The following is a 129,073-nucleotide window of genomic DNA, read 5'->3' as shown; positions in this document are numbered from 1 at the left end:
ACAAGATACAGCTGGCCAATAATTTCTTACCAATAATTTCTAATAAGATTTCCTAATCTAAGACAAGAGAAATTACTATTTCCAGATATAAGGACCCTGGAAAGTTGGAGAAAAAGGAGAAACAAAGGAAGAAACCCCAGACAAGTAAACAGAGGAAGGTATCAGAAAACAGGATGATGTCTAATCATGAATTGCAAACGAGAGACTTCAGATCCAAGTCTTGTAACTATTATTTTAAAATCAACCACCCTATCCCTCCAACTATTATTATATATTACCCATGTAATATTAAAGCCACACATACCTTTTCTTCTTGGTCTTTCTTTCTACGTTAGCTTCTCCAATGCTGATAAGCAACAGGGAAAGGGGGAGGAGCTCTTGTTAATACAGTGATTATAAACAGTTCAGACAAACCCTTCTGATATCCCCAAAACTGTTTTACACTGGAGAAACACTTTGTCTTTTGTAACATATACTGAGAGTCCAGTGTTTCTTATTATAACCAGGAGAAAAGTTTCCTATTGCAGGTGTATATGGTACCTGCATGAGCTACTCGGGTGACTCAGTGGTAAAGAATCTGCATGCCAATGCAGGAGACACAGAGATGTGGGTTCAATCCCTGGGTTGGGAAGATCCCCTAGAGGAAGAAATAGCAACCCACTCTAGTATTCTTGCTTGAAAAATCCCATGAACAGAGGAGCCTGGTGGGCTACTGGCCATAGAAGAATCGGACACAACTGAGCACATATGTGGTACATGCAGTTAAATTAACTAGCTCTAAAGACAGATGCCATCAACTGTATTTTAGAAGTCAGGTGAGTTAATAGTTAAGATGAGCAAACACAGTAATTTGCTGCTTTTTTAATTGTGAACTTAGGTTGACAGCTAAATCCACTACTTAGTGAACAACAGAACAAAGCAAATAATAGCAGAACAATTGTAATTTATAATTTGGTTTTCTAGAATGGTATTATAAGTGGTCATTTTATATAAAAAGAAAAGCAACTGTTAATTAAAAAATTTTTTCTTAAATGATTCATTTTGGTGTACACTTAAAACTAACACAACACTATAAATCAACAATTGTTGTTCTTTGCCACTAAGTCCTGTCTGACTCTTTTGCGACCCCATGGACTGTAGCCCACCAGGCTCCTCTGTCCATGGGACTTCCCAGGCAAGAATACTGGAGTGGATTGCCATTTCCTGCTGCAGAGGATCTTCCCAACCCAGGGATCGAACTCAAGTCTCCTACATTGGCAGGCAGATTCTTTACCATTGTGAGCTACCAGGGAAGCCCAAATGAACTATACTCCAATAAAAATTAAAAAGCCTAATTTCTTGAGACTTCTCTGGCGGTCTAGTAGTTAAGACTCTGTGCTTCCACTGCAGGGGTTCTATTTTTTGCAAGATCCCACACGCCACTAGGCACAGGCAAAAAAATTTTTAAAACGAACAAAAAAACCTCCCAAACCATTTATTTTTCTGCATGTCCTCCAAATGTTCAGTTTTAAAACCAGAGACTTAATACTTTAAGATTATGCTCCCTCATTATTTATAAAGAAAAAAGTCTGGTGATTTTAAATATACAAATAGCTTGCTGCTATATAGCTGCCAAACAACATGCCTACTAAATCAGGCTTTCAAATTACAGAATTACTTCTATTACTCTATACTGTCCTATAAATTTAACATTTTTATATTCTGAACTTCTCTGCATATCCTAGATAATGCTTCTACCCTTATTTCCTAGATCTTCAAATACAAATATGTATTTACATAAAGTTGTTTTATTACTGAAGAATTGTCATTTTTGCAATTAAAATAAATGGTAGAAGTACATTTGTTGAGTCACACCACAAGAATTCAAGATCATTAAAATTCACACACTTCCATAATTTTATCACTGAACCAAAATAATTAGCAGTCTACGTAACACAGCCAAAACTAAAATTCATGTAGTTGTATGTATTTTTTAAGATCAAGATACTTGCATAATACAACTAGAAAAACAAAAGTCAAAAGTAGATGTTGAAATGAAATTATTCATAACTCTTATCATTTTTTGCTTACATTCCTAATTAATGAATTTTAAAAAATTATGTTTTTCTCCTCATCTTTCTTCTATCCTAAGTTTCAATATTTGCAGAGGGTATAAACTCTAGCATATTATATATAAAATATTGACATTTTAAAAAGAAAATTGTTATATCATTTTGATAATTGTAAATATCACAAAATTTGATACCTATCATAATTAATTTTAAAAAATATGAACAAGTTTATCTTTAATAATCGGTACTTTTACATTATCCCTTTTCCTCTTTGAACCCATGCTTTTATTTTCCTTTCCCCACAGAATGTATCCTAATATATTTTTATGCCTGAAAATTTCAGTGACCACTTATATTTCTCTGCAATAAAAACAGAGACATAACATAACTTGAAATTGTTATCTTTTAATTATACGTGATCATAAAGTTTTAAAAGTGCTTAAAAACTCTGAGTTGAATTACCATAATCATTACTACTATGCAAATTGATTAAAACAATGTAAAATATATTATAAATTTTAGTAACTATTATGGAATGGCTACCCACTCCAGTATTCTTGCTTGGAGAATTACATGGACAGAGGAGCCTGGCAGGCTACAGTTGACGGGATCACAAAGAGTTGGACATGACTGAGCAACTAACACACACACATACATAAAATATTTTACTGCAACTATATCTTTTAAAGACATCAATTTTTTTTTCTAGTTTTTGTATCCATAAATCTTACTGCTTGACTATGACAGAATTTAGTATCAAGTTAATTCCTATATTTAATTTTTACAGATTTAACCTGGAGAAAGTTTGTTAACCTGAACAGGTAGACGGTATAGCAATGTCACTTAGTTCTTTGAATTCTTCCCATGCCAAATAAATTCCACAAGTCATATAATGATGTATTATTAAAATATACCTTTTGAAATAAGTTTTTAAAAATAATTTTATTTATTTTGGTTGTGCTGGGTCTTGTAAAGAGCTTAGCATGGTGCCTTGCACCAGTAATACTCATTAAACTTTAGCTAGTATTTTTAATCTAAATCTGGATAACCATTATAAGATATTTAGTCCCTTAATACATTTGATAAATAAAAATAAATATTCCTTTGGACACCACATGTAACCTTACCTTTGTTGTAATAATAATCTGTTTTCTTTTTCTTTTAAAGCTTTCTTTAGTTCTGCTGTTCTTGAAGGCCTATGTAGGTACTTTCTTTTTCCTGTGCATTCATAAGTCCAATGTCCAAATTCCAAGCATTTCTGACATCTTACATGTTGCTTATTTGCTTCACTACAGGATAAAAAATAAGAATACAGGCCTTAAATTTTTGACTTGACATTTTCTGCTGTGAGAAACATAAACAATATAAGCATTTGTTAGATTTAATCACTAAGCAATATAGTAAGTGGTTAAGGGCTGGAAGAAGCACAAGCTGGAAACAAGATTGCCGGGAGAAATATCAATAACCTCAGATATGCAGATGACACCACCCTTACGGCAGAAAGTGAAGAGGAACTAAAGAGCCTCTTGATGAAAGTGACCACCCTTACTGAAGAAAGTGAAGAGGAACTAAAGAGCCTCTTGATGAAAGTGAAAGAGGAGAGTGAAAAAGTTGGCTTAAAGCTCAACATTCTGAAAACTAAGATCATGGCATCTGGTCCCATCACTTCATGGGAAATAGATGAGCAAACAGTGGAAACTGTCAGACTTTATTTTTTGGGGTTCCAAAATCACTGCAGATGGTGACTGCAGCCATGAAATTAAAAGACGCTTACTCCTTGGAAGGAAAGTTATGACCAACCTAGATAGCATATTCAAAAGCAGAGACATTACTTTGCCAATAAAGGTCCGTCTAGTCAAGGCTATGGTTTTTCCTGTGGTCATGTATGGATGTGAGAGTTGGACTGTGAAGAAGGCTGAGTGCCGAAGAATTGATGCTTTTGAACTGTGGTGTTGGAGAAGACTCTTGAGAGTCCCTTGGACTGCAAGGAGATCCAACCAGTCCATCCTAAAGGAGATCGGTCCTGGGTGTCCTTTGGAAGGAATGATGCTAAAGCTGAAACTCCAGTACTTTGATCACCTCATGCGAAGAGTTGAGTCATTGGAAAAGACTCTGATGCTGGGAGGGATTGGGGGCAGGAGGAGAAGGGGACGACAGAGGATGAGATGGCTGGATGGCATCACTGACTCGATGGACGTGAGTCTGAGTGAACTCTGGGAGTTGGTGATGGACAGGGAGGCCTGGTGTGCTGCAGTCATGGGGTTGCAAAGAGTCGGACACGACTGAGCGACTGACCTGAACTGAAGAGCTTGGACCTTAGAGTTAGACTGAGTTCAAATCTTGTTTAGAACTCAGTTCTTGATTAGAACTGAGTTCAAATCTTGTTTCCTCAATTCCATTCCAGTAAGGGCAGACTAGGTAATTCAGATCAACTCTTCAGCTTAGAATTAGAAAAGATAGCCAAAACATTTTAAACAACCTGCTCAAGGATCAGAGAACTAACAAAGAGATTAAAGAATCACCAAGCCAAGACATGGAAGAGGAGGCAAAACCAGAGTGGTCAGCTCTACATTTAACTCAACTCTTGTCCTGGGGCCTTTTCCCATCTCAGGAGAGTAAACAAGCATCATTTATAACAAGCAAAGGAGACAAATTATGCACTCAGAGTTAGGACTCTGAAGAGCTTTACCCTAGGAATAAAGCAATGGTGTATGAAGTGCTGCCCAGCTTCTAGTTACCTAGGAGACTAAGAAATATCTCAGTCCCTGAGATTGAATTAAGATTGACAAGTGGAGAAAAACAGATAAAAGAATTGGAAAGGAAGAAATAAAACTGTCATCCCTTACTGATGATGTATCATGTGCATTGCAAATCCAAAATACTCTATAGATAAATTTTTATTTTACTCTTTGGCCACGCTGTGTGGCATGTGGGATCTTAGTTCCCCAACCTAGGATTCAAACCTCTGCCCCTTGCATTGGAAGTGTGGAGTCCTAACCACTGACTGCCATGAAGTCCACAAATATTTTTTTAATAATTAGAATTCATAAGTGAGTTTCAGTTCAGTTCAGTCACTCAGCCATGTCTGACTCTTTGCAACCCCATGGACTGCTGCACGCCAGGCTTCCCTGTCCATCACTAACTCCCGGAGCCTATTCAAACTCATGTCCATTGAGTTGGTGATGCCATTCAACCATCTCATCCTCTGTCCTCCCCTTCTCCTCCTGCCTTCAATCTTTCCCACTATCAGGGTCTTTTCCAATGAGTCAGCTTTTCCAATCAGGTGGCTAAAGTATTGGAGTTTCAGCTTCAACATCAGTCCTTCCAATGAGTATTCAGGGTTGATTTCCTTTAGGACTGACTGGTTGGATCTCCTTGCAGTCCAAGGGACTCTCAAGAGTCTTCTCCAACACCACAGTTCAAAAGCATCAATTCTTCGGCACTCAGCTTTCTTTATAGTCCAACTCTCACATCCATACATGACTACTGGGAAAACCATAGCTTTGACTAGATGGACCTTTGTTGGTAAAGTAATGTCTCTGCTTTTTAATATGCTGTCTAGGTTGGTCACAGCTTTTCTTCCAAGAAGCAAGTGTCTTTTAATTTCATGGCTGCAGTCACCATCTGCAGTCATTTTGGAGCCCCCCAAAATAAAGTCTCTTACTGTTTCCATTGTTTCCCCATCTATTTGCCATGAAGTGATGGGACTGGATGCCATAATCTTAGTTTTCTGAATGTTGAGTTTTAAGCCAACTTTTTCATAAGTGAGTTTAGAAAGGTTTTATATTAGGATCAGTAAACTTCTCTTTGAAGAAATGACTGTTTAGGTCTTCCTCCCACTTTTTGATTGGGTTGTTTGTTTTTCTGGTATTGAGCTACATGAACTGTATATTTTGGAGATTAATCTTTTGTCAGTTGTTTCATTTGCAATCACCTGCCTTCTAAGGGTTGTCTTTTCATCTCGTTTATAGCTTTCTTTCCTGTGCAAAAGCTTTTAAGTTTAATTAGGTCCCACTTGTTTATTTCTGTTTTTATTTCCATTACTCTAGGAGGTGGGTCAAAGAGGATATTGCTGTGATTTACATCAGAGTGTTTTGCCTATGCTTTTCTCTAAGAGTGTTATAGTTTCTGGCCTTTAATCCATTTTGAGTTTATTTTTATGTTTGGTGTTAGGAAATGTTCTAATTTCATTCTTTTACATGTAGCTGTCCAGTTTTCCCAGCACCACTTATTGAAGAGATTGTTTTTTCTCCATTGTATATTCTTGCCTCCATTGTCAAACAGAAGGTGTCCATAGGTGCATGGGTTTATCTCTGGGCTTTCTATCTTGTTCCACTGAAATATAGTTCAGTTTTTGTGCCAGTACTGTCTTTATTACTGTAGCTTGGGATGTTCTTTTTATAACTATTTATTAAGGACTATTTATATTGTCTGAACTTTTTTGTAGATCGTGTTATAGGTCATAATAAAATTTTTAAAAAATCTTGGCTCTTTCACTACATAGTTTTAGGCTCTTTAGAAAGCTGATTTTTGAACCTCAGTTTCTTATTCTAAAAAATGGGACAATATCTACTTCACTAGATTATTGTGAGAATTAGATAAGACCATAGCCATGTTTTATACTTACTGTATGTCAGGAATTTAGCTAAATACTACTTATGCATAAACACATCTAATCCCCATGACACCTCAATGAGTTTGAGAACAATATCCTCATTCTACAAACTGGGATGTTTGTATAGCAAGCAACAAGGAATCTGGCATACAGTAATACACAAATGGGAGCTGTGACTATCAGCCTACACATTAGGCTAATCAACTATGTGGACTGATGATACTTTGCAATTCCTCAAACATGGGTGCATGATGAGATGCTGGACTTTTAATTTCAACATAGAGCAGTCACCTTTTTATCCCTGGAGAACACATAATTGGTATTCAGTAAATATTTGTAAAATGAATGACTGTTAAAGTAGGCAAGGGTTTAAGAGAACATATATTGTTTATAGTATGCTTTTCATTAATTAGTTGCCACATTGTGGGCCAGCTTCTGTAATTTTGGCAATAATTTATTCTGGACTTCCCTGGTGGTCCAGTGGTTAAGAATCTGCCTACCAATGCAGGGGACACACAGTTTGATCCCTGGTCAGGGAAGATCCACATGTGTTGGGACAACTAAGCCCTGGAGCTGCAACTACTGAGCCCACACACCACAACTACTGAAGCCCAAGTGCCGTAGAGCCCGTGCTCTGCAACAAGAGAAGCCACCACAATAAGAAGCCCACGTACAACTAGAGAGCAGTCCCTGCTCAATGCAACCAGAGAAAGTCCACGTGCAGCAAAGGAGACCCAGTGAAGCCAAAAATAAATAGATAAATAAATACATTAAAAAAACTTATTTTTAGCACTTGTCCAAAAACAAGCCAATCCTAATGTGAAAAATTAATGTTTCAAGTAAGGAACTAAGACCCAGCAGTAGTATTAAAAGATAATAAAGAAGAGTCAGCTTTTTGCCTAGTAATAGTTCATAAATTTCCGTAAACAACTGTCAATACCATGACTATAACTTCAGAGTTTATCTCAATATGTAATAGTACAGCAAACTGTTAAGGCTTTCTATAATAAAAGACTTTATGGACTTAATATTAAGTTGCCCACTTTTCAGGTAAAAAGAATCACTAACATTAAATATATACAGGTGGTGCCAGTGGTAAAGTATCCACCTGCCAACGCAGGAGACATAAGACACACAGGTTTGATCCTTGGGTTGGAAAGATCCCCTGGAGTAGGGCATGGAAACCCACTCCAGTATTCTTGCCTGGAGAATCCCATAGACAGAGGAGCCTGACAGCCTTTGGTCCTTATGGTGGCAAAGAGTTGGATATGACTGAAGTGACTTAGCACACACATTGTAATGCAGGGCTTCCCAGGTGGCTCAGTGGTAAGGAATCCACCTGCCGAGCAAGAGACACGGGTTCAACTCCTGTGTCGGGAAGACCCCCTGGAGAAGGAAATGGTAACCCACTCCAGTATTTGTTGCCTGGGAAATCCCATGGACAGAGGAGCCCTGTAGGCTACAGTCTATGGGGGTCACAAAGGAGCTGGACATAACTTAGCGACTAAACAACAACTATTGTAATATGCATCTCAGAAATGATAAAATCAAAAACAGTAAAGGATAATTAGTAAAAAATGTAAAATCATGACTCTAATACAAATATATAATGAACACATGTCAAAGATTTTATTTAATCATTAATTAATAAGGGAACCAGTAAGATGTTGGAACTGGTTTAGAACAGTATTCAAACAACACACATATATGGGCAATCAGAAATGCAGGAAACAAATTTACTAATAGTTAAAAACTGGTCAACAGCTACAGGGCAAGAATCAGTTGTACTGCTTTGCATGGGTAAGAATCTTCTCTTTGATTTTTCTACAATTTACAGAGTTTTAAAATAGGTCAAAGACAATGAGGCACAGGTCCTGATAGGGTCACATGGCCAGGAGAGGGGATTAGACAACTCAGCAGTAATCTTATTTTTTTTAATCCATTTCAAAGTCTTTCACAATATTTCCTAATAATGAAATTATGGAGGAGGATGGAAGCCTTTCAGAATCAAGAAATAAAGTCTTCTTCTCCAACTTACAGTTTGTTTTCCCAATATTGTAAGTAATTTATAGCCTGGGATGTCAGCTATTAAAAATATTATTGGCCAGCACTGTGGAGTTTGTTTTTTGTTGTTATAAACAGAACTTTCACTAGTATCTGAAGCCCACCTATGATGTTCTAAACGTTAACTAGAGACTTCTCTGATGGTTCAGTGGTTAAAACTCCAGCTTCCGCGACAGAGGGCACAGACTCGATCTCTGGCCACGGAGTTAATATCCCAATGCCATGAGGCACAGCTAAAAATAAGTAAATAGATAAACATTTACTAACTAATCATTCTTAAAAATACTTATATCTTCTATATAGAATGCTGATACAGACCTATAATTTCAAAATAAACAAGACCAGCAAGCATTGCTTTTCGAATGAATACCCTATTTAATAACGTTCCTTTTCTATAGCCTAAGCTAAGGTTTAAGGAAGTGTTTTTAACAGTATAGCATTTTTATGTGAAACAACCTCCTTTGATACCTGAAATATTAAGATATGTCTGCCAGATTGGCAAAACTTTAAGTCTATGGTTGGCAAAGGTGGAGAATTGGCACTCTGAATATAGTAAAATATACATTTTTTAATGCTGGTATGTAAGTTGCAGAAACTTTCTGAAGGGCTATGTGGTTAACATGCAACAAAAATCTTAAAAATGTACATATCAAATAAACAAAAAATATAATACCAATAATGGTTATGTATCTAGAGGATCCCTAAGAGTTCCATTTATTATTAAACTAATAAATGAGTTTAATAAATTCATAGGATATAAGGTCAGTATACAGAAGTCAATATACTAGCAATGAACAATTGGAAATTGAAGTAAAACAATACTACTACAATACTTAATTTTATCCTTGTTAAATTTCTTCTCATTAGACTCAACATAGAGTTCATCTGTCAAGACCTTTCTGGATTGGGATCTCATTATCCATTGTATTAGTCACTCTTCTTAGCTTTGTGTTTGATAAACATGCACATGTGTCCTCATCCAAGTCATTTATAAAAATTGTTGACAAGATCAAACCTGAGTACCACACTGAGGCCACCATGTATATTTACTTAAACCCATTAAACAATACTCTCAGTTCATGATGTTCAACTGATGTACCTAATAGTTCTGCTTTGTTCACAAGGATACTGTGAGAGACTCTCTAAGACGCCTTATTGAAATCCAAATACCTAAAAAAGGCAATAAGGGTATCAATCTGTAATGATTTGATACCTGATGAACTTGGCTTTTACTTCTGAACAGATTTAATATATCCAGCCAGAATTTTGCCTGGAGTGGACCTCAAGTTCACAAGTCTAATTTGTGGAATCTACGCTTCTCACTTTGAAAATCAAAACAACATTTGCCAACTTCTAGTCCTTTAGTGTCACTCCTGTTGGCCAGAGGTCCTCAGATTACCAGCAGCACTACAGCCATTTCACTTGGAAATTTTCTGTTATGTTGGGGACCAAATTACCTGGGTCAAGCGCCTTAAACACATTCAGAGTGGCTTAGGGCTCTAATACCCACTCCTCAAGTATCCTGGGCATCAGTTCTACTCTTGTCATTCTGCATACAATTATGTTTGAGTTAAATCTGATTCAGAGTTAAGTCCCTGAAAGATCTGCTGAATGGGAAGTTCAAATTTTCCCCCTTTCCTCCTTTGGTCCAAAAACTTTTAAAAAACGTCAATATTACTTTCTCACTTGTCATAACTTGTAGCTTAAAAATTGTTCTTATGGAAGTGCTATCTGCTCTTTACAAACAAATCTTTTTGATGAATATAAAATAAAAAGCAAAAGCTCCTCTTTTACTTTCTCTCCCAAAATATTCCCCAAATTTTCCTGCACTCTTCTTGCCTCTAATGGCCCTCGGTCTCCAACTCCCTGGGAGTTGTCCTGACAGCCTTTAAACCATGACAGGTTTTGTTACACACCATGTTTTCTTCCTGGTAAGACCAGAAGCTCCTAAAGCTTTGTTTTTTACTTCTATGTAGCTCATGTACCCAATACAAGCATACTGAAGAAATGGAACATTTGTTTAACTCTGTGATACTCTAAAACTTATGCTAAAAGCATTAAAAGTTTTACTTTCAAAAGTGGACACTGTTTGATTTAGTCAATCTAGCCATCATCACCTCCTCTGACCTATCCACCCATTGTTTATAAAGACCCATTCAATTATGCTGGGAAGAGAAAGTGAAAGTGAAAGTTTCTCAGTCGTGTCCCACTCCTTGGGACCCCATGGACTGTACAGTCCATGGAATTCTCCAGGCCAGAATACTGGAGTGGGTAGCCTTTCCCTTCTCCAGGGGATCTTCCGAACCCAGGAATAGAACTGGGGTCTCCTGCGTTGCAGGCGGATTCTTTACCAGCTGAGCCACAAGGGAAGAGAATGAGATCCAAATTAATCAGAACTTCATATTCCCATAGACATGGTTTAGGGTAGGGCATGTAATCCAATCTAGACAATGAGATGCTATCAACTTGAAACTGAGAGGATATAAAGGACTCTAGATACTGCAGCCATTTTAGGACCAAAGGAGTGATCTATCCAAGTATGGAACCAACATCCAAAAGAGCAAACCTAAGAGACACTAGACCCTGGTAACACCATTTAAGTGGACATCTATTTAAGTAGAACTGTACTCCATTCTAGATCTCAGAACCATCTTGGAAAAGCCTTCTTCCTCCACCAAGCATACTACTACTTCACTCTGATTCCCTAAGTCTTTATCTTTATGATCAAGGAACTCTTTTCATCCAGCATGAGAGGCAGAGTCTGATCAAAGAGAGAAGAAAAGGATCAGGACTTTTAGAATAAAAAACTATAAATACAAAAAGGAATATAAATATACACACTGGAGCAGACTGAATGATGTATTATAAACAGGCAAACAGTGATGGCATGAAAAGCTGAGAGTGAATAAGTGGTGAATGTTGTCTGGGTGTGCAGATGGTAGAAGAAAAAAAAAAAGGCTGTACAAGAAAGGGGCATATGACACGAACTCCTGCATTATCTGTTCACAGCAAACCTCTTGTGCCCTTCTCTAGCTCATTAGCCGCCACAGTGGACATCTTTCAGTTCTTAGAAACTAAGTTCTCTCCTGTCTCAAATTAATTATGCTGTTCTGAATGCTCTTTCCCCCAATCCTCTCACGACTGACTCCTTTCTCACACTTTTCATCTCTGTTCAAACCCCACCTCTTTAGAGATGCCTTTCCAGTCCAACCAACCTAACCTGGACCGTTCTCTTTTCCCACCATCTCATTTCCTTCAAAGCTCTTACTATCCAACTGCATTTACTTAAAATGTTTAGTTTATCGACTCTTTCCACCAACAGAATGTAAGCTTCCTAAAAGCAGATATTCTGTCTTGAACACTTTCTTACACCCAAATAGAGCGATAGGTAATGCATACATTAGTATCTGTTAGAAAATGAATGGCAGAATGTAAGAAGATAACTTGGGAGAAAAGTCAGGCTGGTCCTAGGTAAGGCGATTACAATGGGGCAGGAAAAGCCAGCTGGCCTGGAGGTTGAACAGGAAGCTGAAGGTTTACGTGGGCGAGAGTAAGGGGTGTTGGATGCGGGCTACAAGCTTTGCCTGGTCACTTGTGGGGTGCGCCCACCGCTGCCCACCGGCTGGGTTGGGCAAACCGGCATAAATCACTTAGTAACCAATTCCTGGACGTCCCCTTCGCGGGAACCAAACGCGAGACTCTCTTCAGTCACCCCTAGGTCCCGCCCAGTGGCCTTACGCAGCCGTCTTCCACGAAATCGCTAGTGCACAGATATCAAACTTCTCGCCCCGGCCCGAGCCCCTTGTGGGCAGGCGACGTGTAAGAAAAACGGCCAGCCTCCGCCAGGCCAAGCTGAGGATCCGACACCGACCCCGCTTCCCGGCACCGCTCAATAGCCCGCTGACGCGCTTCTCTCCGCCCCCAGCCCGCCCCGCCGCCCAACTCCGGTCCTAACTTACGCTTGTCTCCGGGCTATGAGACGATGCATGGGAGTCGCCATCTTAGCGCGGCTGCCGACCGCCGCGCTGGGTTTTGGGAAACTCCTCGAAGTGGGCGGGGACTTCGAACCCTGAAGGGCGTAGGCGTGGGCGGAGCCAGTAGTCCTGGCTAGGCTCTGGAGCTGCTATTGGGGCAATAGTGGGTTAGGGCCTGGTGTGTTGTGTTTCCTGCATATTCTATAGTTTGAGGGAGAGGAACCCATAATCTGAACAATTGAAGGACGAGTCCACGTATATTGCTTGGAGAAGCAGGGAAGAACATTGTAGAATGAGGGATCTATCTATCCATCTTTATATACAAATCCATTTTTATATACATGAACGAATAAAGTTAATTGCTTAGTCGCATCTGACTCTTTTGGGACCTTATGAATTGTAGCCCACCACGCTCTTCTGTTCATGAAATTCTCCAGGCAAGAATACTGGACTGGGTAACCATTCCCTTCTCCAGGGGATCTTCCCAATCCAGGGATCAAACCCAGGTCTCCCTTATTACAGGCAAATTCTTTACAGTCTGAGTCACCAGGGAAGCCCCACTGCAGTTTTCAGAAACTAGAAGTAGTCTGGATAGCAAAGTTTAAAAGAATAAGTTGAACAAGATTGACTATCAATTGAAAAAGACTGGGGCTTCCCTGGTGGCTCAGTGGTAAAGAATCCACATGCCAATGCAGGAGACACGGGTTTGATCCCTGATGGGAGAAGATTCCACAGACGGCAGAGCAACTAAACCCATGTGCTGCAACTATTGAGCCTGTGCTCTAGAGCCTAGGAGGTGCAACTATAGAGCCTGTTTGCCCCAACTACTGAAGCCCGAGTGCTGTAGAGCCTGTGCTCTGCGACAAGAGAAGCCCCTGCTTGCTGCAACTAGAGAAAGCTCATGCACAGCAATGAAGATCCAGCACAGACAAAACGAAATAATAAAATGATTAAAAAAAGAGTGACTTTAGCAAACTATAAAGTGTACATATGTTAATTACTTATGCACATAATCATATTTTTATTAATTTCATAGTGATGTTAGAAGATTATACAGGTAAAACTGCTTTGTCAACTAGAAAAAAATTATACAAATATTAATTTTTAAGGATATTTTAGCATTTAGTATCAGATCATGGAAATTTATTCCCTTAAATCCATGGTGTATGAAACATACATACCTTTTCAATTAATTAATTAGACTGCCTTGGGTGATAGTTGCATCATGTAGGATCTTTCATGGCAGTATATGGACTCTCTAGTTGCAGAACTAGGGCTCAGTAGTTGCAAAGTTCTGACTTAGTTGCTTCCAGGCACGTAGGATCTTAGGTCCTCAGTTCAGTTCAGTTCAGTTCAGTCGCTCAATCATGTCCGACTCTTTGCAACCCCATGGACTGCAGCACATCAGGCCTCCCTGTCCATCACCAACACCTGGAGTTTACTCAAGCTCATGTCCATTGAGTCAGTGATGCCATCCAATCATCTCATCCTCTGTTGTCGCCTTGTCCTCCTGGCTTCAATCTTTCCCAGCATCAGGGTCTTTTCAAATGAGTCAGTTCTTTGTATCAAGTGGCCAAAGTATTGTAGTTTCAGCTTCAGCATCAGTCCTTCCAATGAATATTCAGGTCTGATTTCCTTTAGGATGGACTGGTCGGATCGCCAACTAAGGATCCCAACTTAGTTCTCCAACTAAGGATCAAATCTGAGTCCCCTACATTGAAATCCGGATTGTTAACCACTGGACCAACATGGAAGTCCTCATATATAACTTTTCGAAATATATATATATATGTGTGTGTTTCTAAGTTTTTATTCTTTTTTTCAATTAATATTTCTCAAACACCTAAAATGTTTGAAGAACTGAAGGCAGAGCATTGAAAAAAATCTTTGTACACATGGAGCTTTCTATAGACAATAAACAAACACAATATCCAAAGAGCATAAATACTCTGAAGAAAAATAATTCAGGGTAAGGCAGTAATGAGTGATTTAGCATTGGGAATTACTAAAAATGACATCATGCAACCTTTGTGCACATCTGGTTCTTTAGAAAGTGGAATCTTACTCTCTGTTCTGTTCTTCAGCCTCGTTCTTTTTCTTTGTTCATTCCTCACTGTATTTATGGACATCTTTTCCCATATCAGCACCTGCAGATCCAGGTCATTCTTTTAATGTATTATGTTCTATGGATTACATGGATATTCCACAATTTATCCAGCCAGTACCCTATTGTTGAATAATTACATTATTTACTACAAAAATGGAATCAATAGATTTTTCTAGCATTAACCCATGTTTCTGTAAGATGACTAGATTTATACCTATTGCTCCTTAAATAGGTAGTACCCAAACCTGCTTCCTCACCAGAGCTAATGGTCAAATTTTAAACTTCTGTCTACTTAATAAGGTAATATGATGTGAAGGTAAGTGTCTTTCATGTGATCATTGAAGACTGTACTTCTTTCATAAATTGTTCAACTTTTATTTTTCTATTGGATTTTTATCTTTTAAACACTTATATGTAGAAACTTTGACTATTTAATATAAAACTTTTGTTTTATAGTTTACTAATTTTTTCCTATTTTGTCTGTTGTCTTTTCTTTTTTTCTGGCCACATCATGCTATTTGCAGAATTTTAGTTTCTCGACCAGAGGTTGAACCCAGGCCACCACAGTGAAAACACCAAGTCCTAACCACTGGATCCCCAGTGAATTCCTGTTACATAGGCATTTTTAAAAGTCTTTTTCTTTATGGTTCCTATATTTGGCTCATGCTTAGAATCCCCAAATTATTTAAAATGTATTTTGTATTTTATTGTATTTCTTCCATTACAATTATGGTTATATTTTTAATACTAATTTTTAACTTTTGAAACACCATTTACTACATAATTTATCACTTCTTTATTGAGTTGACTTGCCACTCCCTTATAACTAAATAGGTACAAGTTTAATTTATTTGGATATTCTATTTTCTTCCAAAGATCTATTTGTCCCAGTATTTGTATTTCTTTAATTTCAATAATTTTATAGAGTATCTTGATATCTGGTAGGGCCAGTCTCTCCCAAATAACTTCTTTTCCTCAATTTTCTTTATTGTTCCTAGGCATTTATTTTTCTAGATGAATTTTATTCTCAAACTTTCAAGTTTCCCACAAAGAAATATTAAGATGTATTTGTCAGCTAAATATTTATTTATTTACTCATGGCTGTGCCATGCAGCTTGCAGGACCTTAGTTTCCTGACCAGGGGTCAAACCCAGACCCTTGAACTCCCTGAACTTCTCTGGTGGTCCAGTGGCTAAGACTCCCAGTGCAGGGAGCCCAAGTTTCATTTCTGGTCAGGGAACTAGATCCTACATGCCACAACTAAGAGTTTGCATCACACAACTAAAAAATATCTCACATGCTGAAACTAAGACCTGACATAGCCAAATAAATAAATAAATCTTAAGGAAAAAAAGAAAAACCAGGCTCTTGGCAGTGAAAGCATGGAGTCCCCAGAGTGCCAGGGAATTTCCATTTGTTGGTTAATTTTATTTATTTATTTTTTTTTGTTGGTTAATTTTAAAAGAAATTGCACTCTAGTAAATGTGAAATGTCATGAGACAGGGTAAGATATAACAAACAGAAAGGAGGAAGCACATGACATTTTTTTGTGATTTGGTTTGCATACCTGGAAAACCTACAAGAGCTAATTAAAAGCATCTAGACACAGGGGACAGATACACATACATTCAATACAATAATATCTCGCTTTTTCAATGGTAAGACAGGACAGTGTAGCTTTTTCCCATTGAGGCCCATGGGCTTGTGAGCCTCTCAATTTTGTCCATAGGGCCCAGGCTAAAATTCAGACACTAAGTATTATAAACCTTGATGGGTAGGAGCTGAAAAAAAGAACTCTTGTGAAAGCTGCAAGTAATTTCTACTGGCAGGAATGAATAGGAGGAAAGGAGGGAAGAATGGGCAAGATGGAGGTAGGGCATTAAGAGACACAAACTATTATGTGTAAGATAAGTTACAAGAATATATTATACAACATGGGGAATATAGTAAATACTTGTAAATACAAAAGGAATATAACGTTTAAAATTTGTGAATCACTATACTGTACACCTGTAACATGTAATATTGTGTATCAACTATACTTCAATTTAAAAAATTTAAAAATTAATACCAAGACTTAAGCAGACTATTCTTTTACTCTAGGAAAGCTTCTGTCAAGTGTCTTCCAGTTATGTAACACATGGGAAAAGATGGATGTAAAAGTCATGTGCTGGAGAGAGATTTGCATCTCTCTGAACTGACTTGGTTTTGGTCAGGATGGTTGTTTCCTGCCCTGATGGTAAGCATCTGTGATTAGAGAGCTGAGTGCAGAAAACGAACAGGCAAACTATACAGTCCACAGGGCCCTGTCCTTAGAAAAATGTCACACTTGGGTTAATGCTCTGCTATTGCAGTCTTGAAACTTTGAAAAAAATTATATATTTATTTTTTGGCCGCACTGGGTCTTCAATGCTGTAAGTGGGCTTTCTCCAGTTGTGGTACACGGGCTTAGTTGCACCATGGTATGTGGAATCTCCTGGACCGGGGATGGAACCTGTGTCCCTTGCATTGGCAGGCAGATTCTTAACTATTGGACCACCAGGGAAGTCCTTAAATTCTTAATAACTTTTGAACAGTGCACATTTTAATTTTGCCCTGGGTCCTATACAATATAGAGCTGATCTGGCACCAGAAGTTGATGAAAGTGTTTTCATACAAGACTGTGAGACTAACCACAATGGAAACTAGCTCCACCAGGATGAGAAAAGGGGAGAGAATGGATACACTTTTAAGTTTTTTGCCCTTTCATTATACTTTACAACTAGTTATTTTAACTATTCAGGAAATTTTAGTGTTGTAAGATCAGACCCTGGTGCAAAATCAAATGTGGGTTCTTCCTAACATGCTTTTGCATACAACAAAAAGACCTCTTCTCCTTCCAGTTGGACAAGAGAATTTGACTAACTTGGCTAAATAAGGGGGAGGTTCAGAAAAGGAGACGATTTGTTTTGTAAAGGGGAATGATCATGCAAGGGGATTGGTGGAAGGGCGTCTGGGCCTCTGTGGATATGAAGCTCTGGTTCTCCAAATGAAAAAGCTCTTTTCTTCAAAAAAAAAAATAGAATTCCATTCACCTCTGGGTTTGGGGGTGAGAGTGGTACCTAAGGCCCCCCGGAAAGGGGTAAAAGCTACATTCCTTGATTATTTCCACTTTCCAAGAAGGCTTGAAAACTAAATCCTTGGGCCTTGATGCAGTGCCTTACGGTGATATAAAGCTGTGTGCTTGTGAGGCCAGGATTTGCTGATTTGTTGTTGTTGTTCAGCTGCTAATCATATCTGATTCTTTGTGACCTCATGGACTGTAGCACGCCAGGCTCCTCTGTCCTCTACCATCTCCCAGAGTTTGCTCAAATTCAAGTCCCTTGAGTCAGTGATGCTACCTAACCATCTTATCCTCTGCCTCCTCTTTTTCCTTTTGCCTTCACTCTTTCCCATCATCAGGGTTTTTTCCAATGAGTCAGCTCTTCTCATCAGGTAGTCAAAGTATTAGAGCTTCAGCTTCAGCAACAGTCCTTCTGATGAATACTCAGGGTTGATTTCCTTTAGGATCGACTGGCTTGATCCTGCAGTCCAAGACTCTAAAGAGTCTTTTCCAGCACCACAATTCAAAATGAAGAATTCTTTGGCACTCAGCCTTCTTTATGGCCCAACTCTCCACATCTGTACATGAGTACTGGAAAAACCATAGCTTTGACTATATGGACCTTTCTCAGCAAAGTAATGTCTCTGCTTTTTAGCACACTGTCTAGGTTTGTTGTAGCTTTCCTTCCAAGGAGCAAGCATCTTTTAATTTCATGGCTACAGTCACAATCTGCAGTGATTTTGAAGCCCAAGAAAATAAAATCTGTCACTGCTTCCGCTTTTCCCTCTTCTACTTGCCATTAGGTGATGGGACCAGATACCATGGTTTTAGTTTTTCAAATGTTGAGTTTTTAGTGTGCTTTTCACTCTCCTCTTTCACCTTTATCAAGAGGCTCTTTAGTTCCTCTTCATTTTCTGCCATTAGGGTAGTATGGTCTGCATATCTGAGGTTATTGCTATTTCTCTTGGCCATTTTGACTTCAGCTTATGATTCATCCAGTCTGGCATTTCACATGATCTACCCTGCATAGCAGTTAAATAAGCAGGGTGACAATATACAGTCTAGATGTACTCCTTTCCCAGTTTTGAACCAGCTCATTGTTCCATGTCCATTTCTAACAGGTAAGATGCTCTGGTATTCTCACCTCTTTTAAGAATTTTCCACAGTTTGTTGTGATCCACATAGTACAAGGCTTTAGCGTAGTCACTGAAGCAGAAGTAGATGTTTTTCTGGAAGTCCTTTGCTTTATCCGTGATCCAACAAATGTTGACAATTTGATCTCTTGTTCCTCTGCCTCTTTGAAACCCAGCTTGTACATCTTGAAGTTCTCAGTTCACATCCTGCTGAAGCCTAGCTTGAAGGATTTTGAGCATGTCCTTGATAGAATGTCAACTGAGTGAATTGTATTGTAAACATTCCTTGACATTGCCCTTCTTTGGAATTGGAATGAAAACTGACTTTTTGCTGGTTTAGGAGAGACTAAAGTTGATATGCTAAGAGAAATAGAGAAGAGAGACAGAAAAAGACCTACCTAGACTTGTCTTTTCCTTTGATTCTTTTGGTTATCACAGCCTTCCTTTAGTAAACCTCTTTTGTGATTCAGATCGTTTAAGTGGAGATTCTGTGTCTTGCCTCCAAAGGATCCCCATTTTACAGATTAGGGGACTGAAACTCAGACATTTTTATTAAATGATTTATCTAAGGCTCAGTGCCCTGAGCTTTTTCCATTACACAACCTTTCTTCCCTTCTCACCAGTTTTGTTTATAGTCAGCCCTCTTTATCTGCAGTTCGGGCATCTATAGAGTCACCATAGAACACAAATATTTGGGGGAAAAAAAATCCCAGAAAGTTCCCAAAAGCAAAACTTGAATTCGCACTGGCAACTCTTCACATAGCATTTACATCGTGTTAGCTATTATAAGTAATCTAGAGATGATTTAAAGTATACAGAAGGCTGTGTATAGGTTTTATGCAAATGCTATATAAGTTTGTATAAGCTACCTAAGCATCTACAGATTTTTTTTGGGGGGGATTGGGGGAAGCAGGGAAGTGTCCTCAGAGAACCAATTCCCTGAGGATACAGAGGGGTGACTGTATTTTGAGATAACATAGAAGGAATTCCCTTAATCTTTCAGGATTCCATTGCAAGAAACACAAAATAAAACTTTGGCTAAGTAAACCAAGAATTTATTAATAGCTTATGGCTAGCTCATAATTTAGAAGTAGGAAATGCACACCCAGCCTTGTGAAACCTTGAACCAGAAAGTCCAGATCTTAGTCATAGAAACACGTGTGCCACCTCTTTAGGCAGATGATCAGGTCCAACCCCCTGTGTGCTTAATATCAACAGTGAAGTTCCCTGGTAGGAGTCTGCTTGGCTTCTTACTGAGATGTGCCCATCCCTCTGGTCAGGGGAAGGATCCCACAGTTAGCAGTCTCCAGAATGAGGAAGATCAGAGGAGTACTTTAAGGAATGAATGCTGAGCAGAAAAAACAAAAGCTGTATATCCCGTAACAGGACCTCTTGATAAGATCTTTCCATGTAAATTTTTCACATGTAGATAGTGGTGGGAGAAGTAACAGTGTTTTACAAAGGCCTACAAGTGGCCAAACATTTAGAAATGTCATATAGCAAAAACAACAACAAAAAATCATCTCAGATCTCCCTTTTCTGGTAAGGATGATAAACTTCTGTGCTCTAAATCCACATATTTCAATTGTGAGGTCAGATTATGATAGTTAATTTATTAAAATTCATATGAAATTTGGAATGATGATCTAATATTTCTTCCAGACGTATTCCCATTCATCAAATGTCCCTGGCTGCCTATCCCCTCTACATGCAGCTTTTGTGCCATGTGCCTCCTGAGGGAAAAATGAGTTTATCCTAGTTTGAGCTCAAGTCTTGAAACCACACCTCTCCTGCCGTTATTAAAACACAAAAGATGTATTTTCACTGTGGAAAAACTTAAAAATAGAGATAAAGAGGAAACAATATATATTACTTTTCATTATGTACAGACAGAGATGTTTGAGGTTTTCTTTTGAGAAAGGCAGACATTTCTTATATGCACAACTGAATCTTAGGTAATTATAACACATTGTAAAATATCACAGACAATAGATTTCTGGAGAATTTTAAATTGACCCAAACAGCATTATTGGGCTTCCTGGGTGACTCAGCAGTAAAGAATTTGTGAGAGCATGGCAACCCACTCCAGTATTCTCACCTGAAAAGTCCCATGGGGACTCTTTGGGACCCCCATGGGGTCGCAAAGAGTTGAATATGACTGAAGTGACTGAGCATGGGATAACATGTGCTTAGTAGATCTTTGCTTCTTTTATTTATTTATTTTTAAGCAACTACATGTATTGAGTGTCAGACAATGTGCTAGGCCTCTGTATGTAGTAGTTTTAAAAGACGAGATATAATTTACCAACAAAAAATGCAAGGGTTTAAACCATATGAATTTGATGAATTTTAACACATGTATACACTCACGAAACCACAGAAGACGCAACCACCACCTCAATCAAGATACAGTATATTCTCTCCATGTTTGATTTATCCAATGGCAACCCACTCCAGTGTTCTTGCCTGGAGAATCCCAGGGACGTGGGCTTCACTTTCACTTTTCACTTTCATGCACTGGAGAAGGAAATGGCAACCCACTCCAATGTTCTTGCCTGGAGAATCCCAGGGACAGGGGAGCCTGGTGGGCTGCGGTCTATGGGGTCGCACAGAATCGGACACGACTGAAGCGACTTAGTAGCAGCAGCAGCAGCAGTCATGTACAAGAGGTATAAATAGTAAGAGTTCCACCATCACCGTCTGTCCATCTGGAATAGAACAAAGGTGTCTGTTTTCCTATTGCACGGTATCCACATAACTCTTTTCCCCATTTCTTGGCTGTTAGTGGGAGGATGGGCTCCTAAGTGTAGAATTCTGATAATTCCTTTTAGCTATTTCCGTTTCCCTGTAAAATATATTTATTTTTTGAAAATTTGAGTTTCACATAGACCCGTTTTCTCTATTCAGCCTAGATACAATTATTTCCTAAGTTTTTGACTTTTAAAGAAAAGTTTTACTTCTGGTAAATGTAAAAAATATGGAAAAACAGAATTTACTTTTAGGTCCTTAAGTGTATATAAATTAAACATTTGTTAAAATTTAGTGTTGTCTATGAATGTGTATCTTCAGGTTTAAAAAGCATAAAGCAAAAAAAATAAAAATAAAAAAATAAAAAGCATAAAGCAGGTAATATTTTATCATACCAAACACTCCTTTCTATGATAGATAAAACAATTGAAAAAAGCTTTGCTTATGTTTTTCCAGGTTACCAGTGCTATTAGTGAAAAAACTCAAGCTGGCCAAACTACTTACAATAAATACCTCTAAATCATTTTTCATTAGAATGCTAATCAGAAAAATACTAAATCAAGATTCAGTTTATGTGGTGTGTAATGCAAAAAAGAAAACAATAATTACACTTTGTTTTATGAATAATAGCGGCAAGTAGCCTCTCTGCAAAAAAAGTAGATACATCCTAAGAGCAGTTACATTTTTTGTGAGAAGCATTTTATATAGCACCACTTCAAGACAGGCTCTGGAGTTGTCAACAGATCCTTTTCTTGTGCTTGCCATAAGTAACTTTGCTATAAAGATTTTCTTTTTGCATCATCTGGTTTTTATCAATCTTTTGAGAATTTGGAAAATTTGAATTGACTTCAGACATTGTTCCCAGGTGGCGCTAGTGGTATAGAGAACACACCTGTGATGCAGGAGATGCAAAAGGTGCAAGTTTGATCCCTGGGGCAGGAAGATACCCTGGAGAAGGAAATGGCAACCCATTCTAGTATTCTTGCCTGGAGAATCCCATGGACAGAGGAGCCTGGTAGGCTACAGGTTACAAACAGTCAGACACGACCTAAGCGACTCAGCATGCATGTACCAGATATTGTAAAATTTGCTTTACATTTCCAAGTATGACCAGTATTTGTAAATCTTGTCCATTTCAGGTATTATGCCTTTGCAATCATTACATGTTGGAGCAGTATTTTTTTTTGTGACACAACATTTATGTTCTGTCTCTGCATTTTAAAAATACTAACTACAGGGAGTTCCCTGGTGGTCCAGTGGGTTAGGATTTGGCACTTTTAACTGCTATCACCCAAGTTAATTTCCTGGTCTGGGAACCGAGATCCTGCAAGCCACAGGGCGTGGCCAAAAAATTATATATATATATATATGTATATATGTATGTATGTATATACTATTCTGTTTCTCTTCCATTCTCTACAGTGAAATTTCATGAAGCCATTTAAAAATAGATGTCATGAAGGGTTTTATTTTTGGAGGTATATTATATTGACACATTATATTCTTTTAGGTGTACAACATAATGATTTGTTATTTTTACATATTGCAAAATGATCACCCTAGTAAGTCTGGTTAGCATCCATATGAAGGGGTTTTTATCATTGGTAAGTCATCAGAGTGAATCTTTTTTTTCTTTTTGGCTGTGCCGAGCAGCTTGTAGGATATCAGTTTCCTGACCAGGGATTAAACCTGGGCCACAGCAGTGCAAACCTGAAATCCTAACCACTAGGCCACCAGGGAACTCCCTTTAAAGTGAATTTTAATCCCAGGAATATTTACATGAAGATATTTACTGCATTTAGAAGGTCGGTTTTATTTATTTATTTTTTTGCTTGTTCAATAAGTTTATTATTGTCTTATCTGAAAAATCTTGATGGAAAATTGTGGTTTGGTTTAACTCTCAGCAGCTCATTCCTGAGCTCTAAGGAAGCTTGCCTTCTTCTGAGCTACCCGATCTTTCTTCTGGGCAAGTAACATTTTGGGATGGTTCCACCTCTTCTTTTTAACTTCTTTCTTAGGCTTCTTCTCATACACTGGATTCTCTCCTATTGCAGCATGAGCTTTCTTATACATCTCCTCCATCATGTCTGGAGTTACATTGTTCTGTATGTACTGAAAAAATTGTTTCTTGTAAGCATCTTCATCTTCTTCAATCAGGTAACACATGTAATCTGCAACGTTTTGCCCCATGATGTGCTTTCGGTGTACCTCAGCACTGAACTCTTTGCTTTCTGAATCATAACCAGGGAACCGTTTGGTACTGTGAGGGATAGACAAGCCTCCATCGACACCTCCCTTAGGGCCCCAAAAACTTTATTCCCGGTAGTAGTTCTGGCAAGTCCTGCATCCAAGTAACAGGTGAAGGCACCAAGTTGACCATCAATGCTTTCCACACTGTATTCATCTCCAGTCACCTCGACTTGGCCTTCATAAATTTTGTCCATAACAAACCTATTAAGAAGCCTGTGGGCCAGCAGCAGGCCAGTACAATATGCTGCAGCATAATTTGTCAGGCCAACCTTCACACCATATTTTGGGAGTTCGTGAGCATAAGCTCAACAAACTATCATTTCTCCTTCTATACGGGCATAAGCAATCTGACAAATGATATCTCTGTTCATTACACGAACAATCATTCTGTATTTAGGTGTGTTGTACTTATTTTTATCTTGGATTACCAATCGTTTCCGAGCATAGTAGTCAGTTTTTCCCTCTTGCCTCTTCTGAATTTCATTTGGTATCTCTTGAAGTAGACCTTGTTCTTGACAACTTTAACAAACCGCATCCTGTGGAACAGAACCCCAACTCCGCAGCTTGCCACAGAGCTGCAGAACCAGCATGGCTCCAGGGGGGAAAAAGCAGAAAGTCAGTTTTAAATGTGGTAGATTTATTAGTCAGAGATACTCAAGTTGCAAGTGACAGAAACCAATATCAAAATAACCTTTGCAAAGAAGGAGATGAAGGGATAAATACTGGGGGCAGCGAGAGCAGGGCAGCTCTAGGCATACAGGCTTAGAACCCGGAATGTGATGCCTTTTGCCCAGACAACCTAGTTTCTACTTTTTTCTGAGTAGTAGCCTCCTTCCTTCAGACATCTTTCCACGGGTGTGAATATGGCTAATGGAACCTTGAGAACACATTCTTACAATTCCAGAGCCTGTCAAAGACCAAAACCAAACAAATAAGCAAACTGGTTTTATTTAGTTCACTGCATCAGGGCAAGCACTTTTGCCTGGAGACTTTTATAGGGTGACAGCTTATAGGTGGGGTGATTGTAGTTGGAATTGTTGTTGTGATCAAGGGGTCTTAGTCAGTCTGAACGGCAAATATTTGTGTGTAGCTAAGTTTCAGATTATCACTTAGGAGGACATGAATGGGAATTTGGAAAGGTTGTGTCTGGACTTACTGTGGGTAACAAGGAGGTCACTGTGAATCTTATTTAAGTTACATGTTCTTTGCAGTAAGCTGGAACATGAGAGGGTGCGGGGGATTTCTGAACCATCTTAAGTTTTCCAGGAAAATAGGGCTTAGGTAAACGTTCCACATTTTCAAGAGAGAGAAGAAACTTTGCCACTGACTACATGAGATACAACATGAGATACATCTCTGGGAAGAGTGCCTTGTGCATGGTCATGTGGTCATCTGGCTAGCTCTGGTTCAGTCTTTGTGGCCCAGTGGGAGGAAGTGCTGTGAGTGATTCGGCTTGAGTTATGTCCACTCCTACGGTCAGAGTGATGAAGAGAAGGGATGGCAGGCAGATAGAGAAAATCGTTCCACAGTTGGCAAACTGTCACAATTCAATGCCAATTGAACTAAATTCTCACTTTTCCTTAACACAGAAGACGACACAAACTTTTGTTTAAAATTAAATAGAGGCACTATAATGATGATACTGGTAAATTACCATGAATTCTTTTCTAGGCTTTTTAACAGGCCGAGGAGTCTCACAGGCTATCCTGCATTTCCTTCCTCAGAAAAACTGCCCCTCGCTGTTTCCAATCTTAATGCTGTAGAACTGAAACAGCAAAAGCCTTTAGTAATATTTCAAATTATTCATTCTGTTTTTGACAGCTTTTCTCATAGTACTTGCCACTTCTCCCATTCTACCTCAAAGTCAGATTTGCCTTAATGTGGGCTTGAGGTCACAGAAATTCTTGTTCCCACCACGGAACAGCTTCAAAGCTTCAAGGTATATGAATCAGTATGGTAAGGAAACAGCCCATTATAATAAGGTTCCAGGGAGATTTGACTTCAAAGAAGCAAATACAGACTAGAAGCCTTAGAATCTAAGGAACATCTAAGAGTTTTGAAACTCTTTATTGCTCCATTTCACCAGACCAACTGCAGATAAAGCACAAAAGCCCCAGACTGAGAAGGATCAGAACTCTAATTTGTAGTTTGTTGTTGTTCTTTAGTCACTAAGTCGTGTGTGACTCTTGTAACCCCATGGACTGTAGCCCACCAGGCTCCTGCGTCCATTGGATTTCCCACGCAGGAATACTGGAGTGGGTTGCCATGTCCTTCTCCAGGGAATCTTCCTGATCCAGGGATTGAACCTGTGTTTCCTGCATTGGCAGGTGGATTCTTTACCACTGAGCCACCAGGTAAGCCCACTTAAAAGACTACCCTACTCTTTTAGCGGTTTAATTGCTCTTAGATTCCTGCCTTAGGTCATACCTAGATATGATGTTGCATTCCCTTTTTAGGTGCCCACTGGAAATCCCATCACACCAAGTAGCTCATGATTCTACCAAAGATATATGGGTTGCTGTAAAGGGTGGTCACATTATAGATGACATGACCTCTCTTACTCTCCTTCTGGCAATCAATGACCTCTCTTAACTCCTCGCAGATCCAGTTCCCTCTGCCCTTCTCAACCCCACAGTCCCTGCACGTTACCTTGTGAAGCTCTCTGGAAAGTGAAGTGCATGCCCTCCCCTGTGTATGTTTATTTCAAAGCCCTCCCAAGCCTATCTGGATTCCTCAGTGCTCTAGAATTCTGCAACACAACATTTTCTTTCACTACATCAGCCCTGTAAGACATCTTGGGGGGTGCCTTTCTAGCTCATGATGACAGTTCTCTGAGACTGGAATTAGTGACCCTGTATTCCCAGGTGTGCGGTTTCCGTGGTGGCTCAGTGGTAAAGAATCTGCCTGCCAGTGCAGGAGACTCAGATTTGGTCCCTGGGTCAGGAAGATTCCCTGAAGATGGATATGGCAACCCACTCCAGTATTCTCGTCTGGGAAATCCCATGGACATAGGAGCCTGGTGGGCTACAGTCCATGTGGTTGCAAAAGAGTCAGACATAACTTGGCAGCTAAAACAACAAATTCCCAGGTATATTTGACTGAACCAGCTTTGACCAAGCTGGACCAATTAGGTTCTCTTACCTGGCAATTTTATAGTAGAACTGAAGGTCTTCAGTTTTCATCCTTGCATGGGGCTGGGCTTGAAACATGTGCATTCAGAGCTCCCAGCAGCCAGTTCATGAAGAGAGAGAAATTGGGTCTACAGAGAAAGAAGTGTATTAGATACTTTTAGCTGCAAGTAATCAAAATCTTAAATCAAAAGGTTTTATACTTGCCTGAGTGTGTCTGTAAGGCTCTCTGTCAATCGTCCCAGTTTCTTTAGTCTATGCTGATGGGCCTGTGTGTTACTAACCTCTGTGTGGCACATGCTTAGTAGAGATGTCCTCAGAGGACCCTCCAGTCCCTGATTGTGGGGGTTGGGAGGGGTGGTCCCAGCTCAAGCTCGACCTTCCTTCTCCACTGCTGCCTCTTGTTACATGGCTATTTCCCAGCCAACAGCCTTTATGTGTGAGGTCTGGTGAAACGGTCCAAGTTCAACCGCCTATTTCAAAGTGCAGTAAATCCAGGGGAAATACCTGCTTCCTTGTCACACCATACCACTTCCTGCTTGCTCTCTTTTCTTTTCTTTTGTTCATATTTGCCCTCCTTTGTTCAAAGGGGAAAATTGGCTAGCATGCTGCTTCAGCAAATAGCCAACTAAGGCATGGAGTGGAGGTCTTTCCTCCTCACGGACCACCCTCCAGTCTTTACATGGGTCTCCCTTCTCACTTATTTTCCCTGGAGAGACAGCACCTTCTGTCCCTCTTCTACTGGGAGGAGGAAGTCTCTCCTCATCATGAAGTAATTCTGCATTGCCCAGAAAGTCAGTTACTGTGTGCTCTTTGCTCCTCCTCACTTTACAGAGAGGCCTGGAGAGCTGGAGAGAGGAGGAGGCTGCAAATGTCTAGGCTGTTTTCTGTCTACTCTCTTGGGGAGGTGCCTGGCTCCAGTTACTGGCAATTTTCTTAAGGGCGTAGGTTAGTTCGTACTCTTTTGTTCTCACCTGTAGGCCCTAATCACCAACTCTGGGACAACTGGGAAAAATCTCAGGCACAGCGACAACTATCTCTAATTTCCTTGAGCAATTGCTATGTGTCAGGCAATGTACATTTTATAGTAACCATCTTATTTATGTGTCACATCAGTCCTACAAGGTAGACAATGCATCAAAGCAACTCAATGAGAAAAGGAGTCCTTACAACAAATGGTGCTGGAACAACTGGATTGTGATCTTCCTTGGCCCGTGATGGGGTTATGTCTCAATAAACCTATCGTAAGTTGAAAATATCATAAGTCAAAATGCATTTAATACAACTAACCTACCAAACACCACCACTTAGCATACCCTGAAAGTGTGAAAGTGTTAGTCATTCAGTTGTGTCTGACTTTTTATGACCCCATGGACTGTAGCCCTCAAGGCTCCTCTGTCCATGGACTTCTCCAGGCAAGAATACTCCAGTATTTGATTTATCAGGAATATATTCTTGCATAAGGTTTGAAGTAGTGATCTAAAATTTTCTTCCCAAAAGGTTAGCTAATATCCCAACACCATCCCTCCCGCACTATCATGAAATGCCATGTATCCTATACTGAATTCTCATACTAGGATTTGTTTCTGGAATTCTACTTCTGTTTGTCCATGTCTTTTCTGCTACAGGATCACAGTTGTAATTATTACTGCTTCATTATACTGTGTTCCCTCTTGTAGTTCTGACATGACGGCTCTCCTACCGGCAACCACTCCTTTAGTCAAGAGAGAGAGGCAGGCAGGGCAAGTGCCCAGCCTTGATTCACAAGTACCAGCAACTCTCAAATATTACAGTGCTTTAGGAAATTCCATTGAAGATTTTAGAGAAAGGCACTCACATAAGGAATCTGAAAATAAAGCCTGAGTGGTGTGTGCTTGTGATTGAGGAAGGTGGGGTGGTGGGGTGCTCATTCATGAACTTCCACTCCATCATGTAATTTTACTTTCTGTTCATTTACATGGAGATGCCAATTGCCACTGTATCCTCTCTGGTGTGGAAGAGGATTTTACTTTTAGAGAAGTAAATGTCACTCCACTGACATTCTAAATGATTGGAAGAGAACTTTTAGCATGGTAGGGCCTTCTTGGGGCCCTGGGTCTCATCTCATTTAGGGGTAAGATGACATGCCAAAGACAAGTATGCTACTACTTCCTGACTTCTTCCAAGTGCTAATATTATTGGAATAAAAACAAGATATCCCAAGCTCTGCTCACTGTCACAGACCATTGAACCAAGTAAGGATATTAGGTTGAGATCTTTAAGGTCATTGCTTTTTTTTTCAAAAGTAAACTTTGCCTTCAGTGGAAATGGCACACAATATAACCATATTTAATAGACTAAATAGTATTCCTAAAGGGCCTGTCATCCAGTTCTGAAGAATGACTTATTAAGCACATTTTTACTCTTTGCAGGTACCCAATTCTTTCAAAGCATTTCAAGAATACATAAAGTACATATCATGGTTTCGTTTCATAGTACCTCCATAGTGGAAACTTCTGGTTACCCTTTTTTTCAGACTTGTCTTTGTCTTGCCTGAAAGAGAAACTCTGATGCTTTCAGTGAACTCAAGTCATCCCTTCTCTTGTTTCAGCCTGCTGTTGCTATTGCTGCTGCCTTTGGCCTTGGGGATGGATTCCTGTGCCAGTGCCAGGAAAACTTGTTAGTCATTCTCCTCTGAGTTAGGGTTTGCACTGCTGGTGTTCGAGTGTCAAACTGTAATCGTCTGTGATATATTTAGAATTTGAACTCACATTGCATTTGAACATTTGCTGCATGTCCACAAGAAAATAAATGGTTGTCCTTTAGTTGTGAAGCCATGCCTGGGCAGAATGCCACATAAAATTGTTCATAATAACACTGTTTATAGTAACACTGATTCTTTATCAAATTATAAATATTCACATTTCAGATTCCTCTTCAATCAGGAAATCTGAAAAGCGAATCATTATCATGGGGCCCAGGGCCTTTTAAAATCATTGTCCTTGAGTCTTAAAGCAAGAAGCAAAGAGCATTCTGTCCTGAGACAAAGGAGCTGTATTCAGCTGAAGGGAAACCAGCATAGGATACACTGAGTCCTGATGAATTTGATACTTTAAACGAAAAATGATAAAAAGAGTTTAGCAATTTGTAGATGAGAGATGCCAGCTGCTACTATGGCAGGATAGCTCCCTGCTTCGTGGGGGGCGGGGTCCCTCTGTACTCAGGAACAGGACAAGCCAGAGCCAAACTGGACTGAGCAGGTCAGAGTCATGTTTCTGTCCTAAGTGGACCAGACCAACAGGCTGGACTTTGGGGGTGGAGTTGGAATGTCAGCTGCTAGAGGTGGAAGGCGGCTGAATCTGGGGCTAGTTGAGGAGAGGGTGGAGTTTATTAGGTAAGGAGATTGTGAGTCAGGTCAGGAGAATTATCAGTGACCAAGGGAACTAGATGAAGGGGTTAAATTTTCCTGATGGTATCAGCTTGGTGGCCTGGAGAAATCTGTGTAAGTGTATCCAGCATTTTAAGATTATAAAGAGGGAAAGAGTTGGGATTGATGATACTGCAGGACGTATGCATAAGAGTAATCAGCCCAAATAAGGGAAAAGAGTGAGACTTTGCGGAAGGACTTCAGAGTGAGAGCATAGTGCTACTATGTAAGCAGACAGTATGATAGAGTGAGGAAGGACGCTAGGATTTCAGCCAATTTGGAGTTAGAAGTGAACTGTAATGGTAGTTTCTATATCAGAAGAGTGTTATGATTAGAAAAATGCTTAAGGGGGAAAAAAAATTGAGAGGCTAAATTGTGCTACGTGCTCAGATGCTCTGCTGCTGCTACTGCTAAGTCGCTTCAGTCGTGTCCAACTCTTTGCGACTTCATGGACTGTAGGCCACCAGGCTCCTCTGTCCATGGATTTCCCAGGCATGAATACTGGAGTGTGTTGCCATTTCCTCCTTCAGGGAAATTGTGCTATACTACTCTTCATACTTATGCTTGTTGTATCTCCATTTGTACTTAAAATTAAACAATGTTTAAACAGGTTTATTTTAGGCTTTCTCAGAGCCTGTAAAATGACATTATTAACCTCAGTATCTCATGGCATGCAGCTTGGGAAAGGCTGGTTTAACCGAATATTAAAAAGTGAGTGAGTGAAAGTCTCTTAGTTGTGTCTGACTCTTTGTGACCCCATGGACTGTAGCCTACCAGGCTCCTCTATCTATGGGATTCTCCAGGCAAGAAAAACACTGAAAGTAAGGAAAGTCTTCCAAAAGGTCTATAGTGAATGACTCTAGATGAATTAATTTCTCTTAATCTTTTGTAGCCTGGAGTCCTGCAGTCCATGGGGTTGAGAAAAGAGTCCTACACAACTTAGTGACTGAAAAACAACAATTCTTTTATTTTGCATATTTACTCTAATGCTTCCTGGTGGCTCAGATGGTAAAGAATCTGCCTGCAATACAGGAGACATGGGTTTGATCCCTACGTTTGGAAGAGCCCCTGGAGAAGGAAATGACAACCCACTCCAGTATTCTTGCCTGGAGAATTCCATGGATAGATGAGCCTGGTGGACTACAGTCCATGGGATTCCAAAGAGTTGGACACAACTGAGCGACTAACATTTTCACTCTAATGAGGCTTTACAAAGAACATGAGCTTAAAGAAAGCAGCGGTGTAGTTATAGGAGGTCACTTTGAAATCGGAGTTTTAAAAGTTATGTGACCTTGACCAAGCTCTTTAACCCCATCAGGTCTGTTTTCTCATCTTTAAAATTGGAAAATAACACCTACCTAATGGGTTTGCTATGAAGATTAAATAGATTATGATATCCAAATAACTTAGCACAGTGTGGCACATACTGTAGGAACTGGAGATGGAGTAATTACCATTATTCCTGAGTTAGAATTTTAGAGTTCAAGAAAGGAGCACTGGTTCTGTTGCCAAAATCTTGGCTCTCTGTGCACCAATGCCAAACAGAAATATGGAGACAGAGTTATGGAGGAGAAAGAGGGAGTGGCTTTATTACTTTGCCAGGCAAGGGGAAACACAGTAGGCTAGTGCCTTAAGAACTCTGCTCCCCGCCCCCCCGCCCCCCGCCTGCTGCCCCCGCCCCTAGCCTTCACTCCCTGGTAGGTTGGGGGAGAGGTTTTATGTATATAGTTAGATGGGGTATGCGATAAGGATCAAGGCAGTAACAGTTTTTCATCCTTTCTTATGCAGAGTTTCAAAAGGATGGGGTGGCTGAAAAGATGGGGGGTCTCAGGTGGTCTCATCCCCTTATCTTGGTGAGTCTCTCTGGTCCCTTTAGTTTTGCCTCATGTGGTTTTGCTTCTGCTTCTCCTTTAATCATTAAGTGTTTTGCCCTTTGGAACTCAGAGAAGGTCACGGAGGGTTGAGTCTTGCTGACAAGAAATGGGGGACAAAAAGGCCTTCATGTCCAGGAGTCCCTCTGGGCCCTGCTCAGCATCAATTTAATGAAGGGACCTGGTCTACTCACTGTGATACCAGGAAGTCAGAAACCACCATTATCTGAGCTTGCAGCTTACTTGTGAAACAGATAATTCCAGAAGCCACTACAGAATGTAGGACAGGACTCCACTGGACACCTGGTAGGGAAGACTATGAATTTCCAACTGAATTTTGTCTTATGGTGAGCAGGCTATGAACACTGTATATTTAAAATAAACAAACACTTAACTGCTTAGAACAAAATATATTTATTAAAAATTTTTAAAAAATATTTATTTATGGCTGCACTGAGTCTTCATTACTGTGTGTAGACTTTCTCTAGTTGTGGCAAGTGGGAGCTACTCTCTAGGTGCAGTGTGTGGGCTTCTCATTGTAGTGGCTTCTCTTGTGGAGCATGAGCTCTTGGGCCCACAGACTTAGTTGCCTGGTGGTATGTGGAATCTTCCTGGACCAGGGATCGAACCTATGTCCCTTGCAATGGCAGACAGATTCTTAACCACTGGACCACCAGGGAAGTCTATATTCAATTATTGTGTCAGAGAAAGGCATTTAACAGGTTCCTTCTAAAATACTCAAAATGCTCTGCTAAATGAAAAGAACTTGTGCTACACCTAAGGTATCTTTAACATTAAACATTCTGGCAACTTTACTGCTTTACAATTGATTCTTGGCAACTTGTCCCTTTATTCTTTGAAATTCTTAAGTAACTTTCTTTCTGACTTCATTTATTTAAATATCCCAGAATAGCCTCTTGAGCTGTAAGTTTGATGATCAGAGAAACTATTTTTAGCAGGTTGAGTACTTTGTGTGATGGATGTTAGCTATACTTTATTTTGAGAAGGACAAATTGTTAAAAGGATTGATAGTATTAATGGTATTTTAAACTAAAAGCTGTGCCAAGGCAAATGAGACAGGTAGATATGAAGTTTGAGACAGATCAGGGATGTGTTTCTGCCAGTTTAGCTAAAGGCTGTCCAGGCCTCCCACAAGATAAAAGACAGGGAGGCCACAACTCAGACATAGTGATCTTTTAGGTAGTTTAGGCACTTCACCCTAGGGTAGGCTTGTTAACCACAAACTAGGTTCTACTTTTGGTGGATGTTGAGCTAAAAATCACAACCAAGCCAAAGATGGGGAGAAAAAAGGATTTATTACATGCAGTTAGAACAGAGAACACTGGGGATATTTTCTAAAACAGTGTCTCCCTGAACAGCAAAATTGGGGAAGTTTTAAGCTAAGGAAGGGTACATGCATATCCATGAAAGGCCTTGTGTGGTGTATGCATATTCATGAAGGGGTTCTAGCTGAGAATTCTCAACACAGAATTGAGACACATTGTGAGTGAAGCCACAAGGGTCAGAAAAGAAACGTCATCATTCCATCCTCCACCTGGGTGGGGGCCTTAGTTCCCATAGAACTCAAAAGATGTGTATCAGATTATGTATATCCTTTGAGAAGGAACCAGGACTCTGTTTTTTATGGCTGAACTTTTGTTTCTTGACTAGTTTTCCTTTATTCCCACATTCCCTCATTTTCCTTATGATAATGATTGTTAATTACTGAGACCTGTTTGAACAGGGCAAGTTCAGTTCAGTCGCTCAGTTGTGTCCGACTCTTTGCGACCCCATGAACCACAGCACGCCAGGCCTCCCTGTCCATCACCAACTCCGGAGTCCACCTGAACCCAAGTCCATCGAGTCGATGATGCCATTCAACCATCTCATCCTCTGTCGTCCCCCTTTCCTCCTGCCCTCAATCTTTCCCAGCACCAGAGTTTTTTCCAATGAGTCAGCTCTTCGCATCAGATGGCCAAAGTACTGGAGTTTCAGCTTCAGCATCAGTCCTTCCAATGAACACCCAGGACTGATCTCCTTTGGGATGGACTGGTTGGATCTCCTTGCAGTCCAAGGGACTCTCAAGAGTCTTCTCCAACACCACAGTTCAAAAGCATCAATTCTTCAGCGCTCAGCTTTCTTCTCAGTCCAACTCTCACATCCATACATGACCACTGGAAAAACCATAGCCTTGACTAGACGGACCTTTGTTGACAAAGTAATGTCTCTGCTTTTTAATATGCTATCTAGGTTGGTCATAACTTTCCTTCCAAGAAGTAAGCGTCTTTTAATTTCATGGCTGCAATCACCATCTACAGTGATTTTGGAGCCCCCCAAAATAAAGTCTGACACCGTTTCCACTGTTTCCCCATTGATTTCCCATGAAGTGATGGGACCAGATGCCATGATCTTCGTTTTCTGAATGTTGAGCTTTAAGCCAACTTTTCCTCTTTCACTTTCATCAAGAGGCTTTTTAGTTCTTCTTCACTTTCTGTCATAAGGGTGGTGTCATCTGAATATCTGAGGTTATTGATATTTCTCCTGGCAATCTTGATTCCAGCTTGTGCTTCTTCCAGCTCAGCGTTTCTCATGATGTACTCTGCATATAAGTTAAATAAGCAGGGTGACAATATACAGCCTTGATGTACCCCTTTTCCTATTTGGAACCAGTCTGTTGTTCCATGTCCAGTTCTAACTGTTGCTTCCTGACCTGCATACAGGTTTCTCAAGAGGCAGATCAGGTGGTCTGGTATTCCCATCTCTTTCAGAATTTTCCAGTTTATTGTGATCCACATAGTCAAAAGCATTGTGCCCAGGCATAGGTCAAAAAAAAGTCTTCCGCCAAAAATGGCTTCTCTTAGATCAAGAAAGCCATGCCTGGTTCTCTTTCTCCATGAACTGCCCCCCTCCCCCACCCAGTCTGCTTACAGACTGGTTTATGTTTGTCCAGTGCTTAATAACCCAGAGTAGACAGATGGAGACAGGACTCTGTAATAAGTAAGGTCAATAATATCTTTGGTGTTATTTATATCCATCTAGGTGGGAAAAAAATAGGAGATAGAGGAAGGATAGTTAAGTGCAACAAAATATACATAAGAAAACTTACCATGTTAACCATTTAAAAGATTCATTTATTTTTATTTAATTATTTTTGGCTTCACTGGGTCTTCATTGCTATATGTGGGCTTTTCATTGTGGTGGCTTCTCTTACTGTAGAGCCTTGGCTCTAGGTTCAAGGGCTTCAGTAATTATGGCTTGCAGGCTCCAGAGTGTGGGCTCTGGAGTAGTTGGGATGCATGGGCTTAGTTGCTCCATGGCATACAAGGATTGAACACGGGCCCCCTGCACTGACAGGTGGATTTTCAACCACTGGATCATCAGGGAAGCCCCATTATAACCATTTTAAAGAGCACATATCAGTGGCATTATGTATGTTCACACTGTTGTGCAACTATCACTGCTATCCATTCAGAACTTTTTCATTATCCCAGACTGAAACTGTACCCATTAAACAATAACTCTCTAACCCCAACTACCAGCCAGCCCTTTGCATGCGCATGTGTGTGTGCATGTGTGCTCAGTCTCCTCCGACTCTTTGCAACCCCATGGACTATAGCCTGCCAGGGTCCTCCATCCATGGGATTTTCCAGGCAATAATACTGGAATGGATTGCCATTCCTTCCTTAAGGCATCTTCCTAACTCAGGAATCAAACCTGCATCTCCTGTACCAGTCAGCCCCTAGTGACCACTATCCCATTTTTTTTTAAAGTTTTTTTCCCCAGTATTCTATTTTCTATCTCTATGAATTTGCCTAGTCTAGGCGCCTCGTGTAAACGTAGTCAATATTTGTTTTTTGTATGTTTAGCTTCTTTGACTTAGCATGGTGTTTTTAAGGCTCATTCATGTTGCAGTGTGTTAGGATTTTGTTCCTTTTAGTCTGCGTAATATTGCATCATAGGTGAGTTTGTTGTTCCGTCACTTAATCGTGTCTTGACTCTTCGACTCCACGGACTGCAGCATGCCAGGCCTCCCTGTCCTTCATAGTCTCCTGGAGCTTATTCAAACTCATTGAATCGGTGATGCAATCCAACCATCTTGTTCGGTCATCCCCTTCACCTCCTGCCTTCAATCTTTCCCAGCATCAGGGTCTTTTCTAATAAGTTGGCTCTTCATATTGGTGGCCAAAGTATTGGAGCTTCAGCATCAGTCCTTCCAATGAATATTCAGGATTGATTTCCTTTAGGATTGACTGATCTGTCCTTGCTATACAAAGGACCCTCAAGAGTCTTCGCCAAGACCACAGTTGAAAAAAATCAATCCTTTGGCGCTCAGGCTTCTTTATGGTCAAATCTCACATCCATACATGACTACTGGAAAAACCATAGCTTTGACTATATGGATCTTTGCTGGCAAAGTAATGTCTCTGCTTTTTAATATGCTGTCTAGGTTTGTTATAGCTTTTCCTCCAAGGAGCAAGTTTCTAAGTCTTTTAATTTCATGGCTGCAGTCACAATCCACAGTGACTTTGGAGTCCAAGAAAATCAAGTTTCTTACTGTTTCTGTTGTTTCCCATCTGTTTGGCATGAAGTGATGGGACCAGATGCCATGGTCTTCATTTTTTAATGTTGAGTTCTAAGCCAGCTTTTTCACTCTCCTCTTTCACATTCGTCAAGAGGCTGTTTAGTTCCTCTTCATTTTCTGCCATAAGGGAGGTGTTATCTGCATATCTGACGTTATTGCTATTTCTACTGGCAATCTTGATTCCAGCTTGTGCTTCATCCAACCTGGCATTTCATATGATGTACTCTGCATATAAAATAAATAAGCAGGGTATATATCACGTGCTAAAAAAAATTCATGCATCAGGGGACATTTGGTTATTCCCAACTTTGGGTGTTGTGGTAACACTGTGAATAGGGGTGTATAGCATCTTTCCTTGCCCTCTTTTTGAAAGGTTCTTTCTTTCTGTCTCTACACCTCTTATTATAGCCTCAGGGCACACTCTGTATTTGTTTTTGAAGACAAAATCAGGAATGATTCAGCCAAAATGTGAGAACCATGTGGTGATTCTCTCCTGACTCAGTTGGTAATGAACTCACCTGCAATGTAGGAGACCCAGGTTCCATTCCTGAGTTGGGAAGACCCCCTGGAGAAGAAAATGGCAACCTACTCCAGTATTCTTCCTGGGAAATTCCATGGACAGAGAAGCCTGGTGGGCTACAGTCTATGGGGTCGTAAACAGTAGGCTACATCTTAAGGGCTAAACCACCACATGTAGTAGCTAACGAGTTTAAAGGCATACAACATGCGATTTAGGCATTGCTCTTAGAGACTGAGGGGCTTTCTTAGGTAGCAGGTATGAAATAAAATTCATATTTTATGGCAAAATAAGAAAAATTCAAACACAAAAAGCTTCCTCTGCCTCCCCCCTCCCAATTATGAGTGGCTCAAACTTGCTACCAGTCACTGGGACTCCATTTACTCTTTTAGCTACTCTTGTGACCAGTTGGATTTGAGTTTTAGGGGACTTCAGCTTATTCAGTGTCAGCGGCCCTTAAAAAAATCAGAGTAAATACTTAAAACAAGGTGCTGTGCTTAGTCACTCAGTCGTGTCCGACTTGTAACAAGACATCACATCAAATTAGTGGAGACATGGAGATTCAGACTCCTGATTTTCTGAGGTATCTTTCAGCAATTCATCAGAAATGCTCAATACTTAGAATTGCTTCCTGATTGCCAGCTGGCTTCCCTTCCACACCTGGAAGCCACTTTCAGAAGCTTCTCTCTTCAAGATGCCCAAGCAAGTAAGGGGCCCTGAAGATTTGCTACCTTCAAATTTCATCCTGCCACTTACCAGGAGCATGTCATCTATTTCTGTGTGTCAGGCATCGAGTTCAAGACTTGTGCTTAGAATAGGTTGGGGGCTGAAAGTCTTATGTGCCGTAGGCTCCTCAATCTGACCTAAGAGCAAGAGTGGTTCAGAAAAGGGTGTGACAAGGCTGACGAACAAAAAAAAAGGTGGAGTCCCGGCCTCCGGTGCGGAGGGCACTGTCTTTGACAGAGCTCGATCGAACACTCTGCTGAGGGTCGCGTTTCAAAGGAGGCCTTCTCTTTTGCCCAGTAACCTTCCCCAAGCAAAGCAGATGAGAAGTCCCTCTGGACTTTGAAAATCAGTTTGCGATCCCACTTCCCTACACAAGGTGGGGCGTAGGAGGTGTCACAACCGGAACTTCCTTTGAGATAAAGAAAAAAGACGGAAGTAGGCCAGAAGCACTTCCTCAGTATTTTGCCTCAAACCTGCTCTCCCTCCTACTTTCTACTGGAAGGGAGGTGCTCCACGGCTCTTTAACGCTAAACGGAGTGCTGCGGAGGGTTCTGTGCGCAGGCTCAGTGACTAGCTCCGCCTCCCAACTATCTTTCAGCTTTCCCGTCGCTCCTCTGGTTCTCGGGCCTGGGCTTGACGCACTCTTGTACGTAACTGGGGGGCGGAGCCTCAGGAAGAAAGGCTGCTGAGACTGGGTCTCGCGAGAACATTCCCTCGCAGTTCTCGCGCTGCAGCTTTACTCTCGTCGCAACGAGATCTTTCGAGATCTTCTCCGCCCCCGCTACCGGCGCCCACTCTGCGGCCGCTGAGCCGGAGCCGGCCTCAGCAGTGCCCTCAGCGCGGCCCTCTTTCCAAGACCCTAGGTGCTCGCGTGGATCTTCGCACGTCCCCCACTATCCCAGGTCCCCCTGTCCCACGCGGCCAGCTTTCTGCGCGCCAGCCCCGCCGGGGTCCGTGTCTTGTCTTGCCGGCCGGACCTGGGCTGGAGCCTGAGCTGTAGCCGGCGCCATGTCGGTGGTGGGCATAGACCTGGGGTTCCAGAGCTGCTACGTCGCTGTCGCCCGCGCCGGCGGCATCGAAACGATCGCTAATGAGTACAGCGACCGCTGCACGCCGTGAGTGTGGGCCAGGCTAGCCGCGTGCACTGGGGGTGGGGAGGTAGCGCTTGTCCGAGCTGTGACCCTCGCGGTTTGGGGAACGCGGACCGGGCAGTAACCTCCGTTCCGAGGCTCCGGTAGGTAGGGGAACCCTATTGGGTTTTAGGTCATTAGGGGCTGCGACCCTTCTTGTGGGTCTGCGCTAAGGACGACGCCTTTTTACAGTGACCGGCTGGCCGAACAAGGGCTGTGAGTGGTTCCTTGGACTAGTGGAGGCCATGGGTAGGAACTGGAGGGAAGGCAGGCCTGGGATGTGGGATGGACTGAGACCCTCTTTTAGAAGGCACATTGTAGGCGTGGGGTGTACTAACGTTTCTTCAGGCCAGCACAGAGTTCGGGGCTTTGCACACAGCAAGCGCTTAATAAAAGTTTAATTGAACCGCTTCTGGCATCTGCCGGCAGGCGGTAAGACCATGCAGCGGCCAGAGTCCCACGTGAGTGGGGGTGGGGTGGCGCCCGGAAGAGAGGGAGTCGGAGCGCCGGATATCTCAAGATTGGATTGGCACGGACAGATTCAGAAAAAGATACAATAAAATCGATGCCTTTTGGATACCTTTGCATTCACTTTGGTTTTTCACGTCGCTTCAGTATATTGAACTGTGTTGGGTCATTTTCTGCTATCCTGTGCGCATCCACCCCAACAGCGTTCCACTTTTACGGTAATATACATTCCAGCCAGGGTGTTGGCCCCAATTGTTAATGAATGACTCAGGGGCTCACTTTGACTTTTAAAAGAACCTATATAGTAAGTTATGGGACCAGTAAAGACACAGCACTAAAAAAAATCATGACTCACCCACGTTTTTCCTTGGATAGGGTAAGAAAGAATCTACTTGTATAGAGATACCTTTCAATCATTGTCTTCCTTTTGGACAAAATCTTTTCAGAAGTTTCGTATTATTTGTTTGGTTCTCATTGTGTCTCATTAAGGGCCTCTGTTCTAAGGCTCCTTTTTCACCCTGACTTTTGTTATGTTTCTTCAGCGATAGGTTTCTGGCCAACTCGATTGCTCCGTTTGCCAGACTGATCTTTGCTACCCAGGGGGCTGACAACATTTTCCTTAAACTTAGCAGATTTCTACCTCTTATTTTAGACTAACCCAGGTGCTTGCCCGAAAACCCATCCCAGATTCAAAATCTCAGTTTGATGTTCCTTTCTCAATTTTGTAGTTTTTAACAGCATTAATGAGATATAATTCACATACCATACAGTTAACTCTTTCAAAGTGTACAATTTGTTTTTAGTGTAGTTACAATTGTGCAATTATCAACACAATTTTAATATTTTCTTTACCCCACAAGAGAAACCCTGCACTCATTAACAGCCACAACCCAATCCCCCACCCTCCCATCTTCATAGTTTGTAATAGTGTGTCTAATTTGTATTTCCAGGCAAGTGTATTGTACACTGAAGTTTTTTAAGTATTTAAGCATTAATTTCCTATTTGTTACTGTCTTTCTGGATCCTGTTGTGCTTCATCTGTAGAGATAGTTTTCCTCAAGAAGTTAAAAGGACTAGAGCACTGAGTTAATCATGTAACTTTTTGGTCTTTTTCCCACCTAGAAGTGAGCATATTTTATTTAGCTCCAAAGGTAAGAATATAAAGTATTAGAATGAAGTGTTCCTGACGTTTCTTTTTAGCCTCTTAAAGATGAGCCCTCTTTCTCCTTTAAACAAATAGGAACTGTAACAGTATTACTGTGAATCTCATTATTTGGAACTGAAAGAGTTTCAGAAAAGGATAGACCATGTAATTGTGACAAAGAATGTTTAAAAATAGTTTTTCTTACATATTTTCCTTATATCTCTTGGAAACTTAGATGCCATACATTCAAGTAATTTTTGAACTATGATTAGCTTGGATTTCTGTCTTGGAGTCTTTGGTTAAGTAGAACATGGGGGCAGAAAGGTTGATTTTTATTTTATTTTTTTTAAAGTAGTGATTACCACAGCATGGATTTAAACCTCAAAGATACACAGGGACTGATGTAGATTTGCTTGAGTGTGAGAGTGGAATGAAATGGAGGGTTGGGTGTGATGAAAGTAACGCATTTCAGATGAGATCGGGAGCGTTCAGAGTGGTATGGCAGTAGACGTAACTCTTTTCAATATGTGGGTACGACAGGATTTGATTTCCATTTTTGAGGCGCTGGTTGAATTTTACCTGGAAGATATCCTGCTTTCTCAGCAAATAAGATCCTTCCATCATGGACACATGGCTAGTGGGCAAAACCAAATGTTAAATGTATAATGACTGTGGTAAGGACGCTGATGGGAAAGTATGGAAAACAGTGATGGGGGACCTAATTTAAGTGGATATGAGGTGGTGATGGAAAGCATTCTTAAAAAAGTGCCATTTAAGATGTAACCTGGAGGATGAATAGGGTTTTACCATGGAGATCTATGGTGGGAGTGAGCAAGAGTTGTTCAGGCAGAAGAAACAGCAAGTGAGGAAGACCTGAACTTGGCACACTTGACACTACTGAGGGGATTATGGCCATTTGAAGGAATGTTGAACTGAATCTAGAGAGAGGTTAGGCAGGGTGGAGCAAATCATAGATTTTTATCTAGGTGCTGTGGGAGGTGATTCAATTGATACTTTAAAAATGTGATTGGCTTTTTTTATGGAGAGAGGATTTATTTGAGAAGGGCGAGAGAAGCCTGATGCACCCGAGGATACTTAGGAGGCTACTGCAATATTTGGTCCATGTGGGAGTTGCTGTTGCTCTCCACTGGTATGGAACTGGGAGGAAAGTGTGGGCGGCTTAGAGATAAACTGTGGAGTTCTAAATTATGAGTGTTGACATTTTATGACCATAGGCTTTGGTATAAGATGGAAAACCTATTTTTATATTTAGTTGGATTATTACAATAGAGTACAACCTTAAAGCTTTGGAATTGAAATGTTAACGGACTGCCAGACTTTACAGGCGTTAGTTGGACTGCATTATGCAGAGTTTATAGGGTAGAGATGAATTACCTAAGAAAAGCATTCTGTGTATGAATAGTTTATATTATCATTTTCATGGACTTAGTTCCTAATAAAACAATATCTTAGGAATTTGAAGATATGAAATTGTCTATTAATAACTACCCTTGAGAGCGAAAGCTGAAAATAAGTATAGGTTCTGGTTAACTGGCAGATTAACTTCTGATACGTTATTTGTGCAAGAAAAGTGTTTCTCTCTAGAATAAATGTCTTTACATGTTGTAGATCTGTGTAGAGCTGCAAGATGACTTGGATCTTTTGGGTTCAATGAAAAGGAAAGTTGATTTGTTAACTAAAGCTTTAAACTACTTAGACTTCCCATATCTAATTGTGAAGGTTATCAAAGTAGTTTAAAAAAAGACTCACTTAAGAACTAAAATAAAAGCTTGTATACAGAATTGGTGGGCATAGTCGACAGAAACTTTGTCATCAGGTTCTAATTGGATTTCCGATATTATAACTTTTTTCCTGACTTAACAAAATAATTGTTTGCCACAACAACAACAAAATAAAGTACTAAGTAAAATTGTTTCTTATCTAATTATTTGCTATTCTATACATATGTATCGGAGAAGGCAATGGCACCCCACCCATTCCAGTACTCTTGCTTGGAAAATCCCATGGACGGAGGAGCCTGTTAGGCTGCAATCCATGGGGTTGCTAAGAGTCGGACACGATTGAGCGACTTCACTTTCACTTTTCACTTTCATGCATTGGAGAAGGAAATGGCAGCCCATTCCAGTGTTCTTGCCTGGAGAATCCCAGGGACGGGGGAGCCTGGTGGGCTGCTGTCTGTGGGGTCGCACAGAGTCGGAAACGACTGAAGTGACTTAGCATAGCATACATATATATATCATTTCATGACTTTTTCTAGGTTTATACAAATATAAGTATATGTATAAATATAAATATATTTATACAAATATACATATAAATATATATGTATATTTGTAAATATACAGATATACCTGTGTAAACAGGATCATACAATATTTTGTAACTATTTCAGTTATGTTTTAGACATCTTTCAGAATCAGTAAATACGAAGTCACCTCAAGTATAAGTCCATATTATGACTTGAACATGCTTTACTCAAATGTTGAGGTGGTTTCTAAATTTTTGCAATTAGAAATAATCTTCAACAAGTAGTCTTTTATATTTGTTTGCATGTTAATACTTTTATTTTTGTTGGATAGATTTCCAGATGTGGTTGGACAAAGGATATATATGCTTAGAATTTCAGTGCATATTGCCTGAATACTTTACAAAAATTTAAGAGGTTAATTCATACCAGGAACATAAGTGATTTCTCTGTTTCACTGGAGTTTGTGAGGATTATGAGTTAAAATTACATAAAGTATTTAGAATACTCCCTAAGTGTGTGTTAATACCGCTATTATTACCTTTTTGTATTTTTTATTATTTCTCTTTATTAATGGACTACACTGGGACAGTAAAAGGAAATCTACGGAACTTTGCCTTTAGCACTTATCAGATATGTAGCTTTTAATGTGCAAATCTTACTGACTCAGGAGTTTAGTTCTTTAGGAACTGCATATCTTGCAAGTATGAGTTGTTCTGTTTGATACTGTTTTGGGTACTTTCTAGCTCAGGGCTAAGACGGTGATCATGGGATACACTAATTAATGTAACCATTTTCATGCCAGTTTCGCCATTATCTCTTATTTAATAGTCTAAATACTATTGTAGGTTCTCTGTAAAACTCATTTTCTTATATTGTTTAAAACGTTGAATTAGAGCAACAGCTGTCTTCATATCCTGAGAACAGTTCTACACACACATATAAACATGAAGCTACCTTTTAAGGATCTGTGCTGGTTGCAGCTGTTCATAATATCCTATTAGAATGTGCGTAAATGTGTGGTCAGTGGTATCTCATACCCAGGAAGGAGAACAACATTGTTACCTAGTTTAAATGGATTATTTTTTCTAGGACTTAGAGATTAGAACAGAGATATCTTGAACTTGATTTAAATTAACTTTTTGATGTCAACCTGTAATTTGGGATGGAGGAAAAGTAATATCAGTCAAGTAGCAAGTGTCTTGAGTACTACTGTTTTTAGCAGCATTAAGTTGGCTTTGTGTGGAGTATAGAGAAAGTGGAAGATAAAGAGCCCTGCTGTGGAGGGCTCTTGCAATCAGTCTAGTTGGAAGTATGAAAGCAAAAGTAAAAAGAATAAGCATAGAGTACAGTTATGGGTGAAGTTATTAAGTACATACCTTAATTAAGTACAAGTTAAATGGAGAGAACATTAGTCGGGGATGGGGTGATATGGAAAGGCAGGAGTGGGACTTGAAAGTAGGATTAGAATACTGAAGACAGGATTGGGACAGTCTGAGTGAAAGTATCAGTTCAGTTCAGTTCAGTCGCTCAGTCGTGTCCGACTCTTTGTGACCCCATGAATCGCAGCACACCAGGCCTCCCTGTCCATCACCAACTCCTGGAGTTCACTCAGACTCACGTCCATCAAGTCAGTGATGCCATCCAGCCATCTCACCCTCTGTCGTCCCCTTCTCCTCCTGCCCCCAATCCCTCCCAGCATCAGAGTCTTTTCCAATGAGTCAACTCTTCGCATGAGGTGGCCAAAGTACTGGAGTTTCAGCCTCAGCATCAGTCCTTCCAAAGAAATCCCAGGGCTCATCTTCAGAATGGACTGGTTGGATCTCCTTGCAGTCAAAGGGACTCTCAAGAGTCTTCTCCAACACCACAGTTCAGAAGCATCAGTTCTTCGGCGCTCAGCCTTCTTCACAGTCCAACTCTCACATCCATACATGACCACAGGAAAAACCATAGCCTTGACTAGACGGACCTTTGTTGGCAGAGTAATGTCTCTGCTTTTGAATATACTATCTAGGTTGGTCATAACTTTCCTTCCAAGGAGTAAGTGTCTTTTAATTTCATGGCTGCAGTCACCATCTGCAGTGATTTTGGAGCCCCCAAAAATAAAGTCAGCCACTGTTTCCACTGTTGAAGTAGGAATAAATGTAGAGGGTTTGGTAAGCAATACAACAGTATGTTTATGGATAGGATTTGGAGTTTGATAGTCCTGATTTTGAATGCTGGACTCTAATATTAGTTATGTTTCTAGGCACATAATGCCTTTATTCAGTTCTTCATTTACAAAGTAGGGTCAGTAATAGTTCTTTTCTCACAGTGTTTGGGAGAAGCAAATGTATAATGCTTAGTGCACTGCCTGGCATACAAAGGTTCAAAAATGAAAGCTGTAAAACAAGAGAACTTGACCTGCTTGGGTGAAAGATAGGCTTTCTGCCATACATGGGGATTCCATATAGGCTGTGTGCAAATTTTGAATATCCTGGTGAGTGGTAAGTGGTACATGTTTACTTTAAATATCTGGTTCGCTATCAAAACTTGGACAGAATTATTCAGTCACTGAAGATTTTAGAGTGTGTTTGTTGAGAAACAAATTTACTGGGGGTATGTAGCTTCTGTTTTTAAAATAATTATTTATTAGGATTGCATAGGAATATTTACCTAAATGGTAGTGGTGGCCATTTATGGGGGGAGGGTTTTGGTTGTGGAGTTGCTGATAATACTTCTTTTCTTCTTTACACTTCGCTAATTTTCTGCAATGAGATTGTTCTAGTGGTGGCCCCAATATCTGACCTAATCTTTCTGGGCCCTTTTCACATATAAATATTTGTAAGTGTAAGCTTGTAGTTGAAAAACCTCTGCGGTTAGTGCTGTTTAACATACTGATCTCATTCACTTGTCCTATTGAGAAGGAAATGGTAGATTTTTTATTCCTTATGATTTAAAGATGACTGAGTGGGTTTTAGTAAATAGTTTGAGAAGGTGAAGTAGAACATTCAGGGCAAACTATTTGGTATGTTTTAGTTTTGTTTTGGCCATCTGCTCAGCTTGTGGAATCTCAGTTCCTTGACCAGTGATTAAACCCAGGCCACTGCAGTGAAAGCCCTGAATCCTAACCACTAAGCCTTAGTTGGTGTATTTTTTGTATAAAACTTGCAACTGTTGGAGGATTAATAATAGCTAATATTATTTATGGTGTGCCAGTCTCTAATAATAAAGCCCTTTAAAAGTGGATCTTTGATAGCTCAGTTGGTACAGAATCGGCCTGCAATGCAGGATCTGATTCGATTTGGATCGATTCCTGGGTCAGGAAGATCCGCTAGAGAAGGGAAAGGCTACACACTCCAGTATTCTGGCCTGGAGAATTCCAATGGACTATACAGTCCATGGGGTCTCAGAGAGTTGGACACGACTGAGCGACTTTCACTTTCAAAAGTGGATCAACAAATTTAGTCCTTAGAGCAACCATATGTAATCTTCCCTATTTTAGAGATGAGCAAATTGAATTTCAGAGACGTTAAATACCACAGGTCACACAGCTTGAAAGATAGAGAAGGGATTCAGACAGACTCACATTGTCTAATTCTAGAGCCTGAGCCCTTTTTTTTCCCTTCAAACTGTACATATGTTGTACTCAGTCAAGTTGATAGAGTGGAAAAGCCAAGGATTTCTTTCTGTACTGTAATAGTTGGCTTGTTAAAGAACTTTTTTAGAATGTAAAAATTATATAATAATAATGATTTTCTACAATGTGATAAGAGTGTGAACTCTGCCAGTACTTTACAAGAGCTGTGCTTTGTTTGAGGTGTGATTGCTGTATTATGTGGTAAAGATTGATGTTCCATTAATAAGATTTGATGGCTTTGTAGCAGAAGTGGGGAACTGTTTGTAGCATGGGCATGGATAGACAAATAAGAGGATGAATAATTTGAACTGAGACAAACTTGTATTCGGCTTTTCAAAATCTGTGAAACACTTGCAAGCTACTACTGTTAAGGCATATGTCGTTTTTAAGAGTAGGTGAAAATGTTAACTGACTTCAAAGAGAACATTACTCAGAGCAGCTCTGCACAGTGGAACATTGTGTGGTGGTGGAAGTGTTCTACATTTGCATTGCCCAAAGTCCAGTAAGTTGTAAGAGGTTGAAGTGATTAATTTTTACTTGAGAGGGATTGGGAATGCATCACAAAGTGTGTGCTGTTTCTGGAAAATGAGTGAGGTTTAGAAGGACCAGGGCATTTCAGGTGGCGAAAGTGATAGCGCAAAGCAGGAAGATGGGAAGACTGACTTGTGTTGAGGCACTGTGTGCATGAGATGAAGCTGGCAAGTGGGAGTGGGCTTGGAATTATGAGAGGCCTTAAGTTCTACATTAAGGAATCTGGACCCTATATGTTGGTAATTCGTTTTGTTTGGAAGATAAGTAGAAGCAAAACAGTTACCAAGGTAGAATAGAAAATTAAACCTTCAATAGGACATACAGTAAAGTTGGGGACATTAATTTTTTCATGCTTAGAGCTTGTCCTGTTTTGAGGAGATAGGAAACAAAGATAAATAATATGGGCTTTTAGTTTTGTTGGGATACATCTTAGAAATTCAGATCTGATGGCTTTTAGAAAGATGTATGTTTGCATGCATGGGCTAGAAGCAGTGGAGAGGGTGAATGGAGTGGATGACATTACAGTGGGAAGTTTCCTAAAGGACTTTATGGGCTGAGTGTTCAGTCACTCAGTTGTGTTCGACTCTTTGCGACCCTATGGACTGGAGCTCTCCAGGCTTTTCTGTCCATGGGATTCTCCAGGCAAGAATACTGGAGTGGGTTGCTATGCCCTCCTCCAGGGGATCTTCATGACCCAGGGATTGAACCCACGTCTGTTATCTGCCACATTGACAGGCAGGTTCTTTACTACTAGCACCACCATAGGAGAGACAGGTAAGTAGTACTCAGGAAATTTTTTTTTTAAGTGATAGGTCGTCTATTTGCAGGAAGGCTGATCTTGACACCTGTGCTTCTTGAAGGGCTCTCCCAGCATGTTCCTGGCCCATAGAGCTTAGAGTTCATAGGAAATCTCATGAGATCCCAGACTATGCTGTACGGATACAGGGCATAGTTGGCTATAACTGCTCTGGGAGTTGGAAAGGGCTGTTGAGGCACAGAGTAAGTTTATCTAAGTAAAATGGTTCTATTTAATTATTGTGTCAGATTTGGACCAAGGCAGAATGGCGCCAGAGCTCTCATTCCTACTCATTCCACTAAATTAGAAGAATTAGGGGTCCAGGGAGGCTAGGGAGATCAAAGCTAGCTAGTGGAGAAATGATCTATAGTCCTGACTCCTGTTGATTTCAGATTTTATGACTTGGGATACATTTACCTATAATACCTTTTTTTGGACTCAGTTTCCTCTTCTATATGGTAGAAATAAGATAGGGTGCTTATGAGGATTAAATAAGATAGTGCACATAAGCAATTTATTACTTTAGTAATAATGTAGGAGTAGAAGGGTTTACTAACCTGAGGGGGAAATGGACTCTGGGAAGAACTTTGTCTTTTAGGATTTTTTGGGTGGCATGGGTGAATTTGATCTTAGTTTGAGAGAAATCTGCCACTGGAAAGGGAGGCAACATATGAATATGAGAGTAAAGGGAACACAGGCAAGGTCCCAGAGTGAAACACAGGGAGAAGCATAGAAGCCATGATAACAAAGGCATCAACTCCCAAGTATAACTGACTTTCTAAGCTTAAACACAGTGTTTTAAAGTATTTATACCTTTAAGCAGGTATCAATTTTGCTTTCTAAAATAAGTGTCATATAGGTGAAACCAGCAGGCAGTATATGAATTGATTTGGAAGAATGTGTTCAGAAGTGGGAATGAAGTTCCTTGTCAGAAATTAAAAATAAAAAAGAAAAATTGAGTCCTTGGAAACTAGTTCTAGAAAAATAACTTTCCATATATTTACAATAAAATTGAGTCCTTGGAAACTAGTTCTAGAAAAATAACTTTCCATATATTTACAATAAGATAAGAGTTGTTTTCAGGGCATGTAGACTACTCTCTTGGCGAAGTTATGAGCTGTTTATAAAACACAAAGAACATTTAATGGATGTATTAACATGACAGCATATTATTTTATGTTGGAATTTTGAACACCAGACTTGAAGAATTAGAGGATAGTGGAGACTGGTTAGTCCACCTCTCTAGTATTTTAGACAGATGGTCATATCAGACTTGTGCTTCAACATCTCAGTTACAGAATTCCCATTATTCTAAGAAGCAGTGCATTCCATGGGCAGCTTTACTCAGTAGAAAGGTCAAAATCATAGACTTATTGTGTGCAGTTAAAAAACAGGGCTTTTTGGCTGAGACTCAGAAATCTTGTCCGCTCTGGTTTTGGATGTAATGTTGCAGTAAGGTTTAATGCTTAAATGTTTGTTTTATCTTTTAGGGCTTGCATTTCTTTTGGACCTAAGAATCGCTCAATTGGAGCAGCAGCTAAAAGCCAGGTAGAGTTCTGTTTTTCTCATACTTATTTCTGTGGTTGGTCCATCCTCCAGTGCAGCAGCTCTTTCAGTGCCCGTTATGTGTGGAGCACTGGGAGCCCCCACGTGTACAACTGAGAGACAAACCTATTCTCATGCACTTGAGTGAGAAGCAAAGAGCTTTTAAAATAGCATGAACAGTGGTCTGTTTAATGCAAACTACCAGGATGTGTTTTACCTAGATACTGTTAAAGCAAGGTTTTACTTGTTCCTGAGTTGTTGTTAACAATTTTTTTCCCCTGGGTATTTAATCGGTAAAGTCTGTCTTGTTGAATTTTCATCTTACTCATATTTAGGGTCAGTGTTGTGTCTAGATTTGACCTTGTTGATCAAGGTTCTCAAGGAAGGAGAGCATACTTGGAGAAGCACACTTACCATTAGGTTACTTTTAAACCAGGAGCCTGACTTATTTGCTTGTTTCTCAGTAAGCAGAGCAGCAGAACCTGAAGAGTTGTATTTTTCTCAGTGCCTGAGGTTGTATAAAATTAAGGAGTTGCATGTTAGATCTTTCTATAGTTCAGTCTGGAGCAACATAATAGAATGAATAACGGTCTTTTTCTGGACCAGTCTGGGCCTAAGGTTTATAAGCCCCCCCAAATGGTGCTTGACCAATTGATTTTTAATTAAATTGGGTGTTTTATAAGTTGCAGAAAGTTCAAGATGTTTTAGAAGACAGCAGGTAGCACATACAGAGCTGTTTTGGTTTTAAACTTGCTTTCATTATTGAGAATAGTCGTTATACTAAACTGGCTGCCTAGTTCTAGGTTGACATAGTTATTGTGGTATTGAATTTCTTGGCAGCTTACTGAAGCAGAGCCTGACTTTGGAGGCCTCATATTGTTTTACAAAAGAACTTCTGTTTGTGCCTTTGACATATTGGATTCAGAGGAGCTCTGTTGTTGTTTTTCCCTGGGACTTGTTGCAGTCCTGCATTGGGAAGAAGAGTCCATAAGTCTTGAGCAGAAATTCATTTTCAGTTTTTGAATATCTTTGCCAGCATTTTTTTCATAAATTACAGTAGTTTTTGTTAGAGATAAATTAGGAAATGCAGGTGTACAAGTATAAGGCATTTAGATGTTAGCATACTACCACTGTCCAAAAACCACTGTTATTATCTTAATGTGTAACCTTTTATAAGCATATAAATGTTTTTCTCCCCTACTCTAAGAAAGTGACATCATATCATATAGATACTTGTCTCCAGACTTCTAAAATAATTTATCCATTGTATGGATAGACTGTAATTTATTTACTCATTTCCCTGTCGTTGACCCTCTAGGCTCTTTCCAGTTTTCTGTTGTGATAAATAATACTGTGTCAGTTTATTTGCATTTATCTTTGTGGGCTTAGTGTCATCTGTTTTTTCTTTATGGTAAGTTTCAGTTTCATTCACTAGAATAACTGAATTAATATATACTGTTGGATTGACTCCTGGAAAGTTTGAATCCCAAACTACAGGTAATTTTTAAAAGATAAAAATTTAATGTAAATGTTCATTAGAAGTTTAATAACAGGAAATATTTTTACAAGGGTAATGATCTGTCTTACTGAGGAAGTAAGACAAACTGGGCTCTGGTCCTAGCCTGCCACTGTGTGACCTGTATAGGTTCGTCACTCCTCCCTTCAGAAGGCATCATTTATAAAGGTTTAGTGCTGAAGGAAACAAACTAGGAAGGAAAGTTTGTGGCATGAAAAGGATTCTGATTTAATCCTGAGACTTTTGAATCTCCCCCCCCTCCCCCAATTTAATTGCTGTTATAATAGTCTTTCTACTCGTTGACTCTGATATCCTTTCTCTTAGGTAATTTCCAATGCAAAGAACACAGTCCAAGGATTTAAAAGATTCCATGGCCGAGCATTCTCTGATCCATTTGTGGAGGCAGAAAAATCCAAACTTGCATATGATATTGTGCAGTTGCCCACTGGGTTAACAGGTATAAAGGTAAGGTTCTGAAGATAATGCCTTATGATTGAAATACAGTATTTTATGTCATCAGATGACTGTGTAGAAGTGAGTAGCCATTCCCTCCTCTAGGAGATCTTCCCAACCTAGGGCTCGAACCCAGGTCTCCCATATTGCAAGTGGATTCTTTACCAGCTGAGCCACAAGGGAAGTCCAAGAATACTAAAGTGGATAGTCTACCCTTTGCCAGCATATCTTCCTGATCCAGGAATCGAACCGGAGTCTCCTGCATTGCAGGCGGATTCTTTACCAACTGAGCTATCAGGGAAGCCCTTGAGAATGCTATCAGATCAATGTATATCATACTATTCTAGTTTTAAGTTGTAATGAAAATCGTTACAAATGCTTTGGAAAAGTCTTGCTGGTGAAGACCATTTGGCTTTTTTTTTTTTTTAAAGATCTGACTTTTATTTGGGAGCCATAGGTGGCACTGTTAGTAGGGATTGGACAGATAGGTGGTGATGATGTGAAGTTAACTTCTTGTCTTGTTTTCTAATGCAGCAGTCTTCCCAGTAGTCTTTCTGGTATGATTTTAGTGAATGATTACTGGAAGAGCAAGAAAAGAAATCAACACTTTAAAGTCACTCCCAGATATGTAGTCATACTCTTGACAGTAGGATTGGAAAGTGGTGATGTTCTTTTGGAGAAAAGGGAGTTTAGTCTTTGCTATCTCTGGAACATCTAGGAGAATCTCTTTGTGAAGCATGACGTGAGCTGATCATTTGAAAAAGATGAGAGGCTGAGTGATGGGTATAGTGAACATGTCTGTCTCTTGCACTCAGGTGGTAAGAGGAATCCAGAAGTACGTTTGAGCTTTCCAGGCAACTGAGTTTAGAGAAAGGAGGTTTGATGTTTGAGACACCCCATTTGGAGAACTAAGGATCATGGGAACAGGTTCAAGTCCAAGAGATGTTGAAAATCGTGGGAAAAAGATAGTTTTGCAGTTGTAGCTGAGAATTCAGTTGAATTTGAAAGTAAAGAATTCTGATAACTGAAAAATGATCACTGGATTTACTTAGGGTATTTTCAGCAGTAATTTAAAAACAGTTTTAATGGGCCTAATGATGGATAAGAAGTGCAGAGGAGGAAAAGAAACGGAGATGAGGAAATGAGGATTACTTAATAGTTATGAAAGAAATAGGGTGGGTATTGGCAGATTTAGTCAGAAGAGCCACGGGAGGAAGAGACTAGGGAGAACACCTGTGGATCCAAGTATGAGGCTGGAGGAATTTTGGAAGACTTACATGAGAAAAGAAGAGGTAGCCTTGAAAGAGGCTCACTGGGAGGATTATTTTTCCATCTGTATTCAGTAAGGTGAGAAACTATTCTAAACCAGAATAAATTATAGTTGGGTTTGGGAGGGAGAAGGTGAGAAGATGGTTTTCAAGTTCGAGCTGGAGCTAAAAGTACAGAGTTGACATTTTTTGGTCTGTGTTGTAGTTGGGAAGTATGGATGTGGAATAGGACCTTACCTTAGGCAGTCTTTTCTGCATTTACAGTTTGTACTCTTGTCAGAATTTCATACCTTTATGCATGGTGTAGGATATCTTGAAGGTGTCAGCAGTTACTTATTTTGTCAGGTCTGTCCTTGATGTTGGGGCTAAGACAGTGAATAGTCACTTCAGTCGCTCAGTTGTGTCCGACTCTGTGACCCCACGGACTGCAGCACGCCAGGCTTCCCTGTCCATCACCAACTCTTGGAGCTTGCTCAAACTCAAGTCCATCGAGTCACCAGATCTGACAAAAACTATTGCCTTAGATTGGATCCTAATTGAGGTGATGATTATAAAGTCAACACAGTGAGCAAAGTAAAGTATACATAGTATGTCAGATGGTAAAACAGTTTCCACCACCAGGCCCTTTAATGGAGGGGCAGTGTGGGTTATGGGGAGCTACACACCAGTTTGCTTCTTCCCAGGTAGTTGTCTCAAGTTTTGCTGGTGGTCAGAACATACCGTTTACACATTGGTCCTCATGAACGCAGATGAAAGGAGCAGTGACCCTACAAGAGACTGACTCAGACTTGCTTGTGAGTGTCCAGGAGTCTCTGGAGGAGGCGTGAGTTGGCGGTGGATTGCTGCAGGGTTGGGGACACTGAATGTGGCAGTGTGTGCATGGGACCTTTTGAAGGAGGTCACCATTACCTTCATTACTTCCACCACAGTTTGGTCTCAGGTCAAACAACAGGGAGGGAACACAGCCCTGCTCATCAACAGAAAATTGGATCAAAGATTTACTGAGCATGGCCCCACCCATCAGAACAAGACCCAGTTTCCCCCACAGTCATTGTCTCCCATCAGAAGCTTCCCTAAGCCTCTTACCCTTGCCTGTCAGAGGGCAGACAGAATGAAAACCACAATCACAGAAAACTAATCAAACTGATCACATGGACCACAGCCTTGTCTGTCTCAATGAAACTATGAGCCATGCTGTGTAGGGCCATCCAAGACAGACAGGTCATGGTGGAGAGTTCTGACAAAACGTGGTCTGCTGGAGAAGGGAATGACAAACCACTTCAGTATTCTTGCCTTGAGAACCCCATGAAAATATGAAAAGGCAAAAAGATATGACACTGAAAGATGAACTCCCCAGGTCAGTAGGTGCCCAATATGCTACTGGAAAAGAGTGGAGAAATAACTCTAGAAAGAATGAAGAGATGGAGCCAAAACAAAAACAACGCTCAGTTGTGGATGTGAATGGTGATGGAAGTACAGTCCAATGCTGTAAAGAACAATGCTAGCAAGGTAATGCTCAAAATTTTCCAAGCTAGGCTTCAATAGTACATAAGCTGAGAACTTCCAAATGTTCAAGCTAGGTTTTGAAAAGGCAAAGGAACCAGAGATCAAATTGCCAACATCCCTTGAATCATAGAAAAAGCAAGAGAGTTGGAGAAAAACATCTACTTCTGCTTTATTGACTATGCCAAAACAAAGCCTTTGACTGTGTGTATTAGAGCAAACTGAAAAATTCTTCAAAAAATGGGAATACCAGACTACCTACCTGCCTCCTGAGAAAGTTGTGCAGGTCAAGAAGCAACAGTTAAAACTGGACATGAAACAACAGACTGGTTCCACATCAGGAAAGGAGTATGTCAAGGCTGTATGTTGTCACCCTGCTTATTTAACTTACATGTAGAGTACATGATGTGAAATGCTGGGCTGGATGAAGCACAAGCTGGAATCAAGATTGCTGGGAGAAATATCAATAACCTCAGATATGTAGATGACACCACCCTTATGGCAGAAAGCAAAGCAGAACTAAATAGCCTCTTGATGAAAGTAAAAGAGGAGAGTGGAAAAGTTGGCTTAAAATTCAACATTCAGAAAACTAAGATCATGGCATCCGGTCTCATCACTTCATGGCAGATAGATGAGGAAACAGTGGAAACAGAGACAGACTTTATTTTTGGGGGCTCCAGAATCACTGCAGATGGTGTTTGCAGCCATGAAATTAAAAGATGCTTGCTCCTTGGAAGAAAAGCTATGACCAACCTAGATAGCATATTAAAAACCAGAGACTTGATCTTACCAACAAAGGTCCATCTAGTCAAAGCTATGGTTTTTCCAGTTGTCCTGTATGGCTATAGGAGTTGGACTGTAAAGAAAGCTGAGTGCCAAAGAATTGATGCTATTGAACTGTGGTGTTGGAGAAGACTCTCAGAGTCCCTTGAAACTGCAAGGATATCAAACCAGTCAATCCTAAAGGAAATTTGTCCTGAATATTCATTGGAAGGACTGATGCTGAAGCTGAAACTCCAATACTTTGATATGAAGAACTGACTCATTTGAAAACACCCTGATGCTGGGAAAGATTGAGGGCAGGAGGAGAAGGGGATGACGGAGGATGAGATGGTTGGATGGCATCACCGACTTGATGGACATGAGTTTGAGCAAGCTCTGGGAGATGGTGATGGATAGGGAAGCCTGGCATGCTGCAGTCCATGGGGTCTCAGAGTCAGACATGACTGAGCTGAATTGATCTGAACCTCATCTCCAGGTATCCTGGTTGGTAGGCATGTTAACAAGTTAAAAGTGATCTTTAAATTATTTTTGCTTCCAAAACTAGTTTTCTGAATTTCCTCTTGAGATAATGTTCCACTGATGATTTAGAAATTATTTATTTTAGGTTTTTAGGACATGAAGAAATACAATGTTTAGATCCTTTTGTTTTTTATTGCAGGTGAAGTATATGGAGGAGGAACGTAGTTTTACCACGGAGCAGGTGACTGCCATGCTTTTATCCAAACTGAAGGAGACAGCAGAAAGTGTTCTTAAGAAGCCTGTTGTGGACTGTGTTGTTTCGGTAAGTTTTATCCCTACGCATTATTAGGGTCTGTGAAGAAGCAGAAAGAAGAAAGCTGTTCATTGAAAATAAATTGCTTTTTGTCTTAGGTGGTAACCATTATTTTAAGAACTTTTCAGACTGGTTCTCATGAATTTTTTTTTCCTTCCCTAGTTTTTGCTCTTGCTTCTATTCTGTCTGTTTAAAGGCTTATCTCTGACTAAGCCCGCTTCTTCCTGGATTCCTTCTAGCATCCCGCATAGTGCCTGGCACTTGGTAGCCTCTTGTTTGTTCAATTAGTTGAATACTCTCAATAAGAAATGCTTTTTCTCTATTCCTGTCTCTGTATCTTTGCTGTTTTTATATCCAGCACTAAAGGCAAGACAGCAGTAGACTTCATCTTGTATTTTCCACTTGCCTATTTAGATGGAAGCCTGGCTGTTTATAGCTTTGTGCTTGTAATATGGTGGCGTCCTTAGGTACTGTTGAAATTTAGGTGGTTGAATTTGTTTTTCCAGTGAATCACCTCATTCTGCAGTTGTTATCTGATATTTTAGTTCTTTGGCTTCTTTTGTCTTTCTAAATTTTTATTAAAAAATTTTTTTTTGATGTATAGCTGATTTATAGTGTAATTTCCCTGTATAGCAGAATGACTTGGTTATATTGAATACATTTGTATATGTATACATGTAATGTGTTAGTCGCTAAGTTGTATCTGACTCATTTGCAACCCCATGGACTGTAGCCTGCCCAGCCCCTCTGTCCATGGAATTCTCCAGGCAGGAAGACTGGAGTGGGTTACTGTTCCCTTCTCTAGGGGCTCTTCCCCACTCAGGGATGGAACCCAGGTCTTGTGCATTGCAGGCAGATTCTTTATCGTCTAAACCACCAGGGAAGCCCCATATATATGTGTGTGTGTGTGTGTGTGTATGTGCATATATATATTCCTTTCCATTGTGATTGTGACAGGATATTGAACATAGTTCCCTGTGCTGTACAGTAGAACTTTGTTGTTTATTGGCCTATTTTGTCTTAATTTTGGTGCACTGTTATTTCACCCCATAGTCTTTGTCTGATGGAGTTCTTGTTTCTTGTCTATCTAGTAAAATCGTACTGACTTTTGTCAGGAAGAACTGGATTATGGCCTATAATCCACATTTGGAGGATGCAAAGAAGAATGCTACTTCCTTTAAAGAGCTCAAATTCAATACAGGCGCTGTGTTTCTTAGATGGTTTCTGCTTTCCCCCAAATCTCTAGTGGACTTTCAGGTTTCAGTGGACATTTCCCCCACCTACTGTCCTAACTTTGATTCTGAATTTTGCTCTGTATTCAGTTCAGTCGCTCAGTCGTGTCCTACTCTTTGCGACCCCATGAACCGCAGCACGCCAGGCCTCCCTGTCCATCACCAACTCCGGAGTCCACCTAAAACCATGTCCATCAAGTCGGTGATGCCATCCAACCATCTCATCCTCTTTCGTCCCCGTCTCCTCCTGCCCTCAATCTTTCCCAGCATCAGGGTCTTTTCCAATGAGTCAGCTCTTTGCATCAGGTGGCTAAAGTATTGGAGTTTCAGCTTCAGCATCAGTCCTTCCAATGAACACCCAGGACTGATCTCCTTTAGGATGGACTGGTTGGATCTCCTTGCAGTCCAAGGGACTCTCAAGAGTCTTCTCTAACACCACAGTTCAAAAGCATCAGTTCTTCGGTGCTCAGCTTTCTTTATAGTTCAACTCTCACATCCATACATGACCACTGGAAAAACCATAGCCTTGACTAGATGGACCTTTGTTGGCAAAGTAATGTCTCTGCTTTTTAATGTCTAGGTTGGTCATAACTTTCCTTCCAAGGAGTAAGTGTCTTTTAATTTCATTGCTGCAGTCACCATCTGCAGTGATTCTGGAGCCCAGAAAAGTAAAGTCAGCCACTGTTTCCACTGTTTCCCCATCTATTTCCCATGAAGTGATGGGACTGGATATCATGATCTTAATTTTCTGAATGTTGAGCATTAAGCCAACTTTTTCACTCTCCTCTTTCACTTTCATCAAGAGGCTCTTGAGTTCTTCTTCACTTTCTGCCATAAGGGTGGTGTCATCTGCATATCTGAGGTTATTGATACTTCTCCCAGCAATCTTGATTCCAGCTTGTGCTTCTTCCAGCCCCACGTTTCTCATGGTGTACTCTGCATAGAAGTTAAATAAGCAGAGTTACAAAATTTGCTCTGTATAGAGGTAAATTTTAATGTAAAATGGCAAGACTGCCTGATATGCTTTTCCAGCTTTGGGGATCAAGTTAAAGGGTGATGGATTAAGTTATGTGTTGCGGGTTCTTGAGAATTTTGGTGATTTACTTGGAGAGTTTACAAGACTCAGAATAAAGCCATATTCATGGCTAAGATCTATTATAGTGAAAGGATGCAAAGCAGAATCAATAAAGGGAAATGGTATGTGGAGAACATCTGGAGGAAACCAGCTAAAAGCTTCCAAGAGTCCCCATCCATTGGAGTTAGACCAGAAGTTCTTAATTCCTCGAAAAACAAGTTGTAACAATACACATGAAATATTATACACCAGGAGAGTTCTGCCTGAGGCTCAGTCCAGGATTTCTGTTGGGGGTCATTCACAAAGGCATGCTATACCTTGGATGTACCAAAATACGAGAATTCCAGAAGGAAATTTAAGTATAAAAACATAAACTACGTTGTACAGTTTAGGCACAGTGTACCACTCTAATGATTTAAGGAAAATTTGCTGTCGCTTTAGGGAACTACTTATTCAGATTCCTGGATCCAGGGAAGGGCTAACCTTGCCATCGGGCCTATCTAAGGATAGTGGTCTCTGGCCTCTATGTGAACTCTCTTCTGTGCAGTTGCTGCTCTAGATTTTGGTGCTATGGTGTATCTGATTGCTATGTAAATAGGGCCTGGGTGTATTTTGTTCTATTTGTAAACTGATTATTGTTAAATATAAGCTTTATATTTTGGGAAAGTTAATAATAGCCCTTGTGTTGGAATCAAATCACATGTATAAAAGGGTGTATGGGAAGCTTTAGCACCTCTGCTACCTACTACGTAGATTTTCCTTCCCAGAGATTACTAGTTTTACCATTTTGTTACAGATCTTTCCAGAGGTTTTTATGTACCCAAGCAAGTAAGTATAGGTCCTTCTTTACTTTTATTTTTCTTTTAATAAATTTTGGACGTTTACCTTATTTGTTCCATAGCATTAGAGAGGTGCTTCGTTTGGAGCAGAATGTCCCAGTTTATGCATGTACCATAATCTATTAATATTTAACCATAGTCTCTTTTTTGGGGGGTTTCCCTGGTGGCTCAGCTGGTAATGAATCCTCGTGCAACAGAGGAAACCCTAGTTCAATTCCTGGGTTGGGAAGATCCCCTGGAGGAGGGCATGGCAACCCACTCCAGTATTCTTGCCTGGAAAATTCCCATGGACAGAGGAGCCTGGTGCGCTACAGTCCATGGGTTCGAAAAGTTAGACACGACTGAGCAACTAAGCACACAACACAGCATGGTCTCTTTCTGTTGGACATCTCGGTTACTTCCAGATTTTGTTTCTTTAATTGCCAAAAATATTACAGTGAGTAAAAGTTGGACAAATACATTTTGCTCTTACATGATAAGTTTGTAGGTTATAGGCTAACTTCCTGGAAGTGCAGTTGCTGGGACTGAGGATACATATGTTTTAAATTTTAACAACTATTGTTTAATTGCCCTTTAGAGAATTTGTACTAATTTATACTTATGTCAGCAGTGCATAAGAGGGCTTGTTTGACCACAGCCTCATCAGCTCAGCTTATTGGCGTGTCAAATAATTCTGATCGATGAATAATGGTAGCAAAGTATGTGGGATTTTGATATTTTACTTTTTAGGTAAACTTGAATGTTTTATAATTTATAAACCATTTTGTATTTCACTTTTTGTGAAATATTCCTATCCTTTCCTGATTTTATTTTAAATTTATGGTCCTCAGTTTTTTAGAAAACATTTTTTAAAATCCTTTTCTCCACTGCATTTTTAAAACTTCTAATTTAAAAAAAAGTGTTTATTTTTGGCTGTGCTAGGTCTTTGTTGCCGCACAAGCCTTTCTCTAGTTGCTGCAAGGGGGGCTGCTCTCTAGTTGTAGTGTGTGGGCTTCTCATTGTGGGTTCCTCTTCTGTTACAGAGCATGTGCTCTAGGGCATGTGGGCTTCATTAGTTGCAACTCCAGGGCTCTAGAGCACAGGCTGAATAGCTGTGGCCCACAGGCTTAGTTGCTCCGTGGCATGTGTGATCCTCCCGGATCAGGCATCGAACCTACGTCTCCTGTGTTGGCAGGCGGATTCTTTATTACTGAGCTACCAGGGAAGCGTGGTCTTCATTTTGATTTGTAGTTCTTCGAATATTAGAGAGATTAGCTCTTTGCTGTTTTATAATGTGAGTTGCAAATATTTTTCCTCATTAGGTTATTAGAATTTTTTAATGAATCGAATGTTTCAGTTCTGCTCCCCCTTTTCCTTCCCTAGCAAAACATTATCTTAGCAATTGCTCTCATTTAGCACCTGATTGACATCAAACCAAAGACATCAGTCCAACAGACGTGGGCTGTGATCACTTGTAAACTTAACATTCGTAGGTCTCAGTGCCTGTGAGCATTAGAACACCTGCCCCTCCTTCTGATCCCTTGTGTGCGAGCTCAGTCATGCCCGACTCTAGCCTGCCAGGCTTCTTTGTCCGTGGAATTCTCCAGGCACGAATACTGGAGTGGGTTGCAGTTTTCCTCCTTCAGGCGACCTTCCTGACCCAGGGATCAAACCTGCATCTCCTGTGTTGGCAGGCGGATACTTTACCACTATGCCACTTGGAAAACCCCTCTTCTTATCCCTTTGTTGTTCAGTCACTGAGTTGTGTCTGTCTCTGCAAGCCCATGGACTGCAGCACGCAAGGCTTCCCTGTCCTTCACCATCTCCCGGAGCTTGCTCAAACTCATGTACATTGAGTCAGTGACACCATCCAGCCGTCTCATCCTCCATCACTGCCTTCTGCTCCTGCCCTCAATCTTTCTGAGCATCAGGGTCTTTTCCAGTGGGTTGGCTCTTCCCACTAGGTGGCCAAAGTATTGGAGTTTCAGCATCAGTCCTTCCAGTGACTATTCAGGGTTGACTTCCTTTAAGATTGACTGGTTTGATCTCCTTGCAGTCCAAGGGACTCTCAAGAGTCTTCTCCAGTACCACAGTTGGAAAGCATCAATTCTTCAGCACTCAGCCTTCTTTATAGTTCAGCTCTCACACCCGTACATGACTACTGGAAAAACCATAGCTTTGACTGTATGGACCTTTGTTGGCAGAGTTATGTCCCTGCTTCTTAATACGCTAAGTTTGTCAGAAGCTTTTCTTCCCAAGGAGCAAGTGTCTTTTAATTTCATGATTGCAGTCACCATCTGTAGTGATTTTGGAGGCAAAGAAAATAAAATCTGCCACTATTTCCACTTTTTCCCCATCTGTTTGCCATGAAGTGATAGGACTAGATGCCATGATCTTAGTTTTTTGAATGTTGAATTTTTAAGCCAGCTTTTTCATTCTCTTCTTTTACCACTCGTCAAGAAGCTGTTTAGTTCCTCTTCGCTTTTTGTCGTTAAAGTGGTATCATCTGCATAACTGAGGTTGTTTATATTTCTCCTGGGAATCTTGATTCCAGGTTGTGATTCATCCAGCCTGACATGTCACATAATGTACTCCACATGTAAGTTAAATAAGCAGGGAGACAATATACAGCCTTGATGTACTTCTTTCTCAATTTTGAACCAGTCTGTTGTTCCATGTCCGGTTCTAACTATTGCTTCTTGACTTGCATTCAGATTTCTCAGGAGACAGGTAAGGTGGTCTAGTATTTCCATCTCTTTTTTTTTTGACAATTTGTTGTGATCCACACAGTCCAAGGCTTTAGCGTAATCAATGAAGCAGTAGTAGATGTTTTTCTGAAATTCCATAGCTTTATCTGTGATCCAGCGGATACTGGCAATTTGATCTCTAGTTCCTCTGTCTTTTCTAAATCCTGCTTGTACCTCTGAAGTTCTTGGTTCACGTATTATTGAAACCTAGCTTGAAGGATTTTGAGCATGACATTGCTAGCATATGAAATGAGGACAATTGTATGGTAGTTTGAAGATTCTTTGGCATTGCCCTTCTTTGGGATTGGAATGAAAACTGACCTTTTTCAGTCCTGTGGCCACTGCTGAGTTTTCCAAATTTGCTGGTGTATTGAGTGCAGCACTTTAACAGCATCATGTTGTGGAATTAGAAATAGTTTAACTGGAATTCCATCACTCCACTAGCGTTGTTCATCATAATGCTTCCTAAGGTTCACTTAACTTCATACTTCAGGCTGTCTGGATCTAGGTGAGTGATCGTGCCATCGTGGTTATCTAGGTCATTAAAACCTTTTCTGTACATTTCTGTGTATTCTTGCCACCTCTTCTTAATCTCTTCTACTTTTGTTAGGTCCTTGCTGTTTCTGTCCTTTATTGTGCCCATCTTTGCATCAAATGTTTTCTTGGTGTCTCCAGTTTTCTTGAAAAGATCTGTCTGGTCCTAAATCTGTCTTAGGTGTGCTAACAGTGCTGGCCACAAGGTGGTGGAAGAGTCATGGCACTGCATTCTGCTGGGATTGGAAGCCAAGTAGCACCTTGAAAGCAAGTGAAAAGTTTTTTCTCAGGCGACAGGACTCCATATAGGGTCCCAATCGTGCTTACTCAACATACTCTGCCTGGGTTGGAATGACGATAAGGACCATCCTCCCCAGTAGCACAGGGGAGGATTCACAAGCTGGTTTACACTTTTTTAAAAAGAGATCGAGTGTCAAGGAAGTCTCGTCTCGGGATGGGACAGAGAACTCACAGGTTGGCTCTGCTGGCCAGGGGAAACACTGATTCCAGCTTAGCAACCTTTGTATGATGAGTCCTTTCCCAAATCCATGAAAATACTCAGAGCTCGTCAGACCATTTTACTTACATGCAGTTTTCAACTGTCAGAGGAGGTCAGGACTGTCTGGCCTGGGGCTTTTACTAGGATCTTAATTCAGGATTAGCTATTCAAAGCGTGAAATAAGAGGGAATACATTTTAAGGATCAAGACTGCTCTTTGTATCCCTGCTGAGGGAATAATTTTAGACATGATTGGTATAGAGAAAAGTGGGCACTGGGCAGGGCACAGGCCGACTTTCAGGTCCAGGCTTCTTCATTGGTATGGTAGAAGTGGGACCTCAGCCTGGGGTCCAGCTTATCCTCTGCAAGGCTAGTTGCCTCAGCCGGTGCAGCTCATGAGCAACTTCAGGAGAATGAAGACGTGAGACATGATCAGGCCAAATCAGAGCTCCTCAGTCTGCTCTACCAGCTTCTGGCACAACATCATCTTGAACTTGAATTGTGTATACCCAGAAAAGGCTGAGGAGAAGGCAATGGCAAGCCACTCCAGTACTCTTGCCTAGAAAATCCCATGGACGGAGGAGCCTGGTAGGCTGCAGTCCATGGGGTCTCGAAGAGTCGGACACAACTGAGCGACTTCACTTTCATTTTTCACTTTCATGCTTTGGAGAAGGAAATGGCAACCCACTCCAGTGTTCTTGCCTGGAGAATCCCAGGGACGGGGGAGCCTGTTGGGCTGCTATCTGTGGGGTCGCACAGAGTTGGACACGACCGAAGCAACTTAGCAGCAGCAGCAGAAAAGGCTGAGCACAGCCAACTGCTTCTCTCTGTCCTGGGAGAGGTGCATGGAGAATGATAGTGGGGAAGTAGTGCCAAGCTTGTGAGCAGCGAAGAAGGGCACAAACATGTTTAGCCAGGAGAAGCTTGGAGCCAGGCTGTAATCACACAGGGTCAGTAGTACAAAAAACACCCAGCGAGTGCACAAAGATCTCAGAGGCAGTGAATCCTAGCCACTGCATCAGCTTCCAGAACAAGAAAAGCATCATGCAGGTTGAGTGAAGCAGGGCCCAGCTGAGTGTCCCACACACTGGGCTGTGCCCCCACTCCCATGGGCCTCTCTGATGCCTGCTGTTGTTGCTGCCAGGCGAGTGAGAGGTAGCGAGCAGTCCTGCTTGCTGTGGCCCTTGGCCCCAGTGCCACTGATTTCCCGGCCACATCTTGGGACCCAGCACTGGCCACCAGAGGGTACTCATCTTGACCTGCTGGTTCTTTTGGGTTTTATGTTATATTTAGAAAATCCCTTCTTTTTTTTCCCCTTCTTTCTTTGACAGTAAAGATTGCCTTTTATTCTGATACTCATGATTTTTAAAAAACATTTACATCTTTGGTTTGAAATATATGTTGGTATTTGGTGTTTAGTAGGGATGCAACTTCATTTTCTATATGGCTGTCCATTTGTCCCAAGACTGTAGAGTAGCCCAGATAACGCTGTACTGGTTTGAAAGATTTCCTTGATCATATACAGAGTAAATAGCTGTAGCTATTTGAGGGCATTTCTGGCTTTTACTGTTTTTTTGACAGGTATATTTTAAATCAGGAATTTCCATAATAATGGTAAATTAAAAAATTCTTTTTATAGGTTCCTTGTTTCTATACTGATGCAGAAAGACGATCAGTGATGGATGCAACACAGATTGCTGGTCTCAATTGTCTGCGATTAATGAATGAAACTACTGCAGGTAAGTGACTATTAACTGAATTTTTTTTTTACTTGCTCAATCTCAAAGGTTGTGAAATCTTAAAACCCTAGGGTTTCTTATTCCATATTTTACTTGGAGCACTTACCAGTATTTTTGGGTACTCTGTCACATATGAAGAGTTTACTTGACAAGTACTTTTTCGGTATCTTCATAGCACTTTGATATTTAATTGCATGCTTTTTTGGAAAGGAAGTGCATTTATTATGTGTTTGGAGCATTGCTTTGGTTTACATATTGGGTTTTTCTCCCAACTTGTGGGCCAGTAGAGTCAGAGGGGTGGGGTTTATAAAGCAAGATCTCAGGAGGCAGAATATATGGGAATGTTGAGAGACGGCGCAAGGGAATATGGGGGAAAATGTTTGGAAAAGTGGGAGAAAGTTGTTTTGGAAAAAACTGCCACAGTTGCTGGAACTGGAAATTGGAAACATGAAGGAAGCCAAAGTGAAATGAATGTCAGCGTATATCTCTTTGAAGTCAGTGTTATTCGTGAATAAACCATGCAGAGCTTATAAGGATTTTGAATCTTTTTTTGCAGCTGTAAATCTGTTTTTTCCTATGTAAATGAATTTTAAGTTTACTACTAAAATGCTAACATTATGTTTATTTTTGTATTATTGTGTAGTTGCTCTTGCATATGGAATCTATAAACAAGATCTTCCTGCCTTAGAAGAGAAACCAAGAAATGTAGTTTTTGTAGACATGGGGCATTCTTCTTATCAAGTTTCTGTATGTGCATTTAATAGAGGAAAACTTAAAGTAAGTATATTTTTCCCAGGAGACTGTATTACAGATGTATGATAATTAGGAATTCATGAGAGGCAACTTAAAGTAGTTGGTTATGGAGTTGTGTTTCAGGGCTTCCTTGGTGGTCCAGTGGTTAAGAATCGTCCTGCCAATGCAGGGGATATGGGTTTGTTCTCTGGTCCAGGAAGACGCCACGTGCTGCTCAGCAGTGAAGCCTGTGTGCCGTGACTACTGGCCCTGTGCTCTAGAGCCCTTGGGCTGCCACTGTTGAGCCTGCATGCCACAAGGACTGAAGCTTGTACGCCTAGAGCCTGTGCTCTGCAGCATGAGAAGCCACTGCAACTAGAGGAAGCCTGCTAGAGAAAGCAGTGAGCGCCCACCTCAGCCATAAATAAATATATCTCAAAGAATTTTGTTTCACTAGTGGAAACTTGGTATGAGCCATCTGAACTAGAAGTTAGTTGTGTAGGGGTGGGGTGGAAGTTGAAGGCCCAAAGTAATTTTTGAGGTGTTGACAAGATAATGAAGCAAAGAGCATAGAACTTGAGGAAAAAGTCCTTAGATTCCTGAGCCTGTTTTTTTTGTCTGTAATGTGGGGAAAATAATGCTTGCCTTGCAGGTTTACTAGGGGGAGTCTTTAACGTATAGTCCCTTCAGAGGTCTTAACACTGAGGATTAAGGGATGATAAGGGTATTCTCTTAAGGTTTTGAATGTTCTGGGAACAGGGTGGAGTGACTAGAACTTGGCTGGCCAAAAGAAACCAGCCTAGGAGTTCTAGTCTAGATGTCTAGAGATGATAGAGCTCTGGAGAAAGCAGTCTTGTACACAGAGAAGTCTAGTAATGTTAATGACAAGGAGGGACCGGAGGGTGATGCTGGTCACAGTTGAAAAAAGCTTTTGTAGGATGTATATACACTTCCTATATTAGTCTCTTAATTAAAGGAAAATTTATGTAGAGTGAAAGGTATAGATTTTAGGTGTTCAGTGAGTTAAAAAAATTTTTTTTAGTTGAAGAAAACTACACTTCAGTGTTGTGTTAGTTCTAGGTGTTACAGCATAGTGATTCAGTTATACATATATTGGTAAATTCTTTTTCAGATTCTTTTTTCCTTATAGGGACAATTATAAAATTGCAAAATACTGAGAGTAGTTCCCTGTGCTATACAGTAGGTCCTTATTGGTTCTCTAGTTTATTTATAGTAGTGTTAATCCCATCTTCTAATTTATCCCTCCCCCTCAGCTTCCTGTGGTTAACTTTGGTAACCATAAGTTTTTTTCCTTTGTCTGTGGGTCACAGTCAGATTTGATAGTGTTTGCTAGTTCCTCAGTGGTACATAAAATCAGTTTTCTAGCTTGGTGATTTTATCTAGAATGTACTTAAAAACCAAGGATAATCTGCATATTTGCTTTAATTACTTGGGTTCTGTATCAGGGTTTTTGCTGCCAGCTCTAAATTGGCTTTCTGCTCCCCCAACTTGGGGGTTGGTCCAATGGAACTACCTATCCCAGAATAAGTATTTTTTAGATTTGAAGGGTATTTTGAGTTTCTCTTTTTTACAGTCCCTTGTTTCTTTATATTCTGATTTGTCCCCACCCCCCCCCCTTTTTTTTAATATAAAGCAGATCTTGGGGATGGTTGGGAAATAAGAGGATCATAATTTTTACAGATACAAATGATGGACCAAGTGTTATTCTCAAGTGTTTAAGCTTTACTTTTATCCATAATAGGATTATTTCTAAATTCCAGTTTATACTCTCACTTTTTAGACAGCAGGTATTGGCTATAATTTAGCCTTGTCTTTGAGTCAGAGTGATGAGTATTAGTATTTGCTTCACTATCAGCTGTCACTTGTCAGTTTTCCAATTACAGTTTAAATTTAACTATCAAAATACTTACTGTAGAATCATACCAAATTTGGAAACATATATGTATGAAGGAAAGACATTTATGATCTTACTACAGTTTGATATATTTCATTCTAGTCATTTATGAAAACAAAATTGGAATTACACAGAACTGTACTCAGTTCTGTATTGTCTGTTTTTTTTTTTCTTTCTTTCATGAGATCACGCATTAAGAAAAACTTCCTGAGGACATTTAACATTCTTTGAAGAGATGGTTTTGAGGGTGTTGGTCATCACTTACTTAGCCAGTTTTCTATTATTGAATCTGATTAGATCTTCTGATTTCCTTTAGAGATTTAGAAAAGGATAACCCAACCTAATTATAGTTCTCTATGTTGAATAGAAACAGATTACTGTGAGTTAAGGCTTTAGCATATTTTCTGGTGGTAAATTGCATGAAGCTAAATAAGCCTTTGGTATTATTTGCAGTTTTGTGGTAGAGATAAGACTAGAGCTGTATATGACATGTTAGTGTATTGGCTCTTGAATTATAATTATTGTTTGGAGTCAGATTGGTGTAGTGGGGAAGGCATAGGTTTTAAAATTGAGATTGGGTTTTGAATTCTACTTCTACCACTTAATATCTTTGTGACCTATAGATTGTCAGATCTGTCTAGATCTGTAAATTGAGGGTTATGATGTCTCATTTCATAGTGGTTGTAACCTTGTTTAAATGACATATGCACATTGCCTTGTTTCGACCTTAATGTCCCTTACCACCTTTTTATTACAGTTTACCAGTTACATATATGTCATGATAAAATTTTAAATTGGTTAGTTTTTTAACTAATTATCATCTTTTCCCAAAGGTTCTGGCCACTGCATTTGACACAACACTGGGAGGCAGAAAATTTGATGAGGTGCTAGTAAATCACTTCTGTGAAGAATTTGGAAAGAAATACAAGCTAGACATAAAGTCCAAAATCCGTGCATTATTACGACTGTCTCAGGAGTGTGAGAAACTCAAGAAATTGATGAGTGCAAATGCTTCAGACCTTCCTTTGAGCATTGAATGTTTTATGAATGATGTTGATGTTTCTGGAACTATGAATAGGTAACCATATTAATATTTTGATGGTAAACTGAACTGTGGCGTTTCTCTATATTAGCCTTAATTATCTAATTGTTGAAGTTATCGTGATTGTTACAACTTCAGATTTTGTAGGTAAAAATCTGGAGGCCATTCAGGATCTTGCCTTTAATGTGAAGGTTGGGTTTGATTATTCAAATAATTTCAACTAATTGATTTGTTCTGGTTAATTGGTTAATTGAATGTTCCAAGAAATTGGCAGTTCTTCAACATGTGCCTGTGTTAAACGTGAGTCACTAGTTTTCATAAATTCAGGGCAGAGTGCTTTAATGCAGAATTATATGGAATTTGCTTTAGTCATTGACTCAGAAATTGTGTTTTTGAGTAATTCAGTATCACTTGAGACAACAGGTCTTTTTGTATGACATGATAAGAATTCTGGGTAATTTGATGTTTCAGGGTTATCCTCAGAAACACCCAGAATGTGTCTGTTACCAGGTCAGGTTGCATGGATGTTCTTCAGGATGTGAACTCTACTTACTGGTAGAATTTAAAGAAGACTATGGATTGTTTGGGAAAGTGTGGCCTGAGCCATGCTCAGAATGTTGAGATGGGCATCAGAATTGCTTCTAGTCTGCCAGAATTAGATTACTGTGCCTAGTAACCAGATTGTAGTCACCTTTCTCGTCTACTTGAAGTGATGGTTTTCATTTTAATTTTTTTTCATTAAACTGTAGCTTTCTTGTGTTTGTATAATGTATTAGGTGGAATCCTACACTATATGTTTGGCTTCTTTTGTGTCTGGCTTCTTTAACTTAATGTTTCTAAGTTCATCCACGTTGTATGTGTTCGTACCTCATTGCTTTTTATGGCAAGTAATATTCCATTTGTGTGGGCATATCACATTTAATTCATCCATTCATCAGTTACTGGACATCTGTGTTTCCACCTTTGAGCTTTTGTGATGAGTGCTTTATAAACATTCACCACAAGTTGTGTGAGTAGCTTGTTTTCAGTTCTTTTGGGTATGTAGCCAGGAGTGGAATTGCTTGGTCATGTGGTAATTATATACTTAGGTTTTTGTGGAATCACCAAACTATTTTCAGTGTGTCCAGTCCATCTCTAGTGGAAGTGCTCACTTCCCTCCTAAAAGCTCAGAAATACTTATTTCACATAAAAATGAGTAAAATGCTGAGTTACCATATGATTCAGCATTTCTGCTCTTAGGTATATATCCAAGAGAACTGAAAACACATTTACACAAAAATTTATAGACAAATGTTCATAGCACTCTTTTTTTTTTTTTTGATAGAAATGTGTTTGTTTATTTGAAATTTAAATTACACTGGTGAACCTGTATTTAATCTAGCCATCGTGCTGCTGCTGCTGCTAAGTCGCTTCAGTCGTGTCCGACTCTGTGCGGCCCCATAGATGGCAGCCCACCAGGCTCCCCCATCCCTGGGATTCTCCAGGCAAGAACACTGGAGTGGGTTGCCATTTCCTTCTCCAATGCATGAAAGGGAAAAGTGAAAGTGAAGTCGCTCAGTCGTGTCTGACTCTTAGCGACCCCATGGACTGTAGCCCACCAGGCCCCTCCATCCATGGGATTTTCCAGGCAAGAGTACTGGAGTGGAGTGCCATTGCCTTCTCCAGTCATAGCACTCTTTATGATACCCCCAAAATGGAAACAACCCAGATTCCCATCAACTGATAAACTAGATAAACAAAACTCAACTGATAAACAAAATATGATATGTCCATATAATAGAATATTATTTGGCAATTTAAAAACTGTCGAATAGATGCATAGTATAGCATGAATGAACCTTGAAAAATTTATGCTAGAGGAAGGAAATGTTAAAATTACTACATTTTGTCTAATTCTGTTTATATGAAATGTCCAAAATGAGTGGTTGCCTAGGGCTAGGGTTTTGGTGGAGTTGGAAGAATAATGTTAATGGCGGTAAAAATACTCTTTTAGGGTGATGAAAATGTTTTAAAATTGATAGTGGTGATGCTTGCACAATTCTGAATATACTAAAAGCCATTGAATTGTGCACTTTAAATATGACACTTTTTGTGTCATTTCTATTGTATGTGAATTTAAATTTCAGTAAAACTTTATAAAAAGGAACGACCTCTGCCACTGCTGTCTTTCTAGAATGCTCTGTGTACTTTGTTTTTCATGTTTTTATTATGGACATTTTCAAATATGCAGCAAAAGTGGAAGAATTTTACAGTGAACATTCTTATCCTGCCACTTAGGCTCTACCGATAATATTAACTACTTGTTTTTTCACCTACCCATTGATCTATCCGTCCTTCTGTCTACCCATCAGTTTTATCTTTTGATGCATCTCAAAGCCATCTATCTAGACACTTTTAAGTATGCGTATTAACCAGAGTTTAACGTTTGTAGTTTTTGGTATACTTTACATAAAGACATGCTCAACTTTTAAGTGTCATTTGCTAAGTTTTGACAGTTGCATGCATCCTACAAACCACTACTCTCCATCCTTTTAGAAGTTTTCTCAGTGCTCCATCCTCAAGGGCAGCCATTGATAAGGTCTTTTATTTTGAGGGACATAGATTACGTTTACCTTTTCTAGAAGTGTAAATGAAATCATACAGTATTTCGTCTTTTGTGTAAGACTTCTTTGGTCAGCATGAAACTGATACTCATTTAGCTCAGCAGTCCCCAACTGTTTTGGCAACTGGACCTGGTTTCGTGGAAGACAGTTTTTCCACAGATGTTGGGGGTAGGGAAGATGGGAATGATTCCTGGATGATGCAAGAGCATTACATTTATTACGCTGCTGCTGATCTGATGGGAGGTGGAGCTCAGGTAGTGATGGGGAATGACTGTAAATACAGATAAAGCTTGCCCTCCAGTCACTTCCTGCTGCGTGGCTGGGTTCCTAACAGGCCGAGGACCAGAGCTGGTCTGTGGCCCGGGTTTGGACCCCTGACTTAGTTGCTGCATGTATCATCTGTTCTTGTGTATTGCTGCCTAGTGTGACGCTGTAGACTTAGATTTTCTCCTACTGCTGGACTCAACTCTTTCCACTTTTTTGATATTAGGAATAAAACTGTCATTTTAAACTTGATTTTGGTTGCTATACATCCTCATCAATATTGGTATTAGTGAATTTTTGCCATTCTGGTGGGTGCATTCTATACCTCTACTGTTTTTCTTTTTTTGAGATGTAATTCGTAAAAGTTAACACATTTATAATTCAGTGGGTTTTAATATATTCATAGAATTGTGCAACCATTACCACAACCCAGTTTTTAGAATATTTTCATTACCTCATAAAGAAACTCTAGATGAGCTATCGTTCTGTGAAAAGACATGGGAAAATCTTAACTGTATATTTCTAAGCAATAGTAGTCAGTCTAAAAAAGCTGTATGATTCCAACTATATGACATTCTAGAAATATTTGACATTGTATATGGCATTCTATGTGATAATGATATGACATTCTAGAAGAGAGAAAACTGTGGAGACAATAAAAAGATTCAGTGGAGGTTCAGTGGAAGGGAAGGATGAATAGAGTATGGAAGATCTTTAGAGTAGTGAGACTATTCAGTACGGTACGGTAATGGTGAATACTACCATTTGTCAAATTATGTAGAACCTTAATTTATACTACCATGTATCAGTATTGGCTCATCAGTTGTTAGAAATGTATCTTACTAATGCAAGATGCTAATAGGGAAACTGAGTTGGGAGTAAGAGGTGTATGGGAATTCTCTGTACTTTCTGTTTATTTCTCTGTAAACCTGCTGCTGCTGCTGCTAAGTCACTTCAGTCGTGTCCGACTCTGTGTGACCCCATAGACAGCAGCCCACGAGGCTCCCCCGACCCTGGGATTCTCCAGGCAAGAACACTGGAGTGGGTTGCCATTTCCTTCTCCACTAATATGTTGAGAAATTGCTAAACTCTTCCAAAGTGGCTGTAACATTTTATGTTCCTGCCAAGAATGTCTACGAGGTCCAGTTTCTCTGCATCTTTGCCAGTGCTTGTTATGTCTGTTTGATTATAGTTATTTATTCTACATAAAAGTGGACTGTGACTTGACCTGTTGTTTTTTTTTTCATAGAGGCAAATTTCTGGAGATGTGTGATGATCTCTTAGCTAGAGTAGAGCCACCGCTTCGTAGTGTTTTGGAACAGGCCAGTAAGTATTTTTGTGATTAAATTGTTCATCTTGGGCTGTCCGGAGAATGTTAACTCTCCCCACCCCTCCATCCCCAGTTGTACCAGTTTGCACTGTATGAACTACTTCAATGCTATATTAAACTTCTTTTTACCAATATCTTCCCCCTGCAGTACCTCCAGTAGTATCTGGGAAAGTCTTAATAGTTTTCCCCAGAAACATAATTCAGACAGATTCAAAGATGGGTTTAATGTCTTAGGTATTTCATGGTGGTAAAAATTAATCTTTAGCAATGTTGCTGTGGTAGTTTTGTGGGATTTTCTGTCAGTGAATCTTGTTGACTAAGAAGGGGGAGGATATGATAACCATATACTTAATTTAATCTCAGGGTAAAAGGTAGAAGTTTGATTTAAGAATATATTACTGTTGTTTCCCAAATCTTTGACAGACCTTTTCCTAGAGTCCACTCTTGTACTCTGATCTTGACACAGGCTCAGATATGAAAACGGAGGGATTTTGACAAATGTATGTTCTTTTCATACTGGTACAGCCCGTTTCTTTAAATAGCCCTTCTCAACAGATTGTCACTCAAGAGATTATTGCATAAAATGTGAGCAGGAAGCCAGGTGGTATTAAGAGGTATTTTATGAATGACGGCAGAGCCTTGGGTGGTACCCTCTTTCCTTCTGTTATGAGGAGACTGAACCTGTGTCGTAATCTGAGCCAGCAGAGCCCTGAGGTCCCTCGACTGATACTCTCAGACTGTATCCTGAAGTCTACTTAGTCTTAGTCCACACAGGCCTGTCAGGCTGGGTCAGACAGACCTTCCTTACCACTTGGTGTCCGCCTTTTATTTTCTTTATGGCTAGCTTAACTTTTGGTGTTTTAACACTTATTTGTGTGAGTCTTTCTGAGATTGCAGGACTTCTGCACTATAGGACTTTAGTTATTCCTCACCCTCATCTCTTAAATCTCAGGACTGCTGTGCCACCCTGCCCTCATTGTTTTGAGCATTAAAATACAACTACCTGCTTCCAAATGGCACAAACTTATGTGTGTGTGTGTGTTACTGTGGAGGGGATGAAGAGTGGTGGTGGGTTTTCTTACATATTTTTGAATTATTTTGTTGTGATAAGATGTGATATTGCTCTCTTGTTTCATTGTAAAACATGAATTGAAAGATTCTTTTAATCTAAGTGTCTATTCTAATTGTTTTTAAATAGAGTTAAAGAAAGAAGATATTTATGCAGTGGAGATAGTTGGTGGTGCAACACGAATCCCTGCAGTGAAAGAGAAGATCAGCAAATTTTTTGGTAAAGAAATCAGTACAACACTAAATGCCGATGAAGCTGTCACTCGAGGCTGTGCATTGCAGGTGAGCTTGCTTTCTTTCACAGGCAGCCACTGACAGGTCGTTGGAGCAGTCCAGCAGTGGCTAATGTATCCAGCTAGTCTGAGACTAGCTCCTGATTTTAGGTCTAAGATTCTGAAACATTTGTTTTAAAATTGATACTAGAGGTGGCCTTCATAAATGGAATTATTAGTACTATATAACATGTAATAAGATGAAAGAATTTACTAGAAACATAAGTAGGCCTGAAATACTACTAGAATTTGGTATATTTGTTACATGAAGTAGTGTTATACATCAGTTAAATAAAGGTTGAGATTAATGGAAAAATAATAAGGAATAGCTAGATTAATGGGTGATTTGACAAATGATAGACACTTATAAAACCACTTATTTCAGTTCAGTTCAGTTCAGTCGCTCAGTCGTGTCCGACTCTTTGTGACCCCATGAATCGCAGCACGCCAGGCCTCCCTGTCCATCACCAACTCCCGGAGTTCACTGAGACTCAAGTCCATCAAGTCGGTGATGCCATCCAGCCATCTCATCCTCTGTCGTCCCCTCCTCCTCTTGCCCCCAATCCCTCCCAGCATCAGAGTCTTTTCCAGTGAGTCATCTCTTATGAGGTGGCCAAAGTACTGGAGTTTCAGCTTTAGTATAATTCCTTCCAAAGAAATCCCAGGGCTGATGTCCTTCAGAATGGACTGGTTGGATCTCCTTGCAGTCCAAGGGACTCTCAAGAGTCTTCTCCAACACCACAGTTCAAAAGCATCAATTCTTTGGCGCTCAGCCTTCTTCACAGTCCAACTCTCACATCCATACATGACCACAGGAAAAACCATAGCCTTGACTAGACGGACCTTTATTGGCAAAGTAATGTCTCTGCTTTTTAATATGCTATCTAGGTTGGTCATAACTTTCCTTCCAAGGAGTAAGCGTCTTTTAATTTCATGGCTGCAGTCACCATCTGCAGTGATTTTGGAGCCCCCCAAAATAAAGTCTGACACTGTTTCCCCTGTTTCCCCATCTATTTCCCATGAAGTGATGGGACCAGATGCCATGATTTTCGTTTTTGAATGTTTAGTTTTAAGCCAACGTTTTCACTCTCCTCTTTCACCTTCATCAAGAGGCTTTTGAGTTCCTCTTCACTTTCTGCCATAAGGGTGGTGTCATCTGCATATCTGAGGTTATTGATATTTCTCCCGGCAATCTTGATTCCAGCTTGTGCTTCTTCCAGCCCAGCGTTCCTCATGATGTACTCTGCATATAAGGTAAATAAGCAGGGTGACAATATACAGCCTTGACGTACTCCTTTTCCTATTTGGAACCAGTCTGTTGTTCCATGTCTAGTTCTAACTGTTGCTTCCTAACCTGCATACAAATTTCTCAAGAGGCAGGTCAGGTGGTCTGGTATTCCCATCTCTTTCAGAATTTTCCACAGTTTATTGTGATCCACACAGTCAAAGGCTTTGGCATAGTCAATAAAGCAGAAATAGATGCTTTTCTGGAACTCTCTTCCTTTTTCCATAATCCAGCTGATGTTGTCAATTTGATCTCTGGTTCCTCTGCCTTTTCTAAAACCAGTTTGAACATCTGGAAGTTCATGGTTCACATATTGCTGAAGCCTGGCTTGGAGAATTTTGAGCATTACTTTAGTAGCCTGTGAGATGAGTGCAATTGTGCAGTAGTTTGAGCATTCTTTGGCATTGCCTTTCTTTGGGATTGGAATGAAAACTGACCTTTTCCAGTCCTGTGGCCACTGCTGAGTTTTCCAAATTTGCTGGCATATTGAGTGCAGCAGTTTCACAGCATCATCTTTCAGGATTTGAAATAGCTCAACTGGAATTCCATCACCTCCGCTAGCTTTGTTCGTAGTGATGCTTTCTAAGGCCCACTTGACTTCACATTCCAGGATGTCTGGCTCTAGGTGAGTGATCACACCATCGTGATTATCTGGGTCATGAAGATCTTTTTTGTATAGTTCTTCTGTGTATTCTTGCCACCTCTTCTTAATATCTTCTGCTTCTGTTAGGTCCATACCATTTCTGTCCTTTATCGAGCCCATCTTTGCATGAAATGTTCCCTTGGTATCTCTAATTTTCTTGAAGAGATCTCTACTGCTAAGTCACTTCAGTCGTGTCCGACTCTGTGAGACCCCATAGACGGCAGCCCACCAGGCTCCCCCGTCCCTGGGATTTTCCAGGCAAGAACACTGGAGTGGGTTGCCATTTCCTTCTCCAATGCATGAAAGTGAAAAGTGAAAGTGAAGTCACTCAGTCGTGTCCAACCCTCAGCGACCTCATCTCTAGTGTTTCCCAATATGTTGTTTGCCTCTATTTCTTTGCATTGATCTCTGAGGAAAGCTTTCTTATCTCTCCTTACTATTCTTTGGAACTCTGCATTCAGATGCTTATATCTTTCCTTTTCTCCTTTGCTTTTCGCTTCTTTTCTTTTCACAGCTATTTGTAAGTCCTCCCTAGACAGCCATTTTGCTTTTTTGCATTTCTTTTCCATGGGGATGGTCTTGATCCCTGTCTCCTGTACAATGTCACGAACCTCAGTCCATAGTTCATCAGGCACTCTATCTATCAGATCTAGGCCCTTAAATCTATTTCTCACTTCCACTGTATAATCATAAGGGATTTGATTTAGGTCATACCTGAATGGTCTAGTGGTTTTCCCTACTGTCTTCAATTTCAGTCTGAATTTGGCAATAAGGAGTTCATGAATATAATCAATCTGATTTCAGTGTTGACCATCTGGTGATGTCCATGTGTAGAGTCTTCTCTTGTGTTGTTGGAAGAGGGTGTTGGCTATGACCAGTGCATTTTCTTGCAAAACTCTTATTAGCCTTTGCCCTGCTTCATTCCGTATTCCAAGGCCAAATTTGCCTGTTACTCCAGGTGTTTCTTGACTTCCTACTTTTGCATTCCAGTCCCCTATAATGAAAATGACATCTTTTTTGGGTGTTAGTTCTAAAAGGTCTTGTAGGTCTTCATAGAACCATTCAACTTCAGCTTCTTCAGCATTACTGGTTGGGGCATAGACTTGGATTACTGTGATATTGAATGGTTTGCCCTGGAAACGAACAGAGATCATTCTGTCGTTTTTGAGATTGCATCCAAGTACTGCATTTCGAACTCTTTTGTTGACCATGATGGCTACTCCATTTCTTGTGAGGGATTCCTGCCCGCAGTAGTAGATACAATGATCGTCTGAGTTAAATCCACCCCTTCCAGTCCGTTTTAGTTCGCTGATTCCTAGAATGTCAACGTTCACTCTTGCCATCTCCTGTTGGACCACTTCCAATTTGCTTTGATTCATGGACCTGACATTCCAGGTTCCTATTCAGTGTTGCTCTTTACAGCATCGGACATTGCTTCTATCACCAGTCACATCCACGACTGGGTATTGTTTTCGCTTTGGCTCCATCCCTTCATTCTTTCTGGAGTTATTTTTCCACTGATCTCCAGTAGCATATTGGGCACCTACTGACCTGGGGAAGTTCCTCTTTCAGTATCGTATCATTTTGCCTTTTCATACTGTTAAGTGGTTTGCCATTCCCTTCTCCAGTGGACCACATTCTGTCAGACCTCTGCACCATGACCCGCCTGTCTTAGGTGGCCCCACGGGCATGCCTTAGTTTCATTGAGTTAGACAAGGCTGTGGTCCTAATGTGATTAGATTGACTAGTTTTCTCTGAGTATGGTTTCAGTGTGTCTGTGTTAACATTCCCTGGTAGCTCAGAGGTTAAAGTGTCTGCTTGCAATGCGGGAGACCTGGGTTCGATCCCTTGTTTGGGAAGATCCCCTGGAGAAGGAAATGACAGTCTACTCCAGAATTCTTGCCTGGAGAATCTCATGGATGGAGGAGCTTGGTGGGCTACAGTCCACGGGGTCACAAAGAGTTGGACACGACTGAGCTTATTTGGACTTCCCTGGTGGCTCAGATGGTAAAGCGTCTGTCTAGAATGTGGGAGATCTGGGTTTAAGCCCTGGGTTGGGAAGATCCCCTGGAGAAGGAAATGGCAAGGCACTCTAGTACTCTTTCCTGGAAATTCCCATGGACAGGGGGCCTGATTGGCTACAGTCTATGGGGTCACAAAGGGTTGTCACCACTTATTTAGATACTGCTAAATTATTAATGTAAGTAGATGCTCTTCTGAAGTCATTTTTCTTATAGGTCTTATATAGTTCATAATGCCTATTTGACAAATGGAGTTTTTAAAAATTCTTATTGTAGTGTGCAATCTTATCGCCTGCTTTCAAAGTCAGAGAATTTTCTATCACTGATGTAGTACCATATTCAATATCTCTGAGATGGAATTCTCCAGCTGAAGAAGGGTCAAGGTAATGTTTTTTTAATGATTTTTGTACTTAACAAGTTAAGTCTTGGTAAATACTCTGTTTCAGCTTACACAAATCTCTTATGTTATAGTGCATGAAGCAAAGTGATTATTTACTTTACTCATCAGAATAAGTTTGTGTCCTTATTAATTTTGTTTATTTGATCCTGCTGAAATAATTGGTGCCTTTTATGTGCCCTGGTGGCTCAGACGGTAAAGAGTCTGCCTGCAGTGTGGGAGACCTGTGCTCGATCCCTGGGTTGGGAAGATCCCCTGGAGAAGGAAATGGCAACCCACTCCAGTGTTCTTTCCTGGAGAATCCCATGGGCGGAGGAGCCTGACAGGCTGCAGTCCCCAGGGTCGTGAAGAGTCGGACACGACTTCACTTTAACTTTTACTTTCATGTGTCGAAGTGTGTGTGTGTGTGTTTAAAACTGATACTTTACATAAACACACTTAGATTTTTTGTTTTTCTTGGAAACTCTTATGAACTGGAAATGATGCCAGTTGAGAAGAGTAACTAGAGTTGTATAATAATTACAAAACTAGAATACCTGGGTAAAAGTGTTAGAAATGTCCTAAATTTGTGTTTGTCTTTTTTCCTCCATTCAGTGACTGTGAAGTCTTTTCAAAAAATCATGCTGCTCCTTTCTCTAAAGTACTCACATTTTATAGAAAGGAACCTTTCACTCTTGAGGCTTATTATAGCTCTCCTCAAGATTTGCCTTATCCAGATCCTGCTATAGGTAAGTAAAGAGTTGGGAATTTAAAAAATTGTGTACTTGGGAGAATGGGAATAGCAAAGTAAGTATCATATACTGAAATGTGAGTATTTTAAATCACATGCACAAAAAAACCTTTCAGAATGGGAATAGCAAAGTGAGTATAATATACTGAAATTTGAATACTTTAAATCACATGCACAAAAAAACCTTTCAGTTTTATTATCAGGTTCAGAACCAGCAGGATGGTCATTATTTAATTGGATCTCCTCCTGTGGACCGAAGTTCTTTTTTTTTAAATAAGATTTTTAAAATTAATTTTAATCAGTTAAAAAATTTTTGGCTGCACCATGTGGCTTATTAGTTCTTAGTTCCCTGACCAGGAATCAAACCTGTGCCCTTGACAGGGAAAGCATGATGGAGTCCTGACCATTGGACCACCAAGGAATTCCCTGGGCTGTAGTTCTTGGTTAATGCACATTATTTATTGTTATACTTTGTGCATACTGTGATGCTGGTTACTGAAAGTATTCAATTCTGACCCTAACATAGAGTTAGGTGTACACAGAAAAATTATTAGCAGATTGTGATAATCAGTCATAGGCTATGGAACCATGTTGTCTTCATTCTTCATTGACTATGAGAAACTTAGTATCTGGAAATAATAACAGTTGAGGAGAGAGAATCTAGAGGGTTAATGATAATTACAGAACTAGAGTACATGCGTAAAGTATTAGGAACATCCTGAATGGCACTTAGAAGCTTAGAAAGTTAACCTACTGCGTTTTCCTCACTTGTAAAACAGAAATAAACATGGTAATTAATAGTTTACAGAGTTTTATGACATTAAAAACATGAGCAAAACGCTAGTATAGTAACTGAATCTAGAAATGGCAGTTTCTTAATAAGTGACAATATGGAATCTTTGGGATTTTCAGTAGATGAAAATGTGACCAATCTGTTCTAGGAATTTACTCTGAAGCGACTTAGCAGCAGCAGCAGCATATAAAGATGAATTGGGATAAGGGACTGGAGGGAAGGACATGTTTGAAGAGTTAGGAGATACTTGAGTTCTTAATTGGGAGAAGATGATTAAAAGTTTGGTTATATGTGAAAGAAGGAGAAATCTGATGATGTATTAAGATTCTAAGAGTGCCCACTTTGCTTATTTGAAGTATTGTGCTACTGACCTTTCACTGAGAAATGGACATAACCTGGCAGTATGGGCATATATTTGTGTTTGAATTCATCCTCTTAGGTTATGTGTTCTCTTTTGTCTTTCATACATCCTTAGCTCAGTTCTCAGTTCAGAAAGTCACTCCTCAGTCTGATGGCTCCAGTTCAAAAGTGAAAGTCAAGGTTCGAGTAAATGTCCATGGCATTTTCAGTGTGTCCAGTGCCTCTCTAGTGGAAGTGCACAAGTTTGAGGAAAATGAGGAACCGATGGAAACAGATCAGAATGCAAAGGAGGAAGAGGTAATCTAGATAATTTTATACCATTTTAGGCCATTTATAATGGCTCAGAGGTGACACTTGTCTAGAAATTCTAGCAAATAGGGTGACAGAGCTGCTGAGAGTAGGTTTGCATGCATAGCCCATCATGTGTGAACTAGCACAAAGTATTTATATGGAATTTGTATAGAAATGGGACATAGTCGGCTTCCTCCTTTAGACCATGCGCTTGTCAATTTGAGTTATTCTTGATTCTTTTGTGATTACTGGAGAATGCTGAGTCTCAGTTGATTATTTCCATAGGTAGCGTAGAATTCGCACTCATCTGTTGGAGTCATGCACTGGGCCTTGTCCTTATTGTGTGTAAAAATCAAGGCTTTATAAAACTGCATGAACTGATGTTCAGGTCTCATCCCCACAGATTTTGTTAAAGTTGGTCTGGGCTACAGCCCAGGTAGGTGTTGGTTTTAAAAACCTCCGAGGCTATTATAATACGCCGTAGGCATTGAAAGCTAGTGTGATTCAGGGTCTCTACAGACATCTTTATTATTGGCAGGCTTTGTTCTTTAAGCACTTCTAAAAGAATTTTCAAGGTGTCCACTTTCCCTAATGCATACAGTGGTTGTACTTTTGAGGATGAAATGTCTGATTTTAAAAACTTCTGTAAGAAGAGAGAAATGTGTTCATGAGGAAGCAAGGAGAAACTCATGTTCTCTTCAGATTTTATTGTGTTAAATATTGCCACACTACATACTTCTGAGTACTGCTATGGCTTTATAATGTAGTTCTGTAACCACTCTTTTGTATATAAGGTCAGGCAAATGTTATCTCCATTGTACAGATGTGGTAGCTGAGATCCAGAGAGGAAAACTTTTGTGTTCTAAGTATAACATATATGTTATAGCTGGAATTAAGAGTCTGGTTTGTCTGATTGCTGGTAATTAGCAGGAATTCCATATCCTGTGATTTTGCCACTGTGTCGTGAAAGTTGCTTTAGTCTTTCGCTAGTATTTCCTAGTTTCAGAATTCGATGTGACCTGTTTTTCAGAAGATGCAAGTGGACCAGGAGGAGCCACATGTTGAAGAGCAACAGCAGCAGACACCAGCAGAAAATAGGGTGGAGTCTGAAGAAATGGAGGTATAAATTGTATTTTACAGTGTGATTTGCTGTCTTTTTACATACATGGTTTTGACCTGACATATTATGTCTTGGAAGGGGATTAGAAATCTTCATTTCTTTGAACAGTCCTTTTTTTTTTTGGTGTTGAAATAGAATTTATTTAGAATAGTTTTTTGTTTAAAAAAATCCCCCTAATCTAAAAGTTTGGCTTTCAGCACATATCAGGTTGCTGCCTTATCATATTCAGGCTGCCTTAACAGCCTTTAGAAATATTAAAATTGTAAACATTAATGAAACACTCCGAGTCTTCCTTAAATAATGTATGACAAGTTCCAGTCTAGTACTCTTAAAGGCAAAATTATATCAGTTCTCATAATTTTGACATGTAGTCTTTATAATTTAAGAAATCAATGTAACATTCCCCTAAAGAGCTGTTTATAACACTGTGTATCAGGAAGAGAGAGAATACAGAGGTCTTTCAGTTCTGCGTTGCATAGAGATAAAACTCAATAATATTAACTCCACAATACTTAACAGCCTTTCATAAAACAAGTAACAACTTTCTGCTTTAGTTTCCAAGAAGCCAGAAAACTGATCTCTAAATTTGAAGCTTTACGTCCCTCTGCCTCAAATTCTGAGATGCTCTTTTGATTTACACACCAGTTTTACATGAGGTCGATTGTCCCATTTAAGAATGGTCTGAGTATTGTGATTTTCTTTTTTTAAATAAATATTCAACTGGAAAATCCCTGGGCAAGGCCTTACCAATCAGTATTTTAATATTGAAAATTGAAGTGTTTAACATAATATAAATTCGCTTAGGCCTTGAAGCTTTTAAGTTCCTTTCAGACCAAAAGCTCTCAGTGCAGTGGGGTGAAATTGAGAGCTATGTGGTGGACTTTATTTCCCACTTTGATAAAACTAGATTTCTGCAGATCTTGTAGCTCTGTCATGTCAGTGTAGTTTCAGAGTCTTACTATTTACTATTGTAGTTTTCCAGGTAATTTATAACGGCCCGAGCTATTGATACGTAGCCTAATACAAAAGAAATCGAAAGGAGAAAATTTGAAATCATTTGCTTGAGATTACAGGACTGTATTATTGTTGAAATGTCTGTCTCAAGCAGTGTGAATCTGTTAGCAGTGAGCCTTGGGGTCCTCGGGAAGTCCATGGGAAATAAAAGACCTTGTAAACTTGGCTAAGGTTGTGCAGCACCCATCAGTCCCACTCACGAGACTATGCTGCTAATCCCCTCTCTGCCAGTATATTTGAAGTCTTAAAGCAAGATTTTGTAGTGTGTTTGGAAAGTGTGTTTGGCAAGATGGTCTTTGAACTTTAGTGTGGATGGCATGTGGGAAGAAAGCACTCAGAAGCCCTAGTTTGACTAGTGATTGGTTCATGCTGGTTTCTGAATTGCTGTTACTAATAGTCATCTTACCCATAACTTACTCTTCACTAATAGTGAAACACGATTTTTTCAAATTTTGTCAACTCTTCTGAAACTTATCTTTACCTTGAAATACTGTTCAAAATAATAATATATTGACATACAGTTTGTAAATAATATTGAAATGAATGTGTAACATTTTTGGGTGCATTACAACCTCTTCTTTAACTTTTCAGTTTTCATGTTTAAATTTTGGCATCAGCATTGAAAACAGCTTTTCTTACAAATTATGTATGACATTGCAGGGTATAATCTCACCTCCTAAGGTATTTCTGATTGTGGCATTTAAAAAAGTTTGGCAGAGCCTTTAGGAGGCTCAAGTCTGGTACCCATTTTCATGTCGGTTAACAAACTTTAATTAATTTAACTTTGCAAATAATTGTAAAAAGAGAAAATAATGGACAGAGGAAATCATGCTGACAGATGCTTTAGTGTCTTGTAGGCCTTTTCGGAGGTGAAGACCTGTTGTTGCCTGGGTTGGGGGCAGCAGTGGGGGAGAGAAATACCTATTTTTCTTTGTTCTTGAAGGTGGGGGAGGAGAAAGGAATGAGGTGGGCCTGACCTTTCCTCCTCCCCCCATCAGGCCTTAGAGGTGTGGGAAGTTTCATGGAGTTATTTAGGTTCCTTTCGTGAGGTGGCTTGGGAACTGACACCTTTTGTAGTATTGTTTTTAAAGGAAATAAAATACAAATGATAACATAAATTTCAGCTCTGACGTAAGATTTGGACAGGAGGTGGGGAAATGACTTTGAAATCTTGCCTCATGTCATAAAGAAGATTATATTCCAGATTATTTGAAAGTTACAGATGAAGAATTAAAAACAGCTGGAATGGGACTTCCCTGATGGTCCAGTGGTTAAAAATCTGCCAGTGCAGACATGGGTTTGATCCCTGGTCCAAGAGGATTCCATATGCCACAGATCACACAGCTAAGCCTGTGCACCACAACTACTGAGCTTGCTGCTCTGTAATAAGAGGAGCACCTCAGTGAGAAGCCTTGCACCACAACTAGAGACAGGCTGTGTGTAGCTGCAATGAAGGCCCAGCGCAGCCAAAAGGAAATAAATATTAAAAAAAAAAGCTGGAATGAATATTTTTCTAATCTGTGAATCAGCAGGAGCTTTGAAAGCATGAAAGCAGTGAAAGTAATCACAAAGGGAAAGATGGATGGGTTAAAAAATAAAAGCTTGCATAGACTAATAAAAGATTAGAAAAAATCTAGAAGAGTCAATCACTGGGGGGAAAAATCACAAAGATCCCAAGAGAATGGTGAATGAAATATGACTAGGCAATTTGGAGGAATAAATGTACCTTATAAATGTGTAAGAAAAGGTTATTGCCTCAATGAAAATAATAGATCACGGCAAATGAATTCTTCTTTGTGGCCAGGGTACAGCGAAATGGACTCTCTTACTCCTTGTGAGAATCGAAATAGGTATAGATACTCTGGAAGTCATCTTATTGCTGTATTTCTGATCCTTAAAAATTTCATTACCCTCTCCCTACTCATTTCCTATGCACGTTTGTATGTTTAGATAAGAGTGGAAGAAAATTAGAGAATATTTAATTGTAATGGTATGTTGATGGTGGGGTTATGGGAGTTTATGTGTGTGTGTATGTATGTATATAAGTGTATATGTGTGTACAAATCAGTAGTAAGTATAATCACACTGTGATACAATCAGTCTCCAGAACTTCTTTCATCTGTCTAACCAAAATTCATTTCTTCTATTCGTTCTTTCCCCATCCTCTGGGAACCACCATTACTTTTTATCTCTATGGATTTGACTATTCATATATTTCTAACTTTGCAGATATTATAAGAAAACAAACTTAAGTTAGTAAAAAAGCAAAACCAACCTTTGAAACATGACCCATTTGGAAGCTGGAGTCTGTATGTGTGTACTTAATGATTTCTCTTATTTTAGACCTCTCAAGCTGGATCAAAAGACAAAAAGATGGACCAACCACCTCAAGCCAAGAAGGCAAAAGTGAAGACCAGTACTGTGGACCTGCCAATTGAGAATCAGCTCTTATGGCAGATAGACAGAGAGATGCTCAACTTATACATTGAAAATGAGGTGGTTATTTTAAGTCTGCTAGAGCAATAAGCTAGAACAGTAATGTGACCATAGTGTTCAAATGTGTCTAGTGACCTTTATGCATTGTGTGGGGTTTGGGAATAATTGAACGTTTTGGGGTATTGGAGGACAAGTTTAGTAGATCCCAAGATACATCATCAAAATTGTTTTATGGTGATACGTCTGTTGCTAAAAACTCTCTTACGAAATCTTTTAACATTTCGGGGAGGTATCATTCATGTTTTTGGGTGTGTGAGTTTGGTTGTTCACTAGAGATTGCGATGTTTGAGGCCAGGGTCAGGGAAGTCGATCAGTGGGAGAACTCAGAGTAGCCTTAATGTTCTGTTTATTAGTTTCTGTTACCAGTCAGTATGTAACTCTGGTTATGGTGAGTGATGCAGTGTTTGGGACCTTGGGGCACAATTATTCAATTAATTGTTGTCTTTGAGGTTTCTTATGATAGGTACATTGGGTCTTAGAATAGTTTTATAGAATCTTTAGCATCTATACTATATGAATAATTTTTATTTTTCCTGGGTATGTAATACAAGCAGGTTATACCCACCTTGTGACCGTGAGCTAATAGTTTCTTTTAGTTCTTGTCCTAGCATTTTCCTTATTTTTACTTTTGAGTTTCAGCATCTTGCTATTTCTTCTGTTGCTCTTTTTTTCCTAAGCATACCCACGAAACTCTTACTTGATCGTCATAATTTACTGAGGACTAATGCCTCCAGCTCTTTTCTCGAATGATTTGCAGAACTAAAAGGATTTTGGGAAGAAGGCTTCTCTTAACTTCTATTACTATATTACTTAATGGTTAAGAGGAAATTGTCTCAGTTTTTTGAATGTCTGACTACTGTTCACAGGGTAAGATGATCATGCAGGATAAACTAGAGAAAGAGAGGAATGATGCTAAGAATGCAGTAGAAGAATATGTGTACGAAATGAGAGACAAGCTGAGTGGTGAATATGAGAAGTTTGTGAGTGAAGATGTAAGTATGTGCCGCCGTGTGTCTGCTCATTTTGTGTTTCCTGGGAGGATCCTTAAATGTACTTACAAGTGATGTTTTGCATCTGTAGGTATACAGTAAAATGATTAAAAATATTTTTGGGGGGGGCAGTTTTATATTGTTTTTTTTATATAGTATTGGTGGAGTGTTTCCTAAAGGTTAGTCTTTGTGCATCACTTTTTTTTGGTGTGTCACTTTTTGATACACTTGCATGCTATAATTTACCTAGGATTTTTCTTTAAAAAAAGCTCACTTTTCTCCTGATGCTTATTTTAACTCACTTGTTAGAAAAAGATTTACGTATAATTGACATATCATTTTAGTTGTTTCAGATGTGCAGCATAATGATTAGATGTTTATATATGTTGTAAAATGATTACCATCAGAAGTCTAAACATCTGTCACTACACATACTTGATTTTTTTTCTTGTGATGAGAACTTTTAAGATTTATTCTCTTAGTTGCTTTCAATACAGTGTTATTTACTCTTAACACACTTATTTTTAAATGTACTTTTTAATTCTGAAATTTTCAAACATACCCAAATGTTTCCTACAGTGGAGAAAATAATGTAATAAACCCCCTTGTACCTATAAAGCAAAATAAGATTGTGTCAGTCTTGTTTCCTATATCCCCATCTCCCAACTACCTCATGTTTTAATGAAAATCCAGATGTATCATGGTCTGTGACTGTTTCTTTATTCCTGAATCAACTAATTTTTGATCGACTTAATTGTGCAATTGTTTCCTTCATCTTTAGGACCGTAACAATTTTACCTTGAAACTAGAAGATACTGAAAATTGGTTGTATGAGGATGGAGAAGACCAGCCAAAGCAAGTTTACGTGGATAAATTGGCTGAATTAAAAGTAAGTGATTCTTGAAAGCGAAATGTTGTACTTTGCATGGAGAATACCTCAAAATTCTAATTCTCATGTTAAATGAAGGCAGGTTGAAAGTGATTGAAAAGCTATACTTTTTATCACTTAGTTTCACTCTTTTTTTTTTAACTTGATGATAACAAAACAATTTTTCTGAAAATTGAGTTCAGACATAAAATGTTTCACTGAATTGGAGCTTGAGTGTGTTCTTAATGTCAAGAAATTGAAAGACTAACAGGATGTATTCCTGTCCTCTAACAGGCAGTGGCAGTGCAGTTGGAGCAGGGCTGTGTATATACAGCTTCGATTCTCAATAGAGCAGAAGTGACTGGTTTTGTATGTAAAGAAGTGATAGTTACACTTCAGAATTAAAAGTCCAAAGAATTATTTAAAAAGTTGAGGCCTCTTGTTTGGAAAAAGATGCAAGTACACAAGAACTTTTTCCATTTCTGTGGTTACTTAGTTTCTTGCTAAACTATTCCATTGTTGACTAACCTTTGGAATGGAATTGCTCAGGGACAGTAAGCACATGCAGTTGCCTGTCATTCTGGCAAGAATGTTAAGGGTCTCCAGTGAGATCCTGCTCATTGAGTTTTTTTATTTACTTTTTTTTTATGGGACTTGTTTAACACATGGAAGGAGACAGAATAATAGCTTCAGCTGTTGTCAGCTTATATCCAGTTTTGGTCCGTATCTGCTCCTTTCCACTTCCAGTTATTCTTAAGCAAGTCTCTTAGGTTATATTTAACCCCAGAATATATCAGTGTGTATTTAAAAGAAAATATAACCTTATGCTGTACCATTATCACATGTGTAAAAATTCCTTAACATCACTATTAATATCACCATATGTTCAGTCAGTTTTGAGGTTCCAGTTGTTTCATAAATTATGTTTTAGCTTCTTTGACTCAGGATCCAAATAGGGCCCATACACTGTGTTGGTATATCTCTTAAATCTGTATCCGTAGTTCTCCTCCCATCAGTTTCTCTTTCTTTACTTAGTTGATGAAAAAACTGAATCATTTGTCCTGGAGAATTTATTCCCAGTCTATATTTTACTCCTTTTCACCCCTGTGGTGTTTTATCTTATTGGTAAATTTATGGTTAGAGCTGGAGGCTTTGTAAGATACAGATTTAAACATTTTTGGCAAGTGTACTTCCTATCCAGTGTTTTATATCACTGTCAGGAGGCATCTCATTTTTGGTTGTCTCCCCAGTGTATTTTGAGAACTAGGGTTCAGGTGACAAGTTGAAGTGGCTCCACATGGAACAGAATTGATGTATATTCTAATGAAGCCTGAGGATACTATTTCGACTGTCTGGGGAAAAATATTCAACTTCTTATATATAGAACACAGAGATTAAATGAATTTTAATTCATAATCAATCTTAGTAGAAAAATACTGCTTTTGTTAGTTTAAACTCCCATGTGAAGAATTTGTATATTCTCTCTTCTAATAAGAATCTAGGTCAGCCTATTAAGATGCGATTCCAGGAATCTGAAGAAAGACCAAAATTATTTGACGAACTAGGGAAACAAATCCAACAGTATATGAAAGTAATCAGCTCTTTCAAAAACAAGGTATCTTTTCTTTTTTTCCTCTTCCCTACTAATGTTTTGGTAGAATTCTGAGACATTTTCATAGCAGTTTTTTCTGTTATTTAATAACATTGTTTTCTTTTTGGATGTTAATGTCGTATAATATTTTATTTAACCTTATTAACAACTGGGATTTGCTGCTTCTCTTTAGTAAGGAGACTCAGTAATTGAGCAGTATTACTCAGTTTCCTTTTCTTGTTATGAAATGTTTCATTAGTGACTTAACTTGCTCTAGTCTGGTCTTAGAACACATTAGACAAATAATTTAGTTTGTAGGACTGTTTCAACAATAAACTATGGGTATCATTTTCTTGAGTACTATATGATACTCCAAAATATATTATATCATTAAATCTACACAGTACGTTTATGAAATAGGTGGTTTAATCCTTACCCAGGTTACTCTTGGGGGAGCTGGGATTTGGCCTGTGGTCTGGGTTGCTCTCAGACTTTGGTCAGTAGTTTGGTTAATTCTGCTTTTATACTCTAGGTTCTTGATGTATTGTCAGTGTCTAGTTCAGTTCAGTTGCTCAGTCGTGTCCAACTCTTTGCGACCCCATGAACGGTAGCATGCCAGACCTCCCTGTCCATCACCAGCTCCCAGAGCCTACCCAAACTCATGTCCATTGAGTCGGTGATGCCATCCAACCATCTCATCCTCTTTCGTCCCCTTCTCCTCCTGCCCTCAATCTTTCCCAGCATCAGGGTCTTTTCCAATGAGTCAGCTCTTTGCATCAGGTGGCCAAAGTATTGGCGTTTCGGCTTCAACATCAGTCCTTCCAGTGAACACCCAGGACTGATCTCCTTTAGGATGGACTGGTTGGATCTCCTTGCAGTCCAAGGAACTCTCAAGAGTGTTCTCCAGCACCACAGTTCAAAAGCATCAATTCTTTGGCACTCAGCTTTCTTTATAGTCCAACTCTCACATCCATACATGACTACTAGAAAAACCATAGCCTTGACTAGATGGACCTTTGTTGGCAAAGTAATGCCTTTGCTTTTTAATATGCTGTCTAGGTTGGTCATAACTTTCCTTCCAAGGAGTAAATGTCTTTTAATTTCATGGCTGCAGTCACCATCTGCAGTGATTTTAGAGCCCCCAAAAATAAAGTCAACCACCGTTTCCCCATCTATTTGCCATGAAGTGATGGGACCCGATGCCATGATCTTAGTTTTCTGAGTTTTGAGCTTTAAGCTAACTTTTTCACTCTCTTTCACTTTCATCAAGAGGCTCTTTGGTTCTTCTTCACTTTCTGCCATAAGGGTGGTGTCATCTGCATGTAAGAAACTTAAATATAATAAACTAAGCTTTCTAAAAAGATGAATTTTTAAATTTTACTTCTGAAAGGATTCTTTTAAAAAACTGTATTCATAATTATTTTGTTTCTTAACTTCGATACCTAAACCTCCAGTCTCATATCTAATGACATGGCCTTTTTTTGCATTGTAAAATTATATTTATTTATTTGCAAAATTACATTTATAAGATTTTGTGTAAAGCATCTGTTGTTTATACTTTTGAAACCTTTTAATTGCCACCTTGTGTATTCCTTTTGACCTTGAAATGCATTTTCTCTGTGTTAAAAATTGAGGTTACTTTCCTTTATTGAATTTTTAGGGAATTGAATGTATAGCTTGTGAGGCTAGATGGACTTCATTTTCGGAAAGATTGTAGCTTTTTGGAAGATGCTGAAGAACTAGGCAGTATTTGAGTAGGGACTGTATTATTCTTTGATGCTTGTCTGGTTGGCTTCTGGTTATAGGAGGACCAGTATGATCATTTGGATGCTGCTGACATGCTGAAGGTGGAAAAAAGCATGAATGAGGCCATGGAGTGGATGAATAACAAGCTGAATCTGCAGAACAAGCAGAGTCTGACCATGGATCCAGTTGTCAAGGCAAAAGAGATTGAAGCTAAAATTAAAGTAATTCATGATTTTAAAGATTTAATAGTTTTTTCTAGTCGGTATTATTAATAGAGAATTTCATTACTCCATCTTTGGTTACATCTTGGGGATAGGATAAGAGAGGGTGGGCTTTGATTTTAGTATGCTATGTAAAATTACAAAAACCACTGTTTTCTCTCCTGTTGTTCTAGGAGCTGACGAGTATCTGCAGCCCTATAATTTCAAAGCCCAAACCCAAAGTGGAACCTCCAAAAGAGGAGCAAAAAAATGCAGAGCAGAATGGACCAGTGGATGGACAAGGAGACAACCCGGGCCCTCAGGCTGCTGAGCAGGGTACAGACACAGCTGTGCCTTCGGATTCAGACAAGAAGCTTCCTGAAATGGACATTGATTGATTCCAACAATTGTTTATATTAAAACAGACTATTATAAAGCTTTAAGTTGTCAACTTTGTTCTAAATATCAACTAGAGCAATTAAATACTGGAGATTTCTTAGTCAGTTTTTAGGGGACTTGAGGGGGAGGGGATATCAGTAATGTATGGAGCATTTTGACTTCTAAATAGTTAGATACAGAAATGAAGTGCATTGTATCTTTTTCATAATGGTACTATTTAGAAGCCCAGTTAGTCTTACTGAGCTTATGCTTCACTCCTTTTATGTTTAATCATGCTTATACAAAGAGAAGTTTGTTTTAGAAAGTTGAGCTATAGCACAGGCTATACCTAGCTATCAAGCAAACTTTTTGTTATGACATAAATGACAGGAACTCTTAATTGTGCTTAAAAATTCTGCTGTGGAGGTTGCCACAAAGGCTCCCCGCCTGGTGTGGGGATGGGGGAGGGATCTCCCTCTGTTTCTGAGGGCTAGAGCATGGCGTAGATTAACGTAGAACAACAAAGGTGTGCTCTGAGCTTCACGTGTCACTCCGCTCCCCTGGGACCCCCCCCCCCCCAATCTTCCCATCTTTCCCAGATAAAAGGGGTTCCCATTACAAATGCCGTGTGTTGCTCTTGGGGAAATAGACCCTTTCACCTGGAGCAGGTTGTTAACTGAGGATTTTAAACCTGGAGGTTCTTCCTGAGAATGTATATTTCTGAAAGTATGTTCATTAATATCCCAAGCATCAAAGTCTAAATAATTTTCTCTTCAGAAGGTTAGAATTGGGTAGATGTATTGTTGGATATAGGCATGGTAAATTTAACTGAGGGATTGATTCTTGTTAATTATGGTATAAAGATTTGTATCCTGGCCTGCTTGTTCAGGTGAGAGATATTCTGTGTAAATTTGAGGTATAGCGTGAAGTCTTAGGACAAGAGTTAAGTTCTTTTTTGGCTCATTCACAGTCACTTATGTGTTAAGCGTTAACATCTGTCATGAATCTGCCAATGTGTATGTGTTAAACGGCTGACAGACTGTACAAAAAACTAAGATGCACTGGATTGTACTGGATGAGTCTGAAGTTAGTGTTAAGTGTGGTGCCTGACTTCAGCAGTGCCTCATTCTTGCTCTGCGGTCACCGTCAGGAGCGCCAGAGCATTCCCTGTGGCAGTGCTTTGGGCGGTGTTGATAGGAGTGAGGCATTTGGGGAACTCTAAGGGAAACCTGTAGTATATTAGAGCCCAGAGCTGGTCCTTGCCCTAGAAACTGTTACAAGCTTTGTTGGTTACATTTTGGACCTTTGTAATAATTGTTAATCTGTATAACAGAGTGCTTCTCTGTTACTTTTGACTTATGTTGTTAGAAATAAGAGTATACCTTGCATATTTAGAATGAGTTGCTGTCCATCTCTGCACTAAAAAATTCAGACTGTTATAAGCTCTAAAGTCCTGTACAGAAACGTTGCTTAGAGGAGGAAGGTGGAAGTGTATTTATGTTGGTGTGTAAGCATGCATGGAAGCCTCACAGCACCAGGACTTGGCCCTGTTCTTAGAACATCCTTTGTCCATTCTCTACCTGTCCAGCTTCAAGAGTTCAGCTGGCCTGCTGTGAGGCCAGGAGCTACTTTGGGGTGCTGGCTGCAGGATTAAGCCAATGCTTATGCAACTTGACTCAGTCCTTAATGGCCATTTCTTCTAAAAATTTTCTTTTGTGTGTGGGGAGGGTGTGGGACTTGGGATGGGGTTGAATTTGAGGTTTAAACTAGAATTAAGATGATGTGGTCTTCTTGCTCTCTGTTTAGACAGGCTTGCAGACCAATTGAATTTACATGGAGACCAGACCAGAGAGTAACAGTTGATGACTTGTGTGCAGACAAACATTTATCCAGGTTGCATTATCTAAATTGGTTTGTTAAAGCTCCAGGTTACATTCTTACACAAAGAAAAACATTCAGTAAACATGAGACAAGTTTAGGAAAACTTAATAAAAAGAAACCTGTCTTACACGCTTAAGGAATGGTTTTCTTAATTTCATAATTGTGTGTGTGTGTCTGTGTTTTCAATAAAAAATTTCTCTGGAGGGTAGCTAAATTCCAAGTTGTTAACTTTTGTCAGTGATCTCCATTCTGAAGAACATTCAAGGCTCAGCACATTGGGTGGCAGGAAGTAGTTCTCTTTCCATACTCAACTCTCCCATGCTGAGTCTCAGCCCAGTTCTCTGGTTTAGGAATCCTTATCTTGTTCCTGTAATTGGGCCTTACTTTGAGGGTTTTTACAATAGCAGAAGGTGAGTTATGGCCCCATGAAGGCCAGTGCCAGGACTGATGCCTGCCCCTTCAGAGAACAGGACATGGCCCAGAATGTGCTTTCAACAGTGACTACCATGATAGTCGCAGTAGTGTGCGCACGCCTGTGTGTGGTGGTGTCTATGTGGGGTGGTGGTGAGTGCTGAAAGGGGATGAAGCCATCAGAAGCGACCGTAAGTGTACAAAGCATGGCTTTCCTGTAGTTCGGCCACTTAATAGTCCCAGTGCTAGGCCTACCAAGAGAGCCGGTACTCGCCACCTTGAAGTGTTTGGAGTAAAGTTGCTTTTCTCTGGGCCTCTGGGAGAAGAGTGGACACCTGCTGGTGTGAGTGGGAAGCCTGGGCCCAGCCAGGCAGCTACTGATTATCCAGAGTGTAGCCATTTTATAGGCATGTTGGGAGTTGCATGGAGAGTATAGCAGACCTGTTTACCGGGGAGAGGTACCAGCATTCTTCTATGTCACTGGGGAAGAGGGTGTTGGAGGCAGAGCTAGGGCTGGTGTTGAAGGTTTTACAACGGGGCAGCTTCAGATTAATGTGAAGAACTTTCACAGCTCCCATGGGGTTGGTGAGGATTCACACAGGCTTTAGACCACTGACCTCTGAGATGCTTTGCAAGCATCTTAAGGGGTTTTTGTAGGGGAACTGTCAGAGGTGAAAGACGTGGTAGGGCTTGCTAGGGCCGAGAGACTGGAGTCTGGGTGTGGAGCACTGGGCTTCTAGCCTGAGAGTGACAGTGTTTTAGGGATGCTCGTGTGATATGTGCAGAGTGAGTGGGACCTGGGGGAAGTTGGAGGTAGTAGAACTTTTAAAATCCATGTTTTAGGGTTGTGAACCAAAAGAAGGGGTAAATGGTAAGTCTTGGTGCTGGAGGAAAAGGGAAGATGGAAAGTGATTAAAAAAAAAACACCATGCTGTTAGAAGCAGGGGGAGTAGCCAGTCTTCATGGGCTAATGACAAGGGCACGCAGGCCAGGATTCAAGGACCAATTGGCGTATTATTGATCTGGCTTTTGGTAATACACTCTATATTTGGTTGATTTCAATCAGTTTAAGTGGCTTTAACAGATCATTTCTTACGTAAAATTTGTCAGTTACAAAACAGTATGCACAATTTCTCATTTGGAAAGAACATGGAATGTGTTTGCATAAAAGTAAAATCTGGCTAGATGTTTCAGAATGAAATGGGGTTTTCTGAAGGTGGGATTGGAGTGATTTTTTGTTAGGAAATTTTTGCTTGTTTGTGTTTTCTAAGATTTCTGTAATAAGCGTTTTGGAGTCTTCTAATGTTAAGCGAACTAGAAGGGTATTTGATTGATTTTTAGACTTTGTTTTGTTTTGCTCTATTTTTGTATTTGTTTGGTCGCACCAGGTCTTAGTTGTGGCTCATGGGATCTTTGATCTTTGTGGTGGCATGCAGGATCTTTTCAGTTGTAGCAGGCATGTGAACTCTTAGTTGTGGCATGTGGGATCCAGTTCCCTGACCAGGGATCAAATCTGACTTGGGAGTGTGGAGTCCTAGCCACTGGACCATGAGAGAAGGTCCCTAGAAGTATATGTTAAGAAGAATGGGTCCAAGGTTTCAAAGCTGGAATAAAGGACGCAATGGACAGATGGAGCTCCTGGTCTGTAGGAGTCAGTGCAGATACTCCTGGCAGTCTGGATAAGGTTAGGAAGTTGTAGAACATGGAACAGGGATCCTGTAGCTACAGCTGCTGTGGAAGGAAGCTTTGGAAGTCAGGGTGTGTTCCTGCCTTAGGGAGTAAAGGATGGTTTTTTGGCTGTGTCAGGAAGAAGTGGGGGCTTTGAAAGAAACAAGGAGCTGCCAGAGGGGAGTGACCATGCCTCAGGTAGGGCTTGAGGGAGTTAGGGAGGAGGGAGTTTGAGAAGTGAGAGGCGGCAATGGCTGGTGGAGTTAGTGGCTGTGGGGTTGCTTCAGGAACATGCAGTGAGGCCTCAGGTGGAGGAGAGCATTTGGTCAGGAAGCTTAAGCCTAGTTAAGGGATCAACTTGGGGAGGAAGAAAGTTAGGCAGCATCCTAGGCCCACTGTCCTGTGTGCAAATGGGGAGAATTTGCACCAGTTACCTGGAGACTGGCATTCCTTCCCTGGGTAGTGCTCCCTTGCTTCTGGCTGGAGCAGCTCTGGGATATGACCCTCGCTGCCCTGGTCTTCTGAGCTGGGTACTGCAATTTGGGGCAGGTGTCATAGTGTAGAAAAGAAGGAGGGGACCTCTTAAGCAGCAGGCTAGAGGCAAAATGGGAAAATGGCCATGTTGGGGTAGAAGCACCAGGAGGATAAAGGAGGGAGTGCGTTTCTGGTGGATCAGAGAAGGGAGGACCTCAGAGCATATGAGCCAAATACAGAATGCTTTTCCAGGTCTGTCCAATATACACAAGCAACTGCCAGGCTAATCCTGACCTTGTCATTCTGGTTTTGATACGGTGTTAAGGGCAGGGAGGGACAGTAGGGGAAATACATACTTCTAACCTGGGATTTGCTGGTTTCAAAAACAACCCACAGAAAAAAATATATAGACAGTTGTGTTTGGGGCCCTTTTCCATTGGTTGGGTCTGTGTTTACATCCTTCAAAGGTCAGGTGAACTTGTAAGATTTGGAGTCCTGGATCACGGAGGATCAAAATTCGTATCACAAGTAAGCAGGCCCTTACCACATACATTGTTTTTTCTATGTGCATTTTAAAATAGACTATTCAGTCAAGACTTGGCTAAATGCCTAGGGGAGAGAAAACGGAACACACTTGGAAAACAGTCTCAGTGACTCAGCGAAGCATTGTAAATCCTGGTGAAGCATTTCTGAGGATGAGCTGAATTTAGTAGATGTTTCAAAAAAGGGTGGCCCAAATGATAGTGTGTCTTTGAGCAATGCTGGTGGACAGGCCTCTAGGACTCACATGAGACTGCCGTGAGGCCCAGGAGGGTTGTGTGGGATAGAACTTAAAAATTGAGAGCGTACATGCAGTCCTAAATGAAGCTGGGTGAGGGGCCTTTCCTCTGTGTCTTGTCCTTATCTGTATTTTCCAACTGAAGGATGGATCCTGCCTTGTTCACCACTGCCCTGGGCAGCCAGCGTGAAGCACGGGATTCTTGAATCCACACGTACAATATTTTCAGTGAATAAAAACTTGAGAACTATTTGAAAACATTGAACTCTTTGTGGATGAGGAAAGGGTCAAAGCAGGCAAAGCTCACAGAGAAGGTGGATGGCGGAGCCAGGAATCCCTACTATGGTTTTTCCAGTAGTCATGTACAGATGTGAGATTTGGACCATAAAGAATGGCTGAGCGCTGAAGAGTTGATGCATTCAAACTGGGGCTGGACAAGACTCACAGGAGGATCAAACCAGTTAATCCTAAAGGAAAACAGTCCTGAATATTTACTAGAAGGATTGATGCTGAAGCTAAAACTCCAATACTTTGGTCATCTGATGGGAAGAGCCAACTCATTGGAAAAGACCCTGATGCTGGGAAAAATTTAGGGCAGGAGGAGAAGGGGGTAGCAGAAGATACAATGATTAGATAGCGTCATTGACTCAATGGACATGGATTTGAACAAACTCTGGGAGATAGTGAATAGAGTACGTCAAGGTTGTATATTGTCACCCTGCTTATCTAACTTACTACATGCAGAGTACATGAGAAAAGCTGGGCTGGATGAAGCACAAGTTGGAATCAAGATTGCCAAGAGAAATATCAATAACCTCAGATATGCAGATGACACCACCCTTATGGCAGAAAGCGAAGAATTAAAGAGCCCCCTGAAAGTGAAAGAGGAGAGTGGAAAAGTTGGCTTAAAACTCAGCATTCAGAAAACTAAGATCATGGCATCCGGTCCCATCACTTCATGGGAAATAGATGGGGAAACAGTGGAAACAGTGTCAGACTTTATTTCTGGGGGCTCCAAAATCACTGCAGATGGTGACTGTAGCCATGAAATTAAAAGATGCTTGCTCCTTGGAAGAAAGCTATGACCAACCTAGACAGCATATTAAAAAGCAGAGACATTACTTTGCCAACACAGATCCGTCTAGTCAAGGCCATAGTTTTTCCAGTAGTCATGAATGGATGTGAGAGTTGGACTATAAAGAAAGCTGAGTGCTGAAGAATTGATGCTTTTGAACTGTGGTGTTGGAGAAGACTCTTAAGAGTCCCTTGGACTGCAAGGAGATCTGTCCAGTCCATCCTAAAGGAAATCAGTCCTGAATATTCATTGGAAGGACTGATGCTGAAGTTGAAACTCCAATACTTTGGCCACCTGATGTGAAGAACTTACTCATTGGAAAAGACCCTGATGCTGGGAAAGATTGAGGGCAGGAAGAGAAGGGGAGGACAGAGGATGAGATGGTTGGATGGCATCACTGATGGGATGGACATGAGTATGAGTAGGCTCCATGAGCTGGTGATGTACAGGGAAGCCTGGTGTGCTGCAGCCCATGGGGTCGCAAAGAGTCAGACACGACTAAGCGACTGAACTGAGGGAAGCCTGTAGTGCTGCTGTCCATGGTGTCACAAGGGGAGTTGGACATGACTGAGTGACTGAACAATAACAAATAATCTTCTGGAAAAGTGTGTGCCTGGAATATGGGGCTTTTACCTCCCCCAAAACAATAACGCTGCATACTGCGTTATCTGGAGTAGCACTGGCTTCCTGACAGTCCGATCCTCCTCCTCCAGTCAGTTCTGATTTAGTGTGGTGTGAGCGGCAGGGTTGAAGTGGCCACTTGAGGGCGACATTGCTCTTCCTTTGACCGGTGTCAGACTAGCAGCTTTGCGCCTTAGGAGTCCTGGAGTTGAGGAGAATGCAGACGTTCAATTCCTCTCCTTTGGGGTAGCTGAGAGCAAAACAAACGTGGTTTAACAGAGGCCTCAGGCTAGAAGGCAGGGAACTTTTATGAAGTTTTGCTTGTAAGACGTCCTTATCATTCAAAGTGTGGCATTGCTTGTTATAAAAGAATATTGGACTAACCCCAGATCTTAAGCACCCAGCCCAGTGCTTCTCAGACTAGGCTGGTGCTCTTGCTAAAAGGCAGATTCTTATCTGGTAGGGGCTTGGGAGATTACAGTTCTAACAGGCTCCCAGGTGATGCTCACAATGGACCATATTTTGACTTTGAAAAACGTAACCTCTAGAAGCCGTAGTTTCTCCGTTGGTGAAGTTGTGGTCACACCAGTTCTGCTCATCACAGGAAATGACGGATGTAGAAGACATTCTAGACAAACAAAAAAGATCAAGATACTGCAAGCTCTAGGCATGTAATTTTCCTTTTTAAGCCCTATTAGCAGCACAAGGAGCAGCTGACCCAGGTATAAGCAGCTTCAGGGCTGTGGAAGAAATTTATTTCTTGCCCTTATCCCGCCAGTTGGCTGGCATCACCGACTCAATGGACGTGAGTCTGAGCAAATTCCGGGAGATGGTGAAGGACAGGGAAGCCTGGTGTGCTGCAGTCCATGGGGTCAGAAAGAGTCGAACATGACTGAGCAACTGAACAACGACAATCCTTCCAGTAGCCCAGATTTCTGAGGAACGTTGATGATGGGCAAGCTAGGGAGCCTACAGGCACTGACCTCCTAGTGGGTATGGTCACTAGTGCCCCTCTCCCCGCCCACGCCCCCTCCACTGCCAGGTTGGGGAAGGAGTATTGCTTCCTGCCCCTGGGCTGTACATCTTACCGAGCACCAGAGGCCCCAACACGCCTTTTGACCTAAGCCTCTCCTGTTGACTTGGTGTGATGCCATTGATAGCCCCAGAAGAGGGGGTTGCTCCTGACCTCTGTAGAGGGTAGGGTCTCTAGCTGGGCATAGAGACTCCTAGGAATCATCAGCATTGTGGCTCTCTGAATCCTGGACTTTGCTGCAGAGGATTATGACAAGCTTCAGAAGGACTGGGGGAAACGGGAGCCTCCAGACACCTAGTTTCGTGTTCTCTCCTTGCCTCGTGGTAGATACCCCGTTCTGAGTGGTAGGAGAGACACAGCTTTCCTTGTGTAGGAGGGTCCCTGTTCTTCCCCTCCACTCCCATCCATTTAAGAGGATTATCTCCTGCCATGGCCCACCCTCTGGGAGTTCTGTCTTGGCCACTTGTTTTCCAGATTTCTTTCATACCAAATCAGGAAGATGAGTGCAAGAGCCTGAACTGAAGTGGCAGGGCAGACAGTGGTAGGGAGGCTCCCCCTGTGGATCCGCTCCTGGACTTCCCTCCCAGGTGAAGCAGTGACCCCACTGTGCCTCAAAGCCTTGGGGAGCTTGTTAAAATCTGACCCTGACCCCCGCCCCATAGGATTTTTGAGTCAGAAAGTCTGCAGTGGGGTCTGAAGATTTGTATATATAACAAGTTTCAGGTGAGGTTGATGCCGTTGTTCTGGGTGTAGAGAACCTGGGGAATGGGTAAAGAGGGAATAAATGAGGCTGTTGATTGATAGAACCAACAGCTGAGGGTGAAGGTGGTTGTGGGCTGGAGGTGGAAAGAGAAAGTAGAATTGTGGGGAGCAGAGGGAGAGGAAGACGCAGCATTATTTCTGGAAATGCCAAATCAAGTTTGGAACTTCTTTGAGGCTACTTGTGACGGCAGGATGACATGTCTCTGACACAGTATCTAGTTTACATGGGTCCTGGTGTGACCGAGGCCTCAGCAATTTGCCCTGACTTGCGGTCTCTAGCGTGTGGGGCTTCTCTTCTCTGGGACCCACTGGCCTTCAGCTTCTCTCCACGGTGCAGCTCGCTTCCCCCAGGGTAGGTAAGTCTGTGATTTCCTTTTCTCAGTGCGTGTCTTTTTCCTGACTGTGCTGAGAGCTTCTCCAGAGTGGAGAAGCACTTGCTGGGCTGGGTTCCCTTCTTAAATTGGGCCCACAGGCTCCAGAGCCCTGTTTCATGTAGGCACACCCCTATCTACTCCCTTCCTCAAACTGGAGGAGATTTCTGTGGCTTGGAAGGGCCCTCACAGTTCAAGAGAAAAGCTTCAGGATTTCGATGTTCCCAGGTGAGGCATAATGTCATGCACTTTCCATTAAATCAGACTCCGCTCTTCAGCCTGCTACACATAGTGTTTAAGGACAGTTTAAAAATAAGCCCTAAAAAAAAAAAAAAAAAAAGCCCTGAATCGGAACGAACTCATCAAGAAGTACTATCTGTTAATGAAATTGCTTCCTGTTAATTTGAGTTTACAAAATAAATAGTTTCCGATAATCTGGCATTGCTGTTCATGGTTCCCACCTCCCAGAGTGGGCTGCTGGCAGTGGCCTGGGAGGATGGCCCCTGGCAGCCATGGCAACCGCCCCAGAAAACCTGGAGGATGCAACTAATGGGGAGCCTGGGCTTCATTTGTTGACTCCTTGGTCCTTTCCGCAAACATTATCTTGAGTAACCATAGGGCTCTGCCCTGTCCCAAGGATGCAAATATCATCTGGACCCAGAGCTATCTCCCCATAGCGCTTCACTGGGCCCTAGAAATCAACAGGTAATTGAGAGTCAACCTGCAGGGTGGGATTGGAGCTGAGATGTAATGGGTGAGCTGGCGGTGGCTGCATAGGCAAGTAGAGAGAGAAGGGCTGGTGCAGGAGCTGCAGAGGGAAGAGTGTGACCAAAGGTGGGCAGGGATGGGCACACGGCTCTGGATGGAAAGTGAGGGCAAGGAATGCCCAGAGATAAGGGGGTCAGGGGCCAGTGGGTGGAGTCACATAAAATGCCCCTCCCAGGATGCCTTTTTGCAGCCATTATTTTATATGGGAGTTCAAGGTCTTTCAAAATTGAGGACGGTAAGCACCACCAGACGAGGGTGCTGGGAGCAAGGTCAGATTCTAGGAAAGGCCACAGAGCTCCATGAGAGGGTCTATAAAGCGAGCTGGAATCTGGCCTGGTGATGGAGGAGCGGGGAGCTGCACGCCCTCACCCTGCCCCCCTGCAGCTCGAGGTTACCTTGGTGTGTGCGTGGTGACAGCCGGCCCCCAGGCACCTTTGCCCAAGCGTGGCTCTCTTGAACAGGCAGGACAAATGGGTGGGTGGTTCAGTGGGTGTCATCTATGTGGGGCCTGTGCTGATGCCTGGCATCCATTATAGGATGTGGTGGGTAAGTCATCCATGCACGCAGCTTCCTGGGGGAGGTCCCAAGCACTTGGGGAGGGACTTCCTGGGCTTGGGGCCTTGTATCTTTCTTAAGAGACAAAAATGGCCTTGATTCTCTCCTGAGGGTGTTGAGAAGCCCTGGTAAGTTTCTAAGCAAAGACACAGTTTGTCTGATTTGCACTGTAGAGACGTCTGGCAGTTTGTGGGGAGAGAGCAGGAGGGGACGGACTGGCAGCAGTGGGGCTGGTGAGGGTCTCAGGTGAGGCCCAGTGGGTGGGCTGCGGGGTCAGGGCAGAGGGCCATTATCTCTGGGAAATAGCAATCCTGGGGCTGGGTGCTTTACTGTGAAGGTGGGTGGCCAGAGATCTGGCCAGGTTTCTGTGGTTAGGTGGGGGCTCACGTGTGCTACGAGTAGAATTAGAAGGAATCAATCTGCCTTTTAGGAAACGCACAGTGTTATATGTTAAGAAAACACAGTACATGTTCAGAGTGGGGATCCTGTGAGCCACAAGTGGGACAATCTGTTGGGGATGTGTCTTCTTTTCAGACCACCTCCTCCAAGTCCTGGCCCTTTGGCAGAGGGAGTTGAGGGTAAAAGATGAGGCCTGGGGGATTCTGTGGGAGGAGACACCTTGATAAGGATGCCAGTGGCTTGCCGAAGATGGCCATGGAGGGGGGTTCAGGCCCTTGGGTCTCTGGAAGTGCCAAGGACATGCTGGCTATTTGCTCTCCTAGTTCAACTCCCCAGTTTCCAACGTTCAGTATAAAATGGGTTTGGCTGAGGTTTCTCCCCCATGCATAATTGCAATTATGCAATTGAGCACTGACAGCTGGGTGACCTCCTCTTTTCTCTGCAGGGAGCAGGGAAGAGGAACACCTGCCCTGGGTCTTGGAGAGACCAGTCCAGCGCAAGAGAGTCAGGCATCCCAGTTGCTGTTCCTGGTTGGAAAACATGGGTAAGTCATCTTTGGGGACAGTTACTTCTATTTTCATGCCAGTTTTGAGCCTTTCTTTTCTTTAAAAAAAATTATTTTTGGCTGTTCTGGGTCTTTGTTGCTGTGGGGGCTTTTCTCTAGCTGCGGTGAGAGAAGGCTATTCTTTGTTGTGGGGTGCAGGCTTCTCATTGCAGTGGCTTCTTGTTGCAGATCACAGGGCTCCAGGGCACGTGGGCTGAGCATTGCGACCCCCGGACTCTAGAGCATAGGCTAAGTAGTTGTGGCACGTGGGCTTAGTTGCTCCACAGCATGTGGGATCTTCCCGGACCAGGGATCGAACTGTGTTCCCTGCTTTGGCAGGCAGATTCTTAACCACTTGACCACTAGGGAAGCCCCTTGAGTCTTTCTGTTCTTATTTCATAGGTCCTCCTGGTGGTGATTAAATTTCCTTTGTTTTCAGCCATATTTGTTAGAATGGCTCAGTTAACAATGTCACCAAAAACAGGGGACCATGTGAACAACTTAGTAGGATCTTTTACGAGGACTGGAGGAGGCTCATGTTGGGGGGTGGCCCTGCGTCTGACCAGCTATAGTCCCAGTGACAATGGGGGTATTGATTTCCTGGGGCTGCTGTCACAACGTCCCTCATGCTGGGAACTTATATGACTGAGGAACGATTCTCTCACAGTTCTGGGGGCCAGAAGTCTGAAATCAAGGCATGGACAGGGCTGGTTCCTTCTGAGGCTGTGGTGGAGAATCTACCTGTGATGCTCTCCTGGCTTCTGATGGCCTCAGGTGTTCCTTACCTGTGGATGGTGTTCTTCCTGTGTCTACATTGTTTTCCCTCCATGTGGGTCTGCCTCTGTGTCCACATTTCCCCTTTTTATAAGGATTAGGGTTTACTCTAATGAACTCATTTCACTTTGTAAGGGCTCTGCTGCTGCTGCTGCTGCTAAGTTGCGTCAGTCGTGTCCGACTCTGTGTGACCCCATAGACGGCAGCCCACCAGGCTCCCCCATCCCTGGGATTCTCCAGGCAAGAACACTGGAGTGGGTTGCCATTTCCTTCTCCAATGCATGAAAGTGAAAAGTGAAAGTGAAGTCGCCCAGTCGAGTCTGACTCTTAGCGACCCCATGGACTGCAGCCCACCAGGCTCCTCCGTTCATGGGGTTTTCCAGGCAAGAGTACTGGAGTGGGGTGCCATTGCCTTCTCCGTTGTAAGGGCTCTATTAGATCCTAATGTTGGGAAAGATTGACGGCAAAAGGAGAAGGGGGCAGCAGAGGATGAGGTGGTTAGATAGCACCACCGACTCAATGGACATGAATTTGAGCAAACTCTGGAATAGTGGAGGACAGAGGAGCCTTGTGTGCTACAGTCCATGGGGTCACAAAGAGTTGGACATAATTCAGTAACTGAACAACAACAGATTTCCAAATAAGGTACCATTCTGAGGTATTGGGTTTAGGACTTCACACTATCCTTTTGTGAAGGACACAATCAACCCACAAGTGGCCCCTTTATGTGTGAATTTCTCAGGGACTTCAAGGTACATCTGCTCAGAGACGAGGGTGGGTTGACTGGGTTTCTGGGATTGCCCCGTGAGCAGGTCCACGGGCTGGTCCCTCAGCAAGGGTCTCCGGGTTTGAGCAGAATGTCAAACTTTGCTATTGAGAATTCTGGCCTGGGGGCACCACTTTCCCAGACTCTCTTTTCTGTGTCCATCCTACCCCCACACCCCTGACTTGCTCTGTGGGCAGTTGTATGAGGAGGCACATGTGAGCAGGGCTGGCTTCCTAGAGACCCTGCTGTGGGTGGCCCAGGAAACTTCCAGAGAAGCAGGAATAACTCTAAGTGTAAGTCACATCCAAATGTGCAAGAATCCACCTTCCTAGTTGGCCTGTATATATGTGCCAAGAATCAGGCTGGTTTGGGTTCTGGAAGGGTGGTCTACTGGTCCAGGTTTGGGTCATCTGAAGTATCAGCACTAGAGGGCAGAGGCTGTTGGCCCCTATGACCTGTGCCCTGGGGTCGTCGGAGGTGGGCCCTGGGGCCTGTCCTCTGCTGCGCTTTGGGTCCGTTTGTTTTCATATTGTTGTTCCTGGGGTTTCAGAGTGATCACCAGGACCCCAGCCCCACATGTAGCCTTGGCTTCAGAAACCTGAGACCTAAAGGCAACAAATGAATTTCAGATGTAGATCTTGCTGCATTTAACATTTATGAGTGGCAATGAAAGAGAAGGTTGGAATGTATCTGCAGTTCTCAACCACAAGCTATAATTTTACACACTCAAACATCTGTTTTAAGATCATAGCAGTGAGTGTTGGGTAATTGGCTCTCTTTGGTCCTGGACCCATCAGTTAGGCCTCATCAACTTTATCATAAATTCTCAGGGACTTGTTAGTAAACAACATTTGGGGAGCCCGATACTGCCACATTGCAGCCAGGGAGTCTGAAGCATCTGCCTGTCAGTGTGCTAGTCCAGGAGCTGCCAACGTGGGGCGCCTGGGGCAGGAGGTGGGGAGAGAAGTTACATCTGCCTGGGAAGGAGGCAGTGGAAGGGGAGGCGAGGGTGGTGGGGGTTCCCAGTGCCTCATGCACTTGGGATTTGGGTGCAGAAATATTTGATACGGCCTGGAGGATGAGGGAAAAGGTGGATGGTCTTGGAACTAGACAGACCTGCCTCAGTCCTGACTCTACCATGCACCAGCTGGGTGACTCTGGCAAGGCTCTGCGAAATAGAGGTAATGAGGAGTAACAAGACTGTGTGTGAGGCTCACCATTCTGGCCACACAGTGAGACCCCACAAAGTAGAATATTAGTACTGGGAAGTGAAGGGAGGGGGCTGAACCAAAGAGCTGGGAGTCGGGCGGATGGTTGTCCACAGGAGCAGTTGAGGGTGCTGGGTTTGATGGGTTCCATACGGCTGCCTCCTTATGGCAGGTGCGGACCTGCACAGGAGACGGACTAGGTGCTGGCCGTGCACGGCTGTCTGGCTGGGAGAGTGGGCAGTGTCCCCCCTGTATTGCAGGGTCCTTCCTGGCTCATCCGGGCCTCCGTGCTAGCAGTCACATTGCTCTCCTGGTCATTTGGACAGACCCTTCATCCACTGACTGGCCCACCCACCCTGACTCGACTCCTGCAGGGCCAGAGGTGCCGGGAAAGGCCCAGTAGGAGTTGTTGTTGGGGGTGGGGGCCCTGAGATGCGTGGTGCTCAATGTCCTTTATCTGGGGGTGGGTTCTGCTGTGCCTCCTCTTTGTGTCCTGTGGTGGGGCATTCCCAGGATGCAGGAATGATGGGGATCCAACAGTTCTGCACTCCAGGGTTTGAGGTGCTGTGGGGCAGAGGGATTGGCCAGTGTGGGGCCTCTCTTTTGGCCCATTGACCTTGGCACAACTCATCTGGTGGACCTGCCTGGAATAACTGGGGCTGGGGAGGTTCCTTTGGGGAGTGCATGGCCCAAGACAGCTCAGCATTCCCTCATCATCATGGCAAGCTTCAATCTGCCCTCCTTCATGGGTTGGCAGGGAGCGATCAGAAATTCCTGAAGCCAGTTTGCTCCAGAGCACCCTTGTGACTGGTCAGACAACACTGAGCACAAAGGCTGGTGCCCCTGTGACTCAGCCCTGGAAACTGCAATTAGCTTCCTGATTTGTGAAATGGGATAAGCACAGAATCTACCTGTGGAGACTAAACAAGATAGTGTATGTCAGTGCTTACTGCCACACCTGGCCCCTGCTGCTGCTAAGTCACTTCAGTCATGTCCGACTCTGTGAGACCCCATAGACGGCAGCTCACGAGGCTCCCCCATCCCTGGGATTCTCCAGGCAAGAACACTGGAGTGGGTTGCCATTTCCTTCTCCAATGCATGAAAGTGAAGAAGACGCTCAGTCGTGTCCGACTCTTAGCGACCCCATGGACTGCAGTCTACCAGGCTGCTCCGCCCATGGGATTTTCCAGGCAAGAGTACTGGAGTGCGTTGCCACTGCCTTCTAGAATTACACTATTGCAATCATTGATCATATATCGAAACATGCATTTGATCAACTGCTTCAAGTCTAGTCATCATTTCTGTTGAAGGCTCAGTCATATACTTAGTAATACAAAAATAATTCTGTGAAACAAGCAAAATACAAATGGTATAGTTAATAACATTAGTGGAATTAAAAGTAAATATTTTAGCCATGAGCCTCCGACACCAGTTGTTTTTTAAAGATTGTCAAGACTAGGGAATGGGTCACTTAGAGCAGAAATCTGATTTTTCATGTGGTTCAAAGGTGTTACATTAAAGGAATTATCAGGAACAAAAATACAGCATTCAGTTTGAATTATAGCACAGATATCTCCCTGAGATGCTGTAAGGTGTCAAGGGTCTTGCAGTTGGGTAGCATTGCCTTTCTCATCATAGAGATCTCAGAATTCAATAGGCTAATAGCCTGGTTACTATCATTTAAATCTTATGAAAGTTGTCAAGGCTTCAGTTCAGTTAAGTCGCTCAGTCATATCTGACTCTTTGTGACCCCATGAATCGCAGCATGCCAGGCCTCCCTGTCCATCACCAACTCCTGGAGTTTACTCAAACTCATGACCATCGAGTCGGTGATGCCATCCAGCCATCTCATCCTCTGTCGTCCCCTTCACCTCCTGCCCTCAATCTTTCCCAGCATCAGGGTCTTTTCCAATGAGTCAACTCTTTGCATGAGGTGGCCAAAGTACTGCAGTTTCAGCTTTAGCATCAGGCCTTCCAATGAACACCCAGGACTGAACTCCTTTAGGATGGACTGGTTGGACCTCCTTGCAGTCCAAGAAACTCGCAAGAGTCTCCTCCAACACCACAGTTCAAAAGCATCAATTCTTCAGTGTTCAGCTTTCTTCACAGTTCAACTCTCACATCCATACATGACCACTGGAAAAACCATAGCCTTGACTAGACGGACCTTTGTTGGCAAAGTGATGTCTCTGCTTTTTAATATGCTATCTAGGTTGGTCATCGGAGAAGGCAATGGCATCCCACTCTAGTACTCTTGCCTGGAAAATCCCATGGACGGAGGAGCCTGGAGGGCTGCAGTTCATGGGGTCGCTGAGGGTCAGACACAACTGAGTGACTTCACTTTCACTTTTCACTTTCATGCGTTGGAGAAGGAAATGGCAACCCACTCCAGTGTTCTTGCCTGGAGAATCCCAGGGGCAGGGGAGCCTGGTGGGCTGCCGTCTATGGGTTCACACAGAGTCAGACACGACTGAAGTGACTTAGCAGCAGCAGGTTGGTCATAACTTTCCTTCCAAGGAGTAAGCATCTTTTAATTTCACGGCTGCAATCACCATCTGCAGTGATTTTGGAGCCCCCAAAAATAAAAAGTCAGCCACTTTCCCCACTGTTTCCCCATCTATTTCCCATGAAGTAATGGAACCAGATGCCATGATCTTAGTTTTCTGAATGTTGAGCTTTAAGCCCACTTTTTCACTCTCCTCTTTCACTTTCGTCAAGAGGCTTTTTAGTTTCCCGTCACTTTCTGCCATAAGGGTGGTGTCATCTGCATATCTGAGGTTATTGATATTTCTCCTGGCAATCTTAGATTTGTCAAGGCTTAGATATGATCAATTTCATCCTCCAACCCCATTGAAGGCACACACACCCAGAAGCTGCTACATGGTCATACCAGTAAAATACAGATCTTTGTCCCATTGGGATCATACCGAGGGTAGATTGGTTGGGGTTATCTGTAATTTGTTAACATGTATGACCTTAAATTCATGGGAATCCCAGGCTATACCTTCGTATCATCCCTGTAGTCCTAAATAAATGTTAACTCTTCTTACTCCTCAGGTTACATGAGGCAGATTGGCATTCAGTGTGAGATCAAACCCACCTGGGTCTCAATTGTGAAAAAATTCTCTTGGTGAGGCATAAGCATACAGACTCTGGTGTGGGGCAGGGCCCAGTTCAAATCCTGTCCCTGTCACCTGTGTGACCTTGGGACTGTGACTAACCTCTCTGAGGCTCCACTTACTCATCCACAAAATGGGCACAAGAACATTGTCTATCTCATAGGCTTGTTGTAAGGAGTAGATGAAATAGACTCAGTAAGTGTCTGGCTCAGTGAATGTCAGTTTCATTGTTAGGAACTTGTTTATTCACATCAAGGGAACAGTTTTTTTCTGAACGCTGCTCCTCCCCCTCACATCTCCCTGGTCCATGGAGAGGAGATGAATGTACATGACGGAGGAGATGAATGTACATGACGGAGGAGATGAACCTTGTCGGCATGTGGCACAGACAGGGGGATGGACTGAGGCCAAAATAATCATGGAGAAAGCCCCTCCCTTTTTCCATGATTAGCATACATCTGTATTTTTATCACCCTAACTCTAAACTACCACAGAAGACCTTAGATCTCGTGGCATAGGACTGTGGTTATAATTAGTTTTTAGGTATTTACAGATCTGAGAGGGGAAAAAAAGATGGTTTTTGCCCTAAGTGGGAAGTGAGTGGCAGGAGAGGCCAGCTTGGCATGGAACTCAGGGCACAGTGTCTGCCAGCTGAATTCCAGGGCACCCTCACAGGCAGCTGGGGCTCTGAGCCTACCCTTCCCAGGCCTCACTCTGGGGCGGCTCCATGCTGCTCTCTGGAAGTCTGGCTCCCCAGGGGAGTGTGTAAGATCTCTGCTTTCCATCAATAATACGGATTTATCTTATGTGATCTCCTCAAAGACCCCAGAAGGTGCCAGGGTCCCCCTGGCAGATGAGGAAATGGGACTCAGTCTCTGGTCCCTGCCCTGCCCCCTCCCCCGAATGGGGATGACTGGGAATCACCCAGGGGAGCTGTCACTCTCCCTGGCTTAGCGTGTGCTCATCATCCATCAACTGGCTTTTTAAAAAATTAAGTTAAAATATATTAAAATATTTAAAAAATATTTAAAGAAAAAAAATTATTTGTTTGGCTGCACCAAGGCTTAGTTGTGCCCCAACTGTCCCATCAGAGGTTCTTTTGTTCACTCTGACTTTACTGGTTTGCTCAGGCTTACTGGGACTGCTGTTGGTGTTCACTGTAACAGCAACCCTCTCAACTCCTGTAATCTCCGGTGTGGCATGTGGGATCTAGTTCCCTGACCAGGGATTGAACCCAGGTGCCCTGCATTGGGAGCACAGAGTCTCTGCCACTGGACCACCAGAGAAATCCCCCTACACTTGGTTTTGCATCTGGGGTTTGTGATGCCATTTCTGTGGCCAGCAGCCTGCTCCACAGGGGCCCATATGGTTCCTGGCTCGCTTCCTCAGGTTTCTGGCCATCCTGGGTTCCTCTAAGTGAAAATGAATCCCCACAGTTGCTCTTTCCCATCACCCTGTTTGTCTCCTTCGTGGTTTTATCACAAGAGATGCAGAGTGAGGGGGCTGAGAGAGAGAGGGCTTAGAACTAGACACATCTGTGTGTGTTGTTCCTGACCCTCCATGGACTGAGTGACCTTGGATGAGTTATTTAATCCCTCAGTGCCTCCTGTGTAAAATGGAGATAATAGAACTTTCCTCGTAGGATTAGATGAGTTAATACATGTAAAATACTGAGAACAGTGCCTGCCATTAGCGTCAATGCTCAGGGAGTGTAAGCTATCATGATTATTATCACAGTCTGTACTCATCTTATTTGCTAGTATCATAGCCACTAGACTGTAAGCTCCCGGAAGGCAGGAACCACAGTCTCACCTAATCTCTGCTGTACTCCAATGCTTATGACACACCCAGGATGACATGGGTGGTCCACAGGAGCTGAGTGAATAAAGCAGCAGGACCAAGGTCATCTCAGTGGATGGGAGAGGTCAGGCCTCAAGTGACGGAGGCCTATTTCAGGGCCTGGGCTTTGTTCACTCCCCACTGACATTCCTAGGTAAAAACATCCTAAACTATTTAAACTCAACAGTTCCTGTTCAATTTTATGCCTTTCCTCAGGAAAGTAATTTATAGAGGAAAATAAAAGGGTGTCCTTCCTTGCTGAATCAAGCTTGGCATCAGCTCTGCTGTAGCAGGAAAGTGGCTTGGTCACTGGTGTTGGGGGTGGGATGGAAACAGCGGCAGGCTTGTCCTTTCCTTTCCCTTTGTTCAATACAAAGCTTATCTGTGCCAACAAAAGACCCTCAGTGATGCTGGTGCCATCTGCCTTGTCCTGGTCCTCTGGTGCTAGTATTCCCATGCGGGTCTGAGAAAGGGCTGGCCTTTTTCCAGGGGTCCATTCTAGCCCAGCCTGGTGCTTGAATCTTGGAAGTGCAATGGGGAGGGGACACTTGGGCAAGGAAGGAGGGGACTTTGGAGTGTGGTCCCATGGCCAGGTGGCCTCAGGGTGTGACTGGTCCAGTCCATGTAGGGGGGGCATTAGGAGATGTTGGCATCTGCCCACCTAGGCAGGAGGAGAGACAGGCAATGGTGCCTGGCTGCCTCATCTTGGACAGTTCGTGTAACCTCTGTGAGTCTCAGTGTGTAAAGTGGATACAGGAGTCCTGCCTTCTCCCCTTCCCCACACCACACTTCTAGAGCTCTAGAGACACCAGGGCCTGTGATACCACAGTTCAGGGACCATCTGGGAGATGAACTGGGGTCTCCCTCCTGGCAGCAACCCTGAAGTTTCCACATAGCTAGGGGGCTGAACACCCTCTCTGATCCTCCTCTGGGAGTGTTTCTGGGCAGGAGGGTGATAAGGTGGATAAGAAGGGCCTGCTTGGCCATGTCTCTTTGTTTGTTAGTCACTCAGTGGTGTCTGACTCTTTGTGGCCCCGTGAACTGTAGCCCACCAGGCTCCCATGTCCATGGGATTTCCCAGGCAAGAATACTGGAGTGAGTTGCCATTTCTTTCTCCTGGGGATCTCTCTGACCCACAGATCAAACCTGAGTCTCTTGCACTGGCAGGCAGATTCTTTACCACTGAGCCACCAAGGAAGCCCTTCGGCCATGTCTTATTTAGTGGGCAGAGCTGTTCTGTTTGAAATGTGTAGGCCTGTCTTCACCATGTCCTGAGCTTTGGGGGCTCAGTCCAAACTCCAACCCAGGAAAATTCCATTGACATCAAGTTCTCCTCTTTCCCAGGACACCTGCCTGCTCAGGGAACAACTGTTTCTAGGGCTTGATCCTTCCTCTCTATGGGCCTGGCTGGGCTCCTTCATCAGGGCCTGAAGTCCAAGGGCAGAGAATTTGAGCTGGGCCTGGTTGGAGTGAGGGGAGTGAAACTCAGGCTTGAGCCTTCCCTTGTCCCTCACCTGCTCTGAGCCAGTGTCCCTGAGACTTAGGTGCTGCTGGCCCATGTCCACATCTCCTTGTTGCCGATGGGGCCGCAGACTCACTTGTCTGATTTATGTCTAATAGCCTCCTGGTTTATACCTTTTCTCAGCAGTTTAATAATGATCCATAAATCTGTCTCCATGAACTTAGATTTAGAAGGTCTGAGTCTCTGAAGACCAGTTTGATTTTTACAAATTTTGTAAAGTAACTGGGGGATTTAAACTCTCCAGACTGGCCCATTTTCACACTTTTTTTTTTTTTTTTTGACCCTTAGCCCATTGGGAATCGCTTCCCAGCATGATCTCCCCATGTATTTTGTGATTGACCTTTATGTCCGTGAACACATTGAGTCTGGGATCATGATGGTATCTGGGTTGTGTTCTCATTTGCTCCAACTGCTGGGCTCTGGTCGGTCCCTGGGGCCCTGCTGACCCTGGTTAGATCCTCCTGGTTCTGAAGGCATGTCTTCTCTCCCTGGAGTCTCTTTCTTGGGTATTTCAGGTTCATGCCTGTGGCCCTGATGTCCTGCTGCACTGCAGGGTTTGTAGAAGAGGAGGTCCTGGTTTTGCTTTATAGCCCTCTTCTCTCTTACACCCTGGTTGAATCATAGGGGACAGAGTTGATCACATCATCAGCCTTGATCTCTGGGTTAAGTTCGTCATGCCTGATTGTTTTTCTCCCAGGACAAGTCCTCTTCTGGGAGATACTTCAGTGTCTCAGCAGCTGGACACCCAGGGAGCTCATTGTACTCTGTTGTCAAGCTCGCTGGTTATGAGCCCAGCCAGGCTTAGCTTGAAGTATCTCCCCCTACCCATGGTTTTTGCTGGGGATTGTTCAGGGAGGATGTTTTTCCTCTGAAGGATGTTGACAGGCCTGAATGATGAGAGCTGTATGTGGAGTGGGCACAGACAAGGATAGGTGGAGCTGCCCTGGGTGAACAGGCAGTTCTGCTTAGTGGTCCCCAAATTTCTGAGAGAGAAGCCTATTGCTTCTTTTTTTAAAATTTAAATGTTAATTAATTTTTGGAAAGGTCGATGCCTTATTTTTATTTATTTTTTTACTTTTTTTAATTGAAATATAGTTGATTTACAGTTCTGTGTTAATAACTGCTGTATGGTAAAATGGATTCAGTTATATATATAATTATATATTAATAACATAATATATACAATACATTTAATGTTATTTATATATTATATAAATTATAGATTTAATATATCAAATTATATATATTATATATTAAATATAATATATATATATTTCTTTTAATACTCTTTTCCATTATGGTTTATTATAGGACATTGAATTTAGTAGGACCTAGTTGCTTATCCACTGTAGACATAAAAGCTTGTATCTGCTAACACCAGCCTCCCACTCCATCCCACGGCCAAATCCCTCTCCCTTGGCAGCCACTGGTATATTCTCTATGAGTCTGTTTGTTTCATGGATAGGTTCATTTATGTCATATTTAAATTACACATCTAAGTGATGTCATATGGCGTTTGTCTTTCTCTTTCTGAAAGACTTTACTTAGTATGATAATTTCTAGTTGAACCCATGTTGCTGCAGATGCCACTAGTTTGTTCTTTTTTATGGCTGAGTAGTATTCCATTGTATAAATGTATCACATCTTCTTTATCCATCTGTTGATGAACATTTAGTTTGTTTCCATATCTTGGCTATTGTGAACTTAGAATGTGAACATAGAATATTGCTGCTATGAACATATGGGTGCATGTATCTTTTTGAATTATAATTTTCTCTGGATAGATGCCCAGGAGTGGGATTTTTGGATCACAGGGTAATTCTAGTTTACATTTTAAGAATTCCATACTGTTTTCCACAGTGGCTGCCCCAACTTACATTCCCAACAACAGCCCAGGAGGGTTCTTTTTTCTCAATATCCTCTCTAGCATTTGTTATTTGTAGACTTTTTTTTTTTCATCTATCATTTTATTTTTTAATTTTTTTTTTTTTTTTTTTTACTTTACAATATTGTATTGGTTTTGCCATACATCTGGCCATGCTGACTAATGTGAGAGGGTACCTCATTGTAGTTTTGATTTGCACTTCTCTCTCTCTCTTTTTCCTGGCTGTGTTGGATTTTTGATGCCATGTAGGGAATTTCTCGGAGAAGGAAATGGCACCCCACTCCAGTACTCTTGCCTGGAAAATCCCATGGATGGAGGAGCCTGGTGGGCTGCAGTCCATGGGGTTGCTAAGAGTTGGACATGACTGAGCGACTTCACTTTCCCTTTTCACTTTCATGCATTGGAGAAGGAAATGGCACCCCACTCCAGTGTTCTTGCCTGGAGAGTCCCAGGGATGGGGGAGCCTGGTGGGCTGCTGTCTATGGGGTCGCACAGAGTCGGACATGACTGAAGGGACTTAGCAGCAGTAGCAGCAGGGAATTTCTTGAGTTGTACCGAGTGGGGTCTATGCTCTAGTTGTGGAGTGTGGGTTTCTTGTTGCAGTGGGTTTTCTTGTTGTGGAGCACAGGATCTAGGCACACGCCTTCAGTAGTTGAGGCTTGAAGGCTCCAGAGAGTAGGCTCTGTAGTTGTGGTGCATGGGCTTAGGTGCTCTGCAACATGTGGGATCTTCCTGGACCAGGGATTTAAGTTCCCTCCATTGCAAGGTGGGTTCTTAACCACTGGGCCACAAGGGAAGCCCCAGCATTTCTCTAATGATTAGCAAGTTTGAGCATCTTTTTCATGTGCCTATTGGCCATCTGTATGTCTTCTTTGGAGAAATGTCTATTTAGGTCTTCTGCCTGTTTTTTTTTTGGGCCCATTTAAAAATTTTTGTTGTTGTTGAGTTGTATGACATTAATATTTTGGAAATTAAGCCTTTGTCAGTTATTTGCAAATATTTCTCTCATTTGTTAGGTTGTCTTTTCATTTATTTTATGGTTTGCCACGCGAAAGCTTATAAGTTTGATTAGGTCCCATTTGTTTATTTTTGTTTTTATTTCTCTTGCCTTGGGAAACTGATCCAAGAACACACTGGTACAATTTATGCCAGAGAATGATTTGCCTATGTTCTCTTCAAGCAGTTTCATGGTGTCATGTCTTATGTTTAAGTCTTTAAGCCATTTCAAGTTTATTTTTGTGCATGGTATGAGGGTGTGCTCTAGCTTCATTGATTTACATACTCCTTCCAACTTTGCCAACATCACTTGCTGAAGACTGTCTTTTACCATTGATTATTCTTGCCTCCTTTATTGAAGATTAACTGACCATAGGTGTGTGGGTTTATTTCTGGGGTCTCTATTCTATTCCATTGAAACACATGTCTGTTTTTCTGACAATACCACACTGTTTTGATTACTATAGCTTTGTAGTATTATCTGAAATTTGGGAGGGTATGCCTCCTGTTTTGTTCTTTTTCTTCAGGATTGCTTTGGTAATTCTTCTTTTATGGCTCCAAATGAATTTTAGGATTATTTGTTCTAGTTCTGTGAAAAATGTCATAGATAATTTGATATGGATATCATTAAATCTGTGGATTATTTTGGTTAGTAAGACCATTTTAACAGTATTAATTTTTCCAGTGGATATCTTTCCATTTCTTTGAATCATCTTCAGTTTCTTTTTTAATATTTTATAGTTCTCAGTGAATAAGTTTTTCACTGTCTTGGTCAGGTTTATTCCTATGTTTTTTTAAGTGCAATTTTAAAAGTTTTTTTTTTTTTTTTTTTACATTCTCTTTGTGATATTTCATTGTTGATGTAAAGAAAGGCAACTGATTTCTGTATGTTATTTTTGTATCCTGCTACCTTGCTGAATTTGTTTATCAGTTCTAGTGGTTTTTATGTAGAGTCTTTTGGGTTTCTATATACAATATTACATCATCTGCATTTAATGGCAATTTTGCCTCTTCCCTTTGGATGCCTTTTACTTCTTTTTCTTGTCAATTGCTGTAACTAGGACTTCCAATGCTATGTTGAATAGAAGAGGTGAGAGTGAGTGGATTTGTCTTGTTCCAGGTTTTAGCAGGAAGGCTTTCAATTTTTCACCATGAGTATTATACTGGCTGTGAGTTTCTCATAAATAGCTTTTATTATGTTGAGATATGTCCCTTCTATACTGACTTTAGTAAGAGTTTTTTTCCTATCATGAATGAATGTTTAATTTTGTCAAATGCTTTTAATGCATCTTTTGAGATGATTATGTGATTTTTATCTTTTCTTTTGCTTATGTAGTATATCACATTGATTTGTGCACGTTGAACCATACTTGTGAACTTGGGATGAATCCCTTTTGGTCATGGTGTATAATCTTTTATATATGTTGTTGGATTCATTTGCTAATATTTTGTTGAGAATTTTTGTATCTCTAGTCATCAAAGATATTGGCCTATAATTTTCTTTTTTGGTGGTGTCTTTGATTTTTGTATCAGGGTGATGATGGCTTCATAGTATGTCTTTAAACTGTTCCCTCCTTTTCAATTCTTTGGAAGAGTTTGAGAAGGATTGGTATAAGTAGAATTTGCCTGTGAAGCCACCTGGTTGTGGGCTTTTTTGGTAGGGAGTTTTAAAATTACAGATTCTATTTCACTTTTAGTGATCAAATTATCTATTTTTATTCAATTTTGGTGGACTGTATGTTTCTAGAAACTTGTCCATTCTTCTAGGTTGTTGAATTTTTTGGCATATAATTGTTCATAATATACCCTTATGGTTTTTTGTATTTCTGCAGTATCAGTTGTTATGTCTCCTTTCTCATTTCTTTTTTAAAAAGTTTACTTATTTTTAGTTGAGGGATAATTGCTTTACAGTATTGTGTTGGTTTCTGCCATACATCAACATGAATCAGCCATAGGTATATATGTCTCCTCCCTCTTGAACTTTCCTCCCACCTCCCACCCCATCCTATCCGTCTAGGTTGTCACAGAGCACCAGTTTGGGCTCTCTGAGCTGAGTCATACAGCAAATTCTTACAGGCTGTTTATTTTATCTATGGTAATGTATATGTTACCATGCTACTCTCTCCATTCATCCCACTCTTTTCCCCCACTGTGTCCGCAAGTCTGTTTTCTGTGTCTGCGTCTCCACTGTTGCCCTGCAAATAGGTTCATCAGTACCATCTTTCTGGATTCCATATATATGCATTCGTATGGGATATCAGTTTTTCTCTTTCTGACTTACTTCACTCTGTATAATAGGCTCTAGGTTCAACTACCTCATTAGAACTGACTCAAATATGTTCCTTTTTATGGCTGAGTAAGGCACTGGTGCCCACCCCAGTATTCTTGCCTGGAAAATCCTGTGGATGGAGGAGCCTGGTAGCCTGCAGTCCATGGGGTTGCTAGGAGTCGGACACGACTGAGCGACTTCACTTTCACTTTTCACCTTCATGCATTGGAGAAGGAAATGGCAACCTACTCCAGTGTTCTTGCCTGGAAAATCCCAGGGATGGGGGAGCCTGGTGGGCTGCCGTCTATGGGGTCGCACAGAGTTGGACACGACTGAAGCGACTTAGCAGCAGCAATATTCCACTGTATATATATGTATCCCATAGCTTCTTTATCCATTTCATCTGTCAATGGATATCTAGGTTGCTTCCATGTCCCAGCTATTGTAAATAGTGTGCAGAGAACATTGGGATACATATATTTTTTTCAATCATGGTTTTCTCAGGGTCCTTTTTCATTTCTTATTTTGTTTATTTGGGTTCCCTCTTTTCCTGGCAAGCCTGGCTAGAAGTTTGTCAGCTGGTTTATCCTTTCAAAGAACCAGCTCTTGATTTTATTGATTTTTTTTTTTCCTCTTTAAAAAAATGTCTCATTTGTTTCATCTCTGATTTTTGATTTTTATTATTTCCTTTCTTCTCCTGACTTTAGGTTTTATTTGTTCTTTTTCTAATTCTTCTAAGTGGTAGACTAGGTTGTTTTTTTGAGTTTTTTGTTTGTTTTTGAGGAAAGCCTATATTGCCATAAACTTCCCTTTAAGAATCCCTTTAACAATAAGTATTGTGCCCCCAGCTTTCTTGTTATTTCCATTAGAATGAAATATCTTTTTCTATCCTCTCATTTTCAATCTATGAGTGTCCTTTGCCCTAGTGTGGGTCTCTTGGAGGCACAACATTATAGGCTCTTTTTTAAAAAAATCCAATCTGTGTCTTTTGATTGGAGCATTTAGTCCATTGGCATTTAAGGTAATTATTGATATGTATTGTCATTTTTGTTTTCCCATTGATTTTACATTTCTTTGTCTTTTTCCTTTTGTTGTTTGATTTTCTTCTGTATTATACTGATTTTCTCTTCTTTTTGCTTTTAGTGAATCTATTGTATGTTTTGAATTGTGATTATCCTGTTTTTCAAGTATACTAACCCCTTCCAATCTCTGATTGCATTAGACCAGTTGTCGTATAGGCTCAAACACATTCTCTGAAAAGAGCCCCTACATTTTCTTAGTCTCCTTCCCCACATTTTATGATTTTGATGTCCTCTTTTATGTCTTTGTGTTCATCCTTCAGCTTTCATTGTGTTTATCATCACTTTCACTGAAATATTTTGGTTTTTTAAAAATGTGTGTACTGGCTTCTTTAATGGTTTACTTTCCAACTGTGATTTTCTCTTTCCTACAGATTCTTCTTTTCTACTTAGAGAAGATCTTTCAATATTTTCTTTAGGATTGGTTTTGTGTTGTATTCTTTTAGTTTTTGCGTGTCTGAGCAATTCACTATTTCTCCTTCTATTCTAAATGAAGGCAGGAGGAGAAGGGGATGACAGAGGATGAGATGGTTGGATAACATCACTGACTTGATGGACATGAGTTTGAGCAAGCTCCAGGCATTGGTGATGGACAGGAAATCCTGGCATGCTGCAGTCCACAGGGTCACAAAGAGTTGAACATGACTGAGTGACTGAACTGAACTGATTCAAAATGATAACATTGCTGGGTAGAGTAGCCTAGTTTGCAGACTTTGCTCTTTCAGGACTTTGAATGTTTCTTGTTACTCCCTTCTGGCCTGTAATGTTTTTGGAGAGAAAACAGCTGGTAACCTTATGGGGGTTCCCTTGTAATTAACTCCTTGTTTTTCTCTTGCTGCATTTAAAAATTCTCTGTTTCTAACTTTTGTCATTAATTTTTTTTTTTTCATTTTTGGCTGCACTGTGTGGCATGTGGGATCTTAGTTCTCTGACCAGGGATTGAACCAGCACCCCCTGCACTGGAGGTGTGGATTGGAGGATCTCAACCACTGGACCACTAGGGAAGGTGAAAGTTGCTCATTTGTATCAAACTCTTTGCGACCCCATGGACTATACAGTCCATCGAATTCTCTAAGCTGGAATACTGGAGTGGGTGGGTAGCCTTTCCCTTCTCCAGGGGATCTTCTCAACCCAGGTCTCCTGCATTGCAGGCAGATTCTTTACCAGCTGAGCCACAAGGGAAGCCCAAGGATACTGGAGTGGGTAGCCTATCCCTTCTCCAGCAGATCTTCCCAACCCAGGAATCGAACTGGGGTCTTCTGCACTGCAGGTAGATTCTTTACCAACTGAGCACCAGGGGAACCTTGCCATTTTTATTATAAATGTCTTGGTGTAGGTCTGTTAGGATTTATCTTCTTTTTTTTTTTTTATTCAATTTTAATTTAAAAAAAATTATACATGTGTTCCCCATCCTGAACCCTCCTCCCTCCTCCCTCCCCATACCATCCCTCTGGGTCGTCCCAGTGCACCAGCCCCAAGCATCCAGCATCGTGCATTGAACCTGGACTGGCATCTCGTTTCATACATGACATTTCACATGTTTCAATGCCATTCTCCCAAATCTTCCCACCCTCTCCCTCTCCCACTGAGTCCATAAGCCTGTTCTATACATCAGTGTCTCTTTTGCTGTCTCGTATACAGGGTTATCGTTACCATCTTTCTAAATTCCATATATATGCGTTAGTATACTGTATTGGTGTTTGTCCTTCTGGCTTACTTCACTCTGTATAATAGGCTCCAGTTTCATCCACCTCATTAGAACTGATTCAAAAGTATTCTTTTTAATGGCTGAGTAATACTCCATTTATGATAAAAACTCTCCAGAAAGCAGGAATAGAAGGAACATACCTCAACATAATAAAAGCTATATATGACAAACCCACAGCAAACATTATCCTCAATGGTGAAAAATTGAAAGCATTTCCTCTAAAGTCAGGAACAAGACAAGGGTGCCCACTTTCACCACTACTATTCAATATAGTTTTGGAAGTTTTGGCCACAGCAATCAGAGCAGAAAAAGAAATAAAAGGAATCCAAATTGGAAAAGAAGAAGTAAAACTCTCACTATTTGCAGATGACATGATCCTCTACATAGAAAACCCTAAAGACTCCACCAGAAAATTACTAGAACTAATCAATGATTATAGTAAAGTTGCAGGATATAAAATCAACACACAGAAATCCCTTGCATTCCTATACACTAATAATGAGAAAACAGAAAGAGAAATTAAGGAAACAATTCCATTCACCATTGCAACGAAAAGAATAAAATACTTAGGAATATATCTACCTAAAGAAACTAAAGACCTATATATAGGAAACTATAAAACACTGGTGAAAGAAATCAAAGAGGACACTAATAGATGGAGAAATATACCATGTTCATGGATTGGAAGAATCAATATAGTGAAAATGAGTATACTACCCAAAGCAATTTATAGATTCAATGCAATCCCTATCAAGCTACCAACAGTATTCTTCACAGAGCTAGAACAAATAATTTCACAATTTGTATGGAAATACAAAAAACCTTGAATAGCCAAAGCGATCTTGAGAAAGAAAAATGGAACTGGAGGAATCAACCTACCTGACTTCAGGCTCTACTACAAAGCCACAGTTATCAAGACAGTATGGTACTGGCACAAAGACAGAAATATAGATCAATGGAACAAAATAGAAAGCCCAGAGATAAATCCACGCACATATGGACACCTTATCTTTGACAAAGGAGGCAAGAATATACAATGGATTAAAGACAATCTCTTTAACAAGTGGTGCTGGGAAATCTGGTCAACCACTTGTAAAAGAATGAAACTAGAACACTTTCTAACACCATACACAAAAATAAACTCAAAATGGATTAAAGATCTCAATGTAAGACCAGAAACTATAAAACTCCTAGAGGAGAACATAGGCAAAACACTCTCTGACATACATCACAGCAGGATCCTCTATGACCCACCTCCCAGAATATTGGAAATAAAAGCAAAAATAAACAAATGGGACCTAATTAAACTTAAAAGCTTCTGTACATCAAAGGAAACTATTAGCAAGGTGAAAAGACAGCCTTCAGAATGGGAGAAAATAATAGCAAATGAAGCAACCGACAAACAACTAATCTCAAAAATATACAAGCAACTCCTACAGCTCAACTCCAGAAAAATAAATGACCCAATCAAAAAATGGGCCAAAGATCTAAATAGACATTTCTCCAAAGAAGACATACAGATGGCTAACAAACACATGAAAAGATGCTCAACATCACTCATTATCAGAGAAATGCAAATCAAAACCACTATGAGATACCATTTCACACCAGTCAGAATGGCTGTGATCCAAAAGTCTACAAATAATAAATGCTGGAGAGGGTGTGGAGAAAAGGGAACCCTCTTACACTGTTGGTGGGAATGCAAACTAGTACAGCCACTATGGAGAACAGTGTGGAGATTCCTTAAAAAACTGGAAATAGAACTGCCTTATGATCCAGCAATCCCACTGCTGGGCATACACACTGAGGAAACCAGAAGGGAAAGAGACACGTGTACCCCAATGTTCATCGCAGCACTGTTTATAATAGCCAGGACATGGAAACAACCTAGATGTCCATCAGCAGATGAAAGGATTTATCTTCTTTGGGATCCTCTGTGCTTCCTGTACCTGCATATCTGTTTCCTCAAATACATTTTTGATCCCATCCCCAGTTCTCTTTCTTCCCCTTTTGTGATACCTTTTATGCATAGATTGGCATGCTTTTTATTGTCCCATAGGTCTCTTACATTGCTTTCATTTTTTTTTTTTTTTTTTGGTTTGGCTGTCTGCCTGCTGTCCTGACTGGGTGATTTCCCTTATTCTATCTTCCAGGTCACTTACTTGTTTTTCTGGATTATTCATTCTGCTATTCATTTCCTTTAGCTCTGCTTTCATTTCAGCAAATAGTTTTCTAATTTTTTCTGATTCTTCTTTATTGTTTCTAATTCCTTTTTTTACAGTATTTTGCATTTCTACTGATAGCCTTTTTAAATTCCTTCAGTAGTTTCTTTATCTCCTTTTTGAAATTGATTTCTATTTAGACTGAAGAGATCTTTTTCATTGTTTGTTCTTTCAGGGGGAATTCTCTTGGTCTTTTATCTTTTATCTTCTGCTTCTTCATTTTACTTATATTTTCTCTTACTCTGTGAGTTTAGGGGAAACAATTATCTACTCTGATCTTGGAGGGCTATCTATATGTGGGGGTGTCTTTGCGTAGCTTGTGTGGGTTTAATATATTTGGAGTGAGGACTCTTTCTAGTATGGATGTCTGTCACTTCTTTCCTCAGCATGTGCTGGTCATTATCCCCCTGAGAAAGGATGAGATGGTTGGATGGCATCACTGACTCAATGAACATGAGTTTGAGCAAACTCCAGGAGATGGTGAAGGACAGGAAAGTCTGGTGTGTTTCAGTTCCTGGAATCGCAAAGAGTAGGACATGACATAGCGACTGAACAACAACAACAGTCCCTTTGATAGGGACTGTGCTGATGTCTGACTCTTTGCAACCCCATGGACTGTAGCCCACCAGGCTCCTCTGTCCATTAAATTCTCCAGGCAAGAATACTGGAGTGGGTAGCCATTCCCTTTTCCAGAGGATCTTCCCAACCCAGGGATCGAGCCCACATTTCCTGCATTGCAGGAAGATTCTTTACCATTTCAGCCACCTGGGAAGATGTGGTGGCTGGTTCCCAGTTCTGAGCTTCTTGGCAGTGGTGGCAGCTCAGGTGTGGCCCCAGAGTATGCAGTGGGAGTGGAGGTAGCTTCTGACTCCTCCTGGAGTCTTCCAGGGTGGTGGTGGCAGCAGTTGGTGACCATTCCTGAAGCCTGAAAGGGAGGCAGTCGGAGCTTGTAAGCACTCCTGGTGTCCATGGAGGAGGCAGTGAAGGCACGGGACCACTCCTAACCTCTGGGCAGGAAGTGGTGGAGGCTTGGGACTGCCCATGGACTCCATGCAGGCAGTGTCCTGCTTTTTGTGACCATGCACATGGAGAAAAAGGCTACAACATATGTTCCTCCTCTTCCCTATGCATCCCGCCAAACAATGGTGACTGGTCTCTAAGGCAGCCCAGGATTCCTCCTAGTATACTCAGTTGCGGTCACACTGATTCCAGCCTCCTCAGGTTATTTCCATATAGCCAACCCCAGTCCTTTCCCTGGTTTAATCTTTGAAGCCTGAGTTCTAGCACCCAGCCCTCACCTGCCATGGGGTTTGCACAACTGTTTTGGCTGCCCCAACCCAGCTGCTGTACTCTCCTCTGAGGCTCTGAAGCTCCCTGTCCCAACTGATCTCCCCACCAGTGAGGGGGCTTCCCAGGGTACTGGAACATTTCCTTTCTCACAGTTCCCTCCAAAGGGTGCAGGTTCCAACCTGGATCCTCTCTTGCTTTTTCTTTTTCCTACTAATTACATGGAAATTTTCTTGTAGTTTCAGCAGTCTGAGTCTTCTGGCAGAGTTCAATAGCTATTTTGTGAGAATCATGCCACAGGTAGGTGTATTAGGTTGGTGCAAAAGTGATTACAGTTTCAGACCCTGAATTTCAAATCATTATAACTGGGCTCAAACATATCTTTACTAATCAAAGTAGGAGCCATTACAATCAACACATTTTTTGCCAACAAGAAATAAGTTTGTTTATTCCTGTAGCATAAAAATCCACACTTTGGAATTCGACAAACTCTTGGAAAGCATTTTCTGCCTCCTGCTGGTTGTGGAAACATTTTCCCTGCAAAAAGTTGTTGAGATGCTTGAAGAAGTGATAGTCAGTTGGCAAGAGGTCAGGTGAATATGGCAGATGAGATAAGACATTGTAGCCCAATTCATTCAACTTTTGAAGCATCGGTGGTACAATGTGTGGTCGGGTATTGTCATGGAGAAGAATTGGGCCCTTTCTGTTGCACAAAGCTGCAGGCATTGCAGTTTTGGTGCATCTCATTAATGAGAAGTATGCTCATTTGGTGAGCATACTTCTCAGATGTAATGGTTTCACTGGGATTTAGGAAGCTGTAGTGGATAAGACTGGCAGCAGACCACCAAACAGTGGCCATGACCTTTTTGGTGCAAGTTTGGCTTTGGGAAGTACTTTAAGCAGAAGATATTAAGAAGAGATGGCAAGGATACACAGAAGAACTGTACAAAAAAGATCTTCACGACCCAGATAATCACGATGGTGTCATCACTGACCTAGAGCCAGACATCCTGAAATGTGAAGTCAAGTGGGCCTTAGAAAGCATCACTAAGAACAAAGCTAATGGAGGTGATGGAATTCCAGTTGAGCTATTCCAAATCCTGAAAGATGATGCTGTGAAAGTGTTGTACTCAATATGCCATCAACTTTGGAAAACTCAACAGTGGCCACAGGACTGGAAAAGGTCAGTTTTCATTCCAATCCCAAAGAAAGGCAATGCCAAAGAATGCTCAAATTACTGCACAATTGCACTCATCTCACACACTAGTAAAGTAATGCTCAAAATTCTCCAAGCCAGGCTTCAGCAATATGTGAACCGTGAACTTCCTGATGTTCAAGCTGGTTTTAGAAAAGGCAGAGGAACCAGAGATCAAATTGCCAACATCTGCTGGATCATGGAAAAAGCAAGAGAGTTCCAGAAAAAACATCTATTTCTGCTTTATTGACTATGCCAAAGCCTTTGACTATGTGGATCACAATAAACTGTGGAAAATTCTGAAAGAGATGGGAATACCAGACCACCTAATCTGCCTCTTGAGAAATTTGTATGCAGGTCAGGAAGCAACAGTTAGAACTGTACATGGAACAACAGACTGGTTCCAAATAGGAAAAGGAGTTCGTCAAGGCTGTATATTGTCACCCTGTTTATTTAACTTCTATGCAGAGTATATCATGAGAAATGCTGGACTGGAAGAAACACAAACTGGAATCAAGATTGCCGGGAGAAATATCAATAACCTCAGATACGCAGATGACACCACCCTTATGGCAGAAAGTGAAGAGGAACTCAAAAGCCTCTTGATGACAGTGAAAGTGGAGAGTGAAAAAGTTGGCTTAAGGCTCAACATTCAGAAAACGAAGATCATGGCATCCAGTCCCATCACTTCATGGGAAATAGATGGGGAAACAGTGTCAGACTTTATTTTTCTGGGCTCCAAAATCACTGCAGATGGTGACTACAGCCATGAAATTAAAAGATGCTTACTCCTTGGAAGGAAAGTTATGACCAACCTAGATAGCATGTTCAAAAGCAGAGACATTGCTTTGCCAACAAAGGTTCATCTAGTCAAGGCTATGGTTTTTCCTGTGGTCATGTATGGATGTGAGAGTTGGACTGTGAAGAAGGCTGAGTGCAGAAGAATTGATGCTTTTGAACTGTGGTGTTGGAGAAGACTCTTGAGAGTCTCTTGGACTGCAAGGAGATCCAACCAGTCCATTCTGAAGGAGATCAGCCCTGGGATTTCTTTGAAGGGAATGATGCTGAAGCTGAAACTCCAGTACTTTGGCCACCTCATGCAAAGAGTTGACTCATTGGAAAAGACTCTGATGCTGGGAGGGATTGGGGGCAGGAGGAGAAGGGGGCAACAGAAGATGAGATGGCTGGATGGCATCACTGACTCGATGGATGTGAGTCTGAGTGAACTCTGGGAGTTGGTGATGGACAGGGAGGCCTGGCGTGCTGCGATTCATGGGGTTGAAAAGAGTCGGACATGACTGAGCCACTGATCTGATCTTGGAGCTTCTTCTTAGTCCAATCACTGAGCTGGTTTTTGCAGGTTGTATAAAATCCACTTTTTATTGCACATCACAATCCAATTGAGAAATGATTCATTGTTGCACAGAGTAAAAGAAGATGACACGTCAAAACGATGATTTTCTTTATTTATGGTGATTTCTTTCTTTCTTTATTTTCTTTATCAGCTCATGAGACATTCAGGTACCGAGCTTTTTCACCTTTCTAATTTGCTTCAAATGCCAAACGACCCTAGAATGGTTGACATTGAGTTCTTAGGCAACTTCTCATTTAGTTGTAAGAGAATCCATTCTGATGATGGTTCTCAATTGGTTGTTGTCAACTTTTGATGGCCAGCCACTACACTCCTCATCTTCAAGGTTCTCATCTCCTTTGCAAAACTTCTTGAACCACCAGACTTCTGTATATTCATTAGCAGTTCCTGGGCCAAAAGCATTGTTGATGTTGTGAGTTGTCTCTGCTGCTTTATGACTCATTTTGAACTCAAATAAGAAAATTGCTCAAATTTGCCTTTTGTCTAACATCATTTCCATAGTCTAAAATACATATAAGATAAATGGTAAGTTTCAGTTCATCAGCAAAAGACACAAAGTAATATGCACATTAAAATGATGTATTACATAGCCACATTTATTTAAGAATGTATTCCAATATCAAATGGCAAAGTTCAACGATGCAAAAACTACAATTACTTTTTAATATATTGGTGGGAAAAGGTGAGCTTTATGTGCTACTACTCCACCATCTTGATCATGCTCTGCTTATTGCTTCTTTTCCCATGGGTTAATGATGCTTCTTTTCCAATGGTGTCACTGCTTTCCCCATGGGTGTGCCTGGGTGACACTGGGGTATATGTCTTCAAGTATGTGGACAAGTGTCTCTGAGCCATCCACACACTCTCACTCACGGGAGGAATAAATGAGGGATTGGTGTCCAGAGTCAGTTTGCTATTGGGAGCAAGTGACAGTCTAGGGGCACTGGGGACTGACATTTAGGCTGAGTCATGTGGAAAGTATATTCTTCCCTTAAGAAAAGGTGCTTGAGCCATGGCACTATAACCCTGATTTTGTCTTTATTCATTATTCATCTTTATAACATTCCCTAGAGGCATGATGATGAGCAAAATCTGTGGTCCCTGCCCTCATGAAGCTTAGATCCTGATGGGGCCAGGAGTTTAATATCCATACATATGGAGGCATTGCCATAAACAGTAATGAGTGCTGGAAGGAAAATGTGTGTATGGTAAGGAGAACTTCCTACCATAGGAAGGCATATTTAAACTGAGACCTGAAGGATAACCTTTAGATAAGTAGGCATGAAAGATGGGGTTGCCCTGTGATGGGATGGTCAAGGTGAGTTCAAGGGACCAAATGGAAGCTGGTGGCTGGAGTGCTGAGAGCAAGGGGCCATAGTGGGAGGTGGAATGGGAGAGAGAGAGGCTGGAGCCAGACCATGTAGAGCCATGAAGGCTGGAGAGGAAATGTGATCTTTACCTAAGAGCAGTGGATCGTACTGAAGGTTTTAAGTAGAAGGTGAGTGACCCTGGCTCCTGATTGAGAATGGATTGTCCAGGGGTAGAATGCAAGTCGGGAAACCAGTCGGGGGATGAGTGCAGGTGTCCAGGTGAGAAACAGTGGTGGCTTGGCCCAGTAGTGGGGGTGTAGATGCAGAGAGATGCACTCATTTGAGAGGAATTAAAGCAATGGAATCAAGGACTTCCCTGGTGGTCCAGTTTAGGTTAAGACACCAGGCTTCCACAGCAGGGGGCATGAGTTTGATCCCTGGTTGGGGAAGTAAGATTCTGCATGCCACATGCCAAAAAAAAAAAAGAAAAAGAAAAAGGAAAAAAATGTGGAATCACCAGGACTGTGATTGTGTGGGGGTGTTGGGCATGCAGTGTAAGCAGAAGGGAGGCGCTGAGGTGTCTGCTTCCAGGAGTCTGGCTTGCCCCATGGGATGACTGGTTGGATGAAGGTGCCACTCCCTTAAATAGGAAAAGTCAGGTTTAATGGAGAAAATCACAAGCCCAGATTTGAATCGTTGAGTTTTAAATGTCCACTGTTGTTATTGTTATTCGGTCGCTAAGTCATGTCTGACTCTGCAACCCTGTGGATTGCAGCACGCCAGGCTTCCTTTCCCTTACTATTTCCCTGTGTTTGCTCAAATTCATGTCCATTGAGTTGGTGATGGCATCTAACCATCCCAAACTCTGCGGCCCTCTTTTCCTTTTGCCTTCAATCTTTCCCAGCATCAGGGACTATTCCCATTATGTGGCCAAAGTATTGGAGCTTCACTGTGTAATGATGCTGAAGTGTCTGAGAGTAAATGTCAAGGTGGCAGTTGGCTATTTTAGTCTGGCACTCAGGGTAGTGAGTTGGCCAGAGACAGGCATATCTGAGAGTCACGTGGTCATAGAACCCACAAGGGCAAGGGAGATGGCCTAAGGAGAATGTCTAAGTGAGGAGGGCTCACCTAGCTGAGCAGAGTGCCCAGTGCCCTGCTTCCTTCCTTCCTGTCCATTCTAGGCTGTGTGCAGCTGCTCACCTTGGGGGTCTGGAACCCAGAGGGGCAGGTATTGGCCTCTGGGGGTTTTACAGGTACTGGGGGGTAGGTTCCTTCAATGAGGAGGCTGTGGCTGGAGAAGGCCAATGATCTGGCTTCCCTTTCTCAGTGACTGTTGCCAGCTTCCATGTGGCTTGATGTCTAGACACTCCCAGAGTCCATCTCTACCTGGGAGCTGACTCTCCCCACCTGCCAGGAGCCCTTGCCCATAAATACTCCTGGACTTTGAAGGCCAAAGATGCTGACTCCTAGAGTTCAGGGCTCTCTGGGAGTCCACACACTGCCATGCTGGCTCATCCTGGCTGCTCCGGTGAGGACCATCCAGGGTTCATTTTCAGTGAGAGGACTCAGCAGCTTTCTCTGGGGAGGAGAGAGGATGAAGCTGTTTGTCATGCAGAGTGACCCTGGTCATTCCCACTCATCATTTTAGGTGGCCATGGCTACTCTGGAGATGATGCCACTTTGCTCATGGGGAAAACTGTTAGTGTTCAGAAAAATAAATTTCTTGGCTGGGTTGAAGATATTTTTTCCTTTTCTTTATTCATTGTTACAATTGCAATCAAAGACAGTTTAATGGTGAAATTGCTATAAAATGGTGGAGAAAACATTTCTTTGGGTATTAGTTTTGTTTTAGTAAATTACAAAGTAGTGATTTAACTTGCCACCTTCAGGATTATTTCTGCCTCTCAGTGGGGTAATATAATCAGCAAGATCTACTACAGCCTTCATTTTCTGGAGAACACAGATAAATAATCTTCCAAAATGCTCTCGAGCAAACTACATTACCTGTGACTTTTGACATCCCCCAAGAGGATGTCACTTTCAGTGGGTAGCTGGGGAGGGGGAGATGCTACAGTTTCCTGAGTAGCCTGCTGCCAAGGGGACAGAGAGTTGTGGATGGAAGCTGGGAGCTTAGGAGAGGCTCTTCAGGAGGGAACCTGCAAGTGAACATGTGTGCAGGGGTTCCCAATGGCCCTGATGCACCAAGGTGGGGTGATCCACAGGTGCATGGGCTTCCAGAGAAATGGGAAGAGGCTGTGATTGAGAGTGGGAACCCAGAATAAATCAGGATCTTGGGATTAACATACACCGACTACTATTTAAGCTGCTGCTGCTAAGTCATTT

At 41.3% G+C, this 129,073-nt stretch overlaps 2 protein-coding genes and 1 pseudogene across 2 annotated transcripts in view; 1 reads left to right on the top strand and 2 right to left on the bottom strand.

The window, feature by feature from the left end:
- Positions 1-12,785, bottom strand: part of ZCCHC10 (zinc finger CCHC-type containing 10) — a 15,005-nt gene extending 2,220 nt beyond the window's left edge. Inside the window, exons 1-3 of the mRNA XM_027546509.1 lie at positions 12,690-12,785; positions 3,179-3,340; positions 305-346 (exon numbers count right to left, since the gene is read on the bottom strand). Of these exons, the coding sequence (XP_027402310.1) occupies positions 305-346; positions 3,179-3,340; positions 12,690-12,730 (245 nt within the window). The 5' untranslated portion in view covers positions 12,731-12,785. The remainder of the gene's footprint in view (positions 1-304; positions 347-3,178; positions 3,341-12,689) is intronic.
- A 10,866-nt stretch (positions 12,786-23,651) lies between these two features.
- Positions 23,652-24,574, bottom strand: LOC113895376 (annotated as a pseudogene).
- Positions 24,575-38,977: 14,403 nt separating this feature from the next.
- Positions 38,978-92,856, top strand: HSPA4 (heat shock protein family A (Hsp70) member 4). The gene is made up of 19 exons (XM_027546508.1): positions 38,978-39,369; positions 49,699-49,756; positions 51,594-51,734; positions 55,935-56,057; positions 64,592-64,691; positions 65,335-65,468; positions 68,172-68,416; positions 72,497-72,573; positions 73,776-73,927; positions 78,143-78,249; positions 78,858-78,991; positions 80,262-80,443; positions 81,468-81,557; positions 84,915-85,067; positions 85,934-86,059; positions 86,838-86,945; positions 88,420-88,539; positions 90,321-90,482; positions 90,656-92,856. Exons 1-19 carry the CDS (start codon positions 39,263-39,265, stop codon positions 90,857-90,859), a joined length of 2,523 nt encoding a protein of 840 aa, XP_027402309.1. The 5' UTR covers positions 38,978-39,262; the 3' UTR covers positions 90,860-92,856.
- The last annotated feature ends 36,217 nt before the right edge of the window (positions 92,857-129,073 follow it).

Source organism: Bos indicus x Bos taurus, chromosome 7 (genome assembly GCF_003369695.1).
Source record: "Bos indicus x Bos taurus breed Angus x Brahman F1 hybrid chromosome 7, Bos_hybrid_MaternalHap_v2.0, whole genome shotgun sequence".
NCBI lineage: Eukaryota > Metazoa > Chordata > Mammalia > Artiodactyla > Bovidae > Bos > Bos indicus x Bos taurus.
Note: the sequence above shows the minus strand (reverse complement) of the source record. Positions and strands in the feature narration are given on the sequence as shown.

Excerpts from the sequence above, each read along its gene's own strand:
- HSPA4 (XM_027546508.1), top strand. The coding sequence starts at position 39,263 with ATGTCGGTGGTGGGCATAGACCTGGGGTTCCAGAGCTGCTACGTCGCT. Across the intron at positions 51,735-55,934 it reads CTGGGTTAACAGGTATAAAG|GTGAAGTATATGGAGGAGGA; the intron begins GTAAGGTTCTGA and ends TTTTTATTGCAG. Across the intron at positions 81,558-84,914 it reads TGGAGTCTGAAGAAATGGAG|ACCTCTCAAGCTGGATCAAA; the intron begins GTATAAATTGTA and ends CTCTTATTTTAG.